Source organism: Pongo abelii, chromosome 6, assembly GCF_028885655.2.
Source record: "Pongo abelii isolate AG06213 chromosome 6, NHGRI_mPonAbe1-v2.0_pri, whole genome shotgun sequence".
Lineage (NCBI taxonomy): Eukaryota > Metazoa > Chordata > Mammalia > Primates > Hominidae > Pongo > Pongo abelii.
The window spans coordinates 23,302,688-23,446,866 of record NC_071991.2 but is presented as its reverse complement, the minus strand read 5'-3'; the positions used below and the strand labels follow the sequence as shown (position 1 = coordinate 23,446,866).

The following is a 144,179-nucleotide window of genomic DNA, read 5'->3' as shown; positions in this document are numbered from 1 at the left end:
ACAATCTCAGCTCACATTTCATTTCACCATTCCGTTCAGTTGCATTCCATTCCATTCCATTCCATTCCATTCCATTCCACTCCACTGCATTCCATGCCATGCCATGCCATTCCATTGCATTCCATCCCATTCCACTCCACTACACTCCACTCTTCTTCACTCCATTCCATTCCATCCCATACCATTCCACTCCTTTCCACTCCACTCCAGTCAAGTCCACTCCACTTCACTCCATTCTATCCCATTGCAACCCATTCCATTCCACTCCATTCCATTCTACACCACTCCACTCTACTCCACTCCACTCCACTCCTTTCCGCTCTACTGCACTCCACGGGAATCTTTTCCATTCCATACCATTCCACTCCATTCCATTCCATTCCTTACTTTAGCCAGGATCTGATTCTGTCACCCAGGATAGAATGCAATGGCACAATCTCAGCTCGCTTTACATTTCACCATTCCTTTCCATTCCATTCCACTCCACTCCACTCCACTGCATCCAATCACATCACATAACTCTCAAGGGCATTCCAGTCCACTCCACTCCACTACACTAATCTCCATTCCATCCCATTCCATCCCATTCCATTCCAGTCCACTCCACTCCACTCCACGCCACTCCATTCAACTCCATTACATTCCATTCCTTTCCACTCCACTCTACTCCATTCCATTCTATCACATTTCATTCCGCTCAATTCCACTCGAAGCCACTCCAACCCAATACACTCCTCTACACTCCACTCCACTTCAATCCATTTCATACCATCCCATTTCACTCAAGTGCCCTCCAATCCACTCCACGCCTCCACACTCCACTCCTTTCCACTCCATTTCATGCCATTGCATTCCACTCCATTCCACTCCACTGCACTCCACTCCATTCCATTCCATTCCACTCCTCTCCACTGCATTTCATTCAATCCCATTTCATTGCACTGTATTGCCCTCCACGACACTCCACTCCACTCCATTCCACACCACTCCACTCCATTCCATCCCATTCCAGTACAGTCCATTCCACTCCACTCCACTCCACTAAACTCCACTCCTCAGCACTCAACTCCACCCCATTCCATTCCATCCCATTCCATTCCACTCCATTCTACTCCCCTCCACTTCATTGCACTCCACTCCACTGCACTCCACTCCATTCCATTCCACTCCATTCCATTCCATTTGCATTCCATTCCATTGCACTGCATTCCATTCCATCTCATTCTTCCGAGAGGATCTCACTTTGTCTCCCAGGCTGGAGTGTGGTAGCACAATCTCAGCTCACATTTCATTTCACCATTCCATTCCATTGTACTCCATTCCATTCCATTCCATTGTATTCCATTCCATTCAAATCCATTCCATTCCATTCCATTCTCTTCCAGTCCATTCCACTCTTCTCAACTCCACTCCACTCCTTACCACTCCATCCCATTCCATTCCAGTCCATTCCACTCCACTCCACTCCACTCAATTCCATAACTTCCCATTCCATTCCACTCCAATCCACTCCACTACCCTCTACTCCATTCCGTTCCATTCCATTCCATTGCACTCCATTATATTCCATTCCATTCTTTCAAGAGGAATTCACTCTGTCACCCAGGCTGGAGTGCAGTGGCACCATCTCAGCTCACATTTTATTTTACCATTCCATTCTATTACATTCCATTCCTTTCCATTCCATTCCACTCCACTCCACTCAACTCCTCTGCATTCCATTACATTCCACCCCATTCCATTCCACTCTATTCCACTCCAATCCACTCCACACCACAACACTCCACTCCATACCACACCACTCCACTCCATTCCATTCCTTACCATTCCATTCCACAGCATTCGACTCAAATCCACTCCACTGCACTCCACTCCATTCCATTCCACTCCATCCCATTCCATTCCACTCCACTCCACGCCACTACACTACATTCCATGCATTCCATTCCATTCCATTCCATTCCAATCCATTCCATTCCATTCCATTCCTTTCCTTTGACAAGATCTCATGCTGTCACACATGCTGGAGTGCAGTGGCACAATCTCACCTCACATTTTATTTCACCATTAAATTACATTCCATTCCATATCATTTAATTGCACTCCACTCCACTCCACTCTACTCCACGTCATTCCATTCCATTACATTCCAGTCCATTCCACGCCATTCCACTCTCCTCCACTCCCCCCCATTTTATCTCATTCCATTCCAGTTCATTCCACTTCACTCCACTCCACTCCATTCCATTCTATTCCACCCCATCCAATTCTATTCCATTCTACTCTTCTCCACTCCACTCCTCTCCACACCATTCCATTACATTTCATTCCACTCCCTTCCATTCCATTCCTTTCTTTCGACAGCATCTCTCTGTGTCACCCACGCTGGAGTGCAGTGGCACAATCACAGCTCACATTTCATTTCACCTTTCCATTCCATTACATTCCATACGATTCCTATGCACTCCACTCCACTCCAATCCTTTCAATTACATTCCATTCCACTCCATTCCACTCCACTATACTCCACTCCTCTCCACCCTACTCCACTTCATTCCATTCCATCCCATTCAATTCCACTCCACTTCACTCCAGCCCACTCCATTCCATTCTATTCCATTCCATCCCATTCCATTCCATTCCATTCCAATCTTTCTTTCAACAGGATCTCACTCTGTGACTCAGGCTGGAGTGCAGTAGCACATTATCAGCTCACATTTCATTTGACCATTCAATTCCACTCCTTTCAACTCCACTCCACTCTACTGCATTCCTTTACACTAAATTCCATTCCACTCCATTCCATTCCATTCCTATCTTTCGACAGGATCTCACTCTGTCACCCTCGCTGGAGTGCAGTGGCACAATCCCAGCTCACATTCATTTCACCATTCCATTCCATTCCGTTCCATTCCATTGCATTTAATTCCATTCCATTCCTTTCCATTCCACTCCACTCCACTCCATTCCTTTCCATTCCACTTCATTCCACAGGACTTCACCCCATTCTACTCCATTCCATTCCATCCCTTTCCATTCCAATCCACTCCACTCCACTCCACTTCAGCCCATTCCATTCCACTCCCTTCCATTCCAATCCATTCCATTGCATTCCACTCCATTCGATTCCATTACACTGCACTCCACTCCATTCCATTCAATTCCATTCCATTCAATTCCATTCCACACCATTCCACTGCACTCCACTCCACTGCACTCCATTCCATTCCATTCCACTCCAATCCACTCCACTCCACTCCAATCCACTCCATTTGTTTCCGTCCCATTCTTTTCCCCTCCATTCCTCTCCACTCCACTCCACTGCCCTCCATTCCATTCCATTGCATCCCATTCCATTACACTCCTTACCACTCTACTCCACTTCACTCTACTCCACTCCACTCCACTCAACTGCACTCCACTGCATTCCTTTCCATTCCATTCCATTACACTCCATTCAATTCCATTCCTTTCTTTGGACATGATCTCACTCTGTCACCCAGGATGGAGCTCAGTGTCACAATATCAGGTCACATTTCATTTCACCATTACTTTCGATTTCTTTCCATTCCATTCGACTCCACTCCACTCCACTCCATCCACTCCACTCCACTCCATTCCATCCCATCCCATTCCACTCAAGTGCACTCCACTCAAGTGCACTCCACTCAAGTGCACTCAAGTCCACTCCACTCCACTCCATTCCATTCCATTCCATCCCATTCCATTCTACTCCATTCCACTCCACTCCAATTCACTCAACTCCACTCGACTCCACTCCATTCCACTCCATTCCATTCCATTCCATTCCATTCCACTCCACTCCACTCCATTCTATTCCATCTCATTTCATTCCACTCCATTCCACTACATGCCACTACACTCCACTCCACTCACCACTCCACTGCACTCCATTCCATTCCATCCCATTCCATTACACTCCATTCCACTCAACTACACTCCACTCCACCCCACTCCACTCCACTCCATTCCTTTCCATTCCATTCCACTCCATTCCATTCCATTCTTTTCCTTTGACAGTATCTCACTCTGTCAGCAAGGCTGCAGTGCGGCACCACAATCTCTGCTCACATTTCATTACTCCATTCCATTCCCTTGCACTCCATTCCATTCCATTCCACTCCATTACAATCCATTACATTCCCTTCCCTTCTCTTCCCTTCCATTCCACTCCTCTCCACTCCACTCCCTTCCTTACCACTCCACTCCACTCCATTACATCCCATTCCATTCCAATCCATTTTACTCCACTCCACTCCACTTAATTCCATTACTTCCCATTCCATTCTACTCCACTCCACTCCATTCCCCTTCACTCCAATCCATTAATTTCCATTCCATTGCATTGCACTCCATTCCATTCCCTTCCATTCTTTGTAGAGGATCTCACCCATGCTGGAGTGCAGTGGCACAATCTCAGCTCACATTTCATTTCACCATTCCATTTTATTCTATTCCATTCCTTTCTATTCCATTCCGTTCTATTCAATTCCATTCCACTCCACTGCACTCCGCTCCATTCCATTCCATTCCATCCCAGTCCATTTCACTCCATTGCACTCCACTGCACTCCACTCCACACCACTCCAATGTATTCATTCCATCCCATTCCATTCCACTCCAATCCACCCCACTCCACTCCAGTCCATTCCTTTCCACTCCATCCCATTCCATTCCCCTCCACTCCACTCCAATCCACTCCAATCCATTCCATTCATTCCATTCCTTTCCTTTGACAGGATCTCACTCTGTCACACAGGCTGTAGTGCAGTGGCACAATCTCAGCTCACATATCATTTCACCAATCCATTCCATTGCATTCACTTTCATTCCATTCAATTGCATTCCATTCCATTCAATTCCATTCCATTCCATTCTACTCCACTCCACTCCAGTCCACTCCATTTCACACCACTCCATTCCATTCCACTCCGTTGAATTCCATTCCATTCCACTCCATTTCACTCCATTCCACTCCACTCCACTCCATTCCATTCCACACCATCTCACTCCATTCCACTCCACTCCACTCCATTCCATTCCACACCATCTCATTCCATTCCACTCCTTTCCCCTCCAATCCACTCAACTCCACTCCATTCCATTCCACTCCATCCTATGCCATTCCACTCCACTCTACTCCACTCCACTCCAGCCCACTCCACTCCACTCCATTCCACTCCATTCCATTCCATTCCATTGCATTCCATTACATTACATTACTTTCCACTCCATTCCATTCCATTGCATTCCATTCCATTACATTACATTCCACTCCATTCCATTCCATTCCTTTCTTTCGACAGGATCTCACCCTGTCACCCAGGCTGGAGTGCTGTGGCACAATCTGAGATCACATTTCATTTCACCATCCCTTTCCATTGCATTTGATTCCATTCCATTCCATTCCACTCCACTCCAATCCATACCATTCCATTGCACTCCACTCCATTCCACTCCAGTCCACTCCACTCCATTCCTTTCCTTTTCATTCCATCCAATTCTTTTCCACTCCATTCCACTCCACTCCACTCAATTCCATTCCATTCCATTCCTTTCCATTTGACTCCATTCCATTCCATACCTTTCTTTCAACAGGATCTCACTATGTCACACACGCTTGAGTGCAGTGACACAATCTCAGCTCACATTTCATTTCACCATTGCATTCCATACTATTCTATTCCATTCCATCCCATTCCACTCCTGTCCACTCCACTGAACTGCTCTCCACCCCACTACATTACACTGCATTCCACTCTACTCTACTGCACTCCATTCCACTCCACTCCATTCCCTTCCTTTCCATTCCATTCCACTCCATTCCATTCCATTCCTCTCTTTCGACAGGATCTCACTCTGACACTCAGTCTGGAATTCAGTGAAACAATTTCAGCTCACATTTCATTTCACCATTCCATTCCATAACATTCAATTCCATTCCATTCCAAACCACTCCACTCCACTCTACTCCACACCACTGCATTCCATTCCAATCCTTTCCATTTCATTTCAATCCACACCAATCCACCCCACTCCACTCTACCCCACGCCATTCCACTCCATCCCATTCCATTCCACTCCTTTCCACTCCACTCGAATCCATTCCATTAAATTCCATCCCATTCCTTTTCACTCCATTCCACTCCACTCCACTAAACTCCTCTCCACTCCACTCCTTTCCATTCCATTCCATCCCTTTCCATTACAATCCATTCCACTCCACTCCACTCCACTGCAATCCACTCCAATCCACTCCACTCCAAGCCATAACACTCCATTGCATTCCATTCCATTCCATTCCATTCCATTCCATTCCACTCCAATGCACTCCACTCCACTCCATTCCACTCCATTCCATTCCGTTTCATTCCACTCAACTCCACTCCACTCCACTCCACTCCATTCCATTCCATCCCATCCCATTCCATTCCACTCCATTACACTCCACTCCACTCCAGTCCACTCCACTCCACTCCACTCCACTCCACTCCACTCCACTCCATTCAATTCCATTCCATTGTACTCCATTCCATTCCATACCTTAATTTTGGCAGGATCTCTCTCTGTCACCTAGGCTGCAGTGCAGTGTCACAATTTCAGTTCACATTTCATTTCATTATTCCATTCCATTCCATTCCAATCCATGCCCTTCCATTCCATTCCATTCCATTCCACTCCACTCCACGGAACTCCACTCCACTCCATTCCATTACGTCCCATTCCATTCCACTCCATTCCACTCCAGTCCATTCCACTCCACACCACTCCACTCCATTCCATTCCATCCCATTCCATTCCAATCCATTCCACTCCAATGCTCTCCACTCCACTCCACTCCATTCTGTTCCACTCCTTACCAAACCATTCCACTTCACTCCACTCCTGTCCACCACTCTGCACTCCATTCCTTTCCATTCCACTCCGTTCCGTTCCATTCTCTCTTTCGACAGGATCTCACTCTGTCACCCTGGCTGCAGTGCAGTGGCACAATCTCAGCTCACATTTCATTTCACCATTCCATTGCATTGCATTCCATTTGATTCCATTCCTTTTAATTCCAATCCACTCCACTCCACGCCAACCCACTCCACTCAACTCAATGCCATTCCATTCCATTACATTCATGTCCATTCAACTCCATTCCACTACCCACCACTCTGCTATATTCCATTCCGTTCCATCCCAAACCATTCCAATCCATTCCACTCCTCTCCACTCTACTCTACTCCACTCCTCTCCACTGCATTCCACTCCTCTCCACTCTACTCTACTCCACTCCTCTCCACTGCATTCCATTCCATTCCATTCCATTCCATTCCATTCCATTCCATCCCATCCCATCCCACTCCATCCCATCCCATCCCATCCCATCCCATTCCATCCCATCCCATCCCATCCCATCCCAACCCATCCCATCCCATTCCATTCCACTCGATTCTATTCCTTTCATTTGACAGCATCTCACTCTGTCACCCAGGCTGGATTGCATTGGCACAATCTCAGCTCACATTTCATTTCACCATTCCATTCCATTCCATTCCACTACACTACACTCCACTCCATTCCAATCAATCCCACACCATTCCAATCCACTCAACTCCACTCCACTCCACTCCACTCTACTCCACTCCACTGCACTCAATTCCACTCCACTCCATTCAATTCCATTCCCTTCCATTCCTCTCCATTCCATTACATTACTTTCTTTCGACAGGATCTCACTCTGTAACACCAGCTGGAGTGCAGTGGCACAATCTCAGCTCACATTTCATTTCTCCATTCCATTCCATTCCATTCCATTCCTTTCCATTCCATTCCACTCCACTCCACTCCTCTCCATTCTGTGCCATTCCATTCCACTGCATTCCACTCCACTCCACTCCATACCACTCCATTACATCCCATTCCATTCCACGCTATTCCAGTCCACTCCATTCCACTCCACTCCACTCTGCTCCATTTCATTCCATTCCATTCCAATACACTCCATTATATTGCATTCCTTCCTTTCAACAGGATCTCACTCTTTCACACATGCTGGAGTGCAGTGGCACAATATCAGCTCACATTTCCATTTCACCATTCCATTCCATCCCAATCCATTCTGCTCAACTCCACTCCATTCCACTCCACTCCATTCCATTCCATTCCATTCCACTCCACTGCACTCCACAACACTCCATTCCATTCATCTCCCCTCCACTCCACTCCAATCCATTCCACTCCATTCCACTCCACTCCCCACTATTCCACTCCACTTCACTCCCTTCCATTCCGCTCCACAGCACTCTATTCCATTCCATTCCATTCCACTCCACTCCATTCCACTCCACTCCATTCCAGTCCTCTCCAATCCATTCCACTCCACTCCCCTCCACTCCACTCAACTTCATTCAATTCCACTCCATTCCATTCCTTTCCACTCCACTCCATTGCGTTCCATTCCACTACAATCCTTTCCACTCCACTCAACTCCACTCCATTCCACTCCTTTCCATTCCACTCCATTACTCTCCAATCCATTCGATTCTGTTCCACACCACTCCACCCCACTCCATTCCTTTGCACTCCATTTCACTCCAATCCCTTCCATTCCACTCCATTCCACTCCACTACAATCCATTCCATTCCACCCCACTCCATTCCATTCCACTCCACTCCCCTCCACTCTAGTCCATTCCATTTCACTCTACTCCATTCCATTCCTTTCAAATCTACTCCATTCCACTCCATTCCATTCCTCTCCATTCCATTTCATTCCAGTCCACTCAACTACACACCACTGCGTTCCGTTTCATTTCACTGCACTCCACTCCACTCCACTCCATTCCATTGCACTCCATTCCATTACACTCCATTCCATTACACTCATTTCCATTCCCTTCCATTCCACTCCATTCCATTACATTCCACTCCACTCCACTACATTCCATTCCATTCAACTCAACTCTACTGCACTCCACCCATCTCCATTCCATGACACTCCATCCATTCCACTCCAATGCACTCCACTCCACTCCATTCCACTCCACTCCACTCCACTGCATTCCACTCCACTCCCCTTCATTCCATTCCACTCCACTCCACTCCACTGCATTCCACTCCACTCCCCTTCATTCCATTCCAATCCACTCCACTCCACTGCATTCCAATCCATTCCACTCCATTACACTCCACTCCACTCCATTCCATTCCACACCATTCCATTCCATTCCACTCAATTCCAGTCCATTCCACTCCTATCCACTCCTTTCCAGTCCACTCCACTCCATTCGACTCCACTCAACTTCACTCCACCTCCCTCAATTCCATTCCATTCCATTCCACTCCACTCCTTTCCAATCCATTCCACTCCATTCCATTCCATTCCACTGCACTCCACTCTACTCCACTCCATTCCACTCCATTCCATTCCACTCCACTCCACTGCAGTCCAGTCCATTCCATTCCATTACATTCTGCTCCACTCCATTCCATTCCATTCCACTACTCTCCACTCCGCTCCAGTCCATTCCACACCATTCCACTCCTCTCCACTCCACTCCTCTCCAATCCATTACATTCCATTCCACTCCATTCCACTCCAATCAACTCCATTCTAGTCCACTCCATTGCATTCCATTACTTTCCACTCCACTCCACTGCATTCAACTCCACTCCATTCTTATCCATTCCACACCACTCCACTCCATTCTACTCCACTCCACTCCATTCCACTCCATTGCACTCCATTCCATTCCATTCCATTACACTCCTTTCCAGTCCACTCCACTCCATTGCATTCCACTCCATTCCATTCCACTCCATTCCACTCCACTACACTCCATTCCATTCCACTCCACTCCATTACACTCCACTCCACTGCACCGCACTCCACTCCCTCCTTCTCCATTCCATTGTACTCCATTCCATTCAACTCCAAATCACTCCAATCCACTGCCTTCCACTCCACTCTATTCCACTCCATTCCACTCCACGTCGCTCCATTCCACTCCATTCCATTCATCTTCTCTCTACTCCTCTGCAATCCACTCCACTCCATTCCACTCCACTCTACTCCACTCGACTCCATTCCATTCCACTCCGTTCCATTCCATTCCACTCTACTCCACTCCACTCCATTCCTCTCGACTCCTTTCCACTCCATTCCACTCCACTCCTCTCCATTCCACTCCACACTATTCCACTCCACTGCTCCATTCCATTCCATTGCATTCCACTCCTCTCCTCTCCATTCCAATCCAGTCCACTCCATTCCATTCCATTCCAGTCCTTTCCACTCCACTCCTCTCCATTCAACTCCACTCCACTCCGTTCCATGCCATTACATTACATTCCACTCCATTCCGTTCAACTCCACTCCTTCCATGCCATTCAACTACATTCCAGCCCATTCCACTCTACTCCACTCAATTCGATTCCATTCCGTTCCACATCATTCCAGTACATTCCACTGCATTCCACTCCACTCCACTCCACTCCATTCCACTCCATTCCACGCCATTCCATTCCATTCCATTTCGTTCCAATACTGGGGATGTGTGAAAAGAGAAGAAAGACCATGTGGACCTGGCTCACACCTGTAATCCCAGCACTTTGGGAGGCTGAGGCAGGCAGATCACCTGAGGTCAGGAGTTCAAGACCAGCCTGGCCAACATTGTGAAACCCCATCTGTACTAAAAATACAAAAATTAGCCAGGTGTGGCGGTGGGCACCTGTAATCCCAGCTATTTGGGAGGCTGAGGCAGGAGAATCGCTTGAACCTGGGAGGCGGAAGTTGCAGTGAGCCGAGATCATGCCATTGCACTCCAGCCTGGGGTACAAGAGCGAGACTCTGTCTCAAAAAAGAAAGAAAGAAAGGAAGAAAGAAAGAAAGAGAGACAGAGAGAAAGAAGAGAAAGAAGAGAAAGAAGAGGAAGGAAGGAAGGAAGGGAAAAGAAAAGAAAGAGAGAGAAGAAAGAGCATGTGAAGACATAGAGTGAACATGGCCATCTGTAAAGCCAAGATGAGGGGTCCTAGAATCAAATCAACCCTGCCAGTGCCTTAACATTGAACTTACAGCCTCCAAAACTGTGAGATAACTAATTGATATTGTTTAAACCACCCAGTTCATGGTTAGGCCAGCAGCCATAGCACATTAATCCACAGAAAAGGACTTTTTATTTATTGATTTATTGATTTTTAAATTTTTATTTATTCATTTTTTGGAGACAGAGTCTTGCTTAGTCACCCAGGATGGAGTGCAGTGGCGCGATCTCGACTCACTGCAAGCTCTGCCTTCTGGGTTCACGCCATTCTCCTGCCTCAGCCTCCCGAGCAGCTGGGACTACAGGTGCCCGCTACCATGCCCAGCTAATTTTTTTGTGCTTTTAGTAGAGATGGGGTTTCACTGTGTTAGCCAGGATGGTCTTGATCTGCTGACCTTCTGTTCTGCCGGTCTTGGCCTTCCAAAGTGCTGGGATTACAGGCGTGAGCCACTGCGCCCAGCCGTATTTATTTTTTTGAAATGGAGTCTCGCTCTGTCGCCCAGGCTGGAGTGCAGTGGTGCGATCTTGGCTTACTGCAACTTCTGCCTCCCAGGTTCAAACGATACTCCTGCTTCGGCCTCCTGAGTAGCTGGGACTACAGGTGCATGCCACCATGCCCAGCTAATTTTTTGTATATTTTAGTAAAGATGGGGTTTCACCATGTTTGCCAGGATGCTCTCAAACTCCTGACTTTGTGATACGCCCATCTTGGCCTCCTAAAGTGCTGGGATTACAGGCATGAGTCACAGCACCCTGCCGAAAAGGAATATTCTTTTTTTGTTATTGAGATGGAGTCTCACTCTGTCACCCAGGCTGGAGTGCAGTGGGGCGATCTCAGCTCACTGCAAGCTCTGCCTCCTGGGTTCACGCCATTCTCCTGCCTCAGCCTCCCGAGTAGCTGGGACTACAGGTGCCCACCACCTTGTCCAGCTAATTTTTTGTATTTTTAGTAGGGACAGGGTTTCACCATATTAGCCAGGATGGTTTTGATCTCCTGACCTCATGATCCACCCGCCTCAGCCTCCCAAAGAACTGGGATTACAGGCATGATCCACTGCACATGGCTGGAATTTTTTTAAAGTTCCTGTTTTGGTTATCTCTTACAGTGCAACAAACTACACCAAAACTTACTAACTTAATTTTATTTTGCTAATGATTTGTGATCAGGAAATCAGGAATAACTCAGCTGAACAGCTTCATATTTTTTCCATATTGCATCAGCTGGAGTTGCCTAAGTAGACATAGAGATTTTATCTCTATGGGAGCTCCCTCACATGGTTGAGGTCTTCTGGGAGTTCAGCCTTGTCCTGTTGGTAAGGGATCTTTATCTACTTCCACATGGGCCTCCTCATGGCTGCTTGGGCTTCCTCACAGTATGGATTTCAAGAGTGAGTGTCCCAAGGGAGAGGAGGCAGAACTATAAGCTGCCTTAAGTTTCTTAAGGCCTGGTTGTACAAAATGGTCAATTGTCTTTTCTGCTGTATTTTATTGGATGAAGAAGCACTAAGGCCAGTTCAGATTAGGATAAGGGGATTAGACTCCACCTCAAAATTGGAGGAATAGCAAAGAATTTGTGGGCAGCTTTACTATTACTATAATGTTAATTTTAGATTCAGGGTTACATGTGCAGGTTTGTTATGTGGGTATATTTCCTAATGCTGAGGGTTGGGCTTCTATTGATCCTATCACCCAAATAGTGAACATTGTACCCAATACAAAATTTTTCAATCCTTGGCCCATTCCTGCCCTGCCTTTGGAGTCCTCAGTGTCTCTTGTTCCCATCTTTATGTCCTTATGTACCCAATGTTTAGTTCCTGCTTATAAGTGAGACCATGTGGTATTTGGTTTTCTGTTTCTGCATTAATTTGCTTCAGATAATTGCTTCCAGCTGCATCCATGTTGCTGCAAAGGACATGATTTTTTTCTTTTTTATGGTTGCATAGTATTCCATGGTGTGTATGTACCACATTTTGTCTATCCAATCCACTGTTGATGGGTGCCTCAGTTGATTCCATGCCTTTGCTACTGTGAATAGTGCTGCGATAAACATACGGGTACAGGTGTCTATTTCGTAGAATGATTTATTTTCCTCTGGACATATACCCAGTATTGGGATTTCTGAGTGGCATGGAAATTCTATTTTTAGTTCTCTGAGAAACCTCTAAACTACTTTCCACAGAGGTTAAACTAATTTACATTCTGCAGGCAGCTTTGATACTATGGGCATCATTTCACAAAGATGGGGCAAACAGAGGAGGAGACAACAAAAATAAAAATAAAATTATGGATGAGAGCTAAGAAACAAACTCATTTAGAAGACCCGAGAAAGCCAAATCTTAAATTAGTAGGGAGGAAAAGAGTAGAGTTAAGTCAGTATACATCACAGTATCTTCAAAATGCTCAGGAATGGAGGCTCCAAGTACTTCTGGAACTGAAAGTGCAATACTAAAATAAAAAATGGGTTGTAAGCTGTTTAAGGAACACCCCATCCCCAGTCCAGCTGCTGAAAGTCTATCTCAACACTCTACTCTCTAAACAGCAAAGGGGATGTTGAACCTTTGAAGATCCAAGCTTCAGTCTATAATGGAATGCATCAGCTGTAGGCAGGAATGACTTACTCTAATAGCTACATTAATTAGGTGACCACATATATCAATTGAATGCTGAAACACCACAACCCCACCTTCTTTTCCCTGTACCACCTATTTGTTTCTGTAGAGAGGTGGCAACTATGTCTTTGTAACCTCTAGGAATCAGTTCCACCAAGTCTTGTCTGGGAGGCTGACCAGTGATGGTCAGCTATGAAGCTAAGAGCTAAGTCATGAGAATACTGACTCAAGGCATGCACTTCACTGGCAGGGATGCACAAAGTGAGTCGGTTCCTCTTAGGCTCAAAGGGTCCTGCACCAGCTTTTTTCTTTTTTGAGATGGAGTTTCGCTTTTGTCACCCAGGCTGGAGTGCAATGGCGCGATGTCAGCTCACTGCAAACTCTGCCTATCAGGTTCAAGCAATTCTCCTGTCTCAGCCTCCCGAGTAGCTGGGATTACAGGCATGTGCCACCACACCAGGCTAATTTTTTGTATTTTTAGTAGAGACTAGTTTCGCCATTTTGGGCAGGCTGGTCTCAAACTCCTGACCTCAGGTGATCTGCCCGCCTCAGCCTCCCAAACTGCTGGGATTACAGGCGTGAGCCACCATGCCCGGCCAACACACCAGCTTTTTTGTTCCCTTCACTTCAAATATGCAGAGCACGAAAGATAATCAAACACTGAAGGAAAATGTCTAATGTGAAAGATATAGTAAACCCACGCATAGGAAAATAGAAATTGGAGGAAACAGGAGCTATGTAGAAAGAAGAAAACTTGAAAACAAACAAATCAATAACAACAACAACAAAATCAACTATCATTTCAACCGGCCAAAACCAAAACAATTTAGGCAACAAAATATAAAACATTTATACTTTGATTTATAAATCAAGGCATTTTATACCTTGATTTATAAATCAAGGCATTTTATACCTTGATTCATAACCCAAGGTGTAAAATAAATACCTATGTGTCCATAATGATAAAAAATAAGTGATTATGACTGGGCGTAGTGGCTCACACCTGTAATCCCAGCATTTTGGGAGGCGAGTCAGGTGGATCACCTGAGGTCAGGAGTTCGAGACCAGCCTGATCAACATGGTGAAACCCCGTCTCTACTAAAATTACAAAAGTTAGCCGGGTGTGGTGGTGCATGCCTGTAATCCCAGCTACTCAGGAGGCTGAGGCAGATAATCGCTTGAACCCATCTCAAAAAATAAAAAGTGATTGTGGCAGGTGCAGTGGTTCATGCCTATAATCTCAGCTACTCCGGAGGCTGAGGCAGGAGGATCACTTGATCCTAGGAGGCAAAGGTTGCAGTGAACCAAGATTGCACCATTGCACTCCAGCCTGGGCGACAACAGCAAAATTCTGTCTCAAAATAAAAAAAAAAGTTAGCTTTTGTTAAAAACTAAGACACAGACACACACATTAGCCTACGCCTAACCAGGTTCAGGATCATCAATACCACTGTCTTCCACTTCCACCTCTTATCCCATTGAAAGGTCTTCAGGGGCAATAACATCCAAGGAGCTGCCATCTTCCATGATAATAACGCCTTCTTCTGGAATACCTCCTGAAGGACCTGCCTGAGGCTGATCTTAAGGAGATGTCACTCTTTACAGAAATATGTGCAGTGTGGTTTGCTTGTTGTTTTTTTTTTTATTATAGATTTTCTTGTTAACAGATAATGAACCATGGACATTGCTCTTCGTTAATGAAAACTTTTTGGTGTTGGGGTCTGCTACAGTTTGGTTTGTTTGAACCCTCCAAATGTCGTTTTGAAATCTGATCCCCAGGCCAGGCACAGTGGCTCACACCTGTAATCCTAGTACTTTGGGAGGCCAAGGTGGGCAGATCACCTGAGGTCGGGAGTTTGAGACCAGCCTGACCAACATGGAGAAACCCCGTCTCTACTAAAAATACAAAATTAGCCAAGCGTGGTGGTGCATGCCTGTAATCCTAGCTACTTGGGATGCTGATGCAGGAGAATCACTTGAACCTGGGAGACGGAGGTTGCGGTGAGCAAAGATCAAGCCATTGCACCCTGGCCTGGCCAACAAGAGTGAAACTCTATCTCAAAAAAAAAAAAAAAAAAAAAAAAAAAAAGCCGAGTATGGCAGCTCACGCCTATAATCCCAGCTCTTTGGGAGGCAGAGGCAGGCAGATCACAAGGTCAGGAGTTCGAGACTGGCCTGTCCAATATGGTGAAACTCCATCTCTACTAAAAATACAAAAATTAGCCAGGTGTGGTAGTGCGTGCCTGTAGTCCCAGCTACTCAGGAGGCTGAGGCAGAAGGATGGCTTGAACCTGGGAGGTTGAGGTTGTAGTGAGCCAAGATCGTGCCACTGCACTCCAGACTGGGTGACAGAGCGAGACTCCATCTCAAAAAGAAAAAAAAAAGTGGTAGGGAGGATGGGGGCCGTGGGGCCTGTAACTTACTAGGAGAGAGGACAGGATGCTTTCATCTGGTTATACTTACATTCTTTTTGAAACACATTTTAAAAGGAGAATGACTTCATAAATGAATCACATTCATTCATGATCTTGATTTGCATGACATAGTGATACTCAAATTTAGTACCACTGCCTAGCACATATTAAACGCTCAATAGGTACCCCTTTCTGAAAAACACTATTATTTTCACACAGTCAATGTTTTTTGAGCGCATACTAAATGCTGGAGCCACTATGGTAAATAAGACCAATGTGTGCCAGGCATCATGGTGCATGCCTGTGATCCTAGCACTTAGGGAGGCCAAGGTGAGCAGATGGCTTGAGCTCAGGAGTTTGATACCATCCTGGCTAACATGGCGAAATCCTATCTCTACAAAAATTAGCTGGGCATTATGGCTTGTGCCTATAATCACAGCTACTTGGGAGGCTGAGGTGGGAGGATTCTTGAGCCTAGGAGGTCAAAGCTTCAGTGAGCAGTGATTGAGACCCTGTCTCCAACAACAACAACAACAACAAAGATCAATGTGAGACCTCAAGGAGATTAAATGCTGCTGAGAAAAACAGGCAAAAAATTAAAGACAAATGAATAAATGACAGATTGCAGTTACCTGCTTTAAAGGAAACAAACAAGCAAAAATTGCCGAGATGATGAAGGAAAACGTCATCTAGGGAAAGTTACTTAATATGAGAACTATTCCCTTCATTTATAATTTTTTTTAGTTGTTGAATCTCTTTATTTATTTATTTAAGACAGAGTCTCACTCTGTTGCTCAGGCTGGAGTGCAGTGGTGCAATCCTGGCTCACTGAAACCTCTACCACCTGGGTTCAAACAATTCTCGTGCCTCAGCCTGCTGAGTAATTGGGACTACACACATGTGCTACCACGCCCAGATAATTTTTTTGTATTTTTAGTAGAGACGAGGTTTTGCCATGTTGGCCAGGCTGGTCTCAAACTCCTGGCCTCAAGTGATCTACCCACCTCAGCCTCCCAAAATGCGGGGATTACAGGTGTGAGTCACCATGCTCAGCCTATACATTATTTTTATATATACTAGACCAGTGCTGGTTTAAAGGACTGAATTACACTCCGGGTATGTTTGTTTGATGTTTGTTTGTTTGTTGGGCTGAAGTCTTGCTGTGCTGCCTAGGCTGGTTTTCAACTCCTGGGCTCAAACTATTGTCCTTTCTCATTATCCTGAGTACCTGGGATTACAGCCACCCTCTCCTGCTAAAATTACTAAATTAGATACAGTTGAGTTACCTTGTTTATTTTAAAATTCTATTAAGCTGTAAATAGGCCAGGTGCACCGGCTCACGTCTAATCCCAGCACTTTGAGAGGCCAAGACAAGAGGATCACTTGAGGTCAGGAGTTCCAGACCAACCTGACCAACATGGTGAAACCCCATCTCTACTAAAAATACAAATAGTAGCCAGGTGTGGTGGCAAGTGCTGTAATTGCAGCTACTTGGGAAGAGGCGGAGGCAGGAGAATCGCTTGAACCTGGGAGATGGAGGTGGCAGTGAGCCATGATTGTGCCACTGCTCTCCAGCCTGAGTGACAGAGGGAGACTCCCTCTCAAACAAACAAATAAACAAACAAAAAACCCTATAAATGAAAAATAACATAATTTCTAAAATTTTCTTCTGCTTATTTATCTATAACTTTGTTTCAGTTAGTAAAATAAAACATCCGCAAAGTAATTTTTAAAAGTTTTTAAACAGATGGTTATAATGCAACATTCCATTACTTGTAGCAACATGTTGCAAATTTAAGTACTAGATCAAATACTAAGCTTGACCATCCTTCAGGAAAAAAAAATACAAAAAACAAAAAACAGGCAATTTTGATAGTTCCTTATAGTCCCAGGCAACTAATCCCAGACTTCTGGATTTAATGGGCCAGGGAAGAAAAACTCAGAGTGGGTGCTGAAAGTATTCACAAAAGGATGCCAGATTTAATTTTTTAAAATGGGAAGAAGATACTATCAGAACACAGGAAGGTCATATAAATTTAATAATTTAGTTTTATGAGAGCACATGGTCTTTATTGAACTCATTTTGTAATAAACTGGCAGAAACTTTTAAGGACATGTGCCCATCCATCAGTGTTTATTCACACAATCAAAGACACACGTGGGCTTCTGGTTTGTATACCCAGAAACTGTAATACAGCATTTTGCCTGGAGATGATCAGACTGGATTTCAGGGCTGAGATCTCACTAATACAGCTCATATGCAGGCATTTGTTTATCACGGGAGCATGTATATTTCCAGTGATTCAAGGCTCATATCCATTCTGCAATTTCTAGGAATGATCCCAAACAGAGAATCAAAGTGAATAAAAGCCAGAGTTGGATGGGTTTAAGGAAAATTTCATTCAGGCTATTAAAAAAAAAAATGAATTCTTCCTTGTCCACAAAAGAACATGTGCCTTGTATGTTGAATACTTAGGCTCATCTGGTATGGTATTTGTGTTTTAATAGTGCCAGATTCATACTGTTTCTGAGTTGTACTTTCCTTACTGTATATCTCCCCATTTACTGACTAGAATATATTCTCACAAGCCAGATAAAAAGAGGCAACTAATAGGCCAGGCGCGGTGGCTCATGCCTGTAATCCCAGCACTTTGGGAGGCTGAGGCGGGCAGATCACAAGGTCAGGAGATTGAGACTATCCTGGATAACACGGTGAAACCCTGTCTCTACTAAAAATACAAAAAATTAGCCGGGCATAGTGGTGGGCACCTGTAGTCCTAGCTACTCAGGAGGCTGAGGCAGGAGAATGGCATGAACCCAGGAGGTGGAGCTTGCAGTGAGCCAAGATAGCACCACTGCACTCAGCCTGGGTGACAGATCAAGACTCTGCCTCAAAAAAAAAAAGAGGCAACTAATAGCTTTATTTAATTTTTGCTTGGACCTTAATTCTTTTTTTTTTTTTCTGAGACAGTTCTCATTCTGTCCCCCAGGCTGGTGTGCAGTGGAGCAATCTCAGGTCATTGCCAGCTTTGCCTTCTGAGTTCAAGCAATTCTGCAGCCTCAGCCTCCCAAGTAGCTGAGATCACAGGCACACACTACCACACCTGGCTAATTTTTGTTATTTTTTTGTAGACGTGGTTTTGCTCGCCATGTTGGCCAGGGTGATCTAGAACACCTGAGCTCAAAGAGCTCCATTCTCCTCAGCCTCCCAAAGTACAGGCATAAGCCACTGCACTTGGCCTTCTTAATTCATTTTTAAGTGATAATGATTTTAATAATGGAATGTCTTTCAATGCATATGTATATATATAATGTATTATATATTATATATTATACATATTATATATGACATATTATATATTATATATTATATATATTATATGTATAATATATAATATATTATATACAGTATATGTTATATATTATATATTATATACAGTATATATTATATATTATATATTATATACAGTATATATTATATATTATATATTATATATTATATACAGTATATATTATATAATATACATTATATACAGTATATATTATATATTATATACAGTATATATTATATATTATATACAGTATATATTATATATTATATATAGTATATAGTATATATTATATATTATACATAGTATATATTATATATTATATATTATACATAGTATATATTATATATTATATATTATACATAGTATATATTATATATATTATACATATTATATATTATACATATAATAAATACTATATATTAATTATATATTATATATTATATATTATACATTATATATTATATATGTTATATATTAATATATATTATATGTAATATATATTATATATTATACATTATATATTATATATGTTATATATTAATATATTATATTATATATTATATTAATATATATTATATATTATATGTATAATACATATTATATATTAATTATATATAATATATATTATATAATATATATTATATATTATATATTATATATGTTATACATAATATATTATATATTATATGTTATATATATTATATTATATATTATGTTATATATATTATATTATACATGTTATATATATTATATTATACATGTTATATATATTATATTATACATGTTATATATAATATATTATATTATACATGTTATATATATTATATTATACATGTTATATATAATATATTATATTATACATGTTATATATAATATATTACATATTATATGTTATATATAATATATATAACATATAATATATATTATATGTTATATATAATATATTATATATTATATATAACATATATATTATATATTATATATAATATACATTACATATTATATATATTATATAATATGTAATATATATCATATATATATAAAAAACATTTTCAAAGATTTGATGGTAAGATTTACCGGCCTATGGAAGAGAATGTGGGTAAGAGAGGTAACAGTGTCCTATTTGTTTATTTATTTATTTATTTATTTTTGAGACAGAGTCTTGCTTTGTCACCCAGGCAGGAGTGCAGTGGTGTGATCTCGGCTCACTGTGACCTCTGCCTCCTGGGTTCAAGTGATTCTCCTGTCTCAGCCTCCGAGAAGCTGGGACGACAGGTGCATGCCACCACAACCAGCTAATTTTTTGTGGTTTTAGTAGAGATAGGGTTTCACCATGTTGGCCAGGCTGTACCAACTCCTGACCTCAGGTGATCTGCCTACCTCGGCCTCCCAAAGTGTTGGGATTACAGGAATGAGCCACCATGCCTGGCTATATTTATTTTTTAATTAAAAATATTTGTTTTTTAATATAAAGGAGGGGTCTCAAAATGTTGCCCAGGGTGGTCTCAACCTCCTGAGTTCAAGTGATCCTCCTGCCTTGGCCTCCAAAAGTGTCGGGATTACAGGCATGAGCAACCATTCCCAGCCCATAGTTTTGTTTCTTTGTTTATATTTTTTTGTGACAGGGTCTCTATAACCCAGGCTGGAGTGCAATGGCTGCTCACTGCAGCCGAAACCTACTGGGCTCATGTGATCCTCCCACCTCAGTCTCCTGAGTACCTGGGATGACAAGTGTGTGCCACTAAGCCTGACTAATTTTTACAATTTTTTGCAGAGACCAGGTTTCACTGTGTTGCCCAGGGTGATCTTGAACTTCTGGGCTCAAGTAATCCTCCCGCCTTAGCCTCCTCAAGTGTTGGCCCATAGTTTTAAGTAGTAACTCCTTTTCTGTACTTCTGAAGTTTTTATCATCTATGTGTAGTGATGTCACATTAATTTGATTAAAGTATAGATTATTTTCATAATTCTAGAAAACCAGATATTAAATAATAAACTTATTCTAGGAGTTTAGTTTACATATATATGTATATATATATATACGTATATATATATAGTGTGTGTGTGTGTGCGAGAGCATTTTAAAATATGTTATATACACATACACCAGATCATAGGATTATTGGGGAGTTGAATGAATTATTTAAAATATGTTAGCCTGGGCACAGTGGCTCATACCTGTAATCCCAGCACTTTGGAAGGCTAAGCCTAGTGGGTTGCTTGAGCTCAGGAGTTTGAGACCAGCCTGGGCAACATGACAAAACCCCAGCTCTATATATTTATAAAAAATAAAGGCCAGGGGGAAGGGGCAGCAGGAGCCATGTCCAGCTGCAAAGGTGGCAAGAAACCCCTGACAGCCCCAGAAGCAGGCCAAGGAGATGGATGAGGAAGACAAGGCTTTCAAGCAGAAACAAAAAGAGGAGTAGAAGAAATTCGAGGAGCTAAAAGGGAAGGCCACAGGGAAGGGGCCCATAGACACAGGTGGAATTAAGAAATCTGGCAAGGCCGGGCATAGTGGCTCATGCCTGTAATCCTAGCACTTTGGGGGGCTGAGGCAGGCAGATCACCAGGTCAGGAGATCGAGACCACCCTGGCTAACACAGTGAAACCCCATCTCCACTAAAAATGCAAAAAATTAGCCAGGCATGGTGGCTGGAGCCTGTAGTCCCAGCTACTCAGGAGGCTAAGGCAGGAGAATGGCATGAACCTGGGAGGAGGAGCTTGCAGTGAGCCGAGATCGCGCCACTGCACTCCAGCCTGGGCAAGAGAGTGAGACTCTGTCTCAAAACAAAAGAAAGAAAAAAAAGAAATCTGGCAAAAAGTGAGCTGTTCCTTGAGTCTGAGGAAATGGTGACCCTTTTTTCATCCATATTTAAACATCTGTATTCCCTACCATAACATCTTTTGCCACCTATAGCTGGAATTAAGCATAGTCTTGGAGCTGTTGTACACTTATGAATAAACTTTTATAAAATAAATAAATAAAGGCCAGGCACTGTCACTCATGCCTGTAATCTCAGTACTTTGGGAGGCCAAAGTGGTGGATCACTTGAGGTCAGGAGTTTGACCAGCCTGGCAACATGGCGAAACTCCATCTCTACTAAAAAAACCAAAAATACAACAATTAGCCAGGTGTGGTGGTGATCACCTATAGTCCCAGCTACTCGGGAGGCTGAGGCAGTAGAATTGCTTGAACCCAGGGGGAGGAGGTTGCAGTGAGCTGAGATCGCCCACTGCACTCCAGCCTGGGTGACAGAGGGAGACTCCTCAAAAAATTAAAAAAACACGAAAATAAAAAGTATGTTGGGTGGAGTGTAGTCACTCATGCCTGTAATCCCAGCACTTTGGGAGGCCAAAGTGGGTGGATCATGAGGTCAAAAGATCAAGATTATCCTGGCCAACATAGTGAAACCCTGTCTCTACTAAAAATACAAAAATTAACTGGGTGTGGTGGCACGTGCCTGTAGTCCCGGCTACTCAGGAGGCTGAGGCAGGAGAATCGCTTGAACCTGGGAGGCAGAGGTTGCAGTGAGCCGAGATCGCACCACTGCACTCCAGCCTGGGTGACAGAGCAAGACTCCATCTCAAAAAAAAAAAAAAAAGTTAAATGCTTAGAACAGCTTGGCATACTAAGTTTTGTTTGCTTTTACTTTCTCTTTTTTTCTTTGAGACAAGGTCTTGCTCAGTCGCCCAGCCTGGAGTGTAGTGGTGTGATCTTAGCTCACTACAGCCTTGACCTCCCTGAAAAGTTTATCTTTTACCTCAGCCCCCAAATAGCTGAGACCACAGGTGTGCACCACCAAACCTGCCTAATTTTTATATTTTCTGTAGGGACAAGGTTTCACCAAGTTACCCAGGCTGGTCTCAAACTCCTGGGCTCAAGCAAACCCAAAGTACTGGCACTACAGGCATGAGCTACCTTCCCTAACTAGTAATTTTTTTTTGTTTGGTTGTTTTATTTTTGTTGTTGTTGTTTTTTGAGACGGAGTCTCACCTTGTCACCCAGGCTGGAGTGCAATGGCACAATCTTGGCTCATTGCAACCTCCACCTCCTGGGTTCCAACGATTCTCCTGCCTCAGCCTCCTGAGTAGTTGGGATTACTGGCACCCGCCACCATGCCCAGCTAATTTTTGTATTTTTAGTAGAGACAGGGTTTCACCATGCTGGCCAGGCTTGTCTCGAACTCCTGACCTTGTGATCCACCCACCTCTGCCTCTCAAAGTGCTGGGATTACAGGCGTGAGCCACCGCGCCCGGCCCTGGGCTAGTAATTTAATAGTGATTATAATTACAAGTAAGTGTGTAACATATGTTTGCAAAAATATTAAGTGAACTAGTCTGGGCGTGGTGGCTCACGCCTGTAATCCCAGCACTTTGGGAGGCCCAGGCAGGTGGATCACAAGGTCAGGAGTTTGAGACCAGCCTGACCAACATGGTGAAACCCTGTCTCTACCAAAAATACACAAATTAGCCAGGCATGGTGGTGTGTGCCTGTAATCCCAGCTACTCAGGATGCTGAGGTAGGAGAATTGCTGTCAGCAGGCAGAGGTTGCAGTGAGCCAAGATCGTGCCACTGCACTCCAGCCTGGTCAACAGAATGAGACTCCATATCTATCTATCTATTATCTATCTATCTATCTATCTATATCTATATATATCTATATCTATCTATCTATCTATCTATCTATCTATCTATCTATCTATCTATATATATAGTGAACTTTCCAAAAAAGGTGGATTTCAGCCAAGTGCAGTAGCACACTCATGTAGTCCTAGCTACTCAGAAGGCTAAAGCCTTCACTTGATATCGTTATTGAGAAATATAAGCCTGTATTTAAAAGAGACTTTTCATTCCTTTTAAAAATGTCACTTCTGTTTTTACTAACTTGTGATGAGGCGTATCTTTTTTTTTTTTTTTTTTTTTTGAGACAAAGTCTCACTCTCTCACTCTGTTGCCCAGGCTAAAGTGCAGTGGCATGATCTCAGCTCACTGCTACCTCTGCCTCGTAGGTTCAAGCGATTCTCCTGCCTCAGCCTCCCAACTAGCTGGGATGACAGGTGCACACCACCACACCCAGCTAATTTTTGTATTTTTAGTAGAGACAGGGTTTCACATGTTGGCCAGGCTGGTCTTGAACTCCTGAGCTCAGGTGATCCACCTGCCTCAGCCTCCCAAAGTGGTGGTAATACAGGCATGAGCCACTACACCTGGCCTTGATGAAGCATATCTTAAATAAGAGATGTGGAGTTTATTTTTATTTTTATTTTTTATTTTTAGAGACAGGGTTTCACTCTGTGGCCCAGGCTGGAATGCAGTGGCATGATAAAGCTACTGCAGCCTCAAACCCCTGGGCTTAAGCAATCCTCCTACCTTATCCTCCTGAGTGCTAGGTCTACAGGCACATGCCACTGTGCCTGGCTCACTTTTAAATTTTTCTAGAAACAGGGTCGCTCTGTTTCCCAAGGTAGTTTCAAACTCACAGCCTCAAGCATTCCTCCTGCTTCAGCCTCCCAAAGTACTGAGATTACATATGTGAGCCACCATGCTCAGCCTTAAATAAGATTTTAAGTCTTGAAAATAACTAAATTTCTCTCTTTCCTCTTTCATTTATAAAGTACATCATTTCTAGAATTAGGGATTTTGTCATAAAAACCAGAATATCATCAAAATGAAAAGTAATTTCACAGTTGATGGTTCATTTGAATTGTAGAACTCAGTTGCAAAGGTAAAGGTAGACAGGGCGGCTGGGCGCTGTGTTTCACTCCTGTAATCCTTGCACTTTGGGAGGCCGAGTTGGGCGAATTACCTGAGGTTGGGAGTTCCAGATCAGACTGACTAACATGGAGAAACCCCGTCTCTACTAAAAATACAAAAAAAAAAAAAAGCTGGGCGTCGTGGGGCATGGCTGTAATCCCAGCTACTCAGGAGGCTGAGGCAGGAGAATAGCTTGAACCTGGGAGGAAGAAGTTGCGGTGAGCCGAAATAGTGCCATTGCCCTCCAGCCTGGCAAACAAGAGCGAAACTCTGTCTCAAAAAAAAAAAAAGTAGACAGGGATGAACACATTTGAAACTGGATATATTTAATGGTGATGTTGCAAGTTGTGTAACTTCAGCATTTCTTCTACAGAAAAAACACATAAGAAAAATTTTACTAGGTTATAAAATCTTAAATATCTGGGCCTTTTTTTGTATTTTAGAAAGAAGAAATTTTTTTTTTTTTTTTTTTTTTGAGACAGGGTCTCACTCTGTTGCCCAGGCTGGAGTGCAGTGGCGCGATCTCGGCTCACTGCAAGCTCCGCCTCCCGGGTTCATGCCATTCTCCTGCCTCAGCCTCCCAAGTAGCTGGGACTACAGGCACCTGCCACCATGCCCGGTTAATTTTTTGTATTTTTAGTAGAGACGGGGTTTCATCGTGTTAGCCAGGATGGTCTTGATCTCCTGACTTCATGATCCTCCCGCCTCAGCCTCCCAAAGTGCTGGGATTACGGGCATGAGCCACCGCACCCGGCCAACATTTTTTATCTGATATTGTGTGTGTTCAATTATTCAGCTAATAACTGTATATTCAGCCTCTTGAAATGTTTTAAAGTTATTTTACATATAATTTCCTTTAAAAAGTAGGAAAAAGTACCTGAAATTCTCTGAGCATTTATTTTTTATATGGCAGATATTTAGTGCTTTTGGTTACTTTTCATTTAAAAGTTTATATTTATTTATTTATTAATTATTATTATTTTTTTTTTTTGAGATGGAGTTTTGCTCTTGTTGCCCAGGCTAGAGTGCAATGGCGATCTCAGCTCACTGAAACCTCCACCTCCCAGGTTCAAGCGATTCTCCTGCCTCAGGCTCCCAAGTAGCTGGGATTACAGGCATGCACTATCATGCCCGATTAATTTTTGTATTTTTAGTACAGACAGGGTTTCTTCATGTTGGTCAGGCTGGTCCAAAACTCTCAAACTCAGGTGATCCGCCTGCCTCGGCCTCCCAAAGTGCTGGAATTACAGCTGTGAGCCACCACACCATGCCTTCATTTAAAAATTTTAACTGTTTCTCCTTGTGTTGTTAGCAGCACCAATGGAAGGAACATGACCTTTGATGTCACACAGTCCTAGGTTTAAGCTCTGCTCCTTCCATTTACTCACTGTGACCTAGGGAAATTTAAACTCCTGAGACTTATTTTTGTAATTTGTAAAATGACAACAATAACCCAAAATTTGTTTCATAGATTACACAATTTATAGTTGACTGACTTTATCCCACATATAGTGGCTGTTCAATAAATAGTAGCTATAATTATTATTGTTTTTGTTATGATTATAAATCCACCAGCCTGGGAAACATGGCGAAACCCCATCTCTACAAAAAAATACAAGGCTTAGCTAGGTGTGGTGGCATGTGCCTGTAGTCCCAGCTACTCGGGAGGCTAGGTGAGAGAACAGATTGAGTCCTGGAGTTCGAAGCTGCAGTGAGTCATGATTTTACCACTGCACTCCAGCCTGCTTGTCAGAGGAAAGATCCTGTCTGAAAAAATAATAATACAATAAAATTAAAAACTGACTAGATATGGTGGCTTACACCTATAATCCCAGCAGTTTGGGAGGCTCAGGTTGGAGAATCCACTGATCCCCGGAGTTTGAGACCAGCCTGGGCAACATGGTGAGATCCTGTCTCAAAACTAAAAAATAAAATAAAACTCCTTTATAGCCTAATAATTTGCTTAGGTTTTTAGTTGCATTTATTCTATGTGTGTGTGCGTGTGTGTGTGTTTGTTTTGTTTTGTTTATGAGACAGAGTCTGTCTGGCGTGTTGTACCCACGCCAGAGTGCAGTGGCGTGATCTGGGCCCACTGCAGCCTCACTTCCCAGGCTCAAGTGATCCTCCCACCTCAGCCTCCCTAGTAGCTGGGATTACAGGCGCCCACCACCAATGCTGGCTAATTTTTTCTTTCTTTCTTTTCTTTTTTTTTTTTTTTTTTTTTTTTTGCATTTTTAGTAGATACAGGGTTTCGACATGTTGGCCAGGCTGGTCTCGAACTCCTGGCCTCAAGTGATCTGCTTCCCTCGGATTCCCAAAGTGCTGGGATTACAGGCGTGAGCCACCGCGCCCACCCCTCTCCCTGCATCTTTATGTGCCTGCAATGCCAAGAGGGAGCTCTCCGGGTTAGCCCCCGGGTTAGGGTCAGGGCCCCAGAGGCCCAGGATCAAGGCTACCGGCGGATCCCAAGAACGTGCATCCCTCCAAGAGGCTGCATCCAACAGGCATGGAAGAGGCTCCGCTGGAGCCTGTTCGGAGTCCCGCTGGGGAAAGCGATGGAAGTGCTCCTTGAAGAAAGAGGGGAATCCCAACGATCTCAGGGGTTCTGTCCCGGCCTGCGGCTCTCGATCGTCAGTCCTGGGCCGAGGTGGGGAGCAGATCTCGCCCTTCTTGGCTGGGGCTGAGGGCGAGGGTCCCGCTTCCTTAAGGGCCTAGCCCGGGGTTCCCGGCTCCGCTGGGTAGCGCCGCGCCGCGCCCCGCCCCGCCCCGCCCCGCCCCGCCCCGCCCCTCAAGGCCTGGCAGTCGCCCTGAACAAAGATGGCGCGGACGGCCTCAGGTGCGTCGGCTGCCGAGGCGCGCGTCACATCGCGCGAACGGCGCGAGCAGGGCTCCTTCCGCGTCGCTCTTAGCGCCACAGACGGCTGCCCAGCGGGGGAGCGGGAAGGATGTTCCGGGGAGCGGCGGATACCTGAGAGGTGCTCGGGTTGGTGTTGTGGGGCTGCGCGCTGGCGCTGCAGTGCGGGATGCTGTACCCCTGAGAGAGGCCGTCGCGGGAGCGCAAGAAGCTGGATGGCCCCTGAAGCTTCTGCGCCGACTTCTTCCAGACAACCGGTGCCGTGGCTTCTAGAAGCAGTGTTACTGGCGTCCGCTGCGAGAGGTGCGTGCTTGGGACAGGGCCAGGAGGCCCCCGGAAGCCCGGGAGCGGGAGTGGAGGAGCCTGGGCCACCCCGCAGGCTCCTTCACCTGGGCGCCGCAGAGTTGGGAGCCGGGAGGAGGTTAAAGGTCAGCAGGCTTGGGGGGCGCGGGGTGGGGGGACTGGGGGACCCAGGATGGCCGAGGCAGAGGAGGCCAGAGGAGGAGGAGGAAGCGCTTCTGCGGAGCCCCCTCCGGAGGCGAAGCCTGAGCCCGGGCAATGTCCATCTTTTAAATGTTTATTTTTAATTTAAAAAAAATGTTTTGAGACTGGGTTTGGCCTTGTCACCCGGGCTGGACCGCAGTGGTGCAGTCCCAACTTCTGAGCTCAAGCGATCCTCCCACTCTAGCCTTGCAAGTTAGCTGGGGCCACCACGCCTGGCTAATTAAAAAAAAAAAGGGCCAGGCACGGTGTCTCACGCCTGTAATCCCAGCACTTTGGGAGGCTGAGGCCGGCGGATCACGAGGTCAGCAGATCGAGACCATCCTGGCTAACACAGTGAAGCCCCATCTCTACTAAAAAAAAAAGTACAAAAAATTAAAAAATTTGCCAGACGTGGTGGCGGGCGCCTGTAGTCCCAGCTGCTCCGGAGGCTGAGGCAGGAGAATGGCGTGAACCCGGGAGGCGGAGCTTGCAGTGAGCCGAGATCGCGCCACTGCACTCCAGCCTGGGCGACAGAACAACACTCTGTCTCAAAAAAAAAAAATGTGGCCGTGCTTGGTGGCGCATGCCTGTAATGCCAGCACTTTGGGAGGCCGAGACAGGTAGATCACCTGAGGCCAGGAGTTGAAGACCAGCCTGGCCAACATGGTGAAACACTGTCTCTACTAAAAATGTAAAAACTAGCCGGGTGTGGTGGTGCATACCCAGCTACTTGGGAGGCTGAGGCAGGAGAATTGCTTGAACCCGGGAGGCGGAGGTGGCAGTAAGCCGAGATCACCGCGCTGCACTGCAGCCTTGGCAACAGAGTGAGACTCCGTCTCAAAAAAAAAAAAGAAAAGAAAAGAAAACCAAACAACTTTTTCTAAGATATAGGGTCTCACTACATTGCCCAGGCTGGTGTGGAACTCCTGGCCTCAAGCCATCCTACCACAATTGACCTCCCAAAGTTCTGATAACAGCTATGAGCCACCCAGACACTCAGTGGGCCAGAGGGGCAGGCACTGCACAGAGCTGGGCCCAGGGATCGGGAGGACGGGACAGTTGAGACGTCCTGAGGTCAGCTCTGCCAAGGCAGGAGGGTCCCCTGGTTTTCAAGGTTCAGGTACAGGACAGGACGTGACAGGCCAAGGATACCACCCCTGTTCCCCTCCTCACTTGGATGTGGTCAGCAGAGAAGTGGGATCAGGTGCAGTCTGGGCCGCTTTCGCCTGTTCTAGATCCTCTTTTTCTGACTTCGCGGCATTCAGTACAGGAGGAAGAGGAGAGAACTGGGTGCTAGCATGGGTCCCACTCACAGTGTCCTAAGCAAAGCCCCCCATCCCCCCAACCAGCCCTCTTCCCTGTGACAGGCAGTGGGTCATCTGCCTCTTAGTCAGGGGTCTGAACCTTCTTTCCTCGGGTCGGGATGTGGCTCTGGGCTTGCTCCTGTCTCGGGAGATATTGGGCCCCATTCCCTCTGAGGAGGAACTCCTGGGCCCACTGGCCCAGGTGCACAAACCGCCCTGACGGTTGACCTGTCATCAGCAAATTATCTGCCCGTTCTGCCAGGAGTCCCTGCTATCTGTCAGGGCTTGTGCTATGTCTCAAGACACAGCTGTGCAGCACACTGGTCTTGGCTCCCTTTGGGGGCCTGGGAGCTGAGCCCAGCCCTTCTTTCTGCAGTTGGGCCCCACGCTGGACATGCTGGTTCCCTCCAGCTTCAATGACATTGGCCAGGACTGGCGGCTGCAGTTTGTAAGCCAGATGTGGTATGAACAGGAGGTGACCCTGCTGAAGCAATGGACCCAGGACCTGCACAGAAGAGTGGTGCTGAGGATTGGCAGTGCCCACTCCTATGCCATCATGGTCAGTGCAGCCAGGAGCAGGCAGGGTTGGTGGGTGGGCACGGCTGCTGAATAGCATGGGACCCCCAGCAGCCACTCATAGCCTTTCTCCTGGGGTGGGATGGTGGGCGGCCCTGCCCTGCCCTGGGGGCTGTGCCCTGTGTAGGGGGATAAGTGGCCTGATCTACCCCATTGGGATGTTATTCTTCCCGTCTGGCTGGCAGGCCCCTGAGCCCCATGCTGCAGGTTATGTGAGGGAGTGCCCAATAGCAGGGCCCCTCCTCAAGCCGTGACCTGCCGTCCCTTATATCTCCTGTGTCTGCAGTGGGTAAATGGCATCGACGCGCTAGAGCATGAGGGGTCTACCTCCCCTTCAACGCCGACATCAGCAGCCTGTTTCAGGTGGGCCCTCTGCCCTCCCGCCGCCGCATCACTATCGCCATCAACCACATGCTCATCCCCTCCACCTTGCCAGCAGGGACCATCTGCTACATGACCAACACCTCCACGTGGGTACCATCCTGTCTCCACCACACGCACCCACCTTCCTGCACCACCCCGAGGTCTTCCTGCTAGGGACAGGGTGGCTTTCTCAGAGTGGAGGCCCTAGATCTGGGGAGGCTGGGAGGCATGTGGGCTGAAGTCAAAGGACCCAGGGCAAGGGCCCAGTGAACCACAGTCCTCCCACCCTAGGTATCCCAAGGATTACTTTGTCCGGAACGCAGACTTTGACTTCTTCAACTACGTGGGACTGCAGCGGTCTGTGCTTCTGTACACGACACCCACCACCTACATCGATGACATCACCGTCACCACCGGTGTGGAGCATGACAGTGGTGAGGGCTTCTGGTAGGACCCTCCCTCCACGGGGCCCAGGGTGGCTCTGTTTGTTCCCTGTTTGGAAAGTTCTCCCAGGAAAAAGGTGCTGCCAGCATCTGTAAACCCTTACAGGTTCCCATCCACCTGCAGAGCTAAAATCCAGGCTTTCTGAGTGGACACTGGCTCCTGAAATCACCTGTGTGGTTGATCTCACTTGGAGAAGAGGAGTCTAGCCTAATGTCACACAGCTCAGGGTGGCAGTCTGTCCCTTCCCCATGGTGCTGCTCTCACTCCCCCTCCCCATGCTACACATCATGCTCAAGGAACAAGCAGCTTTGCTGGGCCAGACGTGGTTCACGTCTGTCATCCCAGCTCTTTACAAGGAGGCCCTGGTGGGAGGACGACTTGAGGCCAGGAGTTCAAAACCAGCCTGGGCAACATAGCAAGACCATCACCACAAAAAATTAAAAAATTAGCCAGGCATGGTGATGCGTGCCAGTAGTCCCAGCTGCTGAGGCAGGAGAATCACTTGAGCCTGGGAGGTCAAAGGTGCAGTGAGCTATGACGGCGCCACTGCACTCCAGTCTGGGCAACAGTGGGAGACCCTGTGTTTTTTGTTTTTTTTTTTTTTTGAGACGGAGTTTCGTTCTGTTGACCAGGCTGGAGCGCAGTGGTACAATCTCAGCTCACTGCAACCTCCACAGGCTGGATTCAAAAGATTCTCCTGCCTCAGCCTCCTGAGTAGCTGGGATTAGAGGCACCTGCCACCACCCCTGGTTAATTTTTTTATTTTTTTTTTAGTAGAGATGGGGTTTCACCATATTAGCCTGGCTGGACTTGAACTCCTGACCTGAGGTGATGCACCTGCCTCAGCCTCCCAGAGTGTAAGGAGTTTTAAAGTTTTTTTTTCTTTTTTAAATTTATATCTTTTTCTTTTTCTGAGATGAGGCCTTGCACTGTCACCCAGGCTGGAGTGCAGTGGTGAGATTATTGACAGCTGTTTTGGGGGCCGCAGTTCCAAGTTTAAAAGAGTTTAGGCTTGATATGGTGGTTAATGCCTGTCATCCCAGCACTTTGGTAGGCCAAGGTGGACAGATCGTTTGAGCTCAAAAGTTCGAGATCCGCCTGGGCAACATAGTGAGACCCTGTCTCAAAAAAAATAAAATAAATAAATAAGAATTTAAACAAGAATCACACAGCAAAGGCGATGCAGCATAGAGCAATATATTGCAAAGGAAAAGTATTTTGGAAGTTAAGTGCAGAATAGCCCAGGCGCAGTGACTCATGCCTGTAATCCCAGCATGTTTGGAGGCCTAGGTGGGTGGATCACTTGAGCCCTGGAGTTCAAACCAGCCTGGCCAATATTAGCTGGGCATGGTGGCGTGTGCCTGTAATACCAGATACTCAGGAGATTGAGATGGCAGAATTGCTTGAACCCAGGAGGTGGAGGTTGCAGTGAGCTGAGAATGCAACACTGCACCCCAGCCTGGGTGACAGAGTGCATAATACACTGTTCACCCTGAGACAGAGAATTCAGGGCAGGCTGCTCGTAAGGATGAGACAGCACTAATTATTATGGGGAAAACTCCCTTTCTGGGAGTCTTCCATGATGAATTCCTAAGGAGCTGGGAAGAGGTGTTACTCTAAGCATGTTCTGGGTCATTCTCTTGGTGCACATGCACAGTAGCTGTACTTGCTTGTTCACACGTCACATGTCTCAGTGCCGTGGTTGGCACATCCAAAGAACGCGGTCACTTCCTTGACTACCTGCCTCAAGATTGTAGCTCACTGCAGCCCCGAACACCTGGGCTCAAGTGATCCAGTGTTGGCATTACTGGTGTGACCACTGCGCCTGGCCAAAAAAGTCTTTTTTAAAATTAAAAGCACCAGACGCGGTGGCTCATTCCTGTAATCCCAGCACTTTTGGAGGCTGAGGCGGGTGGATCACCTGAGATCAGGTTTTGGAGACCAGCCTGGCCAACGTGGCAAAATCCCGTCTCTACTAAAAATACAAAAATTTGCTGGGCATGATGGTGCACGCCTATAATCCCAGGTACTCAGGAGGCTGAGGCAGGAGAATCACCTGAACCCTGGAGGTGAAGGTTGCAGTGAGCCGAGATCACGCCACTGCACTCTAGCCTGGTTGAGAGAGCAAGACTTTGTCTCAAAAAAAAAAAAATTAAAAAATTAAAAAAAAACAACAGAAATAAATGGCTGCCTGGGAGTGGTGGCTGTGAGGCATTTCTGTTTGTATGGCCCAGGTCATATCCCTCCCTCAGCCCTGGTTTCTCTTGCCTCCTGCAGGGCTGGTGAATGACCAGATCTCCGTCAAGTAACCTGTCTGTACTTATTGGAGGTAATGGTGGTTTGGGACTTGCTTAAGGGAGGTTTTTTGCCCCCATCTGGTGGCCCTGGCTTCAGCAGGAGCCCAGGAGAGGTGAACGGCAGGTGTGGTCCTCTGAGCTTTCTGATGTTTGGGAGGCCCGGTTTTTTTTTGTTTTTTTTTGAGATGGTCTCACTCTGTCACCCTGGCTGGAGTGGAATGTCCTGAATACAGCTTATTGCAGCCTTGAGCTCCCAGGTTGCGGCAACCTGGGATCAGGTTGCCGAGATCACGCCACTGCACTACAACCCGAGATCACGCCACTGCACTACAGCCTGGGCAACAAGAGTGAAATTCCGTCTCCAACAACAACAAAAAAGACATTAGAGATAGGATGTTGCTGTGTTGCCCAGGCTGGTCTCGAACTCCTGGACTCAATTGATCTTCCTGCCTTGGCCTCCCAAAGTGCTGGAATTACAAGCATTAGCCACTGTGCTAGCCATTTTTTTTTTTTTTTAGACAGGGTCTTGTTCTGTTGCCCAGGCTGGAGTGCAGTGGTGCCATCATAGCTCACTGCAAACTTGAACTACTGGGCTGAAACGATTCCCCTGCCTCAGCCTCCTGAGTAGCTGGGACTACAGGCATGCACCCCCATGTGCAGCCTATTTTTAAAATTTTTTGTAGAGATGGAGTCTTGCTATGCTGGTTTTGAACTCCTGTCCTGAAGTGATTCTCCTGCCTTGGGCTCCCAAAATACTGGGAATACAGGCATGAGTCCCACGATGCATGGCTGAAAAGATTCCTATCTGGTGTCCAAGTATCCAGTATCCTCATAGCTGTCCCCTCTGTGGGGAGGTTTACCTCGCCTACCACAGGTTGAGGGAGCCTTTCCCATGCTCTGCCCCTGTTGCAGCCCAAACCTGGCTCTCCCAGTGTTCTCACCAGGCACTGCTGTTATTTCTTTGGCTCTCTCTTTGATTGGACTGTGGGCTCAGGAGAGAGAAGGAGTCCTATTAATTGTTGCTTCCTAGGTACCCTGCAATATCTGACACAGCATACGCTAAATAATACCTATTGAGGGCATGGGTGAGATCTTAGAGCCACGTTTAATCACTCACTTTGTTCTCTTTTTTTTTTTTTCTTTTGAGATGCAGTCTCGCTCTGTCACCCAGGCTGTAGTCCAGTGGCGTGATCTCAGGGCTCCTCACCAAGGCCGAGATAGATCAGATACTCCATGGCCTAGACAAGGTACTTGCCGTGGCCCAAGCCCCACCCGAGGCCCCCTCTGTGTGGCCACAGGCTCCCACCAAATCCCTGAGCAGATAGTGCAGTGTTGCCAGTCTGTGGTTTCATGTTGAACTAAGTATGTTCTTACGTGCTGTTTAACTGTGTGCCTTGATGACCGCCTCTCTCCCTCCTTTCGTGACCCCTGTGGCCCACATGGCTCATGGGTAAAGATGTGCTGGGCCCGAGATGCCCCCCTTCCAGGGTGTGCTTCCAGGACTCAGCTCCTGGACAGGGACAGGCAGTCATCAGGGATAGGGTGGGACCAGGGCAGGGGCTCTCGTGGCTGCTGATGCCTGCTCACCTGACCCCTGGCATTGCTGCTACCTGCTATAGGTGGCTGAGGAGTGGGCCAAGGGCACCTTCAAACTCAACTCTGATGATGAGGGCATCCACACAGCCATGAGCGCCGCCCGAAGGTACAACCCCTGGAGCCCCACCACTTTCCTGGCCTCCCCTCTCCACCTTGCCCCGGGACCACTTTGAGCATTAGCACCATCATTCTGTTTACTTCGCCATTGTCAGACAGCAGGTGAGACCTCAGGACGTGGGCCAGGCACGCTGGCTTATGCCTGTAATCCTAGCACTTTGGGAGGCTGAGGTGGGAGGATTGCTTGAACCCAGGAGATGGAGATTACATTGAGCAGAGATCGCGCCATTGCACTCCAGCCTGTGTAACAGAGCAAGACTTCATCTAAAAAAAATAAAAGAAAGCAGTGTTTCTCAAAGCTAGTCCCCCAACTAGCGGCACCAGCATCACCTCAGAATTCCTGAGAAATGTGATGTGAGGCCCCACTTTAGATGGCTGAATCAGAGATTCTGGGGGTGGTCCCCAGTAATCTGTTATTTATTTTATTTTATTTTATTTTATCTTTGAGATGGAGTTTTCGCTCTTGTTGCCCAGGCTGGAGTGCAGTGATGCGATCTCAGCTCACCGCAAACTCCACCTCCCGGGTTCAAGCGATTCTCTTGTCTCAGCCTCCCGAGTAGCTGGAATTACAAGCATGCGCCACCACGCCCGGCTAATTTTGCATTTTTAGTAGAGACGGGGTTTCACCATGTTGGTCAGGCTGGTCTCGAACTCCCGACCTCAGGTGATCCGCTAGCCTTAGCCTCCTGAAGTGCTGGGATTACAGATGTGAGCCACCATGGCTGTCCAGCAATTTGTATTTTTAATAAATTCTCCAGTGGCTAGGCCTAGTGGCTCATGTCTGTAGTTCACAGTGCCTTGAGAGGCTGAGGCAGGAGGATCACTTGAGCCTAGGAGTTCAAAACCAGCCTGAGCAACACAGGGAGACCCTGTCTCTAAAATTAAAAAAACTAAATTAGCAGTCATGATGGTGTGTACCTGTGGTCCCAGCCACTCAGGAGACTGATGTGGGAGAATCCCTTGAGTCCAGGAGCTCAAGGCTGCAGAGAACCATGATTGCACCATTGCACTGCAACCTGGGTGATAGAGCAAGACATTGTCTCAAAAAAGCCCAAATCAACAACAACAAATTAGCAGGGCACAGTGGTGTGCACGCCTTTAGTCCCAGCTATTCGGGAGGCGAAGGCTGAAAGATCCCTTGAGTCCAGGCTGCAGTGGGCTATGATGGCCACTGCACTCCAGCCTGGGCAACAGAGCAAGACCCTGTCTCCTAACAAAACTAATCTACTGGACCATGTGATGCATGCTAAACATAAGGACTCTTTGAAAACGTAAAGGCCAGTAAAACCTACAGGCCAGTAAGCGTTAATAGCGCACTTAAATATGATCAATAATTACGAGAAGATGGTTCAAGCTGAGAGTGAGAGCCGAATGGGTAAGAGAGGATCTGCCCAAGGCAGGGACATCCTGGCAGAGGGACAGGTCCTGGGCCTGACAGTGTCAGACCCCAGGGTGCCCAGGGCTCACCACTCGTCCACCTACGCCCCTAGGTTCACTGAGAGAATATGGGACAGGCCCTCACCCCAACATGCTGGCCACTGACCTCGCCTACTACCCAGTCCTCAAAGGGGCGAGTGTGTAGCAGCCAGGGGGAGGGTGAGGAGATGGGGTGCCCCTCAGAGGGCAGGGGAGCTCAGTAAGGGGTACAGGCGGACCGGCCTGGTGGCTCACACACTTGTAATCCCAGCACTTTGGGAGGCCTAGGTGGGAGGGTCACTTGAGGCCAGAAGTTCGAGACCAGCCTGGTCAACGTGGTGAAATCCTGTCTCTACTAAAAATACAACAGTTAGCCAGGCGTGGTGGCACAGTACTATGATCCCAGCTACTCAGGAGGCTGAGGCAGGAGAATCGCTTGAACCTGGGAGGTAGGTGGAGGTTGCAGTGAGGTGAGATCGTGCCACTGCACTCCAGCCTGGGGGACAGAGCAAGACTTTTTAAAAAAAGAAAAAAAAGAAAAAAAAAGGGGAAGGGGCACAGGCAGTGGAGGCAGATCAGGGCATGGAGGAAGCTGCCTCAGCGCCACCTCCTAGGAGGTGAGCCTAGGTGCCTGGAGGTCGGGGTAGCCCAATGCCCTGGCCCACCTCTTCCTCTTTCCCCAGCCCCTGTTCTCAGGCAATGCGAGCCACATGTGGGACTACGGGCACAGTGTGGAGCAGTACGGTGCCCTGGGTGGCACTGCATGCTCCAGCTTCAACGGGCAGATCCGCCAGGTATGGGCGCTGTTGCAGGCACAGCAGGCTTAGGTCCTCCCATGCCTGCCCCCAAATAAAGTGGGTGCAAGAGGAGGCTGTTAACGTATTTCCTGCCCCAGCCTGGCTCCCTCCTTGCTGCGCTTTCCAGGGCTGGCCAGTGGGGATGGTCAGGGACTGGAGAGGCAGGGCGGGGTGACCTGTAATCCTAGCACTTTGGAAGGGCAAGGTGCGAGGATGCTTGAGGCCAGGAATTTGAGACCAGCCTGGGCAACACAGGGAGACCCCTGTGTTATTACCTCTACCCAATAATAAAACAATGAGCCCAGCATGGTGGCGGATGCCTGTAAATCCCAGTTACTTGTAAGGCTGAGGCGAGAGGATCACTTGCACCCAGGAGTAGAGGCTGCAGTGAGCTATGATCACGCCACTGCATTCCAGCCTGGACAACAGAGTGAGACCCTGTTTCTAAAAAAAAAAAAAAAAAAAAAAACTTAAAAAAAAGCAGAGAAAACTGGGCAAGGGGCAGTGAGGGTCATGGATGGGAAGGGAAGAGGGGGCTCCCATCACAGCCTCTGCCCTGTCCAGGCCCCATCCCTTTCAAACAGGGTATCACAGTGACCTATGCCAGGAGTGGTGGCTCACACCTGTAATCCTAGCACTTTGGGAGACCTGGGCAACCTAGCAAGACCCCAGCTAACACATTAAAAAAAAAAATAGCCAAGTGGGCATGGTGGCTCACACCTGCAATCCCAGCACTGTAGGAGGCTGAGGCTTTTGGATCATTTGAGGCCAGGAGTTCGAGACCAGCCTGGCCAACATGGTGAAACCACGTCTCTACTGAAAATACAAAAATTGGGTGTGCTGGCAGGAGCCTGTAATCCTAGCAACTGGGGAGGCTGAGGTAGAATTGCTTGAACCCAGGAGGTGAAGGTGGCAGTGAGCTGAGATCCCGCTATTGCACTCCAGCCTGGGTGAAAAGAACAAGCCCCTATCTTAAAATGAAGAAAAAAAGGAGGAAGAGGAAGAAGAAACAGCCAGACTTGGTGGCTCACTCCTGTAAACAAAGAGGAAAAGAAGGAGGAGGAGAAGGGAGGAGGAGGAGGAAAATGTCAGGCGCGGAGGCTCAGCCTGTAAAGGTGGAGGAAGAGGAAACAGCCAGGCGTGATGGCTCATGTCTGTAGAGGAGGAGGAAGAGGAGGAGGAGGAGGAGGAGGAGGAAACAACCAGGCATGGTGGCTCATGTCTATAGGGGAGGAGGAAGAGGAGGAAACAGCTGGGCGCAGTGGGCTCAGCCTGCACAGGAAGAGGAGGAGGAGGAAAAAACAGCCAGTTGTGGTAGCTCAGGACTGTAAAGGAGGAGGGGAAGTAGGAGGAAACAGCCAGGTGTGGTGACTCATGCCTGTAAAAGAAGAGGAGGTACAGGAGGAAACAGGCATGGTGGCTCATGCCTGTGAAGGAGGTGGTGGAGGAGAAGGAGCAAATAGCCGGGTGCAGTGGCTCACACCTGTAAAGGAGGATGAAGGAACAACCAGGCTCAGTGGCTCACACCTGTAAAGGAGGAAGAGGATGAAGAGGAGGAAGAAACAGCAAGGCGCAGTGGCTCACGCCTGCAGAGGTGGAGGAGGATGAAAAATCAGCGAATTGTGGTGGCTCACGACTAAAGGAGGAGGGGAAGGAAGAGCAAACAGCAAGGCAAGTTGGCTAAGGCCTGTAAAGGAGGAGGAGGAGGAGGAAACAGGCGTGGCGTCTCACGCATGTAAAAGATGATGAGGAGGAGGAAACAGGCGCAGCGGCTCACGCGTGTAAAAGGAGGAGGAGGAGGAAACAGCCAGGCATGGTGGCTCGTGCCTTTAAAAGAGGAAAAGGAGGAGGAAATAGCCAGGTGTGGTGGCTCACGCCTCTAGAGGAGGAGGAAGAAACAGCGATGTGTTGTGGCTCACACCTGTAAGAGGAGGAGGAGGAGGAAACAGCCAGGCGAGGTGGCTGATGCCTATGAAAGAGGAGGAGGAAACAGCCAGGCATGGTGGTTCATGCCTATAAAAGAGGAGGAGGAGGAAACCGCCAGGCGAGGTGGCTGATGCCTATGAAGGAGGAGGAGGAAACAGCCAGGCATGGTGGTTCATGCCTATAAAAGAGGAGGAGGAGGAAATAGCCAGGCATGGTGACTCACGCCTGTGAAAGAGGAGGAGGAGGAAACAGCCAGGCATGGTGACTCACGCCTCTACAGGAGGAGGAGGTGGAGGAGGAGCAGGAAGAGTAAATGGCCAGGCGAGGTGGCTCATGCTTATGGAGGAGGAGGAAACAGCCAGGTGTGGTGGCTCACGCCTGTAGAGGAAGAGGAGGAGGAAACTGCCAGGTGCCATGGCTCATGCCTGTTAAAGGAGGAGGAGGAGGAGGAAGAAACAGCGATGTGTTGTGGCTCACACCTGTAAGAGGAGGAGGAGGAGGAAACAGCCAGGCGTGGTGGCTCACGCCTGTAAAGGAGGAGGAGGAAAGAGCCACGCGTGGTGTCTCAGACTCCTAAAAGAGGAGGAGGAAATAGCCATGCATGGTGGCTCAGGCCTATGAAGGAGGAGGAAGAGTTGGAGGAAACAGCCAGGCGTGGTGTCTCACTCCCCTAAAAGAGGAAGAGGAGGAGGAGGAAACAGCCAGGTGTGTTGTCTCACGCCCCTAAAAGAGGAGAGGAGGAGGAGGAAACAGCCAGGTGTGGTGTCTCATGCCTGTGGAGGAGGAGGAGGAGGAAACATGGTGGCTGATGCCTGTAAAAGAGAAGGAGGAGGAGGAAACAGCCAGGGGTGGTGGCTCACGCCTCTAAAAGAGGAGGAGGACAGCCAGGCACAGAGGCTCACGCCTGTAGAGGAGGAGGTGGAGGAGGAGGAAACAGGCACGGTGGCTCACGCCTGTAAAAGAGGAGGAAGAGGAAACAGCCAAGTGTGGTGGCTCACGCCTGTAAAAGAGGAGGAGGAGGAGGAAACAGCCAGGCGAGATGGTTCACGCCTATGAAAGAGAAGGAGGAGGAGGGAGGAGGAGGAGGAAACAGCCAGGCGTGGTGGCTCATGCCTGTCAAAGAGGAGGAGGAGGAGGAGGAGGTGGAGGAAATAGCCAGACTTGGTGGCTCAGGCCTGTAAAGGAGGAGGAGGAGGAAACAGCCAGGTGAAGTGGCTCATGCCAGAAGACGGAGGAGGGGGAGGAGGAGGAGACAGGCACGGTGGCTCACGCCTGTATAAGAGGAGGAGGAGGAGGTGGAGGAGGAGCAGGAGGAGGAAACAGCCAGGCGAGGTGGCTCATACTTATGGAGGAGGAGGAAACAGCCAGGTGTGGTGGCTCACGCCTGTAAAGGAAGAGGAGGAGGAAACTGCCAGGTGCCGTGGCTCATGCCTGTTAAAGGAGAAGGAGGAGGAAACAGCCAGGCTTGGTGGCTCACACCTGCAAAGGAGGAGGAAAAAACAGTCGTGGTGCCTCACATCTGTAAAGGAGGAAGAGAGGAAGGAAAAGGAAACAGCCAGGTGGGATGGCTCACACCTGTAAAGGAGGAGAAGGAGGAGGAGGAAACAGCGGCCCACATGTGTAAGAGGAGGAGGAGAAAACAGGCGTGGTGGCTCACACCTGTAAAAGTGGAGGAGGAGGAGGAGGAAAAAACAGCCAGTTGTGGCTGATGACTAAAGGAGAGGAAGGAGGAGGAAACATCCCGGCAAGGTGGCTCAGGTCTGTAGAGGAGGAGGAGGAAGAAACAGTCAGGCGTGGTGGCTCACATCTGTAAAGGAGAATGAGGAGGAGAAAGTAATAGCCAGGCAGTGGCTCCCGCCTTTAAATGAGGAGGACAACAAAGAACCAGAGGAGGTGGCTCACACCTGTGAAGGAGGAGGAGGAGGAAGCCAGGCTTGATGGCTCACGCCTGTAAAGTAGGAGAGGGAAGAGGAATAAACAGCCAGGCATGCTGGCTCCTGCCTTTAAATGAGGGGGAGGAGGAAGAGGGAAAAGAAAGCTGTCAGCGTGTACCACATCTTGGAAGGCAGCATCCCAGATCTGCGGAGTGTTAGCTTCAGGCTGGTACATTCACTGAGCCTTTCAGGGCTGCCCCATCTTCCTACCAGGCTGCTCATTTCTTCTTTTTTCTTTTCTTTTCTTTCTTTTCTTTTTTTTTTTTTTTTTTTTTTTTTTTTTTGGAAGCAGTGTCCCTCTGTGGCCCAGGCTGGAGTACAGTGGCGTGATCTTGGCTCACTGCAGCCTCTTCTTCCCGGGTTCAAGTGGTTCTCCTCTCTCAGCCTCCCGAGCAGCTGGGATTACAGGCGCATGCCACCACACCCAGCTGATTTTTTTGTATTTTTAGTAGAGACGGGGTTTAACCATATTGACCAGGCTGGTCTCGAACTCCTGACCTTGTGATCTGCCTGCCTCAGCCTCCCAAAGTACTAGGATTACAGGCATGACCCACCACTCCCGGCCTTAATTTTATTTTTTGTAGAGATTGGGATCTCACTACGTTTCCTAGGTTGGTCTCAAATTCCTTTCCTCAAGAGATCCTCCCACGTTGGCCCCCAAAGTGCTGAGATTACAGGTGTGAGCCACTATGCCTAGCCTTAGTTTTTGTATTTTGGTATTTAGTATTTTTGTATATTTAGTAGAGACAGGGTTTTGCCATGGTCTCAAACTCCTGGACTCAAGCAGTCTGCCCACCTTGGCCTCCCAAGGTGGAATCTCACTCTATTGCATCCAACAGGCATGGAAGAGGCTCCGCTGTGGCCTGCTCAAATTCCTGCTATGGAAAGCAAGAGAAGGTGCTCCTTGAAGAAACGGGGATCCCACCAATCTCAGGGGTTCTGTCCTGGTCTGCGGCCCTGGATCGTCCAGACTGTGCTGGGGTGGGGAACCGACCTTGCCCTTCTTGGCTGGGCCGGAGAGTGAGGGTCCCGCTTCCCCAAAGGCCTAGCCCGGGGTTCCAGCTGCAGGCCCCACTGGGCAGCACCAGGCCCATCCCGCTCCTCTAGGCCTGGCGCTCGCCCTCAGCAAAGATGGCGCGGATCGTCTCAGGTACCTGATGCGACCTGTCCGCGGCCTCCTCCTGCTCTGCTCTTAGCCCTGCAGATGGTGGCCAAGCAGTGGAGCGGAAAGTGTGACCTAGTGGACAGGTGTGGCCTGCACGGCATTTGGGCCGCTGTTGCTGTGCACTGGCACTGCAAGGGAGGATGCTGTACCCCCAGGAGAGCCTGTCGCGGGAGCCCAAGGAGCTGGGTGGCCTCTGGAGCTTCCCCGCCGATTTGGACAACCGACGCCAGGGCTTTAAGGAGCAGTGGTACCTGCGGCTGCTGCAGGAGGTGAGGACTCGGGGCAGGGCCAGGAGGCGCCCAGAAGCCCAGCAGTGGGATAGAGGAGCCCCAGCCCCCTGCAGGCTCCTTCCCCTGGGCATCCCGGAGCTGGGGGCCCAAAGGAGGTTAAAGGTCAACGGGCTTGGAGCGGGACTGGGGGACGCGGACCCGGAGAAACTGGGAAGACCGAGGCAGAGGAGGTGGGAAGAGGAGGAAGCGCTCCTGCCGAGCCCCCTCCTGAGGTGAAGGGTGAGCCCGGGCAGTTTCCTTTTTGATGTTTATTTTTAATTTTTAAATTTTTTGGAGACTGGGTTTGGCCCTGTCACCCAGGCTGGAGCTGAGTGGTGCAATCCATTGAGCTCAAGTGATTCTCCTGCCCCAGCCTTGCAAGTTAGCTGGGGTGACCACGCCTGGCTAATTAGAAAAAAAACTTGGACAGGCTAGGTGGCTCACTCCTGTAATCCCAGCACTTTGGGAGGCACAGGCGGGCGAATCACCTGAGGCCGGGAGTTCGAGACCAGCCTGGCCAACATGGTGAAACACTGCCTCTACTAAAATATAAAAATTAGCCAGGTGTGGTTGGTTCATTCCTGTAATCCCAGCTACTTGGGAGGCTGAGGCAGGAGAATCGCTTGAACCCGGGAGGCGGAGGTTGCAACGAGCCGAGATAACGCCACTGCACTCCAGCCTGGGTGACAGAGTGAGACTCCATTTCAAAAAAAAAAAAAACAAAAAGCTTTTTTTTTTTTAAGATACAGGGTCTCACTATGTTGCCCAGGCTGGTCTCAAATTCCTGGCCTCAAGCCATCCTCCCACATTGACCTCCCAAAGCGCTGATTACAGGCATGAGCCACCCAGACACTCATCTAGCCAGAGCGGCATGTACTGCACAGAGCCGGGCCTGGGGATTGGGAAGAGGGGACAGTTTAGACGTTCTGAGGTCAGCTCTGCTGAGGCAGGAAGGTCCCTTGGTTTTCAAGGTTCAGATAGAGGACAGGACATGACATCAGGCCAAGGACGCCACCTCTGTTCCCCTTCTGACTTGGATGTGGTCAGTAGAGAAATGGGACCAGGTGAGGTCTGGGCTGCGTTTGCCTATTCTACATTCTCTTTTTCTGACTTTGCGACATTCAGTACAGGAGGAAGAGGAGAGGGCTGTGTGCTAGCGTGCGCCCCACTCACAGTGTCCTAAGCAAAGCTCCCCCATCCCCCCAACCAGCCTTCCTCCCTGTGACAGGCAGTAGGTCATCTGTCTCAGGAGATATTGGGCCCCATCCACTCCCGAGGAGGAACTCCTGGCCCCACTGGCCCAGGTGCACAAACCGCCCTGGCAGTTGACTTGTTGCAGCAAGTTATCTGTACGTTCCGCCAAGGGTTCCTGCTATATGTCAGGACTTGCGCTAGGCCTGGGTGGCACAGCTGTGCAGCACACTGACCCCAGATCTTTTTGGGGACCTAGGAACTGAGCCTGGCCCCTCTCTCCGCAGTCGGGCCCCACCCTGGACGTGCTGGTTCCCTCCAGCTTCAACGACATTGGCCAGGACTGGCGCCTGCGGCATTTTGTTAGCTATGTGTTGTACGAATGGGAGGTGACCCTGCCGGAGCAATGGACCCAGGACCTGCGCACAAGAGTGGTGCTGAGGATTGGCAGTGCCCACTCCTATGACATCGTGGTCAGTGCAGCCAGGAGCAGGCAGGGTGGGTGGGTGAGAATGGCCGCCGACCAGCATGGGACCCCTAGCAACCACCCACAGCCTGTCTTCTGGGGTGGGATGGTGGGGGTGCCTGCTCTGCCCTGCCCTGGGGGCTATGTCCTGTGTAGGGGGATAGGTGGCCTGATCTACCCCATCGGGGTGCCATTCTTCCCATCTGCCTGGCAGGCCCCTGAGCCCCATGCTGCAGGTTATGTGAGGGAGTGCCCGATAGCAGGGCCTCTCATGCCCTGACCTGCCACCCCTTACCCATATCTCCTGTGTCTGCAGTGGGTGAATGGTGTCAACACGCTAGAGCATGAGGGGCTGACATCAGCAGCATGGTCCAGGTGGGGCCCCTGCCCTCCTGCCTCCACATCACTAATCACCATCAATAATATGCTCAACCCCAAGGGGGAGGGGACCTTGCCACCAGGGACCATCTGCTACATGACCGACACCTCCAAGTGGGTACCATCCTGTCTCCACCGCACGCACCCACCTTCCCATCCCACCCTGTGGTCTTCCTGCTAGGGACAGGGTGGTCTTCGCAGAGTGGAGGCCCTGGATCTGGGGAGGCTGGGGAGGCCTGTGAGCTGAAGTCAGAGGACCCAGGGCAAGGGCCCAGTGAACCACAGTCCTCCCACCCTGGGTATCCCAAGGGTTGCTTTGTCCAGAACACAGACTGACATCTTCAAGTACGCGGGACTGCAGCGGTCTGTGCTTCTGTACACGACACCCACCACCTACATCGACGACATCACTGTCACCACCGGCGTGGAGCAGGACAGTGGTGAGGGCTTCTGGTAGGATCTTCCCTCCGCGGGACCCAGAGTGGCTCTATTTGTTCCCTGTTTGGAAGGCTCTCCCAGGAAAAAGGTGCTCCCAGCATCTCTAAACCCTTACAGGTTCCCATCCACCTACAAAGCTAAAATCCAGCCTGTCTGAGCGGACACAGGCTCCTGAAATCACCCATGTGGTTGACCTTGCTTGGAGAAGAGGAGTTTGGCCTAACGTCACACAGCTCAGGGTGGCTGTCCTGTCCCTTCCCCATGGTGCTGGTCTCACTCCAGCTCCCCTTGCTACACATCGTGCTCAAGGAACAGGCAGCTTCGGGGGAACAGGCACAGTGGCTTATGCCTGTCCTCTCAGCTCTTTGCAAGGAGGCCCTGGTAGAAGGATCACTTGAGGCTAGGAGTTCAAGACCAGCCTGGGCAACATAGCGAGACCATCACCACAAAAAAATTAAAAAATTAGTCAGGCATGGTGATGTGTGCCGGTAGTCCCAGCTGCTGAGGCAGGAGAATCACTTGAGCCTGGGAGGTCAAGGGTGCAATGAGCTATGACTATGCCACTGCACTCCGGCCTGGGCAACAGAGGGAGACCCTGTGTGTTTTTTTTTTTTTTTTTTGAGATGTAGTCTTACTCTGTTGACCAGGCTGGAGTGCAGTGGTACAATCTCGGCTCACTGCAACCTCCGCCTACTGGCTTCAAAGGATTCTCCTGCGCCAGCCTCCTGAGTAGCTGGGATTACAGGCACCTGCCACCATGCCCAGTTAATTTTTGTATTTTTTTTAGTGGAGACGGTTTCACCGTGTTAGCCTGGCTGGACTTGAACTCCTGACCTGAGATGATGCACACACCTCAGCATCCCAGAGTGTAAGGATTTTTAAAGTTTTTTTTCTTTTTTTAAATATATCTTTTTCTTTTTCTGAGATGAGGCCTTGCACTGTTGCCCATGCTGGAGTACAGTGGCGAGATTATTGACAGCTGTTTTGGGGCTGCAGTTCTGAGTTTAAAAGGGTTTAGGCTGGGTGCGGTGGTTAATGTCTGTCTTGGGAGGCCAAGGTGGACAAATCGCTTAAGCTCAAAAGTTCGAGACCCTCCTGGGCAACATAGTGAGACCCTGTCTCAAATAAATAAATAAATAAGAATTTAAACAAGAATCACACAGCAAAGGCGATGCAGCATAGAGCAATTTATTGCAAAGAAAAAAATATTTTGGAAGTTAAGTGCAGAATAGCCCGGACACAGTGGCTCATCCCTCTAATCTCAGCACTTTTGGAGGCCGAGACAGGTGGATCACTTGAACTTAGGAGTTCAAATCAGCCTGGCCAACATTAGCTTGGTGTGGTGGCGTGTGCCTGTAATACCAGCTACTCGGGTGGTTGAGATGGGAGAGTTGCTTGAACTTGTGAGGTGGAGGTTGCAGTGAGCTGAGATTGCAACACAGCACTCCAGCCTGGGTGACAGAGCGAGACCCCTTCTCAAAAAAATTAGTGAAGTGCAAAATACACAGTTCACCCTGAGAGAGAGAATTCAGGGCAGGCTGCTCATAGCAATGAGACAGCGCTGATTATTACTGGGGAAACTCCTTTTCTGGGAGTCTTCCATGGTGAATTCCTAAGGAGCTGGGTAGAGGTGTAAGCACGTTTTGGGCTGTCCTTTGGTTGCATATGCACAGTAGCTGTACATGCTTGTTCACATGTCACATGTCTCAGCGCTGTGATTGGCATGTCTCAAGGACGTGTTCGCTTCCTTGACTACCTACCCTGCCTTAAGATGTATCTTACTGCAGCCCCGAACTCCTGGCTCAAGCAATCCTCCCATTTCAGCCTTCCAAGTAGCTGGGGCTGCTGGGGCTACAGGCACACACCACCACACTAGGCTAATTTTTTGTATTTTTAGGGAAGAAGTGGTTTCCCTATGTTAACCAGGCTAGTCTTGAACTCCTGGGCTCAAGCGATCCTTCCACCTCAGCTTCCCCAAATGTTGGGGTTACAGGTGTGACCACTCTGCCTGGTCAAAAAAATCTTTTTTTAAATTGAAAAAAAGCACCAGACACGGTGGCTTATGCCTGTAATTCCAGCCCTTTGGGAGGCCGAGTCGAGTGGATCACATGAGGAGTAGGTGCAATTTCTACAATTTTTGGTTTGGTGGAAGTCAAATCCAAGTATGACTACAGCTGATGGCAAGGGGACCAGGCCTTTTGCGATGGTGAGTGATAGCATCCCCAAAAGTTAAAAATACCAAATGCGTGACAGTGCTCCCGTGTCTGGTTAATATGGTGATAGTCACTAGTCCATCGAGATGTCTTATTTAAGGGGAACGTATAGGCAGTCTTAGTTTTATGACCCTGAGCTAAGAACCAGATGCCAGGTATAGTTTCAGTATAGTCACCCCCAAGTATTACGGGCCCGGAGCGAGGAGGGTAACATGTCCAAGTGGGATGATGATTTCTCGGAGGTTGGTAGACTAAAAGACCAAAATTTTGTAGGAGATAACCATGTTGGGAGGGTGGTTTTGACTGAAATGTGCTATGTCTAATGAACCAATGAATGTACTATGTAATATTAAGAATTTTGAGTACTAGGTGATATCCATATGGAACTAGTTCTCTAAGTGTAGTATTATATACGATAGTTAAGAAATTGCTAATAATTGCTTATATGCTTGTGGAGCAAGCCTGTAATGTCATACAATCTGTGAATGTACTGTGTACAATCAAGCATTGATAGTACTATATATTATTCATGGGGACTAGCAGTAATGCACGAAGTACATAAAAGTATTAATGTATTAGTGCTGATGGTCAGTACTTACATAGTAGTTAAAATGCGTGCCAAAAAGAATACAGAATAGTTTAATTAGAATCTCAGCTTTGGGTGTTGATGATGAAGTGGGAATGCTTTTTCTCTGAGTTGCCCTAGGGAAAGGACTCTCCATTTCTGCTTTACAAGACTGGCATATTGGATTATACTACAAGGGCAGTTTCATTTAAGTAGTTTATTCTTGATTAGGGCAGTGAGTGGTAAGAGAACAAGAATAATAGAGAAATACATCATAGATGCTATCTGTCCGATGGTAATAAAAGGATGTTCAACTGGCTGTCCTCTGATTCATGTGAGTGTGAATACGTCGGTGACTAAGATTCAGAACAGATATTGACTTAATGGGCAGAATATTATGCTTTGTTGTTTGGATTTGTGGAGTGCAGGTATAACTGCTAGAATGAGAATGGATAATAGAAGGGCCAGTACACCTCCTGGTTTATTGGGGATGGATCATAAGATTGTATATACAAATAAAAAGTATCACTGTGGTTTTATGTGGGGCAGGGTATTTGGGGGTTGACTAAGTTGTAATTATCTGGGTCGCTCAGGAGGTCAGGCAGAAACAGTACTAGAATTATTAAAATGAGCAGAAAAATTAAACCTAGAATATGTTTGGTTGTGTAGTAAGGGTGGAAGGTGATTTTGTCAGAATGTGATGAAATTCCTGAAGGGTTATTAGGCCCTGTTTTGTGTAGGAATAAAAGGTGGAGAATTGTCAGGGCTATTATGGTGAAAGGTAAAATGAAGTGGAAGGTGAAGAATCGTGTAAGAGTGGCTTTGTCAACTGGAAATCCACCTCGGATTCATTGAACAAGATCAGTTCCAATGTATGGGATGGCTGATAGTAGGTTTGTGATTACTGTAGCGCCTCAGAATGGTATCTGGCCTCATGGAAGCACATAGCGTATAAATGCTGTTGCTGTGGTTATGAGTAGGAGGATAATGCCAGTGTTTCAGGTTTCTAAATATACGAATGACCCATAATATAAGCCTCGGCTGACGTGTAGGAAGAGGCAGATGAAGAATGTTGAAGAGCCATTAGTGTGAAAATAGCGGACTCTTCAGCCATAGTCCACATCTCGGTTAATATGGGCAATAGAAGAGAAAGCAATTGGGGTATCTGGTGTGTAGTGTATGGCCAGAAACAGGTACCAAGAAGTGAGCCGAAGTTTCATCATATAGAGATATTAGATGGTGTGGGGAGATCAATGAATGAGTAATTAATGATTTTTAGTAGTGGGTTTGTTTTACATATAATGGTCATTAGTGTTCTTGAAGTACAATGATGGTTTTTCGTATCATTAGTCATGGCTATAACCCATGTGGGAATAATGACATATGCTTTATTCTTACTAAGTGTTCTTTTGTTATGGGATTTGTAGGGTTTTTTTCTAAACCTTCTCCTATTTATGGGGGTTTAGGGTTAATTCTTAGTGGTGCTGTAGGTTGTGTTATTGTGTTGAATTATGGTGGGGCTTTTATGGGACTAATAGTCTTTTTTGTTTATTTGGGGAGGATGATGGTTGTTTTTGGTTATACTGTGGTGTTGGCAATTGAGGAATACCCTGAGGCATGAGGATCAAGTATTGAGGTTTTAGAAACTTTATTATTGGGGCTACTAATAGAGTTGTTGTTACTTTGATGAATAGTGAGTATGATGGAGTGGTCATCATAGTTAATTTTATTAGTGTGGGAAATTGAATAATTTTTGAGGGGGAGGTGCCAGGGTTAATACATTAGGATTCTGTGGGTGCGGGTGCCTTATATAATTATGGGTATTGATTGTTGGTAGTTGCTGGTTGAACATTGTTATTATTTATGTTGCAGTTGAATTACTCTGGGTAACAGATTAGATAATTAAGAGTAAAGTTAAAAAGGATGGAATAACAAAAGAAAAAATAAAATTTACTGAGGCCTTTTTGAGTAGTTATGGTAATGGAGGCTGTGAGTTGGGTCTGTGAAATTGTCTTTGGTATGGACTTTTCTAGTCAAATTAGGTCTAGCAGAAGTGATGCCAGTTTTGGCTTGTAGATAGGTTTGAGTGAGGGGTTGTACAGTGAATTGTGATTGAGTAGAATCCTAATATATTGGAGAAGTTGAATGTTTGTAATGGATATGTTATCTTAAGATTATTAGTTATAAAACTAACTTCCGTTGCCAGTAAGAGTCCTTGGATGGTTATACCTTGGGCTGTGAGTTTTAGGTGAGGTGATATTGTTGTTTGGGGGGATGAAGTAGGGATAATGCTATTGGTGAAAAGAAACCCAGCGAAGATACTGCCGAATATAAGGCATTTAATTGGGTTTATTAGGGAAGAGTTATTTTTGTCAATGCTGATTAGGGTTGGGAAGTGGGATTGTCCTATTAGAGCAAAGAAAATAATTTGGATATTATAGACACTTGCTAGGGAAGTGGCAATAAGAGTAGTAGAGAGGGCTCAGGCGTTGGTATAGGAATGTGTTTGTGGTTTTGATAATGAGATCTTTAGAGTAAAAGCCTGTGAGGAAAGGCATAGCCGTAAGTGGTAGGCTGCCAATAATAAGAGAGGAGGAAGTAAGGGGTAAAGTCTTAAACAGTCCTCCTATTTTTCGGATATCTTGTTCATCGTTGAGGTTATGGATGACGGATCCTGAACATATAAATAATATAGCTTTAAAAAAGGTGTGGGTGCAGATGTGTAGGAATGCTAGGTGTGATTGATTCATGGCAATTGTGACTATTACAAGGCCTAGTTGACTTGAGGTGGAGAATGCTACGATTTTGTTGATCACATTTTGTGTTAGAGCACAAATTGCTGTAAATAAGGTGGTAGTATCCCCTAAACACATTGTAAGAGTTTGGATTAACATATTATTTTCTATTAAGGGGTGGAAGTGGATAAGCAGGAAAATTCCTGCTACAACTATAGTACTAGAGTGGAATAGGGCTGAGACTGGGGTTGGACCTTCCATGGCGGAAGGAAGTCAGGGGTGGAGGCCAAATTGAGCTGACTTTCCTGCTGCTGCTAAGAGAAGGCCAATTAATGGAAGAAGATCAGGGGTAGGATTTAGGATAAATGCTCGCTGAGGTTCTTATGTATTGTAAGATGAGAGGAATCATTCTACAGCTAAAATGAAGCCAATATCACCAATGCGGTTATACAGAATCGCTTGGAGGGCTGCTGCATTAGCATCTGCTCGGCCGTGTCATCAGCCAGTTAGTAAAACAGACATAATTCCTACGCCTTCTCATCCAATAAAAAGTTGAAAAAGGTTGTTGGCGGTAACTAGAATTAATATTGTGGTGAGAAAAATAAGTAAATGAAAAATTGATTGTTAGGATCTGATTTTATGTATCGAGAATTCTATAACAGATCAGGTGACAAATAGTGCTACTGGGATAAATTTTATGGAGAAGTAGTCTAGTTTGAAGCTTAGTGAGAGTTTAAGGGTTTGGATTGTTATTCAGTGTCAGTTTGAGATGATAGCTTCTTGGTCTATATCCACAAACATTGTGGGAATGAGGCTAATGGTGAAGGTGCATGCGATAGATATTTTTACGTAATATGGATACGAGTTCTTGTGAGGGTTGCTTAAGGTGGTAGTAATTGATAAGGTTAAGGAGATTATATTGTAGTAATGGAAAAATACGTGATTATTACTTTTATTTGGGGTTGCACCAGTATTTTTGGTTCCTAAGACCAATGGATAGCTCTTATCCTCTGAAACTTGAGAAAGCCATGTTGTTAGGCACACGGGAATGAGTTATCAGTTCTTGCATACTTTCTCAGTAAATAAAAAGTTGCAGACTTGTATTATTAGACCCACAATCTAATGCTTTGATTAAACTATATTTACAGGGTATAAAACCTATAGTAATCTTAGGGTTTAGGGATAATAGGAGAATAGGTGCAAGGTGTGTGTGTATTAGTATATTTTCTTGTGTAGAGAAAGATTTAATGCTATTAATGTAATATGTAAGTGTTCCTTGTTGTATTGTGATAAGTATGTATAGGGAATAAAGGGCTGTGATTAATTTTAAGTCCTATAAGCATAATGGTGATGTTTGATCAGGAGAATGAAGCCACCATTACAAAGAGTTCTCCCATTAGATTAATGGTGGGGGGTAAGGCAAGGTTAGTAAGATTTGCTGTAAGTCATCAAAAGGCTATTAGTGGGAGTAGTGTTTGAAGCCCTCTAGAGGGTAATATGATTTGGCTATGGATTTGCTCATAGTTTGAATGTGCTAGGCAGAGTAGTAAGGATGAAGGAAGTCCATGGGCAATTATGAGGGTAATTGCACCGGTAAAGCTTCAGGGGGTTTGAATGAGGATAGACATAATAACAAGTGCTATATGGCTTACGGAAGAATATGCAATAAGTGATTTTAGATCAGTTTGTTGTAGACAAATAGAGCTTATCATAACTATCCCTCATAAGGATAACATGAGGAAGGGGTAGGCTGTATATTCTGTCAGGATGCTGAGGATAAGGGTAAGCCATATTATGCCATAGCTGCCTGGTTTTAGGAGAACTGCTGTAGGTACTATTGAGCCAGCAATAGGGGCTTCTACGTGGGCTTTAGGAAGTCATAGGTGAAGTTCATATAGGGGTATTTTTACTATAAAACCCATAACACATAGTAATCATATAAGGTTATTTGATCAGGAAATTAGTAGTTCTTGGGTGTTAAATATTATTATCATGTTCAGCGAACCTAAGGTATTTTGAGGATAAATAAGTATAATAAGTAGGGGGAAGAGATCCCACTAGTGTATAAAATAAGAAATATGAGCTTCCATTGAGGTGTTCTGGTTGGTTACCCCAGGGGGTGATAATAATTAAGGTAGGGATGAGTGTAGCTTCAAAGGGAATATAAAATGTAATAAGTTCTGTGGCTGTGAATGCCATAACTAAAGAAAATTGTAGGGTAATCAATATGGAAATATAAAGCTTTTTCCATGGGGGTGACTCATTGTACAGGTAGTACTGGCTTGCTATAATTATAAGAGGTAGTAGTCAGGCTGTTAAGATTAGGAGAGGTGATGTCAGTGGATCAGAAGAGAAACTTAATGAAAAGTTGAATAGATTGTCATTGAATTGATTAAAAAATAATAGGGCAATGAAGCTAATGATTAGGCTGTGAATAGTCATATTGATTTAGATTATTGAGTTTTTAGAGAATCATGTTATTGGTAGCAGTATAATTGTTGGAATAATAATTTTTAGCATCGAAGTAAATTTAGGTTGTATACATAGTCTAGGCCATAGGTGTTGGAGATTGAAACTGGTGAGGCAAGGCCCACTGCGGCTTCGCAGGCAGCAAATACTAGGAGGATAATGGGTATTATGAATGCCAGGGTGAAATATATATTTAAAGGTATAAGGGTATTTATGATGAATAATGATAATATTCCTTCTAGGCATAGTAGGGATGCTATCAGGTGGGATCGATAGATTAATATCCCCAGAAGTGATATGGTATATGCTAATATGATATTGATATAAATAGAGGGCATTTGGTAAATATGTTGTATCATAATTTAATGAGTCGAAATCATTTATTTTGGCTTAAATGATCTACCAATTCAGTTCAATCTAATCCTTTTTGAGTTCATTCATAAGTTAACCCTAGGACTGAAATGATAACTAGCATAAGGGCTGTGCTGTTTTTTAGTGTCAGATTGCTTGTTTGAAGGGCTTATGGCAAGGGTAGTAAGTAGTAGGGCGATTTCTGAGTTAAATAGGGGGAATGTGATGGCTACTAGAAAAAATTTTATGGAGAAGGGAATGCGGGCGGAGGATAACAGGTCAAATCCGCATTCATAGGGGCTGGATTTTTTTATATAAATATTAAGTTGTGGGAGCCAAAATATAACTATTAGTGATAGGCCTAATAGGGTGTTGATTACGAAGGCTAGTATTAGGTTAATTACTCATTTTTGGATGTTGTCTAAACTAAACAATTGGAAGTCAGTGGTACTGTTTATACTGAAAGAGTAAGATCCTCATCAGTAAATAGAAATATACAAGAATAGTCATACTACATTCTACAAAGTGTCAATATCAGGTGGCGTTTTCAAAGGCAAAGTGATGGCTAGATGTAAAGTGATATTTTAATTGGCAGGGGAGACATATAGTGAGGAATGTTGATCCAATAATGACATGAAGTCCTTAAAAACCTGTAGCTATAAAGAATGTTGAGCCATAAATTCCATCGGAAATAGCAAAGGGAGCCTCAGAGTATTCTGAGACTTGTAGGAGGGTGAAGTAAATACCTAAGGTAGTTGTGATAAGTAGTGCTTGAATTATTTGTTTTCGATTATCTTCTCTTAGGCTGTGATGGGCTCAAGTAATTGAAACCCCTGATGCAAGTAATACAGATGTGTTCAGGAGGGGTACTTCCAGAGGGTCGAGGGAGAAATGCCTGTTAGGGGTCAGTGTCCTCCTAGGTCTGGAGTTGGGACTAGACTAGAATGGTAGAATGCCCAGAAGAATCCAGCAAAGAAAAATACTTCTGAGATAATAAATAGGACTATTCCATATCAGAGTCCTTTTTGGACAATTGTTGTATGGTGGCCTTGAAATGTACTTTCTCGGATAATATCATGCCACCATTGATATATAGTCAGTGTATTGGTTAGTAGGCCTAAGGTTAAAAGAGTAACAGAGTTAAAGTGAAATCATATAGCTAAGCTGGATGTTACTAGGAGAGCTGAGAGAGCCCCTGTTAACGGCCAAGAGCTGGGTTTGATGAAATGATAAGTGTGTGTTTGGTGGGTCATTATGTGTTGTCATATAAATAAAGGCTTACTAATAGTGTAAAGGCATAAGCTTGGATAAGGGCCACAGTGAATTCGAGAGTGGTCAATAGAATTAGAATAATAAGGGTGATTAAAGCTGTGGGGAGGTTAATAGTTGGTAATACTAGTGTGGCTCCTCCAATTAAGTGTATGAGTAAGTGACCAGCTGTAATGTTGGCTGTTAAACGTACAGCTAGTGCCATTGGTTGAATAAGTAGACTAGCAGTTTGGATGATTACTAGTATAGGGGTAAGTGGTATGGGTGTGCCTTGTGGTAGGAAGTGAGCTAAGGAGTTTGTGGTTTTAAAGTGGAAACCTGTGATTACTGTGCCTGCTCATAAGGTGATTGCTATACTGAGATTTATTGATAGTTGGGTAGTTGGTGTAAATTAGTGGGGTAGAAGCCCAAGGAGATTGGTTAAGGCAATAAAGAGAATTAGGGATATTAGTATAAGGGATCAGGTTGATCCTTTAATAGTATGTGTGATTATTATTTGTTTTAGAACAAGTTGAACTAGTCATTGTTGAATAGAAATCAATCGGTTATTGATTAGATAGTTGGAGGTTGGAAGCAGTTTGGTGGGAAAGATGATGATGAGTGCTGCTGCAGGTAAACCGAGGATTGTCGGGGCAGTAAATGAGGTGAACTGATTTTCGTTCATTTTAGTTCTCAAGGGTTGTTAACGTTTTTGTGTTTTAATTATTTTTGGTGTAGGGGGTGTGTGGTAAATGAACTTTGATAGTTTTAGTTGAATAATGGAGAATAAAGTTATGATTGTTGATATAATAGTAATTGGTCATGTGGAAGTATCTAGTTGAGGCATTCACTGTAGAGAGGTGTGATTTCTCTCAGCCTTTAACTGAAAAGGTTAACACTGGGGTAGCTTTTTTTTTTTTTTTGAGACGGAGTCTCGCTCTGTCGCCCAGGCTGGATGGAGTACAGAGGCGCAATCTCGGCTCACTGCAAGCTCCGCCTCACAGGTTCACGCCATACTCCTGCTTCAGCCTCCCGAGTAGCTGGGACTACAGGTGCCCGTCACCACGCCCGGCTAATTTTTTTTTTTGTATTTTTATTAGAGACGGGGTTTCACTGTGTTATCCAGGATGGTCTCGATCTCTTGACCTCGTGATCTGCCAGCCTCGGCCTCCCAAAGTGAGCCAGGCTAGATATTGAGAATTTCTCAAACCCGTTCTTAAGATGTCTCTTCCCTAGATTTGTGTTCCCTTTATTGAGTTATGTGGATTTGCCCATGTTTCTGCTGAAGAGCCTGTAATTAGTTGGTACACCTGCTGTTTCTCTGTGGTCCTGCAGTCTCTCTGCCGCTGTAACAATCATTTACCTTTTGTCTCATAGACACTAACCTGTCATTCAAAGCATAGCACCATTTCTTTCAGCATTCTGTGTCACAGTAGACAGAAACCAGTCTTTGGAAAGACCCCTCAAAGCCAGAAGTATGGACACATGTGCCACTATTTTTTTTTCACTTTTGAGAGAAAAGCCAGGAGTTGAGAGTTTACACTTAAAGGCATTATTTTGTTTTGGGTAGGAGGTATGGCTGTGGTGGGTAAATGTAACAAATGTTCTTTTGTCTTCTATGTGGCTTTTGGCATCATTCTCATCTGTGGCATTGCAGTCTTTTAACTTGTTTTTAGAGCTCTTACAAAGGCATTTTGGTCAATATATTTTTGTTAAGTTTACTTGTCTATTAAGGAATTTGGGCTTGTGGTATTATGCCATTTTATTGTGCTTGGTATAATTTTATATTTTGTATTTGTAAAGTATACTCACCTGAGTCTAATAAGTGGTATAATTTATTTTTATTTTTTTTAGCTGTATCCTCTCATTTTACTCCAGACCTTTTGCCTGGGCAGAGCATAAAACATTTATCCCAAAAGTGATAATGAGAAGATATGAAAGCTATGGCATTGAAAATTTAAACTTAAAAGACTAGAAAAGTGTGGGTTAGTGTAAGGGACAGAAAAAAAGTTATAATGGACTTAACCAATGTTAATCTTTCAATGTGATGAATGTGGCAAAGCTTTTAACTGGTGCTCAATCTTTATTCAACATAAGAGAAATAATACAGGAGAGAAACCATACAAATGTGAGGAATGTGGCAAAGCCTTTAACTGGTTCTCAAACTTTATTTGAAATAAGAGAATTCATACTGTAGAGAAACCCTACAAATGTGAAGAATGTGTCAAAGTCTTTAACCAGTGCTCACACCTCATTGGACATAAGAGAATTCATACTGGAGAGCAACCTTACAAATATGAAGAATGTGCCAAAGGCTTCAACCAGGGCTCACATCTCACTGGACGCAAGATAACTCATACTGGAAGGAAACCCTACACATGTGAAGAAAGTGGCAAAACTTTTAACTGGTTCTCATACTTTTCTCAACATAAGAGGATTCGTACTGGAGAGAAACTGTACAACTGTGAAGAATGTGAAAAAGCTTTTATGCATGGCTGAATCCTTACCAAAAATCAGAAAATTCATACTAGAGAGAAATGCTACAAATGTGAAGAATGTGACAGAACCTTTAACCAGAGCTCACATCTTATTGGACACAAGAGAATTCATACTGGAGAGCCACCCTACAAATGTGAAAAATGTGGCAAAGCCTTTAACTGGTTCTCAAACCTTACTAAGTATAAGAGAATTCATACTGGAGAGAAACCCTAGAAATGTAAAGAATGTGGTAAGTCTTTGATCAATGCTCAATCCTTACTGAATATAAGATAATTCATATGATAGAGAACCCCTACCATTGTAAGGCATGTAGCAAAGGTTTTAATTTGTGCTCACTTTTATTGTAAGTAAATTCATTCTGGAGAGAAACCCTATACATGTGAAGATATGGCAAAGTCCAGCCCTCAGGCCTTATAATACATAAAAGTATTTATACTGGAAAAAAATCACTACAGGTGTGGAGAATGTGGCCAGGCGTTTAACCAGTTCTAAACCTTTATTGTACATAAGGGAATTCATATTGGACAAAAATCTTGTAAATGTAAAAAAATGTAACAAAGCCTTTAACCAGCCCTCAAACCTTAATGAACCTAAGAGAATTTATTTTTAAAAACAATTTTTTTTAAAGATGGAATCTCACTTTTTCACCCAGGCGGGAGTGCAGTGGCACTATCTCAGCTCACTGCAACCTCTGCCTTCCCGGTTCAATTGATTCTCCTGCCTCAGTCACCTGAGTAGCTGGGATTACAGTTACATACCACCACACTGGCTGATTTTTGTATTTTTGGTAGAGATGGGGTTTCAACATATTGGACAGGCTGGTTTCGAACTCCTGACCTCAGGTGATCCACCTGCCTCAGCCTCCCAAAGCCTAGGAGAATTTGTATTAGAGAGACCCTGCAAGGGTTAAAAATGTGACAGAACCTTTAAGCACATCTCAGGCCTTACACAACATCCGATCATTCTTTCTAGAGAGAAACCCGACAAAAGCGAAGAATGTGGTAAAGCTTTTAACTAGTCTTGAACCCTTATTATACATAAGAGAATTAATATGAAGTGAAACTCTACAATAAGGAATATGGCAATGTCTTTAAAAAGTCCTTAAACCTGAATAAATGTAAGATAATTGATATTGGAGAGAACCCCAGCAATTGTAGAAAAAACATGTGGCAAAGCCTTTAACTGGTTCTCCATCCTTATTAATTAAACAATTTTATACTGGAGAGAAACTCCACATACATAAAAAATGTGATGGAGCATTTAACCACATGTCAGTCATTTCTAAGAAACAAACCATACTGGTGAGAAACTCTAGAAATGTGTTCAGTGTGGCAAGGCCTTTAAATGGTAGTCACACGTTTATGGTAGGTAAGATAATTTATACTGAAGAAAACTACAACTATGAAGAATGTGACAAAACTTTTAGCAAATTCTCACACCTTGTTGCACCAGAAAGGATTTATGTTAGAGAAAAATTGTACAAATGCAAGAATGTGAAAAGCCATTAATATCCACTCACATCTTAATATCAGAAAGTTCATACTTAATAAAAGCATTAAAGGCCTGGTGTGGTGGCTCACACCTACAATTCCAGCACCTTGGGAGGCTAAGGTGGGTGGATCACAAGGTTATGAGTTCAAGACCAGCCTGGCCAACATGGTGAAACCCCATCTCTACTAAAAGTACAAAAATTAGCTGGGTGTGTTGGTGTGTGCCTGTAGTCCCAGCTACTCGGGAGGCTAAGGCAGGAGAATTGCTTGAATCTGGGAGGCAGAGGTTGCCGTGAGCTGAGATCAAGCCACTACACCCGCAGCCTGGGTAACAGGAAGACTCCATCCATTATAAATGTGATTACATTATAAATGTGATTGCTATAAAAAGACCTTTCAGAAAATACAGGTCTTTAAAGTAAAGACTATTTATTCTAAAGACAAACATTACAAACAAAAAGAGGATTGTAGTACCTTTACTTGCATTTCAGATTTTATTGTACACATTTTATATTAAAAGAAAACCCTGAAGCAGATGCTCAAACTTTGTTGAACATCAGAGACTTTATATTGGAAAGTCTAAAAATGTAATGAATGTGAAAAAACATTTGTTCAAAAAACTATGGCTTAGAAAACACTGGTTTATACTAAATATTTTTGCAGATCCAGTAAATGGGGAAAATATATTTAATCAAAAATTAAGTCTGTATAAACATTTGAGGATTCACAGTAGAAAGAATGAAGGCACTGAAACTTCAGACATTACACTAAATCAGTGTTGAGTGTAGAAAAGGTCCAAAGGTAACACTATATACATTTTAAAGTAGATTTTTTTAGAGATTTATAATTACATTCGAGGTATGCTGCTTTTTCTGTGAAAAACATTAGATTTTCTGAAAAGCAAATAATAATGTATCTGAAGTCTCAGATTACTTCATTTTGATTCTTTCTTCCCATCGTGAAAGTATTTGCACAATTGTTGCATCAGAGATATGAGAGAGTTTTTTATTAGGTGTCTATTATTCATGAACTTTTCTATGGAAGAGTAAGGACATTAAGTTGTAAGATGCATAATGAAAATGTAAATGGAGAGGCTCTTTGTTGTTGACTTAACATTGTTTTAGTGATGTATAAGGCAGGTGTTCAGAGTAATATTCTGAATTCTAGTGAGAGTAAAACATTTGAATATTAGTAGTAAATTATTTTATCAATTGTACCTTTATGTAAATAAAATTCAATAAACTTTGAAAAATTTAAAGACTGTGTGAACATAGTTTTTTCATTAAACAAAGTTGTTTTTAATATGTTAAAACTATAGTGCTTTGAATGAAGTGTTAATTTGCCATCTTAAGGTTCTAAGTAAAAGATGGTAACAATATACTATTTGTTAATGTAGGGGAATGACATCTCTAGTAATATCTTTTTTGCCAGTGTTTTTTGTTTGTTTGTTTGTTTTGAGATGGAGTCTTGCTCTGTTGCCCAGGCTGGAGTGCAGTGGTGCGATCTAGACTCACTGCAACCTTCACCTCCTGGGTCCAAGTGTTTCTCCTGCCACAGCCTCCCAAGTAGCTGGACTACAGGCACATTCCACCACGCCTGGCTAATTTTGTATTTGTAGTAGAGACAGGGTTTCATCATGTTGGCCAGGCTGGGCTCCAACTCCTGATCTCAGGTGATTCACCCGCCTCAGCTTCCCACAGTGCTGGGATTACAGGTGTGCGCCACCACGCCTGTCCTGCCAGTGGATTTTAACTGCAAATAAGTTGAAGAATTTTTTTTTTCCCATAGGTCAAATATGTATTCAGGCAGAAGTCTTCTGCAGTGGCAGAGCCCTCATGGAGAACCTGTGCTAGGGCAATGCAGAAGGGAAATGTGGGGTTGGAGCTCTCATGCAGAGTCCCCACTGAAGCTGCCAACTGGAATTGTGAGAAGGCCACTATACTCCAGACCCCAAAATGCCAGATTCACTATGAGCTTGCACTGTGCACCTGGAAAAGCCGCAGGCATTCAATTCCAATCCATGAAGGAGCTGCTTAAGGCCATGAGGGCCCACCCTTTGCATCAGCATGGTCCACATGTGAGACATGGAGTCAAATGAGATCATCTTAGACCTTTAAGATTTAATGACTGACCCGTTGGAACTCAAACTTGCATAGTGCCTGTATCTCCTTGGTTTGGGCCAGTTTCTCCCATTTGAAATAGGAGAATTTATCTAATGCCTGTACCCCTATTGTATCTTGGGAGTAACTAACTTGCTTTTGATTTACAGGCCCATAGGTAGCAGGGACTTGCCTTGTCTCAGATGGATGTAGACTTTTGGGTTAATGCTAAAATGAGTTAAGACATTGGGGGACTGTTGGGAAAGTATGTTTACTTTTGAAATATAAAAAGAGCATTAGATTTTGAAGGGACCAGGAGCAGAATGATACCCATGGTGTTCTCATGATAGTGAGTGAGTTCTCATGAGATCGGATGGTTTTATAAGTGGTAATTTTTCCTCCTTTCCCTCTCTCTTGCCACCTGGTGAAGAAGCTACCTGCTTCTCCTTCACCCTCTCCCATTATTTTAAGGTTCCTGAGGCCTCCCCAGCCATGTGTAACTGTGAGGCAATTAAACTTCCTTTCGTCATAAATTATCCAGGCTTGGGTAGTATCTTTATAGCAGTGTAAAAAGAGACTAATGCACAAATATAAGATAGGGCTATCTGTGTCCTAGATGCTTCATAATCAGCCATAATTATTCCTGTTTGAGTTTCTTTGTAACTCTCAGCCACAGATGGAAAATATTCATGGTGAAAATGTAACATTGATTGTGCATGTGCAGAGGACATCTGTTCCCAGGCTGCAGAACGGCGTCTCTGAATTTAAATAAAAATTCTGCTTTTCAAATTTTCTGATTATCTTGTTTTGTGTCTTTTTATGTCTATCCAAATGATGTGTCCATTACAGCCCTTCCCCTTTTTTCTGTGATATGGCTACAGTTTTCTCACTGTTCTCTCTGTACCATGTCATTTCACATAGTACTTTGTAGGTTCTGATGAGAAGTTTGGAATTTTTTAATATGGTGAAAAACTATGTTAAACTTGGGAGTTTGAGCTTATTTATAGCTTCTTGATGTAACTTCCAGATCAGTTAATTGAGGTAAGAGGCATACACTGTCTACAGGTGAGAAGATTAAATCAGGAAGCACTGTTTGTCTTAGTAAAAATTTTTTATTAGATTCTAAGACAAAGTGTAGCATATACAAAATTAGTTAGAAAATATATCTTAGAAATTAAACTTATCAGAGAGTTAATATTAAGGGATAATTAAATGTAATTTTTATGATATATTTATAGCACAACTTATGTTTTCATGCAGAATCATGTATTTTTTAGTGTGAATGTTAAATGTTGCAAATAAAATGAGCTGTGGATTTAAAATTTGGAATAATATTTCTTTTTTCATATTAATCTTACAATCTTGAGAGATTTTTCCATTATTTTATGATTATTTTTGAGTGGGTGAGGGTCACAGTCTACAGTTTTCACTCTTAGTCACCTAAGTGTAGCCAACATTTTGGTCATTTTTCTGGGAAAATGTTGGAGATTATGGCAGCTTTTGAGTTAAAACATTTACTCAGTTGTTTTTCATGTAAAGACGTTTATTATGTTCACAGAGTGACCAATCATGTGACAGAGGGCAGCACATGATTTTTAGTGTCTTCCGTTACATTGCCATCAGCACCAGAAACTAAAGGTGCCCAAGCTGAAAGTAAAAGCCCAAAAGCACATTGGCTCGTCCCGTGCTCTGCTGGACCCACAATATGCAGTTTCTGTTGCTATTGCTGACAAATTAAATAACCAACAGCACAAAAAAAAAAACTGAGAAAAATGCATTGATACATTTTTTAGTTCTTTATAGAACTTTATGGTTTCTAAATATTGTAAGTTAAAACAATTTCAACATGCCGATATCTATAAGTTCTATCTAGATGATGGTACTAATATTGCAATCACTGATAATTTTGAGCAACAATTACCCCGTTTGGTTTACTGCAAAGCAATTATTTCTCTTCTAAATGTAAGTAGTGAATAGGGTTTCTATGATCATAAGTATACAAGGTCTTTTACGATGATCACTAAGATTAAAATAAAATTCACACCTATTTAGTAACATAAATTTTAATTATTTTCTAACAAGTGAAGAAGCAATAGAAATAAGTTGTTAAAATGAGATCAAAGAAACTACACGTGGTCATTAAATAACATTTAAAACCACATTGTAAGCGACTGATTAGTAATTCTAATTTGTTTCATTTTAGTCACTGAGAAAACAATATTCTTTAATCATTCCATATGAAAAAGTATTCTTTTATTAGTGTTTTCAAAACTTTCAGAAACTTCAGACCACTCAATGAATAAGGTTTAGATCACAAATTTTAAATAAAATAATAGGCTTATTCTAGCTTTTTTTTTTCAGATGGAGTTTTGCTCTTTTGCTCAGGCTGGAGTGCAATGGCGTGATACCGGCTCACTGCAACCTCTGCCTCCCAGGTTCAAGTGATTCTCCTGCCTCAGCCTCCTGAGTAGCTGGGATTACAGTCACTGCTACCACACCTGACTAATTTTTATGTTTTTAGTAGAGATGGAGTTTCAATATGTTGGCCAACCTGGTCTCAAACTCCTGACCTCAAGTAATCCACGTGCCTGGCCTCCCAAAGTCCTAGGATTATAGGTTTGAGCCACTGCACCCAGCCTCATTGTAGCTCTTAGTGTAAAAGCTATTTTTCAAAAGTACCATTAGTGACTCTTTTAAGTAATGAGAGGAATAACATGGTTAGAAAGCATTTACCAACCAAAGTATTTATGTTAGGCTTTGTTATGAGTACTTTGAATGCAAAATGAAGTTCTCCATACTATCTAAGGGTCAAAAAAGTTGTTTTTAAATTCTAATGTTAAATAAAAAATGGAAAAAAAAAACATTGAGTGAGAAGAGGCTGGCCATAATGGTTAATATTAAAGCTCAGTATCTGGTGGTCCCTGATTGCATCCTGGTTCTGACACTTATGGGCTGTGTGACCTGGAGATAGTTTCTTGACATCTCTGTGCTTGACTCTTCATCTTTACAGTAAGGATAACACTGCCTAAATCCTAGGTTTTTGGTAAAATTAAAGCAATTAATACAAATAAAGGTGTCAGAAGAGTGCCCAGCATATAGTGAGTGTACAGAAAATTTATTAGCTCTGGTGATTTGTATAGTTTTTTTAGATCAGAACCAATGTTAAGCCTGGGAACAACAAGGTGTCCACACCAAGGGGTTTAATCCATGTTCATTTTAATTGGTCAGTTTGGGAATATAGTGGTTGATGGATATTTTTAATATTATCCTTGGCAAATTCTCATATATTCTCATACAGCATGAATATAAGTACTAAAGAAAGATCCCTCATCTTGTACTGCTCTTTACCACTCTAGAAATGCCAGATGATAAGCACTTAAATGCTGAGTGTTGTTCAGTTTTAAAATTAGGCAAAGAGGCAAATTGTTTTCTGATCTACTTGCTTAATAAATTGTTTTTTGCCAACTAATTTTTTATGTTCACTTGATAAATTTAAAGGTAGTTTAAAATCTATATTTAAATAACTTTTCTCTATAAGTGAAGGAAATCATTTATCTTGAGAGAATTTTACTTTAAACAGTTGCTTTAGAGTCTGTCTTTGAAAGTAGTATATTTTCAAATAAGACCAGGTGTGGTGGCTCATGCCTGTAATCTCAGCACTTCGTGAGGCCAAGGTGGGCGGATCACCTGAGGTCAGGAGTTTGAGACCAGCCTGACCAACATTGAGAAACCCCATCTCTACTAAAAATACAGAATTAGCCAGGCGTGGTGGGGCATGCCTGTAATCCCAGCTACTTGGGAGGCTGAGGCAGGAGAATCACTTGAACCTGGGAGGTGGAGGATGCAGTGAGCCGAGATCACACCACTGCACTCCAGCCTGGGCAACAAGAGCAAAACTCCGTCTCAAAAAAAAAAGAAAAAGAAAGAAAGCATTGTATTATTCTTAACAGTGATAATTAATATTTTATTGAGTGATAAGCCATGTGTAATTAAAACTACATGTATACTGTTCCTGAAATTATAAGATATGAAGAAACATCTATTTCTCTGGTCCTATTTTTTAAAGTTAGTTTAAAAAAACGTATTACTGGGATATTTGATTGACACATTAAAATTGTATACATTTATGTGGTACAGTGTAATGTTTTGATATATGTATAAAATATGGACTAATTAAGTCAAGGTAACATATCTATCACCTCACCTATCATTTTTTGTGGTGAGACATTAAAACTTATTGTTATTTTGAAATATACCTACATTATCATGGATTATAATCGCCCTACTGTGCAATAGATCTGAAAACCTCTTTATCCTGTCTGTAGAACTTTGCATTCTTTTATCAACAACAGCCTCTGGTAACCAATTTATCTACATTCTACTTTGTTATTTCAACTTTATTAGATTCTACATATAAGTGAAATCATGCAGTATTTTTCTTTGTGTGTCTGGCTAATTGTACTTAGCAAAATATCCTCTAAATTTATCCATATTTTTTCAATTGACAGTATTTCCCCCTTTTAAGGCTACATAATATTCCATTGTGTATACTATTATTCTAAATGTATATACCATATTTAGAACAAAATTGTAATTTATATATTCATCTATTGGTTGGAAAACTCGTGTAATGGAAAAATATTTGAAAGCATGTATTAACATAATTCAGCATATAAATATCTCGTTAATAATAGAAAATTTGTACTGAGCATTAACCATAATACTATACATGTGTTAATAAATTTTGTTCTCACAGTGATATGGTCTGGCTGTGTCCACACCCAAATCTCATTATGAATTGTAGTTCACATAATTTCTATGTGTCATAGGAGACACCTGGTGGGAGGTAATTGAATCCTGCAGTGAGTTACCCTCATTCTGTTCTCTTGATAGTGTGTAAGTTCGCATGAGATCTGATGGTTTTATAAGGGGCTTTTCTCCCTTTTGCTCAGCACGTTTTCTCTTCCAGCCACCATATAAAAAAGGACGTGTTTGTTTCCCCTTTCATTATGATTGTAAATCTCCTGAGGCCTCCCTGGTCATGCTGAACTGTGAGTCAAGTTAACCTCTTTCCTTTATAATTTACCTAGTCTTGGGTATGCCCTCATAGCAGTGTAAGAATGGAGTAATACACTCAGTAACTTAATAACAAAGGTATTGTTATTATCCTCAATTTGCAAAGAAAGAAACAGAGCCACAGAAATAACCTGCTCACGGTAGCAGAGCTAGCATTAAAACACAAGGAATTTTGACTCCAGAGATAATACTGTTGAATACAATAAAAACACTTTCAAACAGAAAAGAAGTTATCTTTGCTGGGCGTGGTGGCTCATGCCTGTAATCCCAGCACTTTGGGAGGCCAAGGCGGGCCGGTCACGAGGTCAGGAGATCGAGACCATCCTGGCTAACATGGTGAAACCCCGTCTCTACTAAACAAAATACAAAATAATTAGCCAGGCATGGTGGCGGGCACCTGTAGTCCCAGCTACTTGGGAGGCTGAGGCAGGACAATGGCATGAACCCAGAAGGCGGAGCTTGCAGTGAGCTGAGATGGGCCACTGCACGCCAGCCTGGGCGACAGAGCGAGACTCCATCTCACAAAAAAAAAAAAAAAAAAAAAAAAAATTATCTTTAACATCCATTCTTAAAAATTTAACAAAAATTAAAAATGGACACATTTGTATTGTTATATATGTATGTATGTGAATGTATAATATAAATGAGAAATACTTCATATAAGCCAGAAAAAGATAAATCATTATTTTAATGAATAAAATTGAAAAGCAGTGAAATTAATTATTGCTTGCAGATAATATCTTCGTTTACTTAACAAAAGCAACTGAGGCTATTTTAGAAATCTATTCAGGTGGGTAGGCAAAATTCTCAGATGACCCTTAGGTTCCCACTTCAGTGCACACCTGCTGTGTAATCCTTTTCTCTTAGTGTGAGAAAATGTGTGACTGTGGCGGGACATTATTCATGTAATTAGGTTACTAATCTATTGGTTTCCTGTTTATCATAAGAGAGATTATCTTGATTAGACTAAACTTAATCAGAGGTGCTTTTAAGAGAAAGAGCACATCACAGAAAAACATTCCTGCTTCCCTGAAATTAGTCAAACTTCCAGGTAAGCCAGATTGTAAGCTGCTTATGGTGGCCACATGACAAAGGACATATTTTTATATTGTCTCCATTTCTGTCTTCAACATGTTGCTTTCAGTAGGGAGAATAGGAGGATGTCCTGGCAGAGAAAAAAGAAGGGTACTCATTTATGCAAGAAATAATCACCACTCATCTGGGAAAGCTTAAGAAAAACAGAGACCAGAACATGATCACATGAATGGGAAACAAAGGCAACTTGGTTGAAAGGGCTCCCTGGCATTATGAAGCAATGTCTACACAGCCGAAGTAAATGGTCAGCCTTTGGGATACCAATAGTCTACCAACAAGGCTGTATTCATTCTCATTCTGATTAAATTAGCATTTCTGCACCATTCTGATAACTCCATTTTACATAATTCATGACAAAAATGCCATGTAGACAAGTGAGTACCCTCCTAGAATTGAACTTATCATGAAAAAGCATACCCAGTTCTTTAATTTCAACATTGGAAAATGTTGAGAAAACAATGAATTTATTAATAATAATCTGATGGTATAGTTTTAGAGAATTCTACTATTCTGTAATACAATATTGAACTTTGAACACCTTAACATGAATATTTCTTGAATGCATAAATTTTTATGTAGATAGTTTCTCTTTCAGATTAACGCAATAATATTCACAATCAGAGAAAACATTTGAAATAAAAGTCATCAGAACCACATCTTTCAATGGCTTGGCATAATTGCCATGCTCTTTGAAATGGTCAAGAAGCAAAGACAAGATTTTGGCTTTGTCAATTATTAAGTCCTTGAGCTTTTGAAATCTAATATCCTGGCTAAAAAATTAGGAGGGACTATTTTTTAGGTGGCTGCCTAGAGTGTCCGATGCAATATGAGAAGAATTTTAATAGGCAAGAAAATGCATACTATATACACATATTACTCTTCTCTGATTTGCCTTAACATTGAGAGACTGGAAATTGCAAATGTAGTCCCTCAATTTAGGGTAAATTAACAAAAGACTCATGTTTCAGCTGAGCAAGTTATTGTATGAAACTTATAGGTAATAGATGTCATTAGCTGCAAAAAACAAAATAGTGTGACTAGATTCAGTGATTGTCTAGCCAGGCAAATGATAGACCAATTAGATTAATATCCTAAAGGTGCATGTAAAAAGCATTTATGTGCAATGTCGTGACCCTCCCCCAAACACCTGGCTCCTTACAGAGATACCAGTTTTTCCTGAATGACTCAGGGTGAATAGTGGGAACTGAGAATGCTCAGTGTTCAGAGTTGATTACTGGGAACAGAGTTAACACATTTCTTCTATATTATAAAGAGATTTTATGAATATTACTCTGCCTCAGAATGGGTTTTTATAAAAGATTGTTCATGTATAACACTCTATTTGGATTCATGGAAATTTTCAATATTCCATTTAAGTCAGAGACACTGAAATGTCAACCAAATTTCATAAAACATGTTTGAATGAGATCAAACCTTTCTTAGCTAAGAGTTTTATTTCATCAGTAAATTTAGAGGAAAATAAGAAATGTGTGTACTCTGGGCCAAATCACAGTGTTTGCCACGTGGGAACAATTCAGACAAGCGCTCTTCATCATCATTCTTTTTTTTTTTTTTGAGAAGGAGTCTCACTCTGTCACCAGGCTGGAATGCAGTGGCACGATCTTGGCTCACTGCAGCCTCCACCTGCCGGGTTGAAGCGATTCTCCTGCGTCAACCTCCCTAGTAGCTGGGACTACAGGCACATGCCACCATGCCCAGTTACTTTTTGTATTTTTGGTAGAGATGGGGTTTCACCATGTTGGCCAGAATGGTCTCGATCTCTTGACCTCTTGATCTGCCCGCCTCGGCCTCCCAAAGTGCTAGGATTACACGTCATCACTCTTAAAGTAGTAATAGCACCACATCCATTTCCTGGTACCAGCTGGCCTGTTTTTCACTGATATGAAGTGCAGAAGGTATTGAAACCATGAAGAAGGGTGATATAAATGGAATACTTATATGAAGTACAATTGTTAATAAAAAGTAGCATTTGATATTGTACAACTTTAGGTAAGACGATTAGTATGAGATAAAAATATTTTTACTTTAATTGACAGAATAACTTTATTCACAATATTTCCATTTCAAATAACTTTTTTTGCTCTATATTTGCTGTTTTTTATCTGATATTACCTGAGCGCAATAGGAATCAACAAAATGAATATTATACCACAATAATTTTATTCATGCATATGCTTAATTTGCTGAAAATATATTAGCTTACTATTAAATATTTATACTTTTATTGTGTCATTTTTTGCTCAAAAGTGGCTGTCCTTCCAGAAAACTGCTATTCTGAGCTCTGCTCACATTGACTTTGCTCAGCATAGTGACTGGAAGTGATGTGTGGATAAAAAGCAAATGTGTCTTCTTTGCATCTTTTTTCATCTGTTGGGTGAAGGAAGGGGAAAATGCAGTTAGAAAATTTTTACAAAGCTAATCTCCAAATGATCACAAAGAAGTTTTCTTAACCAGAAATCAACCAAAGGGGATGGCTGTGTAAGCAGAAAATGCATTATTTTGCTAAGCCTTTGAAATTTTAGGGTTTATTAGTATGACAATCCGCATTGCTTTAACAAACATATTAGTCTTTCAGTTTTAATTCTTCTGGGTATGATTCAATTTCCTGATGAATCTGAACTGAGAGGAGAATAACTTATTTGTAAAAATTAAAGATGTGGGAAAAAAATATGTTAACTAAAATAAAATAGTTAAAAAGAGACAGACAAAACAGAAAGTAAAATGATGTTCTTCAGAAGCAAAAAAGAGAAAGAGAAGACAGTTTATTGGACATTAAATTGTACTTTTTAAAGATAAAATTGATCTAGAGATCTCTTTCAAAAAATGTAAATATACTTAAAAGTACTAAACATATAGTTGAAATGTACAACTTTAAAAGTTTAAGATAGTAATTTTATGTTTTTAATCACAAATATTTATATGTATCAAAACATAGTTACATTTTTCAAAAATTACTTCAAATAACAAGTGTTTTTCTCACACAATAACATATATTCAAACAATAAATAGATGGTAATTTTAGACTGCCTTTTTTACTACTCATCTAGGCAATGAAACACAACCACCTGAGAAAAGAAATAAACAAGATAATTAATAAAATGGGGCAATATTTATACAGGCAAATATCACATAAGTAACTTTTATAGGCAATAGAAATGTCTGACTTATGGGGCCAGGCGTGGTGGCTCACGCCTGTAATCTCAGCACTTTGGGAGACTGAGGCAGGTGGATCACGAGGTCAGGAGTTCGAGACCAGCCTGGCCAGCATGGTGAAACACTGTCTCTACTATAAATACAAAAATTAGCCAGGCATGGTGGTGCACCCTGTAGTCCTAGCTACTCGGGAGGCTGAGGCAGGAGAATTGCTTGAACCCAGGAAGCCTGGGCATGACAGAGTGAGACTCCATCTCAAAAAAAAAAAAAAGAAAGAAATGTCTGACTTATACTTGTTTCTTTAAATTTGCCCCAAGTGAAACCTAGCAATTTATGTTTTAATTAAACACCACATTTTTATAAATAATACAGAGTGAAAAATTACCATCCAAATCATAAATATAATGTTAAAAACAAAAATACAATTTATTAATCAAAGGAAACCTACATTAAAAAAATGCAGTAAAATGGAGTTAAAAAATGAAACATGTTGACCTACAAAATACTGAATATTAGCATAGATGTATCAGAAAAATAATTATTTAAATAACTAAGTTTTCAAATGTGACTGAACTTTGGCATTTTTAATTATTGGCATGCAATGTATAGCAGTAAAATTTCACAAAAAAATGCATTATAAGAATTAATAAAAGACTAATGAAAATGGAACCTTTTAATTAATAAGTACTTAAAAGATACTAGGTAATGTTATGAATATATTGGTGCTATTACACAAAATATAAGATCTATAATACAGCCATATGAACAAGAAAATAATATCGCAAAACAAAAATATAATTTTTATAATACTGTGAGATTATACATTAAATATTGGTATTAAATTATATCATTATTTAGTTATAGATGGAGAAAAATGAGTAAAATACTAGTCTGTAATGGTGGTGGATGAATTGCTTTTAACTCAGGGATAAAAGCTACAAGACAAAAGTATTAAAAATACATATAATTGAAATAATTTGTTATTAGATACACAGTATAAAAATGTAAAGTGTGATATAAATCATGTATTGAAGAGAGTAAAATTGTTGAGTCTCTATACATAGAGGCTCAATTGTTATTATCTTAAGCTAGACTGTTATGAGATGATTTATGTAAGCCTCTTGGTAATTAAAAGAAAATTTGTAGTATATACACAAAAGAAAAAGGAATCAAGAGGCTGGGAGTTGTGCCTCACGCCTGTAATCCCAACACTTGGGGAAGCTGAGGCGGGCAGATCACCTGAGATCGGGAGTTCAAGACCAGCCTGACAAACATGGAGAAACCCCATCTCTACTAAAAATACAAAATTAGCCACCACATTAGCCATGCATGGTGGCACAGGCCTGTAATTCCAGCCACACGGGAGGCTGAAGCAGGAGAATCGCTTGAGCACAAGAGGCAAAGATTGCGGTGAGCCAAAATCACACCATTGTACTCCAGCCTGGGCAACAACTCAAAAAACAAAACAAAACAAAACAAAACAAAAAAAGGCCAGGCGTGGTGGCTCACGCCTGTAATCCTAGCACTTTGGGAGGCCGAGGCGGGTGGATCACAAGGTCAGGAGATCGAGACCATTGTGGCTAACATGGTGAAACCCCATCTCTACTAAAAACACAAAAAAATTTAGCAGGGCGTGGCGGCGGGCGCCTGTAGTTCCAGCTACTTGGGAAGCTGAGGCAGGAGAATGTCATGAACCCGGGAGGCGGCGCTTGCAGTGAGCCGAGATCGCACCACTGCACTCCAGCCTGGGCAACAGAGCGAGACTCTGTCTCAAAAAAAAAAAAAAAAAAGAAAAGAAAAAGAAAAAGGAATCAAAGCATACAACAACAACAAAAGCAAAAAAAAAAAAAAATTCGACAAAACACAAGAGAAGACAGCATGAATAAAAAAAAAGACATTATTAGGTTGGCGCAAAAGTAATGGTGGTTTTTGCCATTAAAAGTAATGGCAAAAATACTAAAGTGTAATAGTAAACGGTCAGACAACAATTAACAAAATGGCAGTAGTAACTTCTTACCTATCAACAATTTTTAAATATCAAATAATTATAAAAATGCACTGCTATGATTTGAATGTCCCCTTCAAAATTCATGTTGAAATTTAACTGCCATTGTTATAAAATTATACAGTTAGACCTTCAACAAGATATTAGGTTATGAGGGATCTACTCTCATGAATGAATTAATGTCATTATTTCCAGAGTGGGTTAGTTGGCAGGAAAGTGGGTTTATTATAAAGTAAGCTCTGGCCAGGTGTGGTTGCTCACGCCTGTAATCTCAACACTTTGGGAGGCTGAGGTGGGTGGATCACCTGAGGTCAGTCGTTCAAGACTAGCCTGGCCAACATGGGGAAACACTGTGTCTACTAAAAATACAAAAAAAAATTAGCTGGGGGGCGTGGTGGCACGTGGCTGTATTTCCAGCTACTTGGGAGGGCAAGTCAGGAGAATCGCTTGAATCCGGGCGGCAGACGTTGTAGTAAGCCGAGATCGTGCCACTGCACTCCAGCCTGGGCAAGGGCGAAACTCTGTCTCAAAAAAATAAATAAATAAATAAATAAAGAGTAAGCTCTCTGGTGTACACCTTCTGTCATTCTTATGCCTTTGGCCATTTTGTGATGTGGAAATATGATTCTCATCAGATATCAATGGGATGATCTTGGACTTCCATAATCTAAAATTGTGAGCTAAGTACACTTCTATTCTTTATAAAATACCAACTCTAGAATATTCTGTTATTAAAGCAGAAAATGAAAAGATTCACAGAATCTCTAAATAGATTTTAAGAATCAACAGTATGCTTCACCCAGGTGACTTATTTTAGATTTAAGGGCACACATAGGTTAATGGTTAAAGAATTTTAAAAACCCATACCAATAATTGAAAGAGTGTAAGAGTGGCTATATTTATATCAGAAAAAACAGACTTCTAGAAAAAAATCTGTCCCAAGAGACAAAGATCACTCTACAATAAAAAGAGGATAATTTGGCCCTCCGGCCCCGCCCCGCGGGGTGGCCTGGCAGTTTGGTCTGGAGCAGCTGAAACTGGTTTGAGCGTAGCCGCTTCCTGTCGCTTGGCGCTGCGACTGGCCGCCCTGGGGAGCGCTGGCGAGGCACCGACAGCGGGTGTCCGGTACCTCTGCCCGCGGTCCTCGCTCTCGGGCAGGGCGGCAGCGATGCGGACCTGTGGACTAGCGAACCTGGCAGCACGACGTCATAAAATAAACCCATCAGAATGACACCTTCTCAGGTTACCTTTGAAATAAGAGGAACTCTTTTACCAGAAGTTTTTGCAATATGTGGAAGCTGTGATGCTTTTGGGAAACTGGAATCCTCAAAATGCTGTCTCTTCTTCCAGAGAATGAGACAGGTGGAAGGAGCTAAGATTGTATCAGAATGAGGACAATGCCCTAAAACCTGTCTTAGCAGAGCCAGCATGTTATGGAAAGCAACCATTGTACTCAGTGGAGGAGTATAAGTTCAGCATCGCTACTTCAAAGGGTACTTTTTAGAACCAAAGACTATCGGTGGTCCATGTCAAGTGATAGTTCACAAGTGGGAGATTCATCTACAACCACGATCAATAACCCCGTCAGAAAGCGAAATTGTTATTGACGATGGACAATTTGGAATCCACAGTGGTGTTGAAACTCTGGATTCTGGATGGTTGGCATGTCAGATTGAAACAAGATTACGTTTGCATTGTTCTGAAAAACCTCCTGTGCCAATAACCAAGAAAAAAATTTAAAAATCTAGATTTAGGGTGAAGCTGACACTAGAGGGCCTGGAGGAAGATGACGATGATAGGGTATCTCCCACTGTACTTCACAAAATATCCAATAGCATGGAGATCTCCTTAATAAGTGACAATGAGTTCAAGTGCAGGCATTCACAGCTGGAGTGTGGTTATGGCTTACAGTCTGATCATTGGACAGAGTACAGCATACGGACAATGGGACCAGATAACCTGGAACTAATCTTTGATTTTTTTGAAGAAAATCTCAGTGAGCATGTAGTTCAAGGTGATGCTCTCCATGGACGTGTGGATACAGCTTGTCTCTTATCATCCACCATTGCTGAGAGTGGAAAGAGTGCTGGAATTCTTACTCTTCCCATCATAAGCAGAAATTCCAGGAAAACAATAGGCAAAGTGAGAGTTGACTATATAATTATTAAGCCATTGCCAGGATACAGTTGTGACATGAAATCTTCATTTTCCAAGTATTGGAAGCCAAGAATACCATTGGATGTTGGCCATCGAGGTGCAGGAAACGCTACAACTACCCAGCTGGCTAAGGAAAATACTATTGCTTCTTTAAGAAATGCTGATAGTCATGGTGCAGCCTTTGTAGAATTTGATGTACACCTTTCAAAGGAATTTGTGCCCGTGGTATATTATGATCTTACCTGTTGTTTGACTATGAAAAAGAAATTTGATCCTGATCCAGTTGAATTATTTGAAATTCCAGTAAAAAAATTAACATTTGACCATCTCCAGTTGTTAAAGCTCACTCATGTGACTGCACTGAAATCTAAGGATCGGAAATAATCTGTGGTCCAGGAGGAAAATTCCTTTTCAGAAAATCAGCCATTTCCTTCTGGTAAGATGGTTTTAGAGTGTTTGCCAGAAGATGTAGGGTTTAACAGTGAAATAAAATGGATCTGCCAACAAAGGGATGGAATGTGGAATGGTAACATATTTTGACATGAATCTTTTTGGATATAAATTTAAAAACTGTTTTAGAAAATTCTGGGAAGAGAGAATAGTGTTTTCTTCATTTGATGCAGATATTTGCACAATGGTTCGGCAAAAGCAGAACAAATATCCCATATTATTTTTAATTCAAGGAAAATCTGAGATTTATCCTGAGCTCATGGACCTCAGATCTCCGACAACCCCCATTGCAATGAGCTTTGCACAGTTTGAAAATCTACTAGGGATAGGCTGGGTGCGGTGGCTCACTCCTGTAATCCCAGCACTTTGGGAGGCTGAGGAGGGTGGATCACCTAAGGTCAGAAGTTCAAGACTAGCTTAGTCAACATGGTGAAACCCCATCTCTACTAAATATGCAAAACTTAGCTGGGCATGGTGGTGGGCGCCTGTAATCCCAGCTACTCAGCAGGCTAAGGCAGGAGAATCGCTTGAATCCAGGGGGTGGAGGTTGCAGTGAGTCGAGATCACACCATTGCGCTCCAGTCTGGGCAACAAGAGCGAAACTTTGTTGAAAAAAAAAAGAAGAAAGAAAAGAAAAGAAAATCTACTGGAGATAAATGCACATACTGAAGACTTGGTCAGAAACCCATCTTATATTCAAGAGGCAAAAGCTAAGGGACTAGTCATATTCTGCTGGGGTGATGACAGCAGTGATCCTGAAAACAGAAGAAAATTGAAGGAACTTGGAGTTAATGGTCTATTTTATGATAGGATATATGATTGGATGCCAGAACAACCAATTGGAATGCCTGAAGCAAGAATTGCCAGAGCATAAGGGCTGTTTGTGTCCCGCTATTAGCCACTTTGTTCCCTCATCTTTGTATGAGGAGCCTGATACCCATGTGGGTGCCAATGGCATTGATAACGTGGAGAATACTTAGTTTTTATTGCACAGAGGTCATTTTGGGGGTATTCATTTTTCATCATTGAGCATCATTGATCTATGCCTTTTGGGCTTCTCAGTTCAACGAAGCAATCATGAAGTATTTAACTCTTTCACTACAGTTCTTGCAAGTATGCTATTTAAATTACTTAGCCAGGTGTAATTGCCAGTCAGTCTCTTTATAGTGAGAAAACTTATTGGTTGGTAATATGAATATTTTAAACTAAATATATAAATCTATAATGTTAAATGTTCATTAAAAGCATAGCACTTTGAAATTAAATATATAAATAGCTCATATTTACACTGATAGCTTTTCATTTGATCAGGTCTGAAATCTTTAGCACTTGAGGAAAATGACTATGCATAATTATATCTAACCATTGAAAAAATAAGTACCTCAAATGCATGCATTTGCACTGGTGATTCCAACTGCACAAGTCTTCGTGCCATCTTGCATACAGGTATTTTTTACATGGGTTGACATGCACATAACAGCATTTTCTTTCAGTGTGAACCTTGAGGCTGCTGCCATTTTTCCACTTAACCAAACCAGCCTGAAGGTGAACCTTGAAACTTGTTTCATAAATCTTTCAAAAGTTGTTTTACATCGATGTTAAAATTTCAAGATGCTGCAGGGTAATTTAATGTATAAAATATTAGTAAGAAAAAGTATGTGTTGCATACTTAGTTGAATAGATCACAACATATAAGTTCAATTCAGTGCATGCTTTAAGTGTTAAGCATGAGATTGTACATGTTACTGTTAGGTCCTTGCATCCGTGGTGCTAGGTGAGTATGAGAAGATGTCAAGGACTGGATATATTTTGTTACCTAAAAAATAAAAAAAGGCTGTAGGCATTTTAAATATGCCTATTTTGTGTGTCTCTCACTACCTATTACACACTGTTGCTTTGTGGGTTTGTTTTGTATATGTGTGTCTGGAACAGTAGTTAAATTTCCATGCAGAAAAATAAATGTCCTGAATTCTCATATTAGTACTCTTTATTGTATATCATGCATGTAATTTATTTAGAAATGTAGAAGGTCTTACTAAATGTATATGCATGTGTTTCAGATTATACTAGGATTTCTTGGATTAGAAGCAGATTGTGTTAACTTAAGAATGAATATTAAATAAAATAATACAGTTTTTTTATTACAAAATGAAAAAGAGGATAATTTTTCAAGAGGATATAACAATTAAAAAATATATGCACCCAATATTAGAGGACATAAATATATAAACATATATAAACAGAACTTTAGAAAAAACAAATATGACAATAATAGAGGACTTTGTTACTCTACTGAAAACAATAGATTATTCAGACAGAAAGCTAGAAAGAAAACAATGTGCTTGGATAGTGCTGAGGAACACTGCAAATCCCGGACATATGTAGACTATTTCAAGTAGCAGTATGAGAATACGTATTCTTATCAAGCACAAATGGAACATTATCCATGATAGAGCATATGTTGGGCCAACAAAAAAAACAAACTCTATTCAAATTTAAAAAGATTAAAATTACAGCAACTTTTTTTTGTTTTTTGTTTTTGAGATGGAGTCTCGCTCTGTCAACCAGGCCGGAGTGCAATGTTATGATCTGAGCTCACTACAACCTCCGCCTCCCAGGTTCAAGCAATTCTCCTGCCTCAGCCTCCCAAGTAGCTGAGATTACAGGCATGCAACACCATGCCTAGCTAATTTTGTATTTTTAGTAAAGACGGGGCTTCACTATGTTGGTCAGTCTGGTCTCAATCTCCTGACCTCAGGTAATCCAACTGCCTAGGCCTCCCAAAGTGCTGGGATTACAGGCAGGAGTCACTGCGCCCAGCCATATCAATTTTTAAATTTACAATTTAATAAAACTAGAAATCAATAGCCAAAGAAAAATTTTAAAACTCACAAATATGTGGGCAGTAAACAACATGTTCCTGGACAACGAATGGGTCAAAGAGAAAAAGCAAAGGGAAATCAGAAAGTATAATGAGAAAAAAGAAAATAGAAACAACATACAATAGCTCCTGGGATACAAAAAAAAACCCCACAAAACAGTTCTAAATCAGAAGTTTATAGTGCTATATTTCTATATTAAGAGAAAGGAAAAGATGTCAACTAGAAAACATAACTTTAATTCACAAAATACTTGAAAAAGAACAAATAAATAATCCCAATGTTAGCAATGTAAGGAAAATAACAGGCCGGGCTCAGTGGCTCATGCCTGTAATCCCAGCACTTTGGGAGGCTGAGGTGGGCAGATCACCTGAAGTCAGGAGTTCGAGACCAGCCTAGCAACATGGTGAAACCCCGTCTCCACTAAAAATGCAAAAATTAGCCAGGTGTGGTGGCAGGCGCCTGTAATTCCAGCTACTCAGGAGGCTGAGGCAGAAGCATCGCTTGAACCCAGGAGGCAGAGGTGGCCGTGAGCCGAGTTTGCACCACTGCACTCCAGCCTGGGTGTCAAAAGCAAAACTCCGTCTCAAAATAAATAAATAAATAATAAAAATAAATGAAAGAAAAAATAATAAAAATTAGAGCAGAAATAGATTTCATAGATATTGAAAAGACAAGAAAAAAGATAAAAAGCAGAGAAAGAATTTACATGTAAAAGGTATTTAACATTTTAAGAAAAAAAAAGAAGTGTAAATTCCCATTTTTATTTTTTAGTTGAATGATTGCCTTATCTTTATTTTGTATTTATGCTTACAATAAGCAGGTCCAAAAAATTTATCCTGAACTTGTGGACATATGATTTCCAGTAGGGTTTGTATTTAGGCACCAGAGGTGTGGCCTTGTGTTTGTGAAAGAGCGTTTGTGGAAAAGAAGAAGGCAGAATAAGAGAAGGTGCTATAAATAAACCTACGGGGGCTGGGTGCGGTGGCTCATTCCTGTAATCCCAGCACTTTGTGGAGGCCGAGGCGGGTGGATCACCTGAGGTCAAGAGTTCGAGACCAGCTTAGCCAGCATGGTGAAGTCTCATCTCTACTAAAAATACAAAAATGAGCCGAGCATGGTGGTGGCGCCTGTAATCCCAGCTAATCGGGAGGCTGATGCAAGAGGATCTTTTAAACTTGGGAGACGGAGGCTGCAGTGAGCTGAGATCCCGCCACTGCCTCCATCCTGGGTGAAAACAGCAAAACTCAGTCTCAAAAAAATAAAAAGAAAGAAAGAAAGAAGGAAGGAAGGAGGGAGGGAGGGAAGGAAAGAAAGGAAAGAAAAAGAAAGAAAGAAAGAGAGAGAGAGGAGGGGGAGGGGAGGGGAGGAGAGGAGAGGAGAGGAGAGGACAGAAGAGGAGAGGAGAGGAGAAAAAAACCTATGGGTGGGGAACAGTACCCAGTTGGTGAAAAGACTGGTTAGTGCTGCAGATACTGGTCCAGACAGGTAGCTCTGACTTATAAATGTGTGCATGTAGGCAGATGGGAGGGAGGGATGACCCAGAAGCCTAAGCTAGTGGAGAAAATGGGTCACTGGTGCAGATTCAAGATCTGGGCATAAAAATAAGCCATGAGTCCTCTCGGCACTTACGTAGCCTATTGGAGGAAAACTCTAGAAGGAGAAGTTCTCTCAGCACAATTTCTGAGGGTGAAGCCTTGCCATGGGAGGAGTGTGGCTACATCACTGCCCAGTGTGCATGGGTGTGAGCGTGCAGAAATCACTTTCTAGCAGCAGTGTGGGGAGAGGAGCCTGTCCTCAGAGTTGCTTTCCTTTGAGTTCTCAGTTTCCTTTGAACCTGGATGAGACCTGGAATCACAGGACAATTCACAGTGCAACAGCTTGTGTGCAGAAGAATAGAGTATCCATTCCCCAAAAGACCCACAGTCTCACTCCAGCCAAGGCTACTGTGATGTCTTTGTTCTCACACCAAATATGCGGCATTTGTTGAACACCAGCCAACTCTTCAACACCAACTGGATGTTCAACAACTCAATTCTGACAGAATCCAGAGTCACCATGACCCGACCACTTCAGGACTCAATTCCTCAATATAGTCCCCAGTGCACATGTCAGGGACAAGCACCAGGGGCCCATCTATACCTCTAAGCAGGTATCTATAAATCATGGGCTTTCTTAAATTTCTCCCTGAAGTTTAATAATTTGATAAAACTACTCACAGAACTTGGCAAAACACTCTACCTATGTTTACCAGGTTACTATAAAGAATACAATTCAGGAAATGACAATTGGAAAAAAATGTATAGAGCACAGAAAAGTGGGAGAGAAAGACGGGGTGGGTAGTGAGTCCTGGTAAATGGTTACAATTAAGAAAACTCCCTAATGCTTTGTGTTCTGTAAGAACAGCTTACTGCAAAGAAAGATCCTTACCATTATGACTGAGATGATGATATGCCCGCTTTTAGATATCACAGATTCACAGACTCCACATTCCCATTGTTCTTCACACACAATTAAATAATTTTGTCTTCAGGATTCAGAATAAAATACTTGCTAAGCAAACTTTGCTTAAGTTTCTCTCTTTCCCCCAGACCCCTGGACTCTGCCCCACCTCCAGTCTGAGCAAACATACAACCCCTCTTGATGTCTCTACCAAGAACAGGCTGACTTCAGGGTGCAACATTCTTTAATCTTGCGTTGATTTTGCCACCCTCCATTCTGCCCTCCTCTCCCACCTTCTTTCTAATCTTGCTTGCTCCTCCATATGAATGACAGCCCTTTTCAGCTTAACTTTTGAGACGTTTGCAGATATTATATTTGGTGCTTCCCCCATTGCAACACTACTTTATTTATTAATTTTATTTGAGACAGAGTCTCACTCTGTTACCTAGGCTGGAGTGCAGTGGTGTGATATTGGCTCACTGCAACTTCCGCCTCCCAGGTTCAAGCGATACTCCTGCCTCCGCCTCCCGAGTAGCTGGTATTACAGGTACCCGCCACCATACCCAGCTGATTTTTGTATTCTTAGTAGAGACAGGGTTTCACAATGTTGACCAGGCTGGTCTTGAACTCCTGACCTCAAGTGATCCACCTGCCTTGGCCTCCCGAAGTGCTTAAGATTACAGGCGTGGGACACCGTGCCCAGCCACAACATTACTTTAGAATAAAGTTACTTCTTACCTACATCTAAATTGATTTTATTTGACAATATCTAAAAACAACCCCAAAACAATAACAATTACATTCTGACAGAGGACATCACAATCCTCCTCCCATCTCAACTCTCACTGCACCTGCCTGTTCATCCCCACAGTTGAGATGGTGACATATACTTTGAGTCAGCTTACAGACATTGTGATAACTCTTACACATAAGCCCAGCCAAAGAGAGAGATTTTGACTCTCATAGATAGGACTAGGGCCATGGGTAAGGTCCTGTGTCTTCTACTTGTATGAATATCACAGATGATTATGACACCCATGCATATTAAATAAACCCCGTGGGTGGTACAGAAAGTCTCATAACGGCCCAGAACACAGGTGAGATTGAGAGTCCTGTATGAACACACAGCCAAAAGTAGAAATTGTCACATGCCCAAGGGTACACAAGTCACAATTGAGGTTCTGAATCACACCCAGGGGCAGTCAAGAGTTGGAATTGTGACTCTCATATACGGATCCAGTCCACAGGTGAAGTGGGGACTCTCCAACCAGGATTCAGCACAGCACTGAGGTTGTGACTCCCCTACTGGAACACAGCTTGGAGAAGAAATTGGGGCTCTCATGGGAGGATGCAATCCACTGTTGAGATTGTGACTCATGCGCTTGGACCTAAGTCTCAGGAATGGTTGGCTCTTACACCTGGAATGGGGAAATGTGTGGAATTGGGAGTCTCATTCCTGGGCCTGCCTGCAAGTTTAATTGTGACATGCACTTCTACCTAGAAACTTAGTAATTTTATTGTCCTTCTGGGCTCAACACACAGATATCTTGTGAGTTATACCTGGGCCAAGTACCGAGGTGATGTGACTATATTGCCTGGCTACTTCCCTCAAAGGTATTGTAATATATCTCTTTACTGAGCACCTAGGTGAAGTAAATCTTCTCTTGCCTGGACCCTGCCCACAGGTAAAGTTATGACATATCACTAAGCCTAGCAGTTAATGATGTGATTGTCCTGTCTTGTTTGTGCTCTGCCCTGAAGAAGCATTGTGACATTGCTGGTCTAAAAGGTAATTCAAGTCTTCTGCCTGGGACATGTGCACAGGGGGGATTGTAAATATCTCTTGGCTTATCAACATGATGATGTGATTCTCCTTTCTTGTCTGGAACCTTTTTCTAGTTGGGATCACAACATATTGCTGGGCCCAGCACCGGGTGATGTTATTCTTCTCTCAGAGCCCAGCCCACAAATGGCATTGTGGCATCTCTCTGGGCCCATCGCCTAGGTGATGTGACTCTGCTCTTCTGCCTGGGCACTTTCCACAGAAGGAATTGTGACATGTAGCTGGACCCAGCTCCCTGGTGATGTAACTGTCCTGTCTTGGCCCTGTGCAAAGGGGGCATTGTGATATGTTGCTTGGCCAAGCCGCTAGGTGATATGACTCTCCTAAATAGGCCCTTTACTGAGAGAGGATTTTCACTCATTGCTGGGCCAGTCATATAGGTGATGTGTCTCTCCTCTGTTGCCTGGACCCTGCCCAAGTAAGAATTGTGGCATATCACTTACCCAGCACCCAGGTGATAGGACTCTCATGTCTGGTTCCTGCTGACAGGTGAAATTGCGACATATACATGGTCGCAGCTCACAGGTGAGATGATGACTCTCATACCTGGATCCAGCTAAGAGAACAGATTTTGACTCTGATATCTAGGCTTAGGGCAACAGATAAGGTCCTGGGTCTCCTACTTAAATAAAGGTCATAGTGTATTATGATACCAAGGTATATTGTATAAAGCCCTCAAATGATACAGTGTCATAACAGGACCCAGAACAAAGATGAGATTGTGACTCTCATATGCACATCCATCTGATAGAATTGTCACCCTCACACATAGCTAGTTCTCACTGGTGAGGTCCTAAATCTCACATGCAAATGCAATCCAGACTTGGAATTGTGACTGTCATATATAGATACAGCTACAGGTGAGACAGTGACTCATTTTTGAACCCAGCTCACAGAAACAGCAATAAAACTCATACCTGGACCCAGTCAATAGCAGACATTTACAATCCTGGACATTTTCCTGCTAAAGGTATAAGAGTCAACACCTCTTGTGGGTTGAGTTCAAGTATGGAAGTCAGTCACAACAGTGGACTAAATCAATGCACAAGAGCCCAAATATCACCAACAGACTGTTTTGATAGGGGAGTCAGAGCCCCCAGGTGTTCTAAATCCTGGACTTGGTGTTATCATCTCATCTGTCGATTGGATTGATGCATGAGATTCACAATTCCAACTTGATTGCCTCTTGGTGTGCGATTCAGAACCTCAACAGTGGGTTCTGTTAATGTGGAAGGCTGATAATCCTTACTTTTATTTGAGTTTGTGTACAACAGCCATAGTTTGACCACAGTTTTAGCTGGGCTATATTTTGGCACTCTTTGTAGCACTTGAGGGCTTCATACAATGTGCATGCAAGTTGTGATATTCCGTGACCATCCTACAAGTTGAAGATACAGGACCTTAGTTTTTGCCCCAAGACTACAGGGGTCAAAATATCTTCAGGTATGAGTCATCATTCCACCTGTAAGCTGTGCCCTTGTGTATTTCCTAATACCAACTGTGGAGAGAGACCAGGCACAAGGGTTGCATCACCTGGGTGATGGCCAAAGATATGTCACAATTGCCACTTTGGGCAGGATCAAAAATCTCCCCTGAGTGCAGGGGCAATTCAGGAGGGTCATATCACCTAGTTACTGGGCTCAGCAATATGTCACAATGCCCCTTGTGGGCAGGGCCAAGGCAGGACTGTTACATCACCTGGAAGCTGGGCCCAGTGATATGTCACAATGTCTCTTGGGGGCAGGGTTCAGGCAGGAAAGAAGAGTCACATCACCTAGGTGATGGGCCTGGAGATATTTCACAATGCCTTCTGTAATTAGAACCCAGAAAAAAGAGTTATATCATTTGGGTTAAAGGTCCGGTGATATTTCACAATCCCAACTAAGGGCAGGACCCAGGCAGAAAAGGAGAGTCACTTCCTTTGATGATTGGTCCAGAGATACATCACAATTTCCCCTGAGGACAGCTCTCATGCAGAAGAGGAACTAAATATAGCGCATGGTCCAGGTATATGTGACAATCTCAACTGTACACTGGGCCCAGGCACTAGAGTAAAATTAATCAGAGGCTGGGAAAATGTATATGTCACAATTACACCTGCAGAAAGGTTTAAAGATAAGATTTAAAACCCCACAAATGTCCTGGCTTCACTTATGACAGTCAACATATCTTGCGAGATATGGTTAAGTATTTGACTCACAACCTCAACAGTGGACTGGCTCTGTGCATGAGAGCCTGAACCCCACTTACAGTATCCCAGTAGCAGAGTCACAGCCTCACAGGGATGCTGAATCTTGGTGTGGGAATCACCATGCTACCTGTGGACTGCGTTCACATATGAGAGTCATAATTCCAACTTTGACTGCCTCTGAGTGTGAGATTGAGGACGTTGTAAGGAGGCTGTGTTCAGGTGGGGAGGGTGACAATTCTTACTGTTAGCCAGGTGTGCATATGAGAGTCACAATCTCACCTGTTTGCTGCTCCCTGTTATGACACTGTCTGTACCACCTGAGGGTTTTACATGGCACATGTGAGACTCACAATCTGATTTCAGACCTTTGTGCTTGCCCAGGCGTTTGTTACAATCCCAAATGTAGGATCACGCCCATTGCCCTAAGCCCAAGCATGAGAGTCAACATCTTTCCTATTTTTGGTTCCAGGTAGGAGAGTCATTTTTGCTCCTGTGATCTGGTTACAGAAATTGGTCAGCATCCCTCCTGTGGCTCAATCCACATGTGGCAGACATGATCCAACTGTGGACTGTATCTGTCAGTGAGATTCAGAAACTATTTTGCTCTCTCCCTATATAAAGGTGACAATTTTAACAGTCAGCTGAGTGTGCATACAATAGTCACAACCTCAGTGTTGTGCTGGGTCTTATTAGGACACTCTCTGTACCATCTGAGGGCTTTACACAACATGCATGTGTGTGGCAATCACCTGTGATTTTTCTTAAAGTAGAAAACCCAGAACTATATTTTTTGGCCTAAGCCCAGCTATGAAAGTCAATACCTCTCCTACTGGCTGGGTCCAGGTATAAGAGTCATCGCTGGGCCTGTAAGCTGGGTCCACATATGACTCACCATCTGACCTTTGGCCAGATCCACATTGGATGGTCAATATTCTAACTGTGTATCGTGTCCTCATATGAGAGTCAAGACCTCACCAATAAGTTTTGTCAATGTGTGAGGGAGACAATTTTAATTGTCAACTAAGTGTGCCTATAAGAGTCACAATTTTACCTCTGTGCTGGACTCTGTTTTAACACTCTTTATATCACTCAAAGACTTTATAGAATATACATGTGTGATATATTGTGTGATCTTTCTACATTTAGAAGGCCCAGATCCTTACTTGTTTTTCTAAGCTTAGCTAGAAGAGTTAAAATATCTTCTATTGGCTGGGTTCACACACGCGAGTCTTCATTATACCTGTGAGCTGGGCCTAATGTGTGACCATCCCACCTGTGGGAAAAGACTAGGAGGGAGAGTCACATCAACTAGGTGCTGGGCCAGCGATATGTCAATATTTTTACTATGGGCAGGGTCCTGGCAATAAAAGTCACATCTCCTGGGTGCTAGGAAAAGCAATATGTCACAATCCACCTTGTAAACATGTTCCAGGTAGAAGACAGTCACCTCACCTAGGTGATGGGCCCAGTGATATGTAATCATTCCTCCTGCAAACAGATTCAAGGCAAAAAAGAGTCACATAACATAGGTGATGGTCCTAAAGATATCTCACAGTAACCCCTGTAGACTGGCCCAGGGAGAAAGGGAGAGTCACATCACCTACGTGATTGGCCCAGAGATATGTCACAATACCCTGGGAGGGCAGAGCCCAAGCAGGAAAGTCACATTATCTAGGCGCTCAACCTAAGTATATTTCACAATCTAAACTGTAGGCGGGGCCTAGGCAAAAGAGAAAAATCAGTCAGATACTGAGCGAAGCTATATGACACAATCACACCTGTGAAAAGTCCAGAGATCAAATTTACAATCTCTCACACGCCCCAGCTTCAGGACCAGAGTCAACACTTCCTGTGAGTTGCACCCAAAATGCCTATTGTGGCACCTCCTCTGTTCTTTCAAAGGAGTTCCAGGCTGTTAGAGCTTGAATATCCACAATTAATTAAGTCAACTTTAGGGCCAGGCGTGGTGGCTCACGCCTGTAATCATAGCACTTTGGAAGTCCGAGGAGGGGGATCACCTGAGGTCAGTGTTCAAGACCAACCTGACCAACATAGTGAAACTCCACTATTTTTTTTAGTATTTAGTAAAAATACAAAAAATTCAAAAATCAGCCAGGTGTAGTGGTGGATGCCTGTAATCCTAGCTACTCAGAAGGCCGTGGCAGGAAAATTTCTCGGTCTTCCGAGGCAGAGTTGTAGTGAGCAAAGATTGCACCACTGCATTCCATCTCAAAAAATAATACAATTAAGCTGACTTTTAACCATGATGCTCTTTTTTAAAAAAATTATTTAATTGTCTTACTACTTGACTTTAGCCATGCCAAAATGCCAATATTTCTGACTTTTGAACTTTACTACGATAACCTCCCAAGTGAAACCAATGAGCCTTTTTTTTTTTTTTTTTTTTTTTGAGACAGTGTCTCCCTCTGTCACCCAGGCTGGAGTGCAGTGGCCAAACTTGGTTCACTGCAACCTCCATCTCCTGAAACCAATAAGCTTTAACTAAGGTTATGAAGCTAACGACAAGTGTACAAGATATTTTCAAAAAGGTGGCAAGCAGTTTTACAAAATCTAGAATCTTCAAAGGTAGCTCAGAGAAAGGAAAATCCAAGATGGTTGGTGGAGGGGAAGAGAATCAACAAATGTTCACACAGATATCAAATCAGAAAGGACTCATTTCCTAAGTGAGAAATTGAACCCTGAACCTGGGCTGCCACTGTGAGACAGCAAAGCCCAGCTACTGAGCTACGGCACGAAGCAGTCGCCATTGGAGTCTCCCAGAAGAAGCCTCCAGCAGCCGATTTTGAGCTTGCAAAGGTTTTGAACTGCTCAAGATCATTTTTAGAGTTAAGTATAACATAAATTTCAAAATTTCTGTATGCTGCATGGTAGAAACCAAGAGAAAATACTGCCACATGGCTACAAGGTCAAGCTCCCAAGAACATAAAACAAGAGGGAAACTTCATCCATTATTTTGTTGTTGTTGTTGTTGTTTGTTTCAGGGACTTCTTTTTTGTTTCTTTGGGGGTATTTTTTTTTTTTGAGATGGAGTCTTGCTCTGTCTCCCAGGCTGGAGTGCAGTAGCATGAACTCAGCTCACTGCAACCTCTGCCTCCCAGGTTCAAGCAATTCTCCCTGCCTCAGCCTCCTGAGTAGCTGAAACTGCAAGCGTCTGCCACCACCTGGGCTAATTTTTGTATTTTTTGTAGAGACGAGGTTTCGTCATGTTGGCCAGCCTGGTCTTCAATTCCTGACCTCAGGTGATCTGCCCACCTCGGCCTCCCAAAGTGCTGAGATTACAGGCATGAGTCACCATGCCTGGCCTGTTTCAGGGACTTCTGACCAGAAGTTTCAACATGTGATCTCTGCGCAAGATGGTGGCCTAGAGTAACAGAAAAGATAGGAAAGGAAAGAGAGAGAGAGAGATTGAGAGAGACATTGCCTATGGCAGGGCAGGAGAGGTGAGGAGCTCAGGAAAGCCAGAGAAAGACCCAAGCATTGCACTGAATCAAAAGTTTAGGTGGCTGCTTGTTGGTTGTGAAAGAATCTTTTTTGCAGTCCCATCTGCTCTCAAGTTTCCCACTTTAGGGAGGAAAAATCTCCACATGTTCCATGATTCTGTACTCACCTAATTCTGTCAGCCACAGCCATTAGCAAAAAATGCAAGGCAAATTAATACAAAGACAAGGCCTGGTTCGGTTCGTGCCTGTAATCCCAGCACTTTGAGAGGCTGAGGCAGGTGGGTCAGCTGAGGTCAGGAGTTCGAGACCAGCCTGGCCAACATGGTGAAACCCTGTCTCTACTAAAAATACAAAAATTAGCCAGGTGTGGTGGTCAGCGCCTGTAATCCCAGCTACTTGGGAAGCTGAGGAAGGTGAATTGCTTGAACCTGGGAGGTGGAGGTTGCAGTGAGCCAAGATCTCACCGCTGCACTCCAGCCTCAGCAACAAGAGTGAGACTCTGTCTCAAAACAAACAAAAAAACAAACAAACACAAAGACAGCAATGGTTAATATTCCATAATGCCAAATCTAATCTTAGCTGAGAGGGACTTTACTGAGAGGGGCCTCTAACCCCCTAAATCTTAGGAAAGACTCTAACCTTTCTAAGTTGCACCTCAAACACAAGTCTTTCAAATGTTCTTGCCTTTTATTAAAAGGGACCTTTTATCTTATCTGTCTTAGGAGACACTCTAACTCCACTAAATTGGGCTACTAACCTGATCCCATTCTTTACACGGGTATGCCACCACTTACAAAAAGTTAGCCAATTGGTAATTCAGTCTATTTCCTTTGAGTTGCAGGTTTCCTTAGTATCATCCTTTTGTAATTCACTGAAAAGAAGCTTCCAGAAATGGCCCCAATTCAGAAACGAAGATTGGGTTCTTGGATCTCCTACAAGAAATAATTTAGAGCCCTATGCCTGTAACCCCGGCTTATGCCTGTAACCCTGGTAATTTGGGAGGCAGAGGCGGGAGGATCACTTGAGGTCAGGAGTTCGAGACCAGCCTAGCCAACATGGTGAAACCGCATCTCTACTAAAAATAAAAAAATTAGCCGGGCATGGTGGCGCATGCCTGTAATCCCCGCTATTCCAGAGGCTGAGGCAGGAGAATCTCTTGAACTCAGGAGGCAGACGTTGTAGTGAGCCAAGATGGCGCCACTGCACTCCAGCCTGGGTGACAGAGCAGGATGCTGTCTCAAAGACAAAAAAAAAAAAAAAAAAAGATAGAAGAAAGAATTTTGGATGAGTCTGCAGTGCAAAGCAAAAGCAAATTTATTAGGAAAGTAGAGAAATAAAAAATGGCTACTGGGCCGCTCAACTAAGGATACTTAACAGTTATTTCTTGATTATATGCTAACTAAGGGGTGGATTATTCATGAGTTTTACAAGAAAGGGGTGGGCAATTCCCAGAACTGAGTGTTTCTCTTCTTTTTAGACCATGTAAGGTAACTTTCTGATGTTGCCATGGCATTCATTAACTGTCATCGCGCTGGTGGGAATGTCTTTCACATGCTAATGCATTATAATTAGTGTGTAATGATTCGTGAGGACAATCAGAGGTCACTTTCATTCCCACCTTGGTTTTGGTGGATTTTTGTGGCTTCTTTACTGCAAAGTGTTTTCTCAGCAAGGTCTTTGTAAAATGGATCTTGTGCCAATCTTCTATTTATCCTGTGACTTAGAAAGCCGGGCCTCATGGAAATGCAGTCCTGTAGGTCTCAGCCCCATTTTACCCAGCACCTATTCCAGATGCAGTTTCTCTGCTTCAGACGCCTCTGACATAGCTACAGGGTGCTGGAATGTGGCTAGTGTGAACTGCAATGTGCTAGAAAGGTAAAATACAAGATTACATTCAAAGATTTAGCTTCAAAAATGTATATGCTTTATTAACCATTACATACTAATCACATATTAAAATAATAATATTTTGGATATACTGGGCTGATTAAGTTGTTGCAATCAATTCTACCGTTATTCCACCTGTTTCTTTCTTTTTTATTTTGAGACAGAGTCGCTCTGTTGCCAGGCTGGGGTGCTGTGGTGTGATCTCGGCTCACTGCAACCTCTGCCTCTTGGGTTCAAGTGATTCTCCTCTCTCAGCCTCCCTAGTAGCTGGGATCACAAATGCCTGTCACCACGCCCAGCTAATTTTTCTACTTTTGGTAGAGCAGGGGTTTCATCATGTAAGCCAGGCTGGTCTCGAACTCCTGACTTCAGGTGGTTCGCCACCTCGGCCTCTCAAAGTGCTGGGATTACAGGCGTGAGCCACTGCTCCCGGCCCCACCTTTTTCTTTTTACTTTTTAATATTTGGCTACTAGAAAATTCAAAATTTACCTGTGGCTCATATTTTACTGCAGAGGATTGCCTCCCTTTTGAAATCTCAGGCTGCCCGCATGTATTAGTCCATTTTCACACTGCTACAAACAAATACCTCAAACTACGTAATTTTCTTTTAAAAGTAAATTGAATCGTAGTCCTACATGGCTGCAGAATCCTTGGGAAATTTAAATTCATGACCATGACAGAAGGTGAAGGGAAAGCAAGGCACATCTTACATGGTGGAAAAAGAGAGAAAACCGGGGAGGACGTGCCACATTTTTAAACCGTCAAGTATCTTGAGAGCTCCCTTACTACTGCAAGAACAGCATGAGGATAATCCACACCAATGATCCAATCACCTCCTGCCTGCTGCCTGCCCTGACAAATGGGAATTACAATTTTTTTTTTCTTTCAGACGAAGTCTCTTTGTGTCACCCAGGCTGGAGTGCAATGGCGCCATCTTGGCTCACTGCAACCTCCACCCCTGGGTTCAAGCAATTCTGCATCAGTCTCCCGAGTAGCCGGGACTACAGGCGCGCTGCCACGCCTGGATAATTTTTGTATTTTTAGTAGAGACGGAGTTTCACCATATTTTCCAGGCCTATTTCGAACTCCTGAACTAGTGACCTGCCTGCCTCAGCCTCCCAAAGTGCCGGGTTTACAGGCCTGAGCCACTGCGCACGGATGGGAATTACAATTTGAGATTAGATTTGGGTGGAGCCAGAAAGTCACACCATATCACTGCAAAGGATCCGCAGCAAGGAAGGTCATAAAATCCTAAATTTTAAAATAATTGTCATTATTTCAATGTATGAATAAATATTATATATCATTTATAAATGCATATGACATTATACACAAGGTTAAATGCAAATATCCTCTGAAGTTGGCCTGGCTCAGATCAAGGAAGAAGCCCTGCCTGTAAAGGCTGCAGCCTAGGCTGTTATTTTTGCTTCACTCAGCCCAGTGTGCGATCAAATATTCCCTCGCTCAGGGCATGAAGGGTGGAGCCTGAAACCTTATCCAATCAGGAGCCGTGGACTAGAAACTGTCCAATCAGGCATGCAGCTGGAAAGAACAGGCTACTTCCGTAAGTTTGCCGGTCCTTTGTGTTTCTCTGCGTCCAGAGCTGCAGTTCTTCTCTTCACTACTCTGTGTCCTCTGCTCCTAGAGGCCAAGCCTATGTGTCCTTGTGTCCTGCAGGTATCTGCAGATTTATGGCTAAAAGACCGGGACCCCCTGGAAGCCGAGAAATGGTGAGTGCTGGGTCTGTCATCATGAGAGAGGGGTGGGGGCTGGTTGGAACCGGCAGAACGTGGCTGTAGCAGGACCCAGACTTTCTCTCAGTCGGTTCGAGAGCCTGACGACCCAAATCCTCTTTGGCCCAGCTCGGCTCTCGTCCCCTCCAGCTGCAAGATGGTGCCTGGGCCAGCGGCTGGGACCCTGGGAGCTCTGTCTTTTTCCTCTGCACTGGCTTTGCCCTGGACTGGAGGCCTCTCTGGTGTGCTCTGCACTCCCAGCACCTCACCTCACCCAGATTGTACAGGGATGGGAAAGTCATCAGGGGAGGATCCTGACTCAGGGTGCAAGATTCATGAGTGGAAAGAGCTGTGGTCCTGGGGTCCTTAGTTCCTCATTTTTCCTTTTAGAGATGTATGGGAGTCACTGTAAAAATGAGAATCTGATCAAAGTGTGATTCAAGAATCATAGAGAACCCAGCTGTGGTTTGTGGGTTGTGATCCATGGGAGAGACTCGAAGAAAAGTCTGTTATAAGTTGCATGATGAAGCAAACCAGATTCAATAATTGGTTTGGTACAGTTATGTAGTTTCCTTATTTGTAAGATCCAGGTGAAAATTTCTTGGTTATGTCATCAGAGATTAACTGGCAGTCTGTGGTTGCCTAGGCCTGAATATTTTCTTCAAGATAATAATTTCCAAGAAATGCTTTTTTTGGTTTTATTTTTTGAGAGGGAGTCTCACTCAGTCCTCCAGGCTGGAGTGCAGTGGTGCGATCTCACCTCTTTACAACCTCCGCCTCCCAGGTTCAAGTAATTGTCCTGCCTCAGTCTCCCGAGTAGCTGGAATTACAGCTGTGTGCCACCACGCCCAACTAATTTTTGTATTTGTAGTAGAGACGGGATTTCACCATGTTGGCCAGGTTGGTCTCCAACTTTTGGCCTCAGGTGATCTGCCTGCCTCAGCCTCCCAATGGGCTGGGGTTACAGGTGTGAGCCACTGCACCCAGCTGATATTTTTTCTTTACCTTTTATTTTAGGTTCAGGGGTACATGTGCAGGTTTGTTATATAGGTAAAATCATATCATGAAGTTTTTGTGTACAGATTATTTTATCACTCAGGTACTAAGCATAGTATCCAACAGATTAGTTTTCTGATTTTCTCCATCCTCTGACCCTCCACCCTGAACTGAGCCTCAGTGTCTGTTGTTCTCTTATTTGTGTCCACGTGTTCTCATTATTTTGCTCCCACTTATAAGTGACAACATACAGTTTTTTATCTTCTGTTCCAGCACTAGTTTTCTAAAAATAACAGTCTCCAGTTCCATCGACGTTGCTGCAAAGGACATGATGTTGTTCTTTCTTATAGTTGCATCATATTTCATGGTGTTTACATACCACATTTTCTTTATCCAGTCTACCATTGAAGACATACAGGATTATTTCTTGTTTTTGCTATTGTGAATCGTGCTTTAATAAACATATGCGTGCATGTGTCTTCATGGTAGAAAAGCTAACATTCACTGGGTATATTCCCAGTTGTGGGATTGGGAATGGTAATTCTGTTTTCAGGTTTTTGAAAAAATGCCAAGCTGCTTTTCTCAGTGGTTAAATAAATTTATACTTTCACCAGCAGCATATAAGCATTCAATTTCTCCACAGTCTTACAAGCATCTGTTTTTATTTTTGTTTTTACTTTTTATTCTAATTGTTTTTATTTGAATTATTTCTTTTTTTCCCATTAGTCTAGTGTTTTATCTATCTTATTATGTTTACATAGAATCAACTTCTGGTTCCTTTGAATTTTTTTTTTTTAAGACAGAGTTTCACTCTTAGACCCAGGCTGGAGTGCAGTGGTGCGGCCTCAGCTCACTGCAACCTCTGCCTTCCAGTTTCAAGCAATTCTCCTGCCTCAGCCTCCCGAGTAGCTGGGATTACAGGCATGTGCCACCACGGCCAGCTAATTTTTGTGTTTTTAGTAGAGATGGGCTTTCACCATGTTGACTAGGCTGGTCTCAAGCTCCTGAACTCGTGATCTTCCCGCCCTGGCCACCCAAAGTGCTGGGATTACAGGAGTGAGCCACAGCACATGCATGGCCCGTTGAACTTCTTATAGTTATTTATGTCTCAAACCTCTTCATTTCAGCTCTGATTTTGGTTATTTCTTGACTTTTGTGAGCTTTGAAGTTGGTTTGCTCTTACTTTTGAAATTCTTTTAATTGTAACATTAGATTTTTAAATTGAGATCTTTCTAACTTTTTGATGTGGATGTTTAGTGATATACATTTTATTGTTAACACTGCCTTAGCTCTAACCCTGAGATTCAGGTATGTTGTATTTTGGTTGTAATTAGTTTCAAAAATTTTATTTCTGCCTTAATTTCATTATTTCCAAAATAGCCATTTGGAAGCTGATTATTCCATTTTTATGTAATTGCATCCTTTCACATGTTTTTTGTATTGAATTATTCTATACATTTTCTATTTAAAATTAATGAGAAAGATAAGAAGAAATAAAAATGCTGTGCTCTTAATCTAAATGCTAAAAATTATTCAGCACTTAGTACCAGCTCCCAGGGTGCTATGAAAATTAAATCACAAAATGTGTTATTCCCAGCACAGTGTTCTGTGACATGCTCCTGAGCACAGTACCTGCTTAATAAACATTTTATTAGTACATGTGTACAGGTTTCCCAAGTGCGGGTTTACTCAGACATTGCTGTCTTCTGTTGTCCCTGTAAACTTAAAAAAGCCAACAAAAATATAGTATTTCAGGTTGGAAATTGGTTGTCTTTATTTGTAGCAGAAGTATTAGTATTGTGACAAATGTGGTGTGTGTAAGGGACTCTTCTGTGCATGCTTTCACTTGCTAATGCTAATAATGTGTCTGGGAAAGCACAATCAGCATTTACAGGGGACTTGTTGAGAAAGCCCATGCCTGGACCCTTTTGGATCCTGCAGAATCACGTTGCATAGAGCGGGGCCAAGATTACCAAGTGATTTATAAACTTGAGGGGTTCAAGATACTTTCAGGATAGTTAGTTCAACCTTTGCATCAAAGGAAGGCTGCACTGCCTGCCCTGTTTAAGTTTGGTAGGAAGAGGTCAGTGCAGTTCATGTTCCCATTACTCTAAAGAAAATTGCTGGTTTCTGATAGGGGAGGGCAGGGACAAAGAAACTTATATTTTAATAGTTGTGGAGAAGCTCATTGTTCTCTCATTGCTCTTAAATCTTTTCAGTTATAAACAACAAAAATGGGTGAATGTTTTCTGCAAGTCTCAGTCTTCCGCCCGTGGGTGTGTGTGGTGGTAGCCCGTGAATAGGTTGTGCTTTAAAGTCATATTCTCAAGATGCAGGTTTGATATGTCCAGGGCATCTTATCTGAAAATACATTTCAGAGAAAGTGGAGGAAAAGAGACAAATCACTTTTTCTCGGGTGAGCATGTCTCAGATCAAGTGCACTGTCCACTCTGCCTTTTGGAATGCCTTGTGTTCAGAACTTGCAGTTTTTTACTTCTCTACTTGTGCTGTTGATCCCTAATGAGTTTGTTTCAACTATTTTTTGTGATTTTTATGATAGTCAAGGGGTTCTGAAAAAAATATTTGTTTTCTATATGCCATAGCATTCTATACATTTCTCTTCATCTTGGATTCTTGTATATCATGCAGAATTCTTACCACAAATTTACAACCTACGATATATAAAATGTTCCCGTTGTAGCTGTTGAACATTAGAAGGTGTGGATACTCAAGATTTCTACTGGGGAGACACCGTTGTCTTCGGATATTAGTGAAAAATGAAACATGTTATATTGAGGTTTCATCTGTGTGCTCTATTAGTTCCATGCAGAACAGTGTTTAGAAAATGCTCATTTAAACAGTGTGGCATTTATTACACAGAAAGTTCTGAAAAAACTGTTAGGAGATACTTGCTTTCCAGGGTGCTAAGGAAAGACTACTTAAAATTACTAATAAAAATTACAGAACAGGGAAGTTATCTGCACCTTCAACTTTGCATAAAACTGATGTTTCTTTATGATTAAATTTAGGCCAGGTGCAATGGCTTTGGCTTGTAATCCCAGCACACTGGGAGGCTGAGGCAGGCAGATCACGTGAGGTCAGGAGTTCAAGGCCAGCCTGACCAACATGGTGAAACACCATCTCTACTAAAAATAGAAAATTAGCCGGACGTGATGGCATATGCCTGTAATCCCAGCTCCTCGGGAGGCTGAGGCAAGAGAATCACTTGAACCCAGTGATTCTGGGTTGTAATGTAGATTACAATTTACTTTTCTGAGAGGAGAGAAATGCCACAGCAGTGATGTTGTGTCATGTGTGCATCAGCACATAATAAAAATGTGTCCTAACAAAGTTGATAGCAATTTTATTCACTTGGTTCAAGATCTCTATGACATTTTTTTCCACTCTAGAGTTAATTCTTATTCTCTTAATTATTAAGGACACTTAGGAGATTTACTAGCTGAAGTGCATAAACCATCGCATTTAATCTGGAGGCTGTCCTTTCCTTTTAGATGACTTTTGCTTATATTTGTCTTTTAAAAATGAAGGCTCTTATATCTTTATTTACAGGTGAGAGAAACTGGGAAAAACCCAGACTCTGCCATTTACTGGATATTTGACAAAATATTCTTACTAGGCTAGAAACATTGGTGAGCTTGCTAAAAATTCAGAAATTCAGACTTTCTCTGAAATCTCCTGAAACAAAATCTCACAAGATCTTTAGTTTATTGTACATACTAAGACTTCAGAGGTATCTTCCAACTCATCATGACTGTTCTATCTGAGAAATATACACAACTTATTCTATATGATGTAAATATAGCACTCAAAAATAGACATGTCCGGCCAGGTGCAGTGGCTCATGCCTGCCATCCCAGCACTTTGGGAGGCTGAGGTGGGTGGATCACCTGAGGTGAGGGATGCAAGACCTGCCAGGTCCACATGGAGAAACCCCATCTCTACTAAAAATACAAAAATTAGCCAGTCATGGTGGCTCATGCTTGTAGTCCCAGCTACTCAGGAGGCTGAGGCAGGAGAATCAATTGAACCCGGGAGATGAAGGTTGCACTGAGCCAAGATCATACCACTGCACTCCAGCCTGGGCAACAGAGTGAGACTCGGTCTCAAAGAAAAAAAAAAAGAAGAAGAAAAGAAAAACAGAAAAAAAAAAAGACATGTCCATGTTGATGTCATTAATTTTATAATGTATCATCCAGAAAAGTATCAAATCTACAGTGGTATTGTGGATCTTATGCTATCCTATTTTCTCAGAGTTAGAGAATACTTCAGTGTTAAAAATTATCTTATTGAATAATTTTAGTCAGTCTTATAAGTGAGAACCACTTCTTTTTACTCTCTTTTTTAACTTGAGTCAAATAAAAATCTCTGCCTATGGCCATGCGGTAAGTGCTTGTGTGTTCATGAGTGGTTTTGTTTGTTTGTTTTCCAGGGACTGTTGACATTCAGAGACATAGCTATAGAATTCTCTCCGGAGGAATGGCAATGCCTGGATTGTGCTCAGCGGAATTTATATAGAGATGTGATGTTAGAGAACTACAGAAACCTGGTCTCCCTGGGTGAGGATAACTTCAATACATAATTCCTAATATATTTATTTTCTCTTTTCTAAGATGTTTTTGGTAATTTCTGCTTTGCATGAATGAATTTTAGATCTCCAATTTTAAGAAAATCTTGGGGATTCATTGGTGTAGAACAAATTCTTCAAGGTGTTTTATCTTGACTAGAACTTTTCCCTTTCCTGAGCTTATGTATCTTTTGCTCTAGGTTAGTGGGAATTCCAAAAATGCCATGGCATAAAATATCGTTGCCCACACATTAGAATTCAGTTGCTGTCACCAATTTTTGATTCAGTAGTACTCAGTAGTGAAATTAAGGACCTATAAATTTAAAATATTTTCTGAATATTTAGAAAGTTCTATTATGAATCAATATTAATTTTCTAGAATTTTCTATTATATCCTCTAAGCATAATACTAATTTGGTAATTAAAGAATTCAGCATGATCTATGTCACTTTTTTTTCTTAATAAAACAGGTATTGCTGTCTCTAAGCCAGACTTGATCACGTGTCTGGAGCAAAATAAAGAGTCCCAGAATATAAAGAGAAATGAGATGGTAGCCAAACACCCAGGTAGGTGAGAGCGAATGAAGCAGATGAGACAGATGAGAGGTACACAAATCAAGGAGGCAGCCAGTCCTTAAAATGTGGTCTGAGGAACTGTGCTTTGATGAAAAGAGTTTCTGAGAAGCTCAAGTCATTTTTTTCTTTTGCTCTCACATAGGGACACCTTCTGCCTCATGCTGTTAAATTCTCTAAGGATTCCACTTTTGCTTCCATAATCTTTCTTCAAGTTCGCAGTGTGAGCCAAAGTTTTCTTTAAAGGTTATCAGGGACTGCACAAACTGACTGCTTTACCATTGCTTTTGGGGACACACTAATATCTGCATATTTTTGAAAAACTCTAAACCATTAAAATTTTTTTTTTGCATCATGTCTAAAATGTGTGAGAATAGTAGTTTCTCTTTCATTGGTGGTCATCCATTTTTCTGCACATGCCATTCTGTTTTTATTACTATAGCCTTGAAATATATTTTAAAGTTTTTACAAATTTTTTTAAAATTTTTAAATTTTTTATATGTATTTATTTATTTAGAGGCTTGCTTATCCCCCCCTTGCTGTGGGGGGATATGCAAGCAGGGTACCTTTTATGTCTTCATTTTACTGTGTTGCATATTTTAGATATAGACTCATAAATGGTATTGCTGTATTATATTATATTATAATTTCATTTTAAATTATTTAAAGAACATTTATGATATTTTTATGATGGCTGTATCTTTTTCTCATAAAAAACAACTTACATAGGTTTCAATTTCTTTACATCAACAGTTGGTGTTTTAAAAAAATTTATAGTGGCCATCCTAATTGATGTAAGGTAATTTTGTTTTGCATTGTGATTATGTTTTGCATTTTTCTATAAATTATTAATTTTGTGCAGCCTTTCAAATGCTTCTTCCCATTTGTATATCTTTTTTATTAAAATTTAATTTAATCTTTTTTCCATTTCTTTCTTTCTTTCTTTTTTTTTTTTTTTGAGACGGAGTTTCGCTCTTGTTTCCCAGGCAACAAGAGCAATGGTGCCATTTCAGCTCACAGCAACCTCTGCCTCCTGGATTCAAATGATTCTGCTGCCTCAGCCTCCTGAGTAGCTGGGATCAGGGATGTGCCACCACACCCAGCTAATTTTGTATTTATAGTAGGGATGGGTTTCTCCATGTTGGTCAGGCTGGTCTCGAATTCCTGACCTCAGGTGATCTGCCCACCTCAGCCTCCCAAAGTTCTGGGATCACATGTGTGAGCCACCGCACCCGGCTCATTTGTCCATTTCTAAATCAAGTAATTCAATTATTGTTGTCTAGTGCTAGGAGTAGTTTATATATTCTCAATATTAAGTCTTATCACGTGTGATTTTCAAATATTGTCACTGATTTCTTGGGAGACACTGTCACTCTATTAAATGTTTTATTTGATTGCAGAAATTTTGAAGTTTAGCCCAATTAAATTTTTCTGTTCTCCTCTTTGTTGCTCATGCATTTGATGGCATATCTAAGAAAATGTGCCAAGACCAATGTCATGTCTTTGCACTATACTTTTTTTCTAAGAGTTTCATTAGGTTTTTTTTAGTCTAAGTACTTTGTTTAAAATATTTTTTATATGTGATGCAATTAAACCATTCAACTTCATTTTTTCAATGTAGATGTCCAGTTTTCAACATTATCTGTTGAAGGGATTATATTTTCTCCATTGTCTGCTCATGGCAACCTTGAGGCAGATTATTTGGTCATACACAGAAGAGTTCATTGCTGGGCTTTCTATTTTGTTCTATCATGTCTTTATCTGTCTTTTTGTGAATACCACATAGTTATTGTTATTGCTGTTTTTTATTATGTTTTGAAATTATGAAGTATAGTACCTCTGTGTTTTTCATGTGTGTTTCTCTAGATTTGGTTCATAATAAAATTTAAAAATTTTAAACAACATTTCAGGAATAAATATACTTTTGGAATTTTGATACAAATTATATTAAATTTGTTCACCACTGTGGGTTATATTGACATCTTAACAAATTAAGTCATCACTTAAATATGTTGGCCCTTGAGAAAAAATATTAAATTAAATTAATCTAAATTATTTGACCCTGTGCAAGAATACAGTGAAGAGTGTGTTTATTTCCATGTATTTTTGATTTGCCAGTATTACTTTTTTCTTTTTAGTTTTATTCAGTTTGGGTTAGAAAACATATACTGTATGATTTTGCTCTTCTTAATTTTTTTTTGACTCAGAGTTTCTCACTCTGTTTCCCAGACTGTAGTGCAGTAGCACAATCTTGGCTCACTGCAGCCTCAACCTCTTGGACTCAAGTAATCCTTTCACCTTGGCCTACTGAGTGGCTGGCACTACAGGCATACTCTGCCACGCTCAGCTAATTTTTAATTATTTGTAGAGACAGGGTCTCACTGTGTTCCCAAGGCTAGTATCAAACTTCTTGCCCCAAGTGATTCTTCCACCTTGGCCTCCCAAACTGCTGGGATTACACCTGTGAGCCACTGCACCTGGCTGATCTTTTGAAATTTACTAAGACTTATGTGTTCTAACAGAATGCACCAGGTGCAAATAAGAATATTTTGTATCCACTTACTTTTGACTGGAGAGTTCTGTACATGTCTGTTTAGCCTATTTGGTTTGTGATATGGTGTAGATGCCCTCCAAATCTCATGTTGAAATGTAATCTGCACTGTTGGATGTGGGGTCTAATGAGAGCTGTTTGCATCATGGAGACAAATCCCTCATGAATGACTTGGCACAATCCCCTTGGTAATCATAGGGTTCTCACTCTATTAATTCACATGAGAGCTGGTTGCTTAAAGGAACCTGGCTCCTCCACCTCACACTCACATCATCTTTCACCATGTGACATGTTTGGTTCTTCTTTGCCTTCCACTATAATTGTAAGCTTCCTCATATCTTCACCAGAAGGAGATGCTGGCATATACTTCTTGTACAGTCTACTGAACTGTGAATCAAAAAAATCTTTTTCTTTATAAATTACCCAGTCTGAGGTTATTTTCTATAGCAATGGAAAATAAATTCATACGCAATACAATATTCTTCGGGTTTTCAGTTTTTTTAATTGATTTTTTATTTAAATTTTTTATTTATTATTGAAAGTGAGGTCTTAATGTTTATAATTTTGTGTTGCTATTTTATTTCTTGCTTCATTTCTGTCAATATTTGCTTAATATATTTTGAAGCCCTCATGTTATATATGCATATACATACAGATAGACACAATAGGTATAGATTTCTAGTAAATGGACTCATTTTAGCATTATATAATATCAGTCTTTGTCTCATGCTAGTAATTGACTCATTTGCTTTTGTGTGTCTAAAAAGATTTTTTCTTTGTGCTACATTGGAGATTCTGTAAAACATTTTAAATGTTACAACAGTATATTTTAAACTGGTAAAAAAATGACTTCAGTTGCATAGAAAAATTTGTCTTCATTAAATCTACCCTATACTTCTTATTGATGTTGCTAATTATATCTTTTTATGTTTTATGATTATTTTTATGCTTATATTTTTCAAATTTTAAAAAATAACTAAAAGTATTTTCTGCACCATCACAATAATGCCACAGAATTTTACTTTTGTATATGCATATGTTTTTCAGAAAGTTATGTATTTTCATATGATTACATATATTTTTCATCATGTTATTTTATGTGGAAAGACCTCTTTACAGCATTTTATTTAGGGCACATGCAATGATTATAGCTTTTCCAGCATTTATTTATTATGGAAGAGTTTTATTTTTCTTTATGTTATGTAGTACATTTTTTTCTGGTTTTATTATTCTCACCATGAAAATTTTTTTCAGCCTTTGACCATTTTACACAGTTCTTTTCTGACCTGCACGGTTTCTGTTTACAAATTCACTGGTTGTCTCAGAGGACTATGCTTATAAATAATACCTCACTTTTATCCTGCAGCTCCCAAGATTATCTTCTGGTTTGTGACTTTTGAAACTTTGCTTAAATTTGTGTTGCGGATCTTTTTGTGTACATCCTAGTTTGTTTGTTTAGCTTCTTCATTTTTTACATATTTTTTTCTTACTTTAAAATTTTTTCAGTTATTCTTTTTTACCTCCACATTGTTTATTTTTATCATTGCAAGTTTTGCTGGTATACTTATTTTTCTTATTTTATTTGGGTGTCCGGTTTTCCATTTTTGTCATTGAGCATAATATGGATTATCTTAAATTTTAAAAATCAAGATGTACATCTTTATTTTTATAGTTGCTTTTTCAAAATTTTTGATTTTTTTGATTGGACCATGTTGTCCTCATGTTTTATATACATTGTAATCTTTGTTTGAGATTTAGACACTAACATAAAACTACCTCTCATGATCCTTATAATGCAGCTCCTTCCTGTCATAGCATGACACCAATTGTCTTTGATAGAGATTCTGGGATTCTCACAAACATGTTCTCAGGATGTGTTTTGTCTGCAATTTGTATTTATTTTTCAATTAAAAGACTTCTTCATATTTCTTCTTAGTGGTCAGTAACTACGTTCTACACCTATCTTCTGCCCATGATACTGCAGTCTTTCTGCAGTTGTAACATTCACTTTTGAGCTCAGAAGGCTTAAAGCTGTTATTAAAGGCACCATGTTCTTCTACTGGGCATGAGGAAGGGCTATGTTGGGTAAATATAGCAGACTTTTCTTTTGTCTCTATATGGCTCTGGACATTGTGCTCACATGGTGCACACACTTTATTTATAAATTTCCAACAAAGGTATTTTGGTCACTGTGATTTTGTTACATTTATACATCTATGAAGGAATTATGGCCTGTGGTATTTTGATATGGCATTTTGCTAATGTACCTTGTATAATTTTATATATTTCATTTGTAGAATATATTTATATAAGTCCAGAAAGTGGAGTAACTTGTGCTTTTTATGTCTTTCAGTTATGCATTCCCATTTCACCCAAGACCTTCAGCCAGAGCAGGGCATAAAAGATTCACTCCAAAAAGTAATACCAAGAACGTATGGAAAATGTGGACATGAGAATTTACAATTTAAAAAATGCTGTAAAATTGTGGGTGAATGTGAGGTGCACAAAGGAGGTTATAATGAAGTTAACCAATGTTTGTCAACTACCCAAAACAAAATATTTCAGACTCATAAATATGTCAAAGTCTTTGGTAAATTTTTAAATTCCAATAGACATAAAACAAGATATACTGGAAAGAAACATTTCAAATGTAAAAAATATGGCAAATCATTTTGCATGCTTTCACACCTAAATCAACATCAGGTAATTCAAACTAGGGAGAAGTCCTACAAATGCAAAGAATGTGGCAAATCCTTTAACTGCTCCTCAAACCATATTACACATAAAATAATTCATACTGGAGAGAAACCATATAGATGTGAGGAATGTGGCAAAGTCCTTAGCTGGTCCGCAAACCTTACTAGACATAAGATAACTCATACTGGAGAGAAACCCTACACATGTGAAGAATGTGGCCAAGCCTTTAGGCACTCCTCAACACTTACTAACCACAAGAGGATTCATACTGGAGAGAGACCCTACAAATGTGAAGAATGTGGCAAAGCCTATAGCTTATCCTCAACCCTCACTGACCACAAGAGAATTCATACTGGAGAGAAACCCTACACATGTGAAGAATGTGGCCAAGCCTTTAGGCGCTCCTCAACACTTACTAACCACAAGAGAATTCATACTGGAGAGAGACCCTACAAATGTGAAGAATGTGGCAAAGCCTATAGCTTACCCTCAACCCTCGCTGACCACAAGAGAATTCATACTGGAGAGAAACCCTGCAGATGTGAGGAATGTGGCCAAGCCTTTACCTGGTCCTCAAACCTTACTAGACATAAGAGAATTCATACTGGAGAGAGACCCTACACATGTGAAGAATGTGGCAAAGCCTATAGCTTACTCTCAACGCTCACTGACCACAAGAGAATTCATACTGGAGAGAAACCCTGCAGATGTGAGGAATGTGGCAAAGCCTTTACCTGGTCCTCAAACCTTACTAGACATAAGAGAATTCATACTGGAGAGAAACCCTACACATGTGAAGAATGTGGCCAAGCCTTTAGCTTATCCTCGAACCTTACTAGACATAAGAGAATGCATACTGCAGGGAAACCCTACACATGTGAAGAATGTGGCCAAGACTTTAGGCGCTCCTCAGCACTTACTATCCACAGGAGAATTCATACTGGAGAGAGACCCTACAAATGTGAAGAATGTGGCAAAGCATTTAGCTTATCCTCAACCCTCACTGACCACAAGAGAATTCATACTGGAGAGAAACCCTACATATGTGAAGAATGTGGCAAAGCCTTTAACTACTCCTCAACCCTTATGCAACATAAGAGAATTCATACTGGAGAGAAACCCTACAAATGTGAAGAATGTGACCAAGCTTTTAAGTGGCATTCAGGTCTTGCTAAACATAAGACAATTCACACTGGAGAGAAACCCTACAAATGTGAAGAATGTGGCAAAGCTTTTAAGTGGCATTCAAGTCTTGCTAAACATAAGACAATTCACACTGCAGAGAAACCCTACAAATGTGAATAATGTGGCAAAGTCCACCCTCAGGCCTCATAATACATAAAATAATTTATACTGGAAAAAAAACACTACAAGTGTAGAGAATGTGGCCAAGCCTTTAACCAGTTCCAAACCTTAATTGAATGTAAGAGAATTCATATTGGAAAAAAATTTTATAAACTTAAAAAAATGTAACAAAGCCTTTAACCAACCCTCAAACCTTAATGAACCTAAGAGAAATTATTTTTAAAAAATTTTTTGAGATGGAGTCTCCGTGTGTCACCCAGGCTGGAGTGCAGTGGCATGATCTCAGCTCACTGTAACCTCTGCCTTCCGGGTTCAAGCGATTCTCCTGCCTCAGCCTCCTGAGTAGCTGGGATTACAGGCGTGTGCCACCACACTGGCTGATTTTTGTATTTTTAGTAGAGATAGAGTTTCACCATGTTGGCCAGGCTGGTCTTGAACTGCTGACCTCAGGTGATCCACCTTTGTCAGCCTCCCAAAGCCTGAGAGAATTTATATTAGAGAGACCCTAGAAACATTAAAAAAAAAGTGACAAAACTTTTAAGCACATCTCAGGCCTTACATAATATCTGATCATTCATTCTAGAGAGAAACTCTACAAAAGCAAAGAATGTGGTAAAGCTCTTAGTCTTGAACCCTTATTATACATAAGAGAATTAATACTGAAGAGAAACCCTACAATAAGGAATATGGCAATGTCTTTAAAAAGTCCTCAAACCTGAATAAATGTAAGATAATTGATATTGGAGAGAAACCTTGCAATTGTAGGGAAAAATGTGGCAAACCCTCTGTCTCAAAAAAAAAATTATAAATGTGATTACTGTAAAAAGACCTTTTGGAAAATATAGGCCTTTAAAGTAAAGACTAGTTATTCTGAAGACAAACATACAAACATAAAGAGGATTGTTGTACCTTTACTTCCATTACAGATTTTATTGTACACATTTTATATTAAAGGAAAAATTTGAAGATCTGAAAAAGATGCTCAAACTTTGTTGAACGTTAGAGAATTTATATTGGCGAGAAAGTCTAAACATGTAATGAATGTGAAAAACATTTGTTCAAAAACTATGGCTTAGAAAACACCAGTTTATACTAAATATTTTTGCAGAACCAGTAAATGGGGAAAACATATTAAATCAAAAATTGTCTATATAAACATCTGAGGAGGCACAGTAGAAAGATGAAGGCACTGAAACTTCAGACATTACACGAAATCAGAGTGTTGAGTGTAAAAGAGATCCAAAGCTAACACCATATTCATGTTAAAGAAGTAGGTTTTTTTGGAGATTTATAATTACCTTCGAGGTATGCTTCTTTCTTCTATAAAAAATAGTTTCTGAAAAGCAAATAATAATGTAACTCAAGTCTCAGATTCCGTCATGTTGACTCTTCCCATTGTTTGTGAAAGTATTTGAACAGTTGTTTCATCAGAGATAGGAGAGATTGTTTTTTATCAATTGTGCATTTATGTAATAAAATGCAATAAATTTAAAAATATTTAAAGATTATGTGTCAATTTTTTCATTAAAGTTGTTTTTAATGTGTTAAAACTATTGTGCTTTGAATGAAGTGTTAATTTGTCATAAAATTTAATGGGTCCCATTTTACTTAAGGTTCTAAGTAAAAGATGGTAACAGTATACTATTTGTTAATGTAGGGGAATGACATCTTTAGTAATCTCTTTTTTGCCAGTGTTTTTTGTTTGTTTGTTTGTTTTGAAATGGAGTCTTGCTCTGTAGCTTAGGCTGTGCAGTGCAGTGGCACGATGTCAGCTCACTGCAAACTTTACCTCCTGGGTCCAAGCGATTCTCCTGCCTTCAGTCTGCCAAGTAGCAGGGACTGCATGCACATGCCACCACACCTGGCTAATTTTTGTATTTTTAGTAGAGATGGGGTTTCACCATGTTGGCCAGGCTGGTCTTTAACTCCTGATCTCAGGTGATCCACCTGCCTCAGTGCCCCAAATTGGTGGGGTTACAGGTGTGGGTCACCACGCCTGTCCTGCCAGTGGTTTAACCTGCAAATAAGTAGAAGAATTTTTTTCTCGTAAATCAAATTTGTATTCTTTTTTACCCTATTTAGATTTTTTAAAAAATTTTGTGGGTAGTGTGCATACACACTTATGGCATATATGAGAAATTTTTTTTTTTTGAGACGGAGTCTCGTCCTGTCGCCCAGGCTGGAGTGCAGTGGTGTGATCTCGGCTCACTGCAAGCTCCACCTCTTGGGTTCACACCATTCTCCTGCCTCAGCCTCCCAAGGAGCTGGGACTACAGGTGCCCGCCACCATGCCTGGCTAATTTTTTTTGTATTTTTAGTAGAGACGGGGTTTCACCGTGTTAGCCAGGATGGTCTCGATCTCCTGACCTCGTGATACGCCTGCCTCGGCCTCCTAAAGTGCTGGGATTACAGGAGTGAGCCACCGCACCCAGCCATATATGAGATATTTTAACACAGGCATACACTAGTTAATTATCACAGCAGCGTATATGAGGTATTCATCACCTCGAGCAAGTATTTATCCTTTGTATTACAAACAATCTCATTATACAGTTTTATTTTAATATATGCAATTGAATTATGACTAACCATAGGGTCATTTTATGGTCATAAAAATTGCATGACTATAATTAATATACATTTCTGAGTCTTGATTAAATATTTTTAAAAAATTGTTTTGTATATTTTTTGTACATGTGGCCTCTCTGCTGATAAACAAAAACAGACTTTTAGTTTTGATTTACACAGAGATATATACAAATATATTACTCTAAAGATATATCAGCCAGGCATGGTGGCTCATGCCTGTAATAGCACTTTGAGAGGCTGAGTGGGGCAGATAATTTGAGGTCAGGAGTTCAAGACCAGCCTGGCCAACATGGTTAAACCCCATCTCTACTAAAAATACAAAAAATTAGCTGGGGATGGTGGTACGTGCCTGTATTCCCAGCGACTAGGGAGGCTGGGGCAGGAGAATCGCTTGGTCCTGGGAAGCAGAGGTTGCAGTGAGCCAAGGTGGCAGACCTGCACTCCAGCCAGGATGACAGAGCGAGACACCATTAGAAAAAAAAAAAAAAAATATATATATATATATATAATAAAAATATATATATATATATATACACATATGTAAGAAAGTTATGTAGCAAGTGAGTGTGTTTGTATTTGAGTTTGTATGTATTTTCAGAAGAGAAGAAAAATATTGAAACAAAAGAGATTATTTTAATAAGGTGGATAATTAACAAGAAACCTGGAAACCTCAGAGATTCTCAAAAAATTCTATATTCTGTGACTTGTATTGAATTCGTTACTGTAAAATTTTATCCCACCCAAATCTTATCTCAAATTGTAATCCCCATGTTTCAAGGGAGGGACTTGGTGGGAGGTGATTGGACTATGGGAGTAATTTTCCCCCATGCTGTTCTCATAATAGTAAGTGAGTTCTCAAGGGATCTGGTGGTTTCATAAGTGGTGTTTTTTTCTGCTCTGCCTCTCTCTTGCTGCCTAGTGAAGAAGGTATTTGCCTTCCACCATAATGATAGGTTTCCTGAGACCTCCCCAGCCATGGAGAATTGTGAGTAAATTAAACTTTCTTTCTGTATAAATTACCCATTCTCTGGTAGTACCTTTATAGTAGTGTGAAAACAAACTAATACAGAAAATTAATACAAGTAGTTTGGGGCACTGCTATAAAGATAATTGAAAATGTGGAAGTGACTTTGGAACTGGGTAATAGGCAGAGGTTGAAACAGTTTAGAGAACTCAGAAAAAGATAGAAAAATGTGGGAAAGTTTGGAACTTCCCAGAGACTTGTTGAATGCTTTTGACCCAAATGCTAATAGTGATATAGATGATAAAGTCCAGGCTGAGGTTGTCTCAGATGGAGATGAGAAACTTATGTTTAAAATGGAAGCAGAACATAAAAGTTTGGAAAGTTTTCACCTGACCATGAGGTAGAATATAAAACCCCATTTTTTTGGAAAGAAATTCAAGCCACTGCAGAAATTTGCAAAAGTAAAGAGAAGCTGAATGTTAATAGCCAAGACAATGGGGAAAATGTCTTCAGGTCATGTCAAAGATCTGAGACAGGTTCTTCTATCACAGGCCAGGAGCCCTAGGAGGAAAAAATGGTTTCATGGTTGAGGCCCAGGGAGGGCCCCACTACTTTATGAAGCCTTGGGGCTGGGTGCCCTGCATCCCAGCTGCTCCAGATCCAGCTGCGGCTAAAAGGGGCCAAAGTACAGCTTGGGTTGTTTCTTCAGAAAGTGCAATCCTCAAGCCTTGGTGGCTTTCATGTGGTATTGACCATGCATGTGCACAGAAGACAAGAGTTGAGCTCTAGAAACCTCTGCCTAGATTTCAGAGGATGTATAAAAATGCCTGGATGATCAGGCAGAAGTCTTCTACAGGGGCAGAGCCCTCATGGATAACCTGTGATAGGGCAATGCAGAAGGGAAATGTGGGGTTGGAGCCCTCATGCAGAGTCCCCGCCCCCACTGAAGCTGCCTACTGGAGTTGTGAGAGGGTCACTATACTCCAGACCCCTAAATAACAGATTCACCATGAGCATGCACTGTACACCTAGAAAACCCACAGGCATACAATTCTAGTCCATAAAGGAGCTTCCCAAGGCCATGAGGGCTCACCCATTGCATCAGCATGGCCCACATGTGAGACATGGAGTCAAATGAGAACATCTCAGAGCTTTAAGACTTAATGACTGCCCCCATTGGAATTCAAACTTGCATGGGGTCTGTAGCTCTTTGGTTTTGGCCAACTTCTCCCATTTGTAATGGGAGAATTTATCTAATGCCTGTACCTCCATTGTATCTTGGAAGTTACTAACTTGCTTTTGATTTACAGGCTCACAGGTAGCAGGGATTTGCCTTGTCTCAGATGAGACTTTGGACTTAGACTTTTGGGTTAATGCTAACTTGAGTTAAGACTTGGGGGACTTTTGGGAAAGCACGTTTGGTTTTGAAATATAAAAAGGGCATGAGATTTGGAAGGGGCCAGAGGCAGAATGATACTCATGCTGTTCTTGTGATAGTGAGTGAGTTCTCATGAGTTTGGATGGTTTTATAAGTGGTAATTTTTCCTGCTCTCTTTCACCTAGTGAAAAGGATATCTGCTTCTCCTTCACCTTCTCCCATTATTGTAAGGTTCTTTAGGCCTCCCCAGCCATGCTGAACTGTGAGTCAAATAAACCTCTTTCCTTTATAATTTACCTAGTCTTTGGTGTGTTCTTCAGCAGTGTGAGAATGGACTAATAGACAAAGTAACTTAATAACAAAGGTGTCACTATTATCCTCAATTTACAAAAAAAAAAAAAAAGAAAAGGGCCAGAGGGAGAAATAACTTGCTCACAATAGCAGAGTCAGTATTAAAACAGTATCAACTTTAACTCGAGATAATACTCTTGAATAAAACAATAAAAACACTTCAAACAGAAAAGTTACCTTTAACATCTATTCTTAAAAATTTAACAAAAATGAAAATGGATACATTTGTATTGCTATATATTTGTATATATGTGAATGTATGTTACAAATAAGAAATACTTCATATAAGCCCCCAAAAAATAATTATTTTAATGAATACAATTGAAAAGCAGTTCAATTGATTATTATTTGCAGATGATATCTTTGTTTACTTAGAAAGACAACAAAAGCAACTGAAAGGTGATTTTAGAAATCTATTCAGGTGGGTAGGGAAAATTCTCAGATGACCCTCAGGTTCCCACTTCAGTGCACACCTGCTGTGTAATCCTTTTCTCTTGAGCGTCACAAAATGTGTGTGACTGTGGCAAAACAGTATTCATGTATTTCTATTACTAATTATTGGTTTCCTTTTTATCATGAGAGATTATCTTGATTAGGCTAAACTTAATCGGAGGTGCTTTATGCGAAAGAGCACATCATAGAAAAATATCCCTGCTTCCCTGAAATTAATCAAACTTCTTTTTAAGCAGTGTCGTAAAGTATTTATGGTGGCCACATGGCAAGGTGTATATTTGTAGATTGTCTCCATTTCTGCCTTCAACATATTGCTTTCAGTAAGGAGAATAGGAGGATCTCATTGCAGAGGAAAAAGAAGGGATCTCATTTATGCAAGAAATAATCACCCCTCATCTGGGACAGCTTAAGAAAAACAGAGACCAGAACATGACCTCATCAATGGGAAATAAAGGCAACTTGGTTGAAAGGGCTCCCTGGCATTATGAAGCAATGTCTACACAGCTGAAGTAAATGATCAGCCTCTGGGATACCAATAGTCTACCAACAAGGCCATATTCATTTTCATTCTGATTGCATTAGCACTTCTGCACCATTCTGGTAACTCGGATTTACATAATTCATGACAAAAATACCTGCAGGGTGCAGTGGCTCATGCCTGTTATCCTAGAACTTTGGGAGGGCGAAGTGGGTGGATCACCTGAGATTGTGAGTTCAAAACCAGCCTGATCAACATGGAGAAACCCCATCTCTACTAAAAATATAAAATTAGCCGGGCATGGTGGTGCATGCCTGTAATCCCAGGTACTCAAGAGGCTGAGGCAGGAGACTGGCTTGAACCCTGGAGGCGAAGGTTTCAGTGAGCCAAGATCATGCCATTGCACTCCAGCCTGGGCAACAGGAGCAAAACTCCATCCCCTCTTGCCAAAAAAAAAGGAAAAAAACACCATGCAGACCAGTGAGTACTATCCTAGAATTGAACTTATCATGAAAAAGCCTTGCCAATTCTTTAATTTCAACATTGGAAAATGTTGAAAAAAAATAATGAATTTATTAATAATAATCTGACTTTCTAATTTTAGACTATTCTACTATTCTATAATACAATATTGAACTTTGATCATCGTAACATGAACGTTTCTTGAATGCATAAATTGTTATGTAGATAGTTTCTCTTTTAGATTAACACAATAAGACAATTAGAGCAAACAATTAGAAAAAACATTTGAAATCAAATAAAAGTCATCAGATCCACATCTTTCAATGGCTTGGCATAATTGCCATGCTCTTTGAAAGAAGCAAAGACAAGATTTTGGCTTAGCCCAATTATTAAGTCCTTGACCTTTTGAAATCTAATATCCTGGCTAAAAAAACCAGTAGGGAATATTTTTTGGGTGGCTGTCTACAGTGTCCAAGGCAACATGAGAAGAATTTTAAATGCATACCACATACACACATTACTCTTCTCTACTTTGCTCTAACATTGGAAGATTAGAAATTGCAAATCTAGTCCGTCAATTTTGGGTAAATTAGCAAAAGATTCATGTTTCAGCTGAGCAAATTATTGTATGAAACTTACAGGTAACAGATGTCATTATCTGCAAAACACAAAATAGTATGACTAGATCCAGTAACTATATAGCCATGCAAATGACAGACCAATTAGATTAAGATCCTAACAGATGCATGTAGAAAGCATTTATGTGCAATGTTGTGACCCTTCCCCAAACACGTTTTTCTGACTCCTTACAGAGATACCAATTTTTCTGAATGACTCAGAGTGAATACTGGGAACTGAGAATGCTCAGTGTTCAGAGTTGATTACTGGGAACATAGTTAACGCATTTCTTCTATATTATGAAGAAATTTTATGAATCTTAAGTTTTGTTTTTTTTTTTTTTTTTTTTTGAGATGGAGTTTCACTCTTGTTGCCCAGGCTGGAGTGCAATGGCGCGATCTTGGCTCAACTCAACCTCTGCCTCTCGAGTTCAAGTCAGTCTTCTGCCTCAGCTTTCTGAGTAGCTGGGATTACAGGCATGTGCCACTACGCCCGGCTAATTTTGTGTTTTTAGTAGAGACAGGGTTTCTCCACGTTGGTCAGGCTGGTCTCGAACTCCCGACCTCAGTTGATCCGCCTGCCTCAGCCTCCCAAAGTGCTGGGATTACAGGCATGAGCCACTGCACCCAACCCAGAAAGGTTTTTAATAAAAGACTGTTCATGTATAGCACTCTACTTGGATTCATAGAAATTTTCAATATGCCATTTAAGTCAAAGCCACTGAAATGTCAACCAAATTTCACAAAATGTATTTGAATGAGATCAAGTCTTCCTTAGCTGAGAATTGTATTTCATCAGTAAATTTAGAAGAAAATAATAAATGTGTTTACTTTAGACCATGTAACAGTGTTTGCTACATGGGAACAATTCAGACAAGTGCTCTTCATCATTACTCTTAAAGTAGCAATAGCACCACATCCATTTCCTGGTACCAGCCGGCCTGTTTTTCACTGATATGAAGTGCAGAAGGCATTGAAACAGTGAAGAAGGGTGATATAAATGGAATACTTATATGAAGTACAATTGTTAATAAAAGGTAGCATTTGATATTATACAACTATAGGTAAGATGATTAGTATGAGATAAAAATATTTTTACTTTAATTGACAGAATATCTTAATCCACATTATTTCTATTTCAAATAATTTTTTTGCTCTATATTTACTGCCTTTTTATTTGCTATTACCTTAGCTCAATAGGAATCAACAAAATGAATCTTTATTTTACCACAAGAATTTTATTCATGCATATGCTTAATTTGCTGAAAACATGTTAGCTTTCCATGAAAGATTTATGCTTTCATTGTGTCATTTTTTGACAAGAAGTGGCTGTCCTGCCAGAAAACTGCTATTCTCAGCTCTGCTCACATTGACTCTGCTCAGCATAGTGACTGGAAGTGATGTGTGGATAAAAAGCAAATGTGTCTTCTTTGCATCATTTTTCATCTATTGGCTTTAGAAAGAGGAGAATGTGGATAGAAAATTTGGAAAAAAATCTAATCTCCAAATAATCATGAAGAAGTTTTCTTAACCAGAAATAAACCAAAGGGGAGGGTGTTGTGTGCAGAAAATGTATTACTTTGCTAAGCCATTGAAATTGTAGGGTTTATTAGTATGACAACCTGCATTGCTTTAACAAACATATTAGTCTTTTAGTTTTAATTCTTCTGGATATGATTCAATTTCATGATGAATCTGAACTGACAGGAGAATAACTTATTTGTTAAAATTAAAGACACAGAAAAAAATATGTTGACTAAAATAAGATAGTCAAAAAGAGACAGACAAAACAGAAAGTAAAATGATGTTCTTCAGATGCGGAAAAGAGAGAAGGAGAAGACAGTTTATTGAACAGTAGATTGTACTTTTTAAAGATAAAATTATCTAGAGATCTGTTTCATATAACGTAAATATACTTAAAAGTACTAAACATATAGCTTAAGTATGTAACTTTAAAATGTTTAAGATGGTAATTTTATGTTTTTAATCACAAATATTTACAACTGTCAAAAAATAGTTGCATTTTTCAAAAATTACTTCAAATACCGAGTGTTTTTCTCACACAATAACATAGATTCAAACAATAAATAGACAGTAATTTTAGACTGCCTTTCTGACTACTCATCCAGACAATAGAACACTGACAACCACCCGAGAAAAGAAATAAACAAGATAATTAATAAAGAAAATGGATCAATATTTATACATGCAAATATCACATAAGTAATTTTTATAGGCAATAGAAATGTCTGACTTATGGGGCTGGGCGTGGTGGCTCAGGCCTGTAATCCCAGCACTTTGGGAGATTGAGCCAGGTGGATCATGAGGTCAGGAGTTCAAGACCAGCCTGGCCAGCATGGTGAAACGCCATCTCTACTAAAAATACAAAAAATTAGCCAGGCTTGGTGGTGCGCACCTGTAGTCCCAGCTACTCAGGAGGCTGAGGCAGGAGAATTGCTTGAACCTGGGGGCAGAGGTGGCAGTGAGCCTGGATCCTGCCACTGCACTCCAGCCTGGGTGACAGAGCGAGACTCCGTATCCAAACAAACAAAAATAAGAAATATCTGACCTATACTTGTTTTTTAAAATTTGCTCCAAACGAAACCCAGGGATTTATATTTGAGTTAAACACCACATTTTTTTTTTCTTAAGACGGAGATTCACTCTTGTTGCCCAGGCTGGAGTGCAATGGCATGATCTTGGCTCACTGCAACCTCCGCCTCCCAGGTTCAAGCAATTCTCCTGCTTCAGCCTCCCGAGGAGCTGGGATTACAGGCATGCACCACCACACCCAGCTAATTTTGTATTTTTAGTAGAGACAGGGTTTCTGCATGTTGGTCAGGCTGGTCTCAAAACTCCCGACCTCAGGTGATCTGCCTGCCTTGGCCTCCGAAAGTGCTGGGGTTACAGGCGTGAGCCACCATGCCTGGCCCTATTAAACACCACATTTTTATAAATAATACAGAGTGAAAAATTACCTTCCACATCATAAATGTAACGTTAAAAACAAAAATACAATTTAATCATCAAAAGAAACCTGTACCAAAAAAAATGCAGTATAATGGACTTAAAAACAAAAATAAAACATGTTGACCTATAAAATATGGAATATTAGCATAGATGTATCAGAAAATAATTCTTTAAATAACTACAGTTTTCAAATATGACTATGAACTTATGAAAATCTGGCATTTTTAATTATTGGCATGCAATGTATAGCAGTAAATTTCCACAAAAAAATACATTAGAAGAATTAGTAAAAGTCTAATGAAAATGGAACCTTTTAAAGTATTTAAAAGATACTAGGTAAAGTTATTTATGTTATTAATATATTATTGCTATTACACAAAATATAAGATCTACAATACAACCATATGAACACAAGAAAATAATATTCCAAAGCAAAAACAATATAATTTTTTAGAATACTGTGAGATTAATTTTATATAAAATAAATATTGGAATTAAATTATATCATTATTTAGGTATAGGTTGAGAAAAATGAATAAAATACTAATGACACCTGTAATGGTGGTGCATGAATTACTTTTAACTTAGGGATAAAAGCTACAAGACAAAAGTATCCAAAATACATATAGCTTAAATAATTCATTATGAGATACACAATATAAAAAATGTAAAGTGTGATATAAATCATGTATTGAAGAGAGTAAACCTGTTGAGTCTTTCTACACATCAAAGTAGAATTGTTATTATCGTAAGCTAGACTGTTATATCTATGAGATGTGTTATGTAAATCTCTTGGTAACTAAATGAAAATTTGTACTATACACACAAAAGAAAAAGGAACCAAGCAGCCAGGTGCGGTGGCTTATTCTTGTAATCCCAGCACTTTGGGAGGCCGAGATGGACAGATCACCTGAGGCTGGGAGTTCGAGACCAGCCTGACCAACATGGAGAAAATCCATCTCTACTAAAATACAAAATTAGTCAGATGTGGTGGCAAGTGCCTGTAATCTCAGCTATTCGGGAGGCTGAGGAAGGAGAATTGCTTGAACTTGGGAGATGGAGGTTGAGTTGGTGCCATTGCACTCTAGCCTAGAAAACGAGAGTGAAACTCTTATCTCAAAAAAAAAAAAAAAAAACAAAAGAAAACAAAAGAAAGAAAAGAAACGGGAATAAAAGCATATAACAACAAAAGCAAAAAAAAAAAAAAAGAAAACACAAGAAAACATTATTTTGTTGGTGCAAAAGTAATTGCGGTTTCTGCCATTAAAAGTAATGGCAAATCAATAATTTTTAAAATATCAAATAATTTAATTATCTAATAAAAACACATCACTATGGTTTGAATGCCCCATTCAAAATTCATGTTGAAATTTATCTGCCATTGTTATAAAATTATAAATTAGACCTTTAAGAAGATATTAGGTTCTGAGGGATCTACTCTCATGAATGAATGAATGTCATTGTTTCCAGAGTGGGTTAGCTGGCAGGAAATTGGGTCTATTATAAAAGTAAGCTCTCTTATGTTCACCTTCTGTCATCCTCATGCCTTTGGCCATTTTGTGATGTGGAAATCTGATTGTCATCAGATGTCAATGGTGTGCTCTTGGACTTCCATAATCTAAAATTGAGAGCTATGTAAACTTCTATTCTTTATAAATAAATACCAGCTCTAAGGTCGAGCGCAGTGGTTCACACTTGTAATCCCAGCACTTTGGGAGGCCGAGGCAGCTGGATCACCTGAGATCAGGAGTTTGAGACCAGCCTAGCCAACGTGGTGAAACCCCTTCTCTACTAAAAATACAAAATTTAGCTGGGTGTCATGGCAGGTGCCTATAATCCCAGCTACTCAAGAGGCTGAGGTGGCAGAATAGCTTGAACCCGGGAGGGGGAGGTTTCAGTGAACTGAGATGGTGCCAGTGCACTCCCGCCTGGGCAACAAGAGTGAAACTCTATCTCAAGAAAAAAAACAATTTACCTCTACATGATGAGTCACATCTCTACTCAGTGTGTGAAAAATAAATTTTTTTTTTTCTGCCACCCCAGTCTTCTGGGAAAGGAGCCTGGAGCTGTGCCCAAGCATCCCAGCCTTTGCCCTCAATTGCAAACAGAGTGGAGTGTCTCTTAGCTCAGGAGTGTGTGCTACTCAAGAGTTTGCACAAACACAAAGCTGAGAAATACTGCTTGCTGAAAGGGGTGTAAAAGGCAAAGGACAAACCGGTTGTCCTCTGAAGTGGAGACACTCTATTCTATGTTGGGCTACGATCTTGGAGAATGCAGGCAGGGAACAAGTTTTGCCCATTTTCCAATGAGAGACCCCTTGTGGTAAGAGAGGCTCTTCTCTCTTTACCTGGTGAGTTACTTCATCTCTTTGGTACCCATTTTCCTCATGTTTAAAATTAGAGAGTGAAACCACACATCCCCTAAGATTCTTTCCTCTTAGCCGTTCTATGAGTTAATTAATGAGATTTGTTTTCCCATTAGCATACATCCAAAAAAGTACTCAAGGTAGATTTTCCATGTTTCCTGGAATCATGTAACTGCCCAAGATGAAGTGGTAGTGTTTGGAGGAGAAGCCCTTCCTTGCTTCCTTTATTTCCATTTTAGAGACAAAATCTCTCCCTGTCACCCAGGCTGGAGAGCAGTGGTGCAATCCTGTCTCACTGCAACCTCAAACTTCTGGCCTCAAGCGATCCTCCCATCCCAGCCTCTAGAGTAGCTGGGACAACAGGCACACACCACCATGCCCAGCTAATTTTAAAAATTATTTTGGGCTGGGGGCGGTGGCTCATGCCTGTAATCCCAGTACTTTGGGAGGCCGAGGCAGACAGATCACCTGAGATCAGGAGTTCAAAACCAGCCTGGCTAACATGGTGAAACCCAGCTCTACTAAAAATACAAAAAATTAGCCAGGTGTGGTGGTGCACGCCTGTAATCCCACCTACTTTGGAGGCTGAGGCAGGAGAATCACTTGAACCCAGGAGGTGGAGGTTTCAGTGAGCTAAGGTCACACCACTGCACTCCAGCCTGGGCAACAAGAGTGAAACTCCATCTCAACAAAACAAAACAAAACAAACAAACAAAAACCAAAAATAAAAATAAAATAAAATTATTTTGTAGAGACAGGGTCTTACTATGTTGCCCAGGCTGGTCTCAAACTCCTGGCCTCAATTGATCCTTCTGCTGCCTCAGCCTCCCAAAGTGCTGGGATTGCAGGCTTGAGACATTGTGCCTGGCCCTTCATTGCTTTTTAATAAACTTAATTACCTTCTTTTGAATATCTTTAGAACTACATTGATTTTGTATTTCGAGGCTAGAGTTGATTTCCATAGTCATTTTGAGCCAGGTCTTTTGAACAAAGTGAGTGGTCAGAGATGATGCCACAACTCTGGCTAAAACAGTTTCCCAGAGAGCACGCTGTGAACTCTAAAATACTGTGTGCTGGTCACCATACCACAGATCACTCTTCTTGCAAACTCAGTATTGCAAATTAATAAAATTTTTTATTTATTTTTTTTAGACAAGAGTCTCACTCTGTCACACAGGCTGGAGTGCAGCAGTGTGATCTTGGCTCACTGCAACTTCCGCCTCCTGGGTTCAAGCAATTCTCCTGCCTCAGCCTCCCATCTAGCTGGGATTACAGACATGTGCCATCACGTCTGGCTAATTTTTGTATTTTTTTTTTTGAGATGGACTCTTGCTCTGTTGCCCAGGCTGGAGTGCAGTGGTGCGATCTCGGCTCACTGCCACCACCGTCTCCCAGGTTCAAGCGATTCTTCTGCCTCAGCCTCCCGAGTAGCTGGGATTACAGGTGCGTGCCACAACGCCCAGCTAATTTTTGTATTTTTAATAGAGATGGGGTTTCACCATTTGGCCAGGCTGGTCTTGAACTCCTGGTCTCACGTGATCCTTCAACTTCGGCCTCCCAAAGTGCTGGGATCACAGGCATGAGCCACCGTGCCTGGCCAATACCCTCCTTTTACGTCTGGATTAGACCTGCTGGCTTGCTTCTTTTTTTTTTTTTTTATGAGACAAGGTCTTGCTTTGTCCTCCAGGCTGGAGCGCAGTAGTGCAATAGTTCACTGCAGCCTCCTGAGCTCGAGATCCTCCTGCCTCAGCCTCCTGAGTAACTGAGACCACAGACACATGCCACCACTCTCACCTAATTTTCTGTAGAGGCAGGGTCTCACTACGTTGCCTAGGCTGGTCTTGAACTTCTGGGCTCAAGTAATCTTCTCACTTCAGCCTTCCAAAGTGCTGGGATTACAGGTGTGAGCCACTGTGCCCAGCAAGAAATAAGGTTTAATTTATTGCTGTGAGCTGTCCGGTTGGCTGTGCAGAGAGCTGCTGATGTGAGTGGATTCAGGGCCAGAGTGAGAAGCCGTGATCCTTATGAGCTTCTCTGCACCTCCACCTTTTGGAAAAGGGCAGGGTCCCCAGTCAGACTCCCCACCAGCTCTTGGTAGGCCCTGACTCAACAACCTTCCGATCTGTTGTCATTGTGGTTCCTGGCATGTGGCACTAAGCACTTATTTTTTTTTTTGAGTCAGGGTCTCACTCTGTTGCCCGGGCTGGAGTGCAGTTGTGCAATCTCAGCTCACTGCAACCTTGACCTTCCAGGCTCAAGCAATCCTTCTGCTTCAGCCTCCAAACTAGCTGGGATCACAGACACCTGCTACTACACCTGGCTAATTTTTGTATTATTATTATTATTTTTAGAGATACTGGGTATCCCTATGTTGCCCAGGCTGGTCTTGAACTCCCGGGTGATCCTCCCACCTCAGCCTCCCAAAGTGCTGAAGTTACAAATGTGAGTCATCACAACCCGGACAGAGTTTTTTAAAAACCAACTTGAGATTTTATTTCAAAATTTAAACAAGATTTTAAAATGTTTAAATTAGGCTGAGTGCAGTGGCTCATGCCTATAATCCTAGCAATTTGAGAGGCCAAGGCAGGCGGATTACCTGAGGTCAGGAGTTTGAGATCAGCCTGGCCAACATGGTGAAACTCTGTCTCTACTAAAACTACAGAAATGATCCGGGTGTTGCGGCACACGTCTGTAATCCCAGCTACTTGGTAGGCTGAGGCAGGAGAATTGCTTGAACCCAGGAGACAGAAGTTGCTGTGAGCTAAGATTGTGCCACTGCACTCCAGCCTGGATGACAGAGAGGGACTCTGTGTAAAAAAAAAAAAAACTAATAATAAACAAACAAACTAATTAAATGTTTAAATTATTTTCTTAGTTGGGCATAGTGGTGTGCACCTGTGGTTCTGGCTACTTGGGGGGCTGAGGTAGGAGGATGGCGACAGCCTGGGAGATAGAGGCTGCAGTGAGCTGTGATCATACCACTACACTCCAGCCTGGGTGACAGAGCAAGACCTTGTCTCAAAAAAAAAATTATTTTCCTCTGAGTCTCAGGTATTCCAACAAGGCTTGGCAGCCCCCATTTTGTGGCAAGGGCTGGCAAACAGGTTCCGTGTGTAGAATTGAGGTCGTTGTGGAGTAATATTTCCTCAGGCTGCATCAGCCTGTGGGTGAAAGTAAAGTTGGGTGTGGTGGCTCTCCCCTTGATTCCTTGATGCTTTTAATACCCTGAGTCCTCCACCCCACTCTGAGCCACACTGACACTTGTGCACCAAGGTGCGTGGTGTGGCCCCAGTGCCCACAGGATCGCTTGTGAGAACTGCTCCTTCAGCCCCACCTGTGGCCTCTCCTCCAGGGTGAAGTCTGGTTCCTGATGTTCACACCACGCCCCTTCTCACCAGGGTGCACGGGCATCACTGCCTCCAAAACACCTGATGGAAACCTGTTCCTGGTGGGGCCAACTTACCTGTACAGGATGGCTTTCTCTGAAGCCAATTCTCCCACCACAGTGGAAGTAAAGAAAATTATGAAAACTAACAGGGCATAGTGGCTCACGCCTGTAATCCCAGCACATTGGAAGGCTGAGGGGGGCAGATCACTCAAGGTCAGGAGATCGAAACCACCCTGGCTAAGACGGTGAAACCCTGTCTCTACTAAAAATACAAAAAATTAGCTGGGTGGTGGTCGGCTCCTGTAGTCCCAGCTACTCAGGAGGCTGAGGCAGGAGAATGGTGAGAACCTGGGAGGCGGAGCTTGCAGTGAGCCGAGATTGTGCCACTGCACTCTAGCCTGGGGGACAGAGAAAGACTCCCTCTCAAAAAAAAAAAAAAAAAAAGATTTTTTTTTTCATAGTTCTGGGAGTTGATGGGTTCATGTAGGTGATTTTCACTCGGGGTGTCTCATGCTGTTGCAGTGGCTGGGCTGGAGTCTTCGCAAAGCCTTCTTCAGTCCCATGTCTGGAAACTGATGTTGGCTGTCATCTGAAACCTGAGCTGGGACTGTTGATTGGAACATCAAAATGTGGCCTCTCCCTGTGATCTGGGCTTCCTCACGGCATGGTGGCTGGGTTCAAAGAGCAAACATCCCAGGAAGACCGCGGAGAAAAGTGTCCCCTTTCATGACCTACCTTGAATCACTTCTGCCAGTCACAGACCTTCTTGAATTCAAGGAGAAGGAGCACAGACCCGACCTCACCGTGGGAGCAATGTTAAGCTCATGCTGCAGAACAGCACGTGCTATTATTATTATTATTATTATTATTATTATTATTAGGGAGTCTTGCTCTGTCACCCAGGCTGGAGTGCAGTGGTGCAATCTCGACTCATTGCAACTTCCACCTCCTGGGTTCAAGCGATTCTTCTGCCTCAGCCTCCTGAGTAGCTGGGATTACAGGCACATGCCACCACACCCAGCTAAATGTTGTACTTTTAGTAGAGATGGAGTTTCACCATGTTGGCCAGGCTGGTCTCAAACTCCTGACCTCAAGTGATCCACCTGCCTCGGCCTCCCAAAGTGCGGGGATTACAGGTGTGAGCCACTGCACCCAGTACATGCTGTTAGTAAAAAGTCAGAAAACAGTCAGGTGTGGTGATTTGCACCTTTAATTCTGCACTTTCGGAGGCCGAGGTGGGCAGATCACTTGAGGTCAGGAGTTCGAGACCCGCCTAGGCAACATCAGACCCGCATATCTATAAAAATAAAAAATAAATATAAAATTAAAAGTCAGAAAACCACAGATATTGGTAAGGATGCAGAGAAAAGGGAATGCTTATACACTGTTGGTGGGAATGTAAATTGTTACAACCATTACAGAAAACATTATGGAGATTTCTCAAAGAAATAAAAACAGAACTGCCGTTCAAACAGCAATCTCACTACTGGATATCTTCCCAAAGGTGGCTCATGCCTGTAATCCCAGCACTTTGGGAGGCCGAGATGGGTGGATCATCTGAGGTCAGGAGTTTGAGATCAGCCTGGCCAACATGGTGAAAACCCGTCTCTACCATAAATTCAAAAATTAGCCAGGTGTGGTGGCACATGCCTGTAATCCCAGCTACTCAGGAGGCTGAGCCAGGAGAATCGCTTGAACCCAGGAGGCAGGGGTTTCAGTGAGCTGAGATTGCAGCACTGCACTCCAGCCTGGGTGACAGGGTGAAACTCTGTCTCAAAAAAAAATGCATTTTTATAAATAGCCTTTTGAACGGTATTGAAAAACATGATTTGGGAGTATAAATATGTTTAAACGTGGAATTTCAGAGAGATGATTTCAGCAATCAGTCCTTTCAAAGGTAAGGATGGAGTCAAGCACGATGGCTTACGCCTGTAATTCCAGAACTTTGGGAGGCCAAGATGGATGGATCACCTGAGGTCAGGAGCTCAAGACCAGCCTGACCAACATGGTGAAACTCCATCTCTACTAAAAACACAAAATTAGCTGGGCATGGTGGTGTATGCTTGTAATCCCAGCTACTTGGGAGGATGAGGCACGAGAATTACTTGAACCTGGGAGGCGGAGGTTGCAGTGAGCCAAGATCGTGGCCAGAGTTTGAGACAAGCAAGGACAATATAGTGAGACCCCATTTCTATAAAAAAAACTAAAAATTATCTGGGGGTAGTGGCTCATGCCTGCAGTCCTAGCTACTCAGGAGGCTGAGGCAGAAGGATCACTTGAGCCTCGGAGTTTGAGGTTGCAGTGAGCTGTGATTGCACCACTGCCCTCCAGCCTGGGTGACAGAGCAAGACCCTGTCTCAAGAAAAAAACAACAAATGAATAAAAACTGTTTACACTTATTATGATTTCACTGGTTGTACTAACCGATACCGCTTTTTAATGATTTCTGAAAATAGTACTTCCTTCTTTTCTGCCAGGATATAGACACAATACTGCATATACTCATTTGAAAGTACAAAATTCTGTTATTTGCCTTTTATCTTCACTTTTTTTTTTTTTTAAGACAGTCATGCTCTGTCGCCCAGGCTGGAGTACAGTGGCACAATCTCGGCTCAATGCAACCTCTGCCTCCTGGGTTCAAGTGGTTCTCATGCCTCAGCCTCCCGAGTAGCTGAGACTCCAGGTGTGCCCCACACGCTGGGCTACTTTTTAAATTTTTTTAGGGTCTTGCTATGTTGCCAGGCTGTTCTCAAACTCCTCCTGCCTGAGCCTTCCAAAGTGCTGGGATTTACAGGTATGTGCCACTGTACCTAACCAATTTTGTCATTTCTTTTTTGATTTTTTGAGACAGGGTCTCACCCTGTCACCCAGGCTGGAGTGCAGTGGCACAGTCATGGCTCACTGCAGCCTTGAACTTCTGGGCTCAAGTGATCCTCCTGCCTCAGCCTCCTGAGTATCTGAGATGACAGGTGCACACCACAATCCCTGGCTAATTTTTGTAGAGATGGAGTTTTGCCATGTTGCTCAGCTGGTCTTGACCCTCTGTGCTTAAACGATCCTCCCACCTCAGCCTCCCAAAGTGCTGGGATCACAGGCGTGAGCCGCCGCTCCTGTCTGATTTTGTCATTTCTTAAAAATAAGATTGGGAGCTCCCTGAAAAAACTCTTCATTTTACTTGTATGTATTCCTCATTAAACTAGCCCAATGTTCACTGCTTAGCCAATCCCAACATTGGTTATAAATTATCTATGCTAACAATAAATTATCTAAGCTAACAATTCAAAGGCAGCCATGTGCAGTGGTTCATGCCTGTAATCCGAGCAATTTGGGACGCCAAGGTGGATGGATCACCTGAGGTCAGGAGTTTGAGACCAGTCTGGCCAACATGCCAAAACCCTGTCTCTACTAAAAATACAAAAAATTAGCTGGGAATGGCGGGTGCCTGTAATTCCAGCTACTTGGGAGGCTAACGCAGGAGACTCGCTTGAACCTAGGAGGCAGAGGTTGCAGTGAGCCGAGATAGCACCATTGCATTCAAGCCTGGGCCACAGAGTGAGACTCTGTCAAAAAAAAAAAAAAGATCCAAAGGCTCGGTGCTGTGGTTCACACCTGTAATCCCAGCACTTTGGGATGCCAGGCGGACAGATCACCTGAGGTCGAGAGTTGGATACCAGCGTGGCTGGAACCTTTTTTTTTTTTTTGAGATGGAGTCTCGCTCTGTCATGCCCAGGCTGGAATGCAGTGGTGCGATCTCAGCTCACTGCAACCTCCCGCCTCCTGGGTTCAAGTGCTTCTTCTGCCTCAGCCTCCTGAGTAGCTGGGATTATAGGCACCTGCCACCATGCCCAGCTAATGTTTGTATTTTTAGTAGAGATGGGGTTTCACCATGTTGGCCAGGCTGGTCTCAAACCCCTGACCTTAGGTGATCTGACTGTCTCTGCCTCCCAAAGTGCTGGGATTACAGGCATGAGTCACCTTCCCACCCAGCCAAAAAGGTTCCTTTTAATCCTTTTTCATTCATCATTCACAAAGATTATCTCTCTCTCTTTTTTTTTTTTTTTTTTGACAACCCCTATTTTTAGATCTCAGGAATCTAGGTGGTAAAAACTTCAGCACTATATATATACATATTTTGAGACGGAGTCTCGCTTTGTCATCCAGGCTGGAGTGCAGTGGCATGATCTGGGCTCACTGCAACCTCCACCTCCTAGGTTCAAGTGATTCTCATGCCTCAGCCTCCTGAGTAGCTGCAATGATAGGCACCCATCACCATGCCCAGCTATTTTTTTTTTTTTTTTGTATTTTTTGTAGAGACGGGGTTTCACCATGTTGCCTAGGTGGGTCTCAAACTCCTGGCCTCAGGTGATCCACCCACCTCAGCCTCCCAAAGTGCTGGGATTACAGGTGTGAGCCACCGTTCCTGGCCACACTATATTTTTGGTGTAGTTTTTCTTATGTTAGAATGACAATGATAAAGGCTAAGCCCTATGTTAAATGGACACCTTTGATATTTATGACACTTGCTATATAGCATTTGCTTCCTGAATTGATTTTTAAATGCTTAGAAATAAAATCCCTGGCCAGGCATGTTGGGTCACACATATAATCCCAGCACTCTGGCAGGCCAAGGCAGGAGGATCACTTGAGCCAGGAGTTCAAGATTAGCCTGAGCAACATAGTGAGACCTAATCTCTACAAAAAAAAAAAAAAAAAAAGAACAAAATTAGATGGGTGTACTGGCATGAGTCTGCAGTCGCAGCTACTCAGGAGGCTGAGATGGGAAGACTGCTTGAGTCTGGGAGGTCGAGGCTGCAGTAAATTGAGATTGTGCCACTGCACTCTGGCCTGGGTGACAGAGCAAGACCGTCTCAAAAAAGATATAAAACCTCTGCTAGTCTCAGAAAATGACGTTAATTCAGAGGAATAAAGTGTTGTGGTGGTTGGGATGCAGTGGCACACATCTGTAATCCCAGCTACCCAGGAGGCTGAGATGGGAGGATCAATTGAGCCCAGAAGTTCAGGGCTGTGATAAGCTATGATCGTACCACTGCACTCCAGCCTGGGTGACAGAATGAGACTCTGCCTAAAAAACAAAACAAAACAAGACATAATATTTGACTTCACAGGGCTGTTATGAGAATTAAATGAGGTAATGTATGAGGAACTAGTATATAAAGTATAAAATGATATTAAAATCTTGGTTATAAGAGTTGTTGATGGTATTATTTGGGGAAATGAAACCAACTTATGGAGCAAGCACCTAGGCTAAAAGGTGGTGCCCATCCTACAGGGATAAGGCATTGTTCAAAGTTTTAAAAGGTTTTTTTAGTTCCTTATTCATAACTTTTCTTGGGTTTGCACAAAGTCAATTGACATAACAAGATTGAATTTCTTTTTATTTCATTTTTATCTTCTAATGAGAGGTTTTTTTGTTTACTCCTGTTTTAAATCTTATGTAGTTCTAAATCAGCTGTTCTTATTTTATTTATTTATTTTGTAGAGATGGGGTCTCACTGTGTTGCCCAGGCTGGTCTCAAACTCCTGTGCTCAAGCGATCTTCTTGCCTCGGCCTCCCAAAGTGCTGGGATTATAGGATAAATCAGCTGTCTAAAACAAAAGTATGGCCAGGCGCAGTGGCTCATGCCTGTAATCCCAGCACTTTGGGAGGTCAAGGCAGGCAGATCACCTGAGGTCAGGAGTTCAAGACCAGCCTGGCGAACATGGTGAAACCCTGTCTATACTAAAAATACAAAACTCAGCCAGGCGTGGTGGTGGGCACCTATAATTCCAACTACTTGGGAAGCTGATGCACGAAAATCACTTGAAAACCCAGGAGGTGGAGGTTGCAGTGAGCCGAGACGGCACCATTGCACTCCAGCCTGGACAACAAGAGCAAAAATCTATCTCAAAAAAAAATTAAGAAATAATAAATAAATAAACAAAAATACACCCTGAAAAAATATTAGCACCCTTAATACATACAGCAGGAGGACAGGCTTCCATGTTTGTGACTCCATCTCCAATCATGATTATTTTCTTAAAATGAAAATTTTCCTTTAAATGTTTAATCACCTTTCCTTTTCCACCAGATTTGGCTGTTGGCTGTGTCTCATCAAAACCTACATATTCACCTTAAAAGAGCAATAAAAACAGGGTTAAAGATTCACAGATGTATCTTACCAGTTCCAGCTTTCTGCATAAATGATATATTCACTTAAATGTCATTGAGAAGGCAAAAAATGGCCCTCGGTAAAGTCGCACAACCTGGAGCTCCATACCTGTTGCTGGGAATAAATAAGCTTTGCTTTGCTTTTATTTCCTTTTATGATTACGATTATGAATATAGAAATGGGGTCTTGATACGTTGCCCAGGTTGGTCCGGAACTCCTAGGCTCATATGATCCTCCTGCCTCGGCCTCCCAAAGTGCTGGGATTACAGGTGTGAGCCACCACACCCAGCTAACCTTTGCTTTTAAATTACAAATATCAATTGTAGAGATGGCTCTATTAGGTCATAAATACCTAGGGGTGAATTTGTTGTATCCTTTAAGCTTCCAGTAATTGTAAAACCTTGTTGAGATGGCAGAACACCATAAAATATTAATATATCAAATTTATGTATTTATTTATTTATTTTTGAGACAGAGTCTCACTCTGTTGCCCAGGCTGGAGTGCAATGGCATGATCTCAGCTCACAGCAACATCCGCCTCCCAGGTTCAAGCCATTCTCATATCTCAGCCTCCCAAGTAGCTAGGATTACAGGTGCATGCCACCGCACCAGCTAAGTTTTGTATTTTCAGTAAAGACAGGGTTTCACCACTTTGGCCAGGCTGGTCCTGAACTTCTGACCTCAGCCTTGGCCTCCCAAAGTTCCAGGATTACAGGCGTGAGCCACCATGCCTGGCCTTAATACATTAAATTTAAAATGTTAATATATAATGTCACCCAAAAGGAAATTCCAGATTATTTTTGATCAATTATTTCTATTCTTACAATAATTACCACACTCATTCTTGACTTCTTTTTTCAATGATCTCTATCTCTAGACCATTCAAGAACGTTCTATTAACATATTTACATTTTTAAAATATTTGGTTTTAAGAATATCAGCCCCCTAGGATGGGCGCAGTGGCTCACGCCTGTAATCCCAGCACTTTGGGAGGCTGAGGTGCATGGATCACCTGAGGTCAGGACTTTGAGATCAACCTGACGAACATGGTGAAACCCTGACTCTAATAAAAAAAAATACAAAAATTAGCCAGGCATTGTGGTGGGCACCTGTAATCCCAGCTATGCCAGAGGCTGAGGCAGGAGAATTGCTTGAACCCGGGTGGCAGAGGTTGCAGTGAGCCGAGATCGAGCCACTGCACACCATCCAGAGTAACAGAGTGAGACCCTGTCTCAAAAAAATAAAATAAAGAGTAAAATAAAAAGAATATCACTATCAGTCACTCCTTGATATATCTGGAGATCTAAGATAAGATAACAGCTGTGGCACCGCTATGGACCAGAGAGGGGACAGGAGGCTTCCCCAGGGGCAGCTGTAGTTCAGTAATCCATTTACAAAAGTCTCCCTTCTGAAGTCGCCATCTTTTTTTTTTTTTTTTAAGACAGAGTCTCACTCTGTCACCCAGGCTGGAAGTGCAGCTGCATGATCTTGGCTCACTGCAGCCTCCGCCTCCCAGCTTCAAGTGATTCTCCTCCCTCAGCCTCCAAGTAGCTGAGACTACAGGCGTGCGTCACCACACCCAGCTAATTTTTGTATTTTTTTTTTAGCCGAGTTGGGGTTTCACCATGTTGGCCAGGCTGGTCTCGAACTCCTAACCTCAGGTGATCCGCCCACCTTGGCATCCTAAAGTGCTGGGATTACAGGCATGAGCCACCATGTCCAGCCTTATTTTTGTATTTTTAGTAGAGACAGGGTTTCACCATGTTGGTCAGGCTGGTCTCGAACTCCTGACCTTATGATCCACCTGCCTCGGTCTCCCAAAGTGCTGGAATTATATGCGTGAGCCTCCATGTCCAGCCTTATATGTGTTTTTCTAAATGCACTTAGAAATCAATGGGTAGGGCTTGGCTGCTTTAGGAAACCATTCCAGAATTCTACTCTGCCCACGGGCCTAGAAAAACACAAGGTGAAGACAAACAAGGAAAACTTAGGTTTTCCCTGGAGAAAGAGGAAAGGTAGAAACAGACAGGACCAGACAACCGGCCAGACAAGACAACGTGTAAGTGCCAAAAAGAACCACACAGGCCACATCTTTAATTTCAGCACTTTGGGAGGCCGAGGTAGAAAATCACTTGAGAACAGCCTGGGCAGCATAGCAAGACCCCATCTCTACAAAAAAAATTTTAAAGGCTGGGTATAGTGGCTCATACCTATAATTCCCACACTTTGGGAGGCTGAGGTGGGAAAATTGATCACTTGAGCCCACAAGTTCAAGACCAGCCTGGGCAATATAGTGAGACCCTGTGTCTATAAAAATTTTTTTTTTAAAAATTAGGCATGGTGGCCTACATCTGTAGTCCCAGCTACTTAGGAAGCTGAGGCAGGAGGATCTCTTGAGCCCAGAAGGTTGATGCTGCAGTGAGCTGTGATCGTGGCACTGCACTCCAGCCTGGGTGACAAAGTGAGACCTTGTCTCTCAAAAAAAATTTTATTTATAAATTAGCTGGATTTGGTGGCATGCACCTGTAGTCCCCACTACTAAGGAGGCTAAGATGGAAGGGCCATTTGACCCCAGGGGTTTGAGACTGCAATGAGCCATGATTATACCACTGTACTCCAACCTGGGCAACAGAATGAGACGCTGACTCTTAAAAAAAAAAAAAAAAATAGGCCAGGTGCGGTGGCTCACACCTGTAATCCCAGCACTTTGGGAGGCCAAGGCAAGTGGATCATTTGAGGTCAAGAGTTGGAGACCAGCCTGGCCAACACGGCAAAACCCATCTCTACTAAAAATACAAAAATTAGCTGGCTGTGGTGGCAGATGCCTGTAATCCCAGGTAATCTGGAGGCTGAGGCAGAATTGCATGAACCTGGGAGGCAGAAGTTGAAGTGAGTTGAGATCACACCACTGCACTCCAGCCAGGGCAATGGAGCAAGACTTCATCTCAAAAATAAATAAATAAAATTTTGCCAGGCACAGTGGCTCACGCCTGTGATCCCAGCACTTTGGGAGGCTGAGGTGGGCGGATCACCTGACGTCAGAAGTTTGAAATCAGCCTGACCAACATGGCGAAACGCTGTCTCTACTAAAAATACATAAACTAGCCTGGCATGGTGGTGGGCACCTGAAATCCCAATTACTCAGGAGGCTGAGGCAACAGAATTGCTTGAACCCGGGAGGTGGAAGTTGCAGTGAGCCAAGATCACACCATTGCACTCCAGCCTGGGCGACAGAGCAAGACTCTGCCTCAAAAAGAACAATAAATAAATAAAAAAAATTTAAAAAAATAGTAATACAATTAAAGAATAAAAATGAAAATAAATAAGCCACCCAGAGGGCACTCTAAAGCAATAGTCAGATACTCTCAGGAGGATGTGCCCCCCAACACTGGTGCTGAAATACACCTAAAACCGGGACTCCGCTTACCTTATGCAGTGAGTCAGGTGTCCAGGGTGCTCTGCTATGAGTCTCTGCACCTGCTCCCTGGAGGGCTGGATTAGGGCTAAGCGCTCCGTGAGAGCAGTTTTGAAAGGCACTGACCCACCCATGGCTCGCTGTGTCCTGGGAGGGAGACCCAATAGTCAGGCCAGCAGTTCCGATGTCCTTGAGGTTAACATGCCTTACTGCTTCGGGTCTACACAACATCCACCAAAAGGAAGATGCTACCAAGAGCCCCACTGTGCAAAAGACAGGCTTTGCTGCTATGAGAGCAAGGCCTTGGAATAAATTTCTGAAGGTATGTGTGAAAATAACGTTAACAGGCCGGGTGCAGTGACTCATGCTCATAATCCCAAAACTTTGGGAAGCTGAGGTGGGCAGATCACCTAAAGCCAGGAGTTTGAGACAAGCCTGGCCAACATGGCGAAACCCCATCTCTACTAAAAAAAGAGGCAAAAATTAGCCAGGTGTGGTGGTGTGTGCCTGTAATCCCATGTACTTGGGAGGCTGAGGCAGGAGAATTGCTGGAACCCGGGAGGTGGAGGTTGCAGTGAGCTGAGATCGCGCCACTGCACGCCGGCCTGGATGACAGAGTGAGACTCAGTCTCAAAACAAAAGAAGCCACACAGCCTATCCATAGGTAGTTTTCTTGAAAGCCATGAGCTGTCAAAATCAAGAAAATCTCAGCACTTTGGGAGGCCGAGGCAGGCAGATCATGAGGTCAGGAGTTCGGGACCAGCCTGGCCATCATGGTGAAACCCCATCTCTACTGAAAATACAAAAATTAGCCGGGTATGGTGGTGCATGCCTGTAATCCCAGCTACTCAGGAAGCTGAGGCAGGAGAATTGTTTGAATCCAGGAGGCAGAAGTTGCAGTTAGCCGAGATTGCACTGCTGCACTCCAGCCTGGGCTACAGATTGAGACTCAGTCTCGAAAAAAAAAAAAAAGAAAAGAAAAAAGGCCAGGCACGGTGGCTCATGCCTGTAATCCCAGCACTTTGGGATGCAGAGGCAGGCAGATCATGAGGTCAGGAGATCAGGACATCGAGACCACCCTGGCCAACATGGTGAAACCCCGTCTCTACTGAAAATACAAAAATTAGCTGGGCGTGGTGGTGCACGCCTGTAGTCCCAGCTACTCAGGAGGTAGAGGCAGGAGAATCACTTGAAGCCATGAGGCGGAGGTTGCAGTGAGCTGAGATCATGCCACTACACTCCAGCCTGGGCAACAGAGCGAGACTCCATCTCAAAAAGAAAAAAGAAAAGAAAACAAAAAAGAGAAAAGAAAAGAAAGAAAAGAAAAGAAAATGACATGGTGTATGACTGGGGGACTGGGGCTGTGGAGGGAGGTGCCCAGCTGCAGGGCAGGAGGGCAGGAGGGAGGGAGGGGCTCTGACCCAGGACCCACCAAGAGGCTCTGAACCTTTCCAGGGAATCATTAAGGCCACACTTTCAACCATGACACAAAGCTGCTAGATACTTGGGCCCCGCTCCCCAAGCCATCTTCTTTGGTTAGTGACAGTTGTCATTCCCCTGATCAAGCTAAGAACATGTCTTATCCATATCTGTTTGCCATAAATATTTATATAAATGAATGAATATATCAAATTCAGCTCTAAGGAATGAAAGAAAAAGCCTAGTGCTCATGTTCCATAGCCAGGGTCTAGCACTTCATCCAAAACAGTCACTCTTTAGAAATTCTTTATCATTTCATAAAGTGAATAAAAGCTATCCCTACATTTCTGACGCCGCGTCCTCAATGCCACACATTTGGGCTAGCTCATCGGTTCCTTCTTCTCTGATAACTGTGCTGTCAACATCAAAACACACAGCATCTGCTGAGGGGAAAAGCTTCCTCAGCTCTGAGCGGGAGACCATCCTTGGAAGAATTTTCCTCCTATAGAAAATAAAAGATAAATATATTTAAAGACATCCAATAAAATTATGAAAAGATCCTACCTTGTCTAATAAGCCAATCTAATTTGTGTCAAAGTCAGTGCAGGCCACATAACAGTGTACTCATGAATTCATTCCTTTCTTTTTCCTTTTCTTTTTTACTTCCCACATGACACCAATTTCTTTTCTATTTCTTCTTTTTTTTTTTTTTTTTAGATGTAGTCTTACTCTGTTGCCCAGTCTGGAGGACAGTGACATGATCTTGGTTTACTGAAACCTCTACCTCCTGGGTTCAATTGATTCTCGTGCCTCAGCCTCCTGAGTAGCTGGGATTACAGGCTCCTGCCATCACACCCAGCTAATTTTTTTTTTTTAATTTTTAGTAGAGATGGGATTTCACCATGTTGGCCAAGGCTGGTCTAGAACTCCTGACCTCAGGTAATCCGCCTGCCTCGGCCTCCCAAAGTGCTGGGACTACAGGTGTGAGCCACCGCACCCAGCTGGTACCAGCTTTTAACTATATTTGATGTGGAGGCCGGGCACGGTAGCTCACGCCTATAATCGCAACATTTTGGGAGGCTGAGGCAGGCAGATCACCTGAAGTCAGGAGTTCCAGACCAGCCTGGCCAACACGGTGAAACCCCATCTCTAATAAAAATAAAAATTAATATAAATTAGCCAGGCGTGGTGGTGTGCACCCATAATCCCAGCTACCCAGGTGCCTGAGGCAGGAGAATTGCTAGAACCTGGGAGGCAGAGGCTGCAGTGAGCCGAGATCGCACCACTGCACTCCAGCCTGGGTGACAGAGCAAGACTCCATCTCAAAAAAAAAGATACACATATAATATATATTTTATATATATCATCAAATATATATATGTATTGTTGAAACAATATTCAATTATTTTTGACCTAATTGTAGCAAGAAAGCAAGCATTAAAGTGGAGGTGTGCATAAGGCTCTGTGGGGACACAGGAAAAATGTTTAGCCTTATCTATGAAACAGGACTTCAGACTGGACGTGGTAGCTCATGCCTGTAATCCCAGCACTTTGAGAGGCTAAAGCAGGAGGATTTCTTGAGGCCAGGAGATTGAGACCAGCCTGGGCAACATAGAGAGACTCAGTCTCTACTAAAAATATTAATACAAAAAATTAGCTGGGCATGGTGGTACACGCCTATAATCCCAGCTACTCGGGGGGCTGAGGCAGAAGAATCACTTGAACCTGGGAGGTGGAGGCTGCAGAGAGCCAAGATCGCAACATTGCACTCCAGCCTGGGTGACAGAGCAAGACCCTGACTCTAACTAGAAGAAAAGAAAAGAAAGAAGGCTTCAAGGAGGCACAGGTATTTGAGCTGAATCTGACAGGTAAGTGGCCCTCTAAGTGGGTTGTCAAAGGGCAGGGCATCGATTTGGCATGTGCTGGGAGGAGAGGCAGAGAGGTGAAGACAAGGAGAGACGCTTGTGATGGCAGAGGGAGGAGCATGAGCAAAGATGAGGAGGAGGAAGAAGCAGATGACCTGCTGGAAGCTACCTCATGGCTTGGCCCAGGGGCCTGGCAGTGCATCAGGAGTTTAGACTAAGCAGGTCCTAGGGCCAGGCTAAGGAGCTTAGACTTTAACTTCCAGGTACTGGAAAATGCTTTAAGCTTCAGAAGAAAGGTCAGAGCTAAATATAAGGGCTAAACATACACAAGGTCGCCAATGTAGAGGGGATAGTTGAAGACATGGTCTGATTTAAGTCCAGGGAAAGGCCGGGCACAGTGGCTCATGCCTGTAATCCCAGCACTCTGGGAGGCTGAGGCAGGAGGATCACTTAAGGCCAGGAGTTCAAGACCAGCCTGGTCAACATGGCAAAACCCCATCTCTACTAAAAATACAAAAATTAGCCAGGTAGGGTGGCATGCACCTGTAGTCCCAGCTATTCGAGAGGCTGAAGCAGGAGAATTGCTTGAACCTGGGAGGCAGAGATTGCAGTGAGCCGAGATCATGCCACTGCACTCCAGCATGGGTGACAGAGTGAGACCGTCTCAAGAAAATAAAAAATTATAAAAGTAAAGGTCAGGGACAACAGAGAGAGGGAGAAGAGAAGAGCACTAAGGACAGAGCCTGCAGGACCACCACCTTTACGTCCTCACTTGAGCCTGGGCAGGAGAAGGAAAATGGTGAAGTTACAGGAAGAAACTCTGGGAGGCACACGCCACAGAAGCTGCAGAGGCAGAGAGTCAAAACGAACTTTATTTATTTATTTATTTTTTTGAGACAAGTTCTCACTGTCACCCAGGCTGGAGTACAGTGGTGTGATCGTGGCTCACTGCAGCCTCCAACTCCCGGGCTCAAGAGATTCCTCCTGCATCTGCCTCCCAAGTAGCGGGGACTACAGGCATGCACCACTATGCCTGGCTAATTTTTAAAAATTTTTTTGTAGAGATGGGGGTCTTCTATGTTGCCCAGACTGGTCTTGAACTTCTGGACTCAAGCAATCCTCCCACCTAGGTCTCCCAAAATGGTGGGATTACAGGCATAAGCCCCCATGCGTGGTCTTTATTTCTTAGAAAATCTTTGGACTAGAATTAGGGTGAAAGGGATCCTCAAGGTTGCCTAGACCAGCCTCCCATCAGAGACTAATATGTCATATATAGAAGGCTACACAAGTGATGTAAGTAATCTATATTTAGAATAGACTGTGGTTAAAAACAGACTCAAAGCAGCTGACCAACCCACTGCTCAACTGATTTCCAACCAATGCAGTTGGCAGAATAATGCCATTTAAAGTTGGCCTGGAAAAAAAATCTTTTAAGTCAGGGGTCAGCAAGCTATGGCTTGTAGGTCAAATCCACCCTGCCACCTGGTTTTGTATGGCTCACAAGTAAGAATAATTTTTACATTTTATTTTACTTTTTTTTTTGAGACAGAATCTCATTCTGTCACCCAAGCTGGAGTGCAGTGTTGCCATCATAGCTCACTGCAGCCTCAAACTCCTGGACTCAAGCGATCCTTCCATCTTGACCTCTCGAGTAGCTGGGACTACAGGTGTGAGCCACCATGCTCAGCTGATTTTTACATTTTAAACAGTTGGAAAAAAATAATTAGAAGAATAATATTTGTTGACATGTCAAAATTAATGAAATTCAAATTTCAGGCTGGCTGCAGTGGCTCACGCCTGTCATCCTAGCACTTTGGGAAGCTGAGGCAGGAGGATTACTTGAAGCCAGGAGTTCAACACCAATCTGGGCAACATAGCAAGATCCCATCTCTACAAAAGTATTTTTTAAATTAGCCAGGTGTGGTGGTGCACGCCTACAGACCTAGCTACTCAGGAGGCTGAGGGAGAAAGATTGCCTGAGCACAGGAGTTTGAGGCTGCAGTGAGCTACAACCATGACACTGCACTCCAGCCTGGGTGACAGAGTGAGAGCCTGTCTCAAAAGTAATAATAATAATAAATAAAAATGAAATTCAAATTTCAGTGTCTATTAAATCTTTTTTTTTTTTTTTTTTGAGAAGGAGTCTCGCTGTCACCCAGCTAGAGTGCAGTGGCATAATCTTGACTCACTGTAACCTCTGCCTCCCAGGTTTAAGCGATTCTCCTGCCTCAGCCTCCTGAGTAGCTGGGATTACAGGCTCCTGCCACCACACCCAGCTAATTTTTGTATTTTTAGTAGAGATGGGGTTTCACCATGTTGGCCAGGCTGGTCTTGAACTCCTGACCTCAAGTGATCTGCCTGCCTCGGCCTTCCAAAGAGCTGGGATTACAGGAGTGAGCCACCGCACCCTACCAGAGTCACCACACCCGGCCAATTAACATAATGTCTTTATTACACAATTTATGCCCTTCATGATCTGGCTCCTATGCCTATGTATTTTACCAACCTCATTCCCCACACACACACATTTTTACACACACATATTATTCACACGGACACACACACACTTTTTTTATTTTGAGTTAGGGCCTCACTCTGTCACCCAGGCTGGAGTGCAATGGTGCAATCTCAGCTCATTGCAACCTCTGCCTCCCTAGCTCAAGTGATTCTCCCACTTCAGCCTCCTGAGCAGTTGGGACCACAGGCATGCACCGGGATGCCTGGCTAATTTTTTGCATTTTTAGTAGAGACGGTGTTTTGCCACGTTGCCCAAGGTGGTCTCAAACTTTTGGCCTAAAATGATCCATGCTCCTCAGCCTCCGAAAGTGCTAGGACTACAGGCGTGAGCAACCGTACCTGGCCACACACCCAATTTATGGCTCAAGGAATACTAAGAACATGTTTCTTTTCTTTTTTTTTTTTTCGAGACAGAATCTTGCTCTGTCACCCAGGCTGGAGTGTAGTACAGTGCCGCAATCTTAGCTCACTGTAACCTCCCTCACCTGGTTTCAAGCAATTCTCCTCCCTCAGCATCCTGAGTAGCTGAGACTACAGGTGTGTGCCACCACATCTGGCTAATTTTTGTATTTTTAGTAGAGACAGGGTTTCACTGTGTTAGCCAGGCTGGTCTTGAACTCCTGACCTCAGGTGATCTGCCCACCTCAGCCTCCTAAAGTGCTGGGATTACACAACTGAGCCACTGCACCCGGCCGGGCTTGTTTCTTATGCATGTCATGTGTTCATGTGTGTGTGTGCCTGTTTTTTTTTGCTTTTTTTTTTTTTGAGACAGAGTCTTGCTCTGTCACCCAGGCTGGAGTGCAGTCATGAGACCTCGGCTCACTGCAACCTCCCCCTCCCAGGTTCAAGCAATTCTCTTGCCTCAGCCTCCTGAGTAGCTGATTACAGGCACCCGCCACCATGCCCGGCTAATTTTTGTATTTTTAGTAGAGATGGGGTTTCACCATGTTGGCCAGGCTGGTCTTGAAATCCTGACTCAGGTGATCCACCTGCTTCAGCCTCCCAAAGTGCTGGGATTACAAGCATGAGCCACTGCACCGGGCCACTAAAGAACTTTTTTTTTTGGGGGGAGAGGTGGGGGGACAGAGTCTCACTCTGTCTCCCAGGATGGAGTACAGTGGCGCGATCTCGGCTCACTGTGAGCTCCGCCTCCCGGGTTCACGCCATTCTCCTCCCTCAGCCTCCGGAGTAGCTGGGACTACAGGTGCCCGCCATCACACCCGGCTAATTTTTTTTGTATTTTTTTTAGCAGAGACGGGGTTTCACTGTGTCAGCCAGGATGTCTGGATCTCCTGACCTCGTGATCCACCTGCCTCGGCCTCCCAAAGTGCTGGGATTATAGGCAAGAGCCACCGCGCCTGGTTAACTAAAGAACTTTTTAAGAAGGTACATGAGAAGGCCAGGCGTGGTGGCTCATGCCTGTAATCCCAGTACTTTGGGAGGCTGAGGCGGGCGGATCACCTGAGTCAGGAGTTGGAGACCAGACTGGCCAAGATGGTGAAACCCTGTCTCTACTAAAAACTCAAAAATTAGCCAGGTGTGGTGGCATACACCTGTAATCCCAGCTACTTGGGAGGCTGAGACAGGAGAATTGCTTGAACCTGGGAGGCGGAGGTTGCCATTAGCCGAGATAGCGCCACTGCACTCCAGCCTGGGCAACAAGAATTAAAACTCCGTTCCCCACCCCCCCGCCAAAAAAAAGAAATTTGGAAAACAGAATTGGCTAGAAACTGGAATTCACACTAATTACCCCCAGGATGCAGAGGGCTCAGGGAATGGGTGGGTGGGGGAGTAGTGGGTGTCTTGTTCTCATTAGTTGAGTGCTCATCAGGAGCACCCCCCGGTTGAAACTTTCCGATTTATACTAAAAAAAATCCAGAATGTCCACGGAGAAGAATAAATGTGGTTGCATCGTGGCTTGAAGAATTGAGGATCCTTCCAGAGCAGAGTTTTACACATGACTTCTCAATCTGGTCTTCTGGAAATGTCCTGGTCTCAGGACCAGAAGATCCAGGCGAGAGTCTGGCTCTGACATCTCTCTGCTGTGGGACTTCAGGCAAGTCCCTGTGATTGAGCTACAATACTTTCCCTCTGTAATGGCGGAAGAGAGAGGCATATGCTTTATGGACCATTCAGGGGCATGTAAAGCTCACATTAAATGAGATATCTGTCTGCTCACTTTGACTTTCACATCACTGTGCAAGCATGGATTACCATTACCAACCAGGTGGGAGGGTGTCAGAAGAGACAGGAACAAATGTCTTCTAAAACCCAGGTTAGGTCAGGTGCAGTGGCTCACGTCTGTTAATTCCAGCATTTGGGGAGGCTGAGGCAGGTGGATCACCTGAGGTCAGGAGTTTGAGACCAGCCTGGCTAACACGGTGAAACCCTGTCTCTACTAAAAATACAAAATCAGCCAAGCATGGCAGCACATGCCTATAATCCCAGCTGCTCAGGAGGCTAAGACAGGAGAGTTCCTTGAATCTGGAAGATAGAAGTTGCAGTGAGCTGAGATTGCACCACTGCATTCCAGCCTGGGCAACAGAGCTAGACTCTGTCTCAAAAAAAAAAAAAAGAAAAAAAAAAAAGAAAAAGAAACAGAAAAAACAAAATAAAATCCAGCTTAGACTTAGGAAGTTAGGAAGTCTCTTTTCTCTTTCTTTCTCTCTCTCTTTTTTTTTTTTGACAGGGTCTTGCTCTGTCCCCCATGCTGGAGTGCAGTGGCACAATCATAGCTCACTACAGCCTCGACCTCCAGGGCTCAAGAGATCCTCCCACCTCAGCCTCCTGAACAGCTGGAACCACAGGCCTGGCTAATTAAAAAAAAAATTTTTTTTTGTAGAGACAAGGTCTCCCTAATGTTGCCCAGCCTGGTCTCGAACTGCTGGCCTCAAGGCATCCTCCAACCTTGGCTTCCTAAATATATGGGATTACAGGTGTGAGCCACCATGCCTGGCCTGGTCTCTTCTTTTCATCTGTGAGTTGGAGGCACAGTCTTTAGTAGCTCAGCTTCCTGGGAGAGAGAACGAAACAGTGAGCATGCCTGGGGCCTGGGTTAGGGCAGAATTCTTGGTGGATGTGGGTGGAAGGGGTGAAGTGAAGAATCTGGGCAGTTGTCAAGATGAGGAATTCAAAATGTCAAAGGACAAAGACCTACAAGAAGCACTAACGTATAATCTTTTTTTTTTTTTCTTGCGATGGAGTTTTGCTCTTGTTGCCCAGGCTGGCATGCAATGGCGTGATCTTGGCTCACTGCAACCTCCACCTCCCAGTTTCAAGTGATTCTCCTGTCTCAGTCTCCTGAGTAGCTGGGATTACAGGCGCCCACTATTACACCCGGCTAATTTTTGGTATTTTTAGTAGAGACAGGGTTTCACCATGTTGGCCAGGCTGGTCTCGAACTCCTGACCACAGGTGATCCACCTGGCTCGGCCTCCCAAAGTGCTGGGATTACAGGTGTAAGCCACTGCACCTGGTCTAATGTGTCATCTTAATTGAGAGCAATAAACATTCATTTATCAGATATCAATTGGTGGTTTTTATTTAATGGGTATATTTCTTTGAAGGTGATGCCACATTGGAACAGGGTCTCATGGGATTAATTTGGATTATATTTAGGGATTGACCATCAAAATTTTGGAACTCAGCTGTTGTGTTCAGTTGAACCACTTATTAACCCAAAGCTAGGTGCAGTGGCTCACACCTATAATCTCAGCATTTTGGGAGGGCAAGGCAGGAGGATCGTTTGAGCCCAGGAGTTAGAGACCAGCCTGAGCAACATAGTGAGACCCCATCGCTACCAAAAAAAAAAAAAGAAAAAAAAAAATTAGCCAGTCCGGGCATGGCAGCTTGCATCTGTAGTCCCAGCTATGCAGGAGGCTGAGGGGGGAGGATGGCTTTAGCCTGGGAGGTTGAGGCTGCAGTAAGCCATAATCACACCATTGTATTCCAGCCTGGGCAACAGAGCAAGACCCCAACTCAATAAAATAAAATAATCATGCAAGATCTGAGCTGTTATATAATTAAAAATTTGTTCTAGAATGGGCCGGGCGTGGTGGCTCAGGCCTGTAATCCCAGCACTTTGGGAGGCAGAGGCGGGCGGATCATGAGGTCAGGAGATCAAGACCATCCTGGCTAACATGATGAAATCCCATGTCTACTAAAAATACAAAAAAATAGGCCAGGCGTGGTGGCGGGCACATGTAGTCCCAGCTACTTGGGAGGCTGAGGCAGAAGAATGGCATGAACCTGGGAGGCGGAGCTTGCAGTGAGCTGAGATCACGCCACTGCACTATAGCCTGGAGGACAGAGCAGGACTCCATCTCAAAAATAAATAAATAAATAAATAAAATAGAATAAAATAAAAAATTTATTCTAGAATGAAGAATTTCCCTGGTTTCTGAAAGGGAGCTTCTAAATCCTTGGAACTTCCCGAGTGATAGGAGTGTGTGTTATTCACACACTCTGCTCCCGCCTGAGTTTATGTTAATGAGGTGACTTGGGATGGGAGCTGGCCATGCCAGAAATTCCAACCATGTGATTACAGGGTTGGAGCTTTGAGCCAGGGGATATCAGCCCAACCTGTGGGGTGGGGTAGGGTGGGAGGCTGGAGACTGAGTTCAGTCACATGGCCAACGATTCACTGAATAACATCTATGATGAAACCCCAATAAAAATTCTGGACACTGAGGCTTGAGGGAGCGTCCTGGTTGGTGAACATAGAGGTGTGCCAGATTCTATGGGGACAGAGCCTGGAACCTGTGCATTTGGGACCCTCCCCTGAGGCCTTGCCCTATATGTCTCTTCATTTGGTGGGTCCTGATTTGTACTCTTTATAATAAAACTGTAATAAAAAGTATAGAACTTACCTGAATTCTGAGTCATTTTAGCAACTTATTGATCCTAAGGAGGGTCATGAAACCCCTTTCCCTCCCAGATTGGGGGCCAGTTGGTCAGAAGTGCATGTGGCTTGGTGACCCCTGAAATGGTCTCTGAAATGAGGATGGTCTTGCTGGAAACTGTGCCCTTAAACCTGTGGAGTCTGATGTTAACTCCAAGTGCCCAGCGTCAGAATTGCATCGCAGTAATTGCAGAGCCAAGAGAACACCACACCTTATTTCATTTTGTCAGCCAAGAAATTCTCTCTCCAGGGCTTATTTTGTGCTAGACCTGGTGGTGGGTGCCACAGGTACCACCTAACTGTTGAATGCTGTGTTACTAAAGGAATTAATGAGGCTCAAAATAGCACCCGTGTCAAAGGTACGACACTGTGAAAACACGCCATGATCGGAATTACTATTTTTGGGAGGATGCACAGATTTGGAGGACCAGATTTTCATACACATTCATTAAACCAAGGAAGTCAAAAAACTTCCTAAAGTTAAAGGCTGGAAAGGAATTTTTACCATTACCTTAAGAGATGTCCCATTTCTTAAGAACTTGGAGTCATTGCTTGATGGAGAAAGGATGCCGGTGGCAGACACGGTGGTCCTATCTGTGAAATCTCCTTGGGATGTGCCAGTTGTGGTGAGTTTGCTGTGGGGGAAATGTTTGAGACCACTGTTAGCAAGGACTTGAGAAGTGCACCAGGCATTGTGCACCAAAAGCAGGAGGAAGGGCTTGAGGTCCCCTTGAGTCCTCATGTGGATGGGTGGGCCCATGGCAGAGAAGCACTAGTAGATGAATGTTTGTAAGACTCCATATTGGGGGTTTTCCTGTCCTGGAGGCCAACACCTCCATTTCTCTTTATCTCTCTCATTTCTCTTTCTCTCTTTCTTTCTGTCTCTCTTTGCATTTCTTCCAAATTCCCAGGTGGTCCTGATGCAACTGGACTCAGGACCACAAATAGAGAACCTCTGCTCTCAAGGGTGGCAGAGAAGTAGATGCAAGTAGCTTCAATTCCTGAATCACCACACGTGAAAGGCCAACCAGCAAATACCAACCCGGGGCTCTGAGTGAGAGATCAGCCAGTGTGTTTAACCTCTGAGATTTGGGAATTAACTATCATAGAGGCTCAAATTACTTAATTAAGGCAGAAGAAACGATAGTTGTCTCAGTGGAGAAGAGGAAAACCTCACTGAGGTTTCTGACTATTATTCCTTGGCTTAAAATACAAGACTCTTTAGACCCTAACCTTCTCCCTCCCCCAAGTCTCCCACCAGCCTCGCACTCTCTCTAGATTCTAGGTCAACAAGGCTGCAGCAGGAACACTGAGAAAAGGGGGCAGAAGTGAAATCACCTTAGTTGGCCAAAAGACAGCCTTCTGAAAGCTAGGTATGAAATAAGAATATTGCAGACCCAATAATTTATGTATTAATTTTTGAGATAATTGTAGATTTGTATGCAGTTATAGAGAATAAATCAGAGATTCCATATAACTTTTACCCCGTTATTCCAATAGAAATTGCTTGCAAAAATACATTAACAAAATCAGAATATTGATATTGATACGACCAAGATATAAAACATTTCCATCACCACAAGCATCTTTCTGGTTGCTTTTTTAATAGCCACATCCACTTACCTCCAACTTTCTTTTCTATTGGCTTGTTTCAGAAAACTGCCAAACTATTTTTCCAACTTACATCCTCACCAGCAGTGTATAAATGATCTGGTTTCCTCACATTATCAATAGCATTTGTTATTACTATTTTTTTTAATTTTAGCCATTCTGATAGGTGTGGAATATTTCACTGCCGTTCTAATTTACATCTCCCTAATGGCTAACGATATTGAGTATCTTTTCATGTGCTTATTTGTCCTCTGTATATCTTCTTCAGTATCTCTCATTCATTCTATGTCTTTTTTTTTTTTAATGAGACAGGGTCTTGCTCTGTTGCCCAGGCTGGAACACAGTGGCGTGATCATGGCTCACTGCAGCCTCTTAACTCCTGGGCTCAAGGCAATCCTCTCACCTCAGCCTCCTCAGTAGCTGGGACTACAGGCATGAGCCACCATGCTTGGCTCATTCAGGGGAATTGTTTGAACCCAGGAGGCAGAGGCTGCAGTGAGCCGAGATCACGCCACTGCACTCCAGCCTGGGTGACAGAGCAAGACTCCAAAAAAAAAAACTTTTTTTTGTAGAGACAGGGTCTCACTACATTGCCCAGGCTGGTCTCAAACTCCTGGGCTCAAACGATCCTCCCACCTCAGCCTCCCAAAATGCGAGGATTACAGTCATGAACCTTTCATTCATTCTTTAAAAGATATTTGCTGTGTGCGGATTGTAGAGAGGCACAGTTCTAGGAAGTATAGATACGGTGAGAGGCAAGTTACCTAAAGGATCAGAGCAAGAAGACACTGTCATTGCTGGGGTACTGACTGTCTCCTAGACAGGAGCAAGATTAACCATGATCTAAGTGAATGAGTTAACAATCTCAAAAATATCAAATCTTTTTTTAACTAGAAGGGGCAGTTGTTGGTCAGTGTGGCAAAGATTTGGAGACGCATCTTTCGTCTGGTGGTATCTCTCAGCAGAAGACAGAGAGAAAGCACTACAGCCCTTTCGCTCTTCTTATAAGGCAATGTACCTCAATCTGTCTTAACTGAGAAGCCATCTTCCGTGCACCTACGTACAGGGGGAAAAGGTGCTGATGTGCTACTGTATATGTGCTACTGTATATATATGTGCATATATATATATATATATATATATATTTTTTTTTTTTTTGAGATGCAGTCTCAGTCTGTCACCCAGGCTGGGGTGCAGTGGCATGATCTAGGCTCATTGCAACCTCTGCCTCCCAGGTTCAAGTGATTCTCCTGCCTCAGCCTCCCACATAGTTGGGACTACAGGCGAGTACCACCACGCCCGGCTAATTTTTTGTATTTTTAATAGAGACAGGGTTTCACCGTGTTTGCCAGGATGGTCTTGATCTCCTGACCTCATGATCCACCCACCTTGGCCTCCCAAAGTGCTGGGATTACAGGCGTGAGCCACCACACCCAGCTCTATAAGTACCCTATATTTATAGGGATCTGAAGAAAGGTAACACAGGCTTTCTGGTTACACATCGGTCTATTTAGAGTTGGGTTACTGTGAGTCTTTCTGAAGATCAATTCCCCTCAGAGTGCATTGACAATATCAAGTTTATAGGCTTGCTCAACTTAGAGGGACATTTCACTGACCTTGACGTCATGTGAAGCCTCATGACAGCAAATCAAACTTCCTTGGTGACCTTCCACCTTTACCACAGGCCTGTCTTAAAGTATTAACCCAAATTGTTGGCAGTTTCATTCTTCTCAGGCTTTGTGTGTGTTCATCTGCCTGCCTGGAATTGTCTCTCTGCTTTGTTTACCAGGAGAACTCCTACATTTCCCCCAAAACCCAATTCAAATATCCACTCTATTGTGATGACTCTTTTTTTAAGTGTTTTCAGTTTTTATTTTCTTTGGACTTATCATCGTACTTTGGATGTGCCTTTGTTTTTAATTACCTATTTAATGCCTGTTGGATATAGGCTCTAAGGTTGCTATTTTGTGTATTTGATCCTCACACAAACTCCTTATAGAGATTTTATTTTTTTGAGAGAGGGTCTTACTCTGTCACCCAGGCTGGAGTGCAGTAGCATGATCATAGCTCAATGCAGCCTCAAACTCTTGGGATCAAGCAATCCTCCTGCCTTGGCCTCTTGAGTAGCTGGGACTATAGGCATGTGCCACCATGGCTGGTTAATTTTTAAAAAATTTTTTGTAGAGATGGGGTCTCCCTATGTCACCCAGGCTGGTCTTGAACTCCCAACTGCAAGGGATCCTCCTGCCTCAGCCTCCAAACTGAGGAGAAAGGAACTACCCAAACTAGGGGGCATCCCAAAGTGCTGAGATTACAGGTGTGAGCC

General features: G+C 43.0%; 2 protein-coding genes, 1 long non-coding RNA gene and 4 pseudogenes across 5 annotated transcripts; 4 read left to right on the top strand and 3 right to left on the bottom strand.

Moving 5' to 3' along the window:
* Positions 1-21,723: 21,723 nt before the first annotated feature.
* On the top strand, positions 21,724-21,943 carry LOC134761714 (translation machinery-associated protein 7-like; annotated as a pseudogene).
* Positions 21,944-27,530: 5,587 nt separating this feature from the next.
* Positions 27,531-62,163, top strand: LOC100452465 (beta-glucuronidase-like; annotated as a pseudogene).
* Positions 54,758-55,438, bottom strand: LOC129060629 (ATP synthase subunit a-like; annotated as a pseudogene).
* A 9,698-nt stretch (positions 62,164-71,861) lies between the features above and the next one.
* On the bottom strand, positions 71,862-82,992 carry LOC129060628 (uncharacterized). 2 transcript variants are annotated; one of them, XR_008527464.1, is made up of 5 exons: positions 82,880-82,992; positions 82,406-82,518; positions 80,108-80,204; positions 76,180-76,412; positions 71,862-72,712 (listed from the first exon to the last, which is right to left on the bottom strand). It is a non-coding gene; the product is annotated as an uncharacterized LOC129060628 (long non-coding RNA). The 2 variants fall into 2 exon arrangements; XR_008527463.1 differs by lacking the exon at positions 80,108-80,204.
* On the top strand, positions 72,699-75,929 carry LOC100448186 (glycerophosphocholine phosphodiesterase GPCPD1-like; annotated as a pseudogene).
* Positions 82,993-83,177: 185 nt separating the features above from the next.
* LOC100447072 (zinc finger protein 479-like) lies at positions 83,178-105,444 on the top strand. Of its 2 annotated transcripts, none has more exons than XM_024241334.2 (5): positions 83,178-83,969; positions 91,180-91,232; positions 96,682-96,808; positions 97,287-97,382; positions 102,293-105,444. In XM_024241334.2, the coding sequence occupies exons 2-5, from the start codon at positions 91,194-91,196 to the stop codon at positions 103,939-103,941; spliced, it is 1,911 nt and encodes a 636-aa protein (XP_024097102.2). In that variant the 5' UTR covers positions 83,178-83,969; positions 91,180-91,193; the 3' UTR covers positions 103,942-105,444. The 2 variants fall into 2 exon arrangements, with proteins under 2 accessions (XP_024097102.2, XP_054416474.1); XM_054560499.1 differs by lacking the exon at positions 83,178-83,969 and adding an exon at positions 85,750-86,999.
* Positions 105,445-128,016: 22,572 nt separating this feature from the next.
* Positions 128,017-131,457, bottom strand: LOC100443304 (phosphoserine phosphatase-like). The gene is made up of 3 exons (XM_054560750.1): positions 131,304-131,457; positions 129,554-129,688; positions 128,017-128,077 (listed from the first exon to the last, which is right to left on the bottom strand). Exons 1-3 carry the CDS (start codon positions 131,441-131,443, stop codon positions 128,017-128,019), a joined length of 336 nt encoding a protein of 111 aa, XP_054416725.1. The 5' UTR covers positions 131,444-131,457.
* Between the last annotated feature and the right edge of the window lie 12,722 nt (positions 131,458-144,179).

Bases quoted from the DNA above. Each gene is read 5' to 3' on its own strand.
- LOC100443304 (XM_054560750.1), bottom strand. From the start codon at position 131,443: ATGGTCTCCCGCTCAGAGCTGAGGAAGCTTTTCCCCTCAGCAGATGCT. The intron at 129,689-131,303 runs GTAGGGATAGCT...TCTCCCTCCCAG, and splicing joins GAGGACGCGGCGTCAGAAAT to GACACAGCGAGCCATGGGTG. The intron at 128,078-129,553 runs GTAAGCGGAGTC...GTGTTTTTCTAG, and splicing joins CACCTGACTCACTGCATAAG to GCCCGTGGGCAGAGTAGAAT.
- LOC100447072 (XM_024241334.2), top strand. From the start codon at position 91,194: ATGGCTAAAAGACCGGGACCCCCTGGAAGCCGAGAAATG. The intron at 91,233-96,681 runs GTGAGTGCTGGG...TTTGTTTTCCAG, and splicing joins CCCCTGGAAGCCGAGAAATG to GGACTGTTGACATTCAGAGA. The intron at 96,809-97,286 runs GTGAGGATAACT...TTAATAAAACAG, and splicing joins CAGAAACCTGGTCTCCCTGG to GTATTGCTGTCTCTAAGCCA.